The sequence below is a fragment of the Rhyacophila brunnea genome, unplaced genomic scaffold (assembly GCF_057557595.1).
Source record: "Rhyacophila brunnea isolate RB1 unplaced genomic scaffold, BYU_Rbru_1.0 scaffold_2, whole genome shotgun sequence".
Taxonomy (NCBI): Eukaryota; Metazoa; Arthropoda; class Insecta; order Trichoptera; family Rhyacophilidae; genus Rhyacophila; species Rhyacophila brunnea.
The window spans coordinates 38,650,091-38,794,269 of NW_028232859.1; the positions used below are offsets into that span (position 1 = coordinate 38,650,091).

The following is a 144,179-nucleotide window of genomic DNA, read 5'->3' on the forward strand; positions in this document are numbered from 1 at the left end:
TATCGTCATTATCATCATCAAACAAGATCAATCCACTGCTGGATAAAGGTTATCTCAACCTAATTCTATTCATCTTAGTCATATAAACTGCTATATTTTTAAAAATTTATGATTTTATATACCTACCCATTTATATCATCATTATCGTCATCAACCTGTACCAATCCACTGCTGGATGAAGGCCTCTTTAAGCTGATTCCACATTTTTAGGTTGTATAAATTCCTGTTTTTATCAGACAGAATTGGTCTATTCTTCTCAGATATAATATGTATTGCTTTATTATTTATTAACATTTGTCTCAATATGAATGTCCCGCACTGGAAAACTATATTGGTTAAGGTTAATTTTGAATTCAAAATTTGATTTTTTAAATATTATTCTATGGCTGCAGGCATTTATTTTTTATAGACAATGAAACAAAACAATGTTTAAATTTGTTTTTTATGCTGCTAACCTTTTTCTATTATGTAAATGGGACCCGAAAGAGATTAATATTTGGATATAATGGATCGCTTTTTATGATAATCACATAATATTGCTATATATTCGAATGAATGAAATGTATAATTATTTATCATATTTAAATGCACATACCTACACATAATATATATTGTATTAAAATTAAAATGTCATTGGTAGCAATCGGCGATTGCCAGCTGTTCTGCCAGGCCTAGCAGCCTGAAGTGGTGTCAGACGATATTGTGAAGGCCAGACTCCAGAATAGACTACGCATATGACTCCAAATTTGTATGGCAGTGACGACATGCAATTCGCAAAATGTCAAACTGTCTAACGTGAATGAAAATCCATCCCGAAGAGAAAACTATGGCGCCGTCTATACATACTTTACAATTATATTAAAATTCAACACCATGTCATTATAACGAAAAGCTGTCTGGAAGACCTAGCGAAACAGACTGGCGAGAGCCACCTGGCTCAGCTAGTTATTATATAATATTTTAAAAGGCCTAATATGTCACTTTCGCTTTTTATTCGTAATTTTAATTAATTTAATTTTAGTCGATTATCGTTTTTAAGTACTTTCCTGTGGAGATACAAATTCGCCATTTTTACACAACAAAGCTAGTGGGGTACATATTGTATTTTCATTAAAATCTCGATTTCGCCAAAATGGTTGATTTGCCCTTTTTACAAAACACCGACGATATATAGACCATTCCTTAGTGCCAAATTCACAAATACAGTAAAACCTCGTTAATACGAATTCCATGGGACCGAAATTCGAAAAAAAATTTGAATTACGAATTATAAATTACAAAATAATTATAAAAATTTTGAAAAAATTTTTTTTTTGGTTTTCATTAATTTCGTTTCTGAACATAGATGTGCCTACCGAATTGGGTCATAAAATGTCAGGATTATTTTATTACCATCATAAAAAATAAGTAATTTTTGATGTTTTAAGGAAAGTCTGTCACAGTTTTCAATGATTGGCCCATGAAATAGTGTACTTTATTACGATTCATTGAATATTTTTATATGCCAGGGACTCTGAAATCATTTCGAATTAAAGGTATGGTTTTATATGAAAATAATGTTCAAAGGACTTTTTTTTCGGGAAAATTTCGAATTATGGCGAATTTCGAATTATCAGTGTTCTTTCTAATGACGTTTTACTGTAAACCACAAGATCCAAGAACATAGCCTTCATTTCATATTAAATATACATAATTTGGAACACCTTAGAAACATACATATTAGAAAAATATTTTTGAAAAAACATCAGTAGGCACTGGTTACTGGATTCGAACCCGCATCCATTGTACTTACGAATTAAGCATTCTAATGGATGCTGGCTTGAGTTCTGCGCCGTACCGATATTTAAAACAAAAAAAAAATAATAGGTATGTTTCTTACGTGTCCATATTATGTATACCACCTACTGAAGATAAACATGTTTTGAAATCTGTAGCAAGTATGTAATTGTACAAAGAATTAATTATCTGTTTGATTTTAGAAACTTGAATCAACAATTGAAATGTTGAAAAATGAAAATCAGCGTTTACTGTTAAAACTTCAATGTCAACAGAGTTCTGTAGAGGAGCAAGAAGACAGAGCGTCGTCAGTTGAAACAATAATATAATTAATTACTTACGTAATTGGTTCAAATTAAGTTCAAGTTGCCTATGTTATTGTAATAATGCCGTGAAATAGTTGTCGTTTTGTCAATTCCTTATTTGTATCGGGATATGTTATGAAAATAAAAATACACATTAACAAATATGACTTATTTTTATTGCAAAAATACTGTATATGAAAAACATTCACATATTACACAAACTAAAATATTTGGTTAATCGATGTGTTAATAATATTTTGATAATTTATAAATATATCTTTAAAATAATTTATCATTTTTTAAACCCCCGAAACCTTTATGTAAACATAATATTGTGGTGTACCTGTTTAAATACAGATAAATAATTGAATGAACCCCAAACTGTCAGCGGGAGGTCAGTAGGTAACTATTTTAATGAAAGTCCTATTATAGGTTTTTTTTCTTAACATTCTTGGGAACCACAGAATCTATAAAAATAATTAAGAAAAAAAAAAATTATCGGTGAAGACTTCACAAATGGAATGCTGCGAACGTTTTACATATTTTTATGATGAAAAAATATGAAAAATGCAACACTTATAAATAATTTATAGAACTAGATAAAAAAAAAGCAAAAACCTTTCTCTCAATTTTTTGAGACTTTTTTCCCTATATTTTGTTCATAAACAAAAACGTAAGAAACTATATTTAAAAAAATCCCACCTCTACTTAAATGATAAATGGGATAATAGCCTTTCTGCTCTTAGGGTAGTTGGGGAATTCCTTCTTATAATTGCGATGTTTGCCCATGGCCCACATAGACATTTGATAAAAACCGGCTAGGGCAAAAAGTCCAGCTGAAATACAAAATGATATTACATAAATAAATTGAAATATATACATATTTATAAAATGATATTAAGTAAAAGTAAATAAAATTATCATTTCTGCTCTAAAGCAGAGCATACAAAGCTTTAAATAGTGGAAGTAAAAACTTTTTATGAACAATGATTAATAGTCAATTATCACACCATATTCTGGTTTCAAGCACACATTTTTAAACTGACATGTGAATTTGATCAAGCTGAGGGGTTTCGAATGGACTACATATACATAATACTAATCCACAGCGGGCAAAATACGATATTATTTCCCTATGACACACGGTGGAAACCCAAAAATCTACTACGATAAAAAACAACCGTGAAAGCCTCAAACATTATATTATTTCCCAGATTTATTTTTATCCTGCACTAGTTTTATAATCCAATATAGGCACCTAAGAGTTAGTATGTCGTTTATGTCCAAACAGAACACTTTAAAAATGCAATTTAGGATTTTTCAGCCACTTTGCTATGGACACTCGGTTTTTTGTTTTATGAATTTAAGGTTTCTGTTGTCAATGGACTAGAAAGGTGAATTCTATTGAAGATATTATAATGCTTAAGGTACAGAATCTGTACTTAACTCATTTCCTGTAAAATAGGGCTACATATATTTTATCCAACATGCTTTATTATAAGATAAAGTGTAAATATGAACTCAATGCAACAATAAAATTAAATTTGTAGTCCATTGGAGTGTTGGAGTTTGTTATAAAAGGTTATCAAATCAGTAGGTACTATAGATTTTTAAAATGTAATTTTTTTTTTTTTTGACTATGTCCGATCCTAATAAGATCATATGGGCCTCCACAGAGTGGAAGTCTGTATTAACAGATTTTCGTTTTTAAGAGAAATGGATGTCAGCCACTTGCTCAACCTGGTTCGTACTCTAACTCATACACAAATTGAAAAACAATATGTGTACTTGCCAGACCCAGGATTCGAACCTGGACCCAAGACCCAAGACGAGGGACGCTTAAGCCGAACAGCTATCGTGGGTGTCACAAAACGTCGTACTTTTACGTTTACTTTTTCTGATTCCCACCATCATTCATATTTGTGTTCAGTATTGTTTGATGCAAATCATCATGGAAAGGTACAACATATACAAATTGTTAAAATTTATTACAACATTAATGAATCTATTCGAGCTACGTTTCATAAATAAGCACAATTGTCCCATTTGGAGTAATGAAAACCCACATTCTATTCTTGAAACACGTTTACATCCACAAAAATTAACAGTTTGGTGTGGTTTATGGTCTCGAGGTGTAATTCTGTATATGTATATACTGTATTTTTTGAAAACGAAAATGGCAACTGTCAATAGAAAATGCTACAGAAACACGATTACTGATTTTTTCTGGCATGAATTTAGATGATTTTGATCCGGACGATATGTGGTTGCAACTAGATGGTGCAACATGCCAAAAAGCTCGTGACACAATAACTTATTGAGAGAAATGTTCAGTATATATATATCTTATTTGATAACCCTATATCTACATAGTAAAGAATTCCTAGGTACATAATAACCTCTTACAAATTTAGAAAAAGTTGCTAGCTATTTTCTATATCACTACATATTAATTTTACTAATACATATATGTGTGTAATTTTCGCTAATAAGGATAACACATGAAACCATCAAGTGGGATTTCATAAGCAATCATAATATGACATGTAACTATGCAATAAATATATTTTATTGAAAATAAGTTTTGATCAGGTGGGTCGAGCGAGACAAGTCGATACAACAGGAGCGATGTTAACACTGCCGGCGACAGTGACCATAGACAATATACAAGTTAACACCACCTACTACTTAAGCATGGGAAAAAATGGCGTTTGCACATCTTCCTTTCAATGTGGTACCATGTGTCGAATAATGCCCATCTTTAATATTATATTGAATATACTTTTTAATGCACTTTATTACCTGGAATACACTGTGTCATCAGGGTGAATGAACTCCATGCCCCAAATTCATAGAGGTAATTGGGGCACGATACAAAATTGAAGAGAGACGTCAAAGGGTTCCCGTTAGGTACGGGAATACGGCGGACAGTAGAACCAGCAGGGCGAAGATTTCTCAGCAGCAAATGAATGCTGAAGTTGCCCAGTTCACAAATCTAAAAAAAATTGTCTATTCAGTACGAAAAAGTATTACAAGTGCAGACAATAGGACATAATATTATGTAAATATGCAATACAGTAAAACCTCGTTTATCGCATTTATTGCAACAATTACAAACATCCTATTGTAATTGTTACAATAAGTGCTAATACTTTGATACAAACATACCCTAAATGTGATAATATTTATCACTTTAGTGGTCGATAAGTATAGAATAGACCGACAGGGGACCGAAAATCGAAAAAAAATCGAATTACGAAATATGAAATGTATGGGGGAAAATATTAAAATTTAGAATTTTTTATTTTTTTTATTTTCATTAATTTTGTTTACGATCATAGATGTGCCTACGAAATTTCCGATTCCGCACCGTAAACCGTCATAAAAATGCCGTGTCTTACAGAGGCCGAAAGCATCATTCATCAGGTCCAACTAAATTTGTCTGCAGGATACTGAAGTACTTTGGCAATCTTTATGATTCATCAGACATACTTACTGAATTATTAGCCCACATTTTTCTATTACCACGTAATCGCGGAAAAAATGTGTATCTAATCTGGAAAAGGTTTTTCATAAGTTTCTTTTCTTTCCATACTTATTTACCTAGTAAAAAAAATATCAGTTTGCAGTCTATTGTAGAACGCACCTATTTAATTGTGACTCTTTTTCAGGAACTTTTGGGTTAGTCGAAGGGCTTTATACTTACTGTACCATTGTACAGTCTTGCTAAGTGCAATTGTCTGAATAAATAATCATCAGAATCAGATGTTATCAATGTTATCACTTGATAACTTATCGATTATAACGATTATTGAGGCTTTAAGATCAATTAATGATTCATACAACTGGTACAGAGCAGTACATTTCTGATGTTCCAGTGCAAAACTGTTGACAATCAACTTTTGTTTGAAGTAAGTACAAGGCGTACATTTGAAAAGTTCCTAACAAGTCTAGTGGCAGATCAACACCCCTGCGTCACGTTTTTCCATTCATTTGATAGTATAATGCTAAGTACACACGCACATTCTTGCTCAATGGTTTTACGCTCATTCGAACATATCTCAACATGTGTACTATCTCGCTCGATGCTTTTTTGTTCCATATCAAGCAAACGGCTCAATGCAAAAAAGATTCAAGGGCCGTAATTCTTGCTCGATGTTTGACAGAAATTCCATGGCTCGAGACGCTTTGGCTGAGCATCTTGTGTCGAGCTGCTCGAGCGATTGGACGCAATGACGAGCCTGCTTCCAAGTCAACATGTTCGATCGAACAAAACCATCGAGGAAGAATGTACGTGTGTGCATTAAATTACAAAAACATGACTAAAAACTCAAAGCTTACACACGAAAATTAAAGCATTCCAGTGAATATAACTATGTATTTCGAGGGAAGTTACATATCACCGGTGTTTTGTAAAAAGGGTGAATCAACCATTTTGGCAAAATCGAGATTTTAATGAAAATACAATATGTACCCTAATAGCTTTGTTGTGTAAAAAGGGCGAATTTGTATCTCCACAGGAAAGTACTTAAAAACGATAATCGACTAAAATTAAATTTTTAAATTTAATTCCTTTTAAAGGCCTTTTAAAATATTATATAATAACGCCTATTATAATGACAGTATTCTTTCTAAGCTTTATTATAAACTTGTTAGATATTTATAATCATCCACAGGTCATAAACAAATAAATGTCAAAAGTTAAAAATCCTCCTCCTGTAAAATAGCATTTTTGTTAATTCGCCCTTTTTACAAAACACCGACGATATTATGTAATTTACCTAAAATACCTTTTGATGATACTAATTTTATTTATTGAGAAATAACAAATTCTAAACACTATTGTCCGGCAACTTCATCTTGGCTACGTGGCAAATCTGTGAACTACGTACAGCTAATCGAACTTCCGGTTTCAAATTAGGAACGCCCCCAAATTTTTCATTACATTTTTGACACTTCGTATTGGACGCATCTATCAATTTACGTAATTTGAAGCTTTTTATATTCAAAAGATGTCTAACACAATACGAAATGATGTTCGAATTATTATCAGTAAACTTTTGATTTATTGCGAAGAAAAAAAAGAGTCGTATTTAAAAGGTGAGCCTATACAATACTTTCAACAAGCCCATTTTACGGGTTCCTGTCATGTCAGGTATGTCAAAATTCAGTGTTGTAATACTAGAAATATTTCCCCAAATACTGGAAATTATGTTTGTATATTATAAAGTTATGTGTATCGTAATCTATTTTATTAATATTTTTAGACATATAATAATTAAGTATAAACGATCATTAGTTAGTTAATAAATTGTCCTATTTTTTCCTAATTTTTAAACCGATAAGTAGGTACATATTGTTTTAAAATTTATGTAAGGTGGATATAATTTAATTTATAGAAAATTATTTTCACAGTATGTGTTTCTACAACAATTTTACTAAAAATACGATATAAAGACATCATTTGTAAATTATAAAACATGTGATTGGGTCATCAATATAATATTGAATATGTTATATCTTTCACTTCTACTTTTTTACTCATAATTTGTGTTCTAGTTATTTAATTAATAAATACCTGCAGCAATATTATCAGTTAATGTGGGTTCAATGATACATTTCCTTCCAAATTCAATAATTACACTGTAATAATTAACCTAATATAATAGTAATAATTAAGAGGTGAAATTATTTGAAAAAAAAATTCTATTGATATTTATTGAACAATAATTAGACTTATAAATTAATGTACTTATAAACTTACTGAGAATAGAATTGATATAAACTTAAAACCTAATTTCGCGGGATATGTTTTCTCAAAAAATGACAACACTGTGAAATATTCTATACGCGATAAGAGCGACTTCCTGTTGTTGCCTAAATAATGTTGTCGTACAGTAGTAATCCCAACACCAATATATCTTACAACTCGTACTATATCGAATACTTAAAATGTGGTAAAACTACTTGAAGTAAAGAAAAACTTAACCAACACAGTAGGTATGTTTGTATTTCTTTTAAATAAAAATCTTTTGATTTTTTCGCGCTACCTTTAAGTAAACGTGTGTAAGTCATCAGTTAATTTTAAGGTGTTAAACATCTAGGTGAAATACCAGACAAGTAAAATAGAACTAGTTTCATGCTAAGAGTAAATTGACTTATGTTGTTTTACTTATTCAAAAGTTATAAAAAAACAGTGAATTACGTTTCATATAAGTAAGCAGTTTTAGTTTTGTTCATACACAATGCAACATTAGGAATATTTAAAAATTGCACTCGTGTGAAGTATGTATTATATTAGACTTACATAATTTTACCTGTACACCACAGATTTGACATAGTACGAAAATAACCATAAGAAACTGTGATTAATTTTGATTTAGTTGCCAACATTTATATATTTGTAAATTTGCATCGATGACAAATTAGTTCATTTCGTAACTAGCGTACACCCTCAAATTTGTAAGCAATATTATTACTTACTGTAAATCCAGCAAGGCCCAAATACAATTGCAGTTGGCTAGGAGGTGTGAAGAGTGGATGGTTGACATGGTATGCAACGTACAATGCGAAAAGCCAGTAGTAGGAGCAGTTCTTGAACAGGTTCCGCAGTGGCATGGTGGCGTGGGAGAACCGATGGATAAATAATGTCTCCAGGAGACGTTTCACGTAGTGGACAGTCCAGCATACCGCAGCGATGCTGAAAAATTACAATTGGTTATTTTACGTAAGAATAAGAATAAAGAATAAATCGAAAAATTTGATTTGATATTCAAAAAAATGAAACGCAGATTTGATTGTCAAAAAAACATTCAAAAATTATTTAAACGAATTGAATATTGTTAAATATTATATCTACTGTATTTTGAGTCATTATCATAATTAACAATAAATATTTTTTAGGAAATTTTAAATCATTCATGTTGTTAATTATTATAATAGTCCACAGAACAGATTTTAAACAGATCTTATTAGATATAAATATGAAAGCCAGTTGCCATCAACCATGGTTTTGAAGTGGGACTCGGTTTATTATTTTTTAGTCAAGAAACGAAAAGTGCCATACCAATATTGAAGATGGGTTTCTTACTTTAATGCAGTGGCGATTCTCCCTTGAGAGCGCTGGAGCGGTGCACACCCACCCACTCAATTTATGCGAAAAGACTTTTTTTAAATGAGTATTTAATTTATATTTGATTAATTAAAAGTGTTCTGATCTATTACCGTAGTCATTAATTCATATACAAAAACAAATTCTAATATGTGTTTTTAACCGGCTATTTTAAATAATAATATTATATGTTGATGTGAGCGATATTCGCCATCGCTCGACCAAAGCGCCCAGTAATCTAATTTCGATTTCTTTGCAATGAGAAAGAGCGTCGTCTGTCGCGTGGGATAGCAATACGTAAATATTTTTCTACGTGCTCGGGAGCGACAGTTTCAGTCGCTCTCGGCCCGAACGCAGATTCATCGGTTTTAAAACAATACAGCCCGTATCACACGTACAATTATTGTTTGACAATTTTTATTCAATATTATTATAAAAATAAATTCTTTTCACAGTACGCATTTAAATTTCCGCACATGTTGACAACATTTCTCAAATTTAGGCGAAGTACAATTTAACCCTTAGACTGCGTATGGCATGTAAACATGCCATAGACTTTATCTCGTATTTTTGACCAAACTAGAAGAGACACTTGTGGATAATATGCTTTAAAAATTAGTTCAAACCTTTAGGTAGACATATCAGGCAACAGATCATAAAAATGTCAAGTAAAACACAAGGAAATATATTTTTGAAAAGAACACTCGTTATTCAGTCGTTTGAATCGCGCGCCATTGCGAAGACGGGTGTACTAGTTGCGTCACCAGGGTTATCAAAACAAAACATTGGTCATGCATCGAAAAGTGTGCATCGATAATATTTTTATTTACCTTTTAATTAATTATTATGATTACGTTAGTGTTATGTATTTTTTCTTAGTGATTTGTGATCTCGATAGAAACATTTTGAAGATTTGTTTTTAGTATTTTTTGTCATTATAAATATAAGTGAAATAATTATTTCACCCACCAAAATGTCACTACCACATAATATTATCGAAGAAATAATGCTGGAAAATATTTTATCGATGCACAGCTCTCCAGTAAATTTGTTTGGCTTTGTTCATTGTTCTATATTTGATATTTACATTATTATAATGGGTAATAATTTTTATTTTTATGTGCCACGAAACTGTGTTAGCTCTGTTCACATGCTCATATTATGCCTGGCGATTATTCGACAGGCCCTTTGTACAATGAAAAAGCCGACGGCGCCTCATAAATTATATTATATTAATATTTTAGCAGTGCGGTAATTATTTTTAGTGTTTTATTCTCCAAAACATCCTAATGAATAAGTGGATGACAATATTTTATGGCGACGAAAATAAATATAGGTTCAGAATTTGAAACGGTAATAAAATTTGAGTTTACGACTTACTAAATGCGATAAGCGATAACCCACTGATTATTCCACAAGTGATTTAGTAATATATCTGTCATAGACCGTAACCAACTACGGCAGCATGTACTCAGCACAGCCCTGTGTATGACAAATACAAACGCGGCGAATTGCTCGGTAGTATGTGTTGAAACCGTCTATGTGAAGAGTGGACGGCCGCCATTTTGAACGCGCGGTCAAAGCTTGGATATTTTTTAGCGTCTTCACTTTCTTCGATTTATTTTAGTGAGAATGTAACGAATATAGTTTATTTCTTGGTGCATTTGGAATAACTGATATATAGTTCATCTAGTAATCTATTTTTTAATTTTGGAATCGATCTGTTTTAGCTGTAGTGACCGTTTTAACAGATCACTTGACTGAAAATAAATTCCCGCGAAAATGTCTCGCAGCGAAAGGGTTAAAAATAAACTTCAAGTTTTTTTTCAGTTTGATAACTAAATTCACAATGTTTATCAATTATGATATCTCTCCAAACTAGCTCTGTAATACGTCTGACTTTTTAGATAAAAATAAACTCAAAAATGAATTGTGTTATTTACAGCTTGGATCATTTTTATAATGCTGATGGCGCCTCAGCATTATAAAACATTTTAATCGAAAAAAATCTCATTGACACATTTACGGAAACGGTTTTACTATTAAAATTAATTTTTACTATTCCGATTGATACACTCCTGTTACAGGCGGGCTTCTCCCGGTGTAAAATAATCATTTAGTAGCTATAAGTCGAAACGTAACCCTGACTTTTAGAAACGGCTTCATAAAACATCTAATCTGATTCCTTGCTCAACCACGTAAGTATTTTTTATTCATAGGTAAAGGCCTTCGTCCGGTGTGTGAAAATCGCATATTGGGCGGAGGTGTAATTAAGATAAATTTAATTTAATTTAAAAAGTAAAAATGATGATGGATGAAAGAGATAATTTTAAGACTAAATATAAGTATTCAAATATAATAAATTTTGCCGGCAACGTTGAAGTCTCCGCGCGCCTGCGCCGAGGTGGTCCTCGTGATTCGTCAAATCGTAAGGATCACGCAATAAAATTTGGCCAATCACGAGAGTCCTTTTTGCTGGACGGCGTAGGTACGAGGAATTTAAAAAGAGAGAAAAAAGTTAGTGAGCGTCCTTTTTCCAACATGTACGGACCTGCGAAACTTATTGTTAAAACAAAATATGTAAACGTTTAAAGAAAATGTAAAATATAAGAAGACCACGTTACGAGCACGAAAGACCGTGTTTTATTTACACTCCAATCGTTTATATCTTATCTTCTTCTTTTTTGTGAATCCGGGGTTCGATGTACACCTGAGCTAGCCGCTGGAACCCCGGGTATCTCAATGGCGCCCAACGTGGGGCGTGAAGAATCGCATTAATTCTTCCGAACCCGCGAAATAAAATTTACGCCCGCGAACGCTAAATAAAAGTTTATGATCCAGGAGCCGGAACAACCAAGAAATGGTTAACTAAAAAGTGGACTCCGACGTGACCCTTATCAAAGAAGAAGTGCTGTCTCCAACATCAAACCGGGAGAGCCCTCTGGTGTTCGAAGACAGTCCACATACGGAGCTGACCGCGCCTAGCGTCGTGCTGGAGACCGTAGCACCAGCGCGTCTCCAGTACGACGAATGGCTGCACAAATCCCACCTATGGAGACCAGACACATCATCGACGGTATCCAGCGAGGAGGGCTCGTAGAGGCCACGGCCCACTCACGACGAAAGACGGCGAGCAAAATGCCGATTTTCCTAGGGTATCACTAACATGTCGTGTACCCTAGTCGACCACGGGATGTTCGGTGAGGAGAGAAAAAGGAAACGCGAGGCCAGGGAGCCTCACAAGAGGGCTGGAAAGGCGCGCAAGCTGAGATGAATCGAAGCTGTGTGGGCGCAGGCTCGACCACGAGGAGATGAAGCAGGACCAGTCGCCAACCTCGAGTCAAGGGTGAACGCCGATTTGCTGTTGGAAGTGAAATGTGTAGATTATACGAATAAAACATCCGGAAATTCTTCTAATTACGGATACAAAGTTAATTAAGGACAAACTTTCTAAGCCTTGTAATCTTAAGTTCATTAGTACGAAAAATGTACGTTCTAGTTTTAAAAACAACGCTTCGCAAAGTGACGCCGATTCTTTCCGTTCAAATAAAGTAAATATGAATGAATTCGAAAACATTAACATTGAAAATCACAAACAATTTTATAAACGGGAAAGAAAGGATATTCTACAGTAGCGCGAAACCTGTTTCAAAGTTACGCCGTGTTAATAATTTGAATCCAAAGAGAAACGAAGAAAATAGTATACGACCGTCACTATTATTTCTTTACAAATTACCAATCGTAAATTTAACACAGCGAAAACGGAACGGGAAAAAAAGGCATCACTCGACGAAGTGTATATTATAGTTGATAAGTGAAATTTTAATAATAAGTTAAAATTAGGTATAAGAGGATGAAAGTAGAGATTGTATGCTTGTGATAAAAAAAAAAAAAATGTTAATAATAAAACGTGAGAGGCACCGAAAATCGGCGCGCCTTTGGAATCGGATGACATGAGACTTAACGCGATAACGCCGGGATCGGGCGCGTAAAACGAAACAACAATTTTTTTTATTAAATAAAACGGGTTTCACTAAAAATAAAGTTAATTACATAGTTTTAAGTTTACTGATTCAGTAAATAAATATAATGAGAGGGTGGAATATTTCAATTTTTAATATCAATGTTATTTATACAGTCAATACAATGTTGCAAAATATTTATGGGTATTAGGGTAAAATATTAAATGTGATAGTAAGTGCCATAAGTACAATGGGAAGATTTTATATAAAATTAGTAGCTATTTAATGTATGGGGTAGGAGTAATTAATAATGTAAATTCGAATAAATTTAAAGTACAATGAAGTCTAATAAACGAATAAATCACTAAAGAAAGAAAAAGAATAAATACAGATGAAGACAATTTGGAAGTACTAAGAGGGTCCCCTCTCGAAGTGAGCGAATCTGAAGGCAGCGTAACCGAGCAACTTATGATACCAGAGCTTGATGGTGTGGAGAGTGCGCACTCTCCTTTCTCGTCGCAGGTTCATGAGGAGGCTAGGGACGTGACGCCTGAAAGATATCGTGAAACAACAAGAGGTACGAGGGTGGGTCAATAATTCCTTAGAAAAAAGCATTAAAACAGTTTTTATTTTTGTATTTTTTTTTTATTTCTCAACATAATCTCCTTGGAGCTCAATACACTTGGTTAGACGTTTCTCAATATTTTTTAAACCGTCAGAAAAATAAGTTTTCGGAAGGTCCTCAAAATAAGCATTTGTCCGATCGATGACTTCTTCATTTGAAAAAAAACGTTGTCCACTTAGCCATTTTTTTAAGTTTGGGAAAAGGAAAAAGTCACTGGGGGCTAAATCTGGCGAATACGGTGGGTGGTCGACCAATTCGAACTTCAATTCTTCAATTTTAGCCATTGATCGTAAACATGTGTGAACACGGGCATTGTCCTGATGAAAGAGGATTTTTTTCCTGTTTAAATGAGGCCGTTTTTCTTCAATTTTGTTTTTTAGCCGGTCCAATAAAGATGCATAATAATCCCCTGTTATTTTTTTTCCTTTTTCCAAATAGTCAACGAAAATAATTTCACGTGCATCCCAAAATACAGTGGCCATAACCTTACCAGCTGATTTTACGGTTTTCGCCTTCTTTGGACATGGTTTGCCTTCGCAATCCACTGCTTTGACTGTTCTTTCGTCTCGGGAGTATAGTGGTGTATCCATGTTTCATCTACAGTCACAAAGCGACGAAAAAATTCATCCGGATTGCGTTGCATGAGCGACAACAGGGCTTTAGAGGCCACCACCATATTGCGTTTATTGTCGACTGTGAGCAAACGCGGCACCCATCTTGCAGAAATATTTTTCATGCCCAATTTGTCATGTAAAATAGAAATGACGCTACCTTTTGAGATCCCTGTAACCTCAATTATCTCACTCAACTTTAATCTTCGGTCACTTAACACCATATCGTGGATTTTATTGATCATTTCTGGTGTAGTCACCTCTACAGGACGTCCTGAGCGTGGTTCATCCTTTGTTGATGTACGACCACGTTTAAATTCATTTAACCAGTTATAAATAGTTGCAAGTGAAGGAGCAGATATGCCGTGAACTAAATCCAACTCATTTTTTATTTCCTTTGCCGTTAACCCTTTTATATTAAAATGTTTAATAACAGCTCTAAACTCAATTTTCTCCATTTTTGTAAACAAGCAAATTTTTTTTTTAAATGAACGAGAAACACACAACAACCCGACCAATCTGATTGAAACTTCGCAGCATACTAAATCGGTAGTGCCGCTGCATGAAAACAAACCGCTTACAGTACTAGTCACGCCACCTGTCGGCTTTTCTAAGGACTTATTGACCCACCCTCGTACCTCCGAAGTGTAACCATCTACAAAGAAAAGAAAGAAGAAGAAATGGAAATGGATACTTATTGTGAAAAACCATCCTAGTACCTGTGAGAAAGCCGTGCCGCCGTCAACGAGCCTGGCCGTTGTACCGCTATACGATGCCTTGCCCGCAGTAATAGGAACAGATGGAGACACAGTATCTGTCCGTGAGGTGATACTCCAGAGACCAGCAGATGAGTGGAAAACTTTCCACAGAAGGATATCCGCTGCTCGATACGAGCCTGGCTCAATAGTAACGCCACTACCACGCCCTGGTTGCAAAGGCAGACGACGCCAAACGAGGTACGCTCCTATTGCACCAGAAGAAGAAAAACGTAACACGAAATAATAATTCCGAACGAGGGCCAAACGTCTACAAATGTAGCCTCTCGGAATACAAAAAAACTGGACAGCCCAAGAGTCGAAGACTATAGCTCCACGACCCCTCCGCTGACTAGTATAAAAGAACGAGAAGAATAACAAAAACATTACGAAAACAAAATAAACGCACGACATTACAGGAGAAAAATAAAATAATAATAAATTATGACAAATGATAATAAGAAAGGAAAATAAATCAAACTCTGACTTATTCAGGAGCATTGCTTTGAGCAGGAAAATAGTAATTAAAATAAATATAGAAACAATACGTAAAGTTAGTTGTGTAGAGTTTTTTTTTTTTTTTTTTAGAATAGTTAGATTGTAGTTGAATTTTTTTTATAAACTGTTATCATGCCATGTACTTAACGGATGAACAAGGAATTGGATGGTTGGCCGATGAGATCAGGGCGTACCTTTCGACTTTAATCCAGATGGGGCGAATTGATACACTCCTGTTACAGGCGGGCTTCTCCCGGTGTAAAATAATCATTTAGTAGCTATAAGTCGAAACGTAACCCTGACCTCTAGAAACGGCTTCATAAAACATCTAATCTGATTCCTTGCTCAACCACGTAAGTATTTTTTATTCATAGGTAAAGGCCTTCGTCCGGTGTGTGAAAATCGCATATTGGGCGGAGGTGTAATTAAGATAAATTTAATTTAATTTAAAAAGTAAAAATGATGATGGATGAAAGAGATAATTTTAAGACTAAATATAAGTATTCAAATATAATAAATTTTGCCGGCAACGTTGAAGTCTCCGCGCGCCTGCGCCGAGGTGGTCCTCGTGATTCGTCAAATCGTAAGGATCACGCGATAAAATTTGGCCAATCACGAGAGTCCTTTTTGCTGGACGGCGTAGGTACGAGGAATTTAAAAAGAGAGAAAAAAGTTAGTGAGCGTCCTTTTTCCAACATGTACGGACCTGCGAAACTTATTGTTAAAACAAAATATGTAAACGTTTAAAGAAAATGTAAAATATAAGAAGACCACGTTACGAGCACGAAAGACCGTGTTTTATTTACACTCCAATCGTTTATATCTCATCTTCTTCTTTTTTGTGAATCCGGGGTTCGATGTACACCTGAGCTAGCCGCTGGAACCCCGGGTATCTCACGATGACATCAGTGGAAAGCGAAAGATGTTTTTTCACACTCAAACGGATCAAGTGTTTTAGTAGAAACGCCATCGCGCAATCAAGATTGAACGCATTATGTATGCTCAGTATCGAAAAAAGAATGATACAAGAGATTCCTGACTTCAACAAACGCGTAATTGAAAAATTTGTGTCGATGAAAAACAGAAGAATGGATTTCTCATACAAATGAACAATAAATCCCGGTCACTGCCAGATATGAGATATTTCGGTAGTACTAATAATTCGGTCAAAACAAAATAGTTCGTGTCAACCAGTTTGTGTTAAAGTTTAAAATCCATTTTTTTCAATAAAAACTGTTTTTAGAGGTACAACAAATAATAAATAGTGAGTTATTTATGATTTCTTTTAAATGTACTAAATTAAAAAAACCAATAGTTTTTTTTTTGATTTTTTGGTGAAGTTTTGATGAAGGCAAATGCCTTTTTACGGCAGTCAAAAGGTGAAAAAAGTGAACTCCCAGTAAAATAACTCACCGGTCGCCACTGCTTTAATGTACAATATTGTGATACACCTGTAACTACTGAAAATAACGTATTCTTTGTCACATATGTCGCCACACTCGGGATTTAAAACTTGTTACAACCTTACCTAGAAGGCGACTCACTTCCCATTTACTGTCTAATAAAAAACTACTAAATACTATAAATAATATTCCAACATTGTCAATGTCTGGTTAAATAATATTATGACATTGTTATCCTTTTGAAGATTTACTACGTAGGTAATTAACAAGAAAATAAATATTATTCTTAATTACTTACACCTGATCATGTAATTTTATTGATTATAAATCAATGATATTAAAAAACATATACATAGGTACTTACTTATAATAAAGAATAAGTGAATGTAGAAAAAATAATGAACCCAAAGTCCAACTTTTATTCAAATTGCATTACGTATGGGTAAGGTCATGCCAAGTCACAACAAAAATAATTAAAATAACACATTGATTACAAAAGACTTGTTGAAACCAAGTATCACATTGTTAACAGATAATAGGTATCAATGTGTTATTTTTATAGATGCAATGAGATGGTTGTTTTGAATTTCTCTCTTCACTATGTCTGCTCCAAACTGGGCAGATGGACTCTTAGCCGGCTCACACATCAAAACTCGTCTCGTCTGCAACGTGTCGAATACGTCGATGTGACGTCATCGATATTCACAAAACACACGTTGCCAAATGGAGCTCCGCAGATTGGTCAAATGCGACATTTTAGTTAGAAAAAACATCTAGTGCTGCTATCAACAAATCGCATGCGTCTCGGGCTGCGAGTCGAAGACGCCAGAAGGCATACGCATGCCTAAGAATTGGTCATTCCTATACCGGCTCGCCGTATCCAAATATATATACGTTTCGAGAGGTTACGCGCGACTCGTTAGGTAGATGTGCGCGGTCTTCATATGCAACATCGAAACGACGTTCCTAGAAGGTTTGATTTATGGCTGTGTGGCAGACGAAGCGAGTTTAGATGTGGGAGCCGGCTTAGAGTAAGGAGTCGTAGTGGACTATTTGCTTGAGTGTATTCAGACAAACGTGATAAGTAGGGGGAAAACTGGAAATATGCTTACTTTGGATCTTAAGTTTATCGAGATTTGAGTCCATGATCTCCATAAGCCACATCGTTCACATATACACATTAATGTGGCAAGACATTGAAATGAAGCTGGCTGCAACTGCTTACCGCGCATTCAATAGCATGATTTTACATTGAATCATGAACATCGGTGACCCCAATTACTCTGGTAGCGTTAGTTACTTAATTCTTTCATGTTCCGCCATCACAGCATAGGTATAAATAGCATAGTATACATGGCTGCGCTATTTCTCTTGGTCCAGCACAATGTAGCACAAAAAACTAAATGCAAATCTATGTACTTATGCAGGTAGATATATAAACTTTTTTTCCTCATAGGTATTGAAGTAGAGCTATTCATAAATATGGTAAACTACACTTGGCGCTCATTCATTTCTAGAATATCTATTCTATGGATTAAATTGCTTACTTAGCTGCCATGCTGACAGATGTTGTATCATCTAAAACACCATAGAAGATCCAAGGTCTCTGATATAGCCACAAATAGACAGCAACCGGTCCAGCGTATTCAACAAGAAAAACGGTCTTCCATGAAATTTGAGGTCCCAAATCCTTCAGATATAGCTTGCCAGCGTTTGCAATACCGAGGGTTTTAAGAGAATCGCTATCTTTCAGCGCTTTTCCTTTTACATCGAGGCGGTAAGATTGACGGTCCGGGATGAGACTCTTTTTCAAAGCGGCAACTTTTTTCTTGACATCTTTGATCGTAGTATCTGACGATACTTGGATACGTCCTATGGATTTCGCACCGAAAACGTTAATAATCTCGATCTGAGGAAATAAGATTGAGTCAAAACCGGTTATTGTGGAATACCATGTTATCTAGGTATGTAAGTAATTCGCTTATTACTAAAATAAATATAGAGAACATTAGAAATATTAGGATTATTATTTTTACCTCCATATCTACACTTTTTAAGTTATAATAAATATGTGGCGCCTCTAGAACGGATAACTGATACAAATCTCGTTCGAAAATTCACCGGTGACAGCACTCTCGTTGAACTTGAACCAACCAAGTCATCGTTTCAGTAGGTTCTACCATGGTTCTACCTAGGTAGGGATGTCCATTTTACGTTTTTTACGAATTACGACCGATTTACTGATAAGTACTCAATACTTCAATAATTCTGTGCTGTTGATACTAAGATAAGTACGGAATAGATACTTTCGTCTTGATAAAACACTGGTATCAATGTTTTCTACGATACGATAATATGGATAATGAAGTATTTATATTTTTGAAGATTTTTCGTACACCTAAACTGGTGCAGCATAGGTGGTCGGTACATGTTCCCCGTAATATGCCAATTATTGCCAAACTCAACAAAAAAGTAAGATGAATCGGGGTAAATGTAACTTTGGGGTACTTAAGTGTAGCTACTAAGATAGATCAGTATCTACTACAAATTGGATGATGCCATCTATGGAAAGGTGATAGCAAAATCACTGATTTATAAAAATAATCAGAAATGGTGCCGATAACATGTTTTTTGAGGTGACTACATGGATTATTCTCCAGACGACATTTTGAAGTCGACGAGTGAGATGGTAGCTGTTACTAAACTATTTTTAAAACACAGAAATATGCACATCATGGTTGTAAAATTTGGTGAGTATATGTGTTTTGATACTCTGCTTCACGTGTTGTTATCGTTTTACTTATTGATAAGCATTTTAAAGCTTTAATCGAGTAGACACACTTACCCCACGAAAGTAAACGCGTGGGGTAAGTGCGCCTTTGTTTTGTGTCACACTTCCCCCATACATTTTCTATGAATTCGCATAGTCATTATTTTAACTAGTGACGGGTCACGATGCATTATTTATATCGATCGAAAAAATGATCGTAATAATTGAAATAAAATGTTTATAATTTTATTATTGTAGTTTTATGTTAGCTAAGTAGGTACTCGGAAGAGTGCATGTGTTTCAATTTAATACATACATTTTTAAAATAAGTGCTTATCTTACATAATCTGATAATTAATGTGCATTTTTCCACATGTAAATGTAAACGAAAGACAGATAAAGGAGCTTACGACAAGGAATAATTACAAAAAACAGTTGAATGTGTAAAAAAACAATCTATTGACAGGATATGAGGCTGCGAAAAAATACGGGATCCACGATCTACAATTATTGCTCATGTTTTCGAAAGAAGAGAAGACAGTTTTAGCAGAAGTACAATATTATCCAAAGATATTGAAACATCTTTGGAAGAAAATTTTCATACGTTAGAAAAGCATGTATCACAAAAAAGTAGTCCTCGAATTAATTGGTCAGTATATTAAAGAAAATGATATTAACACACCGTTTAAAAACGAAGTACCCGGAAACAATTGGTTTATAGGTTTTATTTAAAGAAATAAGTTATCGTTTAAATATGATGGTTACTTAAACCCTGACGGCTAAAATTATTAAACATGGAACATGCTTTGCCCACTAATTTTCTGAATGTTGGTTGTCCAAGCTCGAAGGAAAATAAAATAAATTGCGGGGCGCTGGTCACACGTCATTCCCGAAGCGCCGTTCGCCGCCAACTGAAGCCACTCCAGCCCGCGCCGCTCTACTTTGGTGACTTTTTTTTTTTCGTTACCGCTGCCTGTGCGATGTTTTCGTAACGAATCTGCCCGGATGGTCAAGACAAAAACATGTTTCATGCTAAAAACCGCAAGCCATAGAATATGTTCGCAAAAAAGTTTGCGATCCTTTTGTAATCAATTAGTAATATAACTTGTCTTATTTAACAGTACGATCATCAACCTGAATTTAAAAGATTGTCCACAAAGCATATAATTATAATGTTGACTGTCAACTTGACATAACAAGTTTTTCCCATGATCCTTCAAAAAGTAAACTCGTTAGTGACATCGGATTTCCGTCAACTACCTACGTTAACTAATAAAAAATACGTCGTTTTTGTTTCGGGACATCACTAGTGCTTCATACATTAGTATGACACACTTACCCCAAAAAAAATTTTTAGTCCATTTTTGTTGAAATTCTATACTGTAGTTTTAACTCAAGACTCAATATCCATTAAATGAAATATTACCTTTCTATGCATGTAATACATTACGGTTTTGAAGTACTTTCGGAATAAATATGAATTTAGTTACACCTACCCCAATATTGGGGTAAGTGTAACAAACTGACTAGTTATCAAAAAACTTTAAAATGTCGTATTATAGTAAGATATACAGTGGGTTCCTTCTGTACATATTAATCGTAATGCTTTTGTAGAACCTACGGTAAAGTTTTCAACTGTTTAAAACACACATATTCATCATGAACCAGGTTGAAATTCATCTCATTGAATTATCTGTCACACTTATCCCGACTCACCTTACCTAAATAATTTTTCGAAAATAAGCCTCCACAAACACCTAACTAGATGGGAAGCGAAAGGTAAAATTTGCTATATGTGTGGAGTGATGGAAGACCCCTCGGAACTGTTTGATATAGTAAACTTCCTAGGGACTACTGGATAGCGAGAATTTAAAAGACAAAAACTTGATTTGGTTGTAAAGCCATTCACAGAAAAATATTGGCAGATCTATAAAAAAAGCCAATTATGTGGATACCTTTACATCATTACTAGGGTCACGCCACGCCGCGGGTATTTGCGGTTCGTTGCCGGAAAATTTGGGCGGAAATCCCCAAATTTTCTCTGCGATATTGGCAATATAGTTAAAAAATATTTTTAAATACGATACCTACCATTACTAAGTATCTGTACTATTTTAACAACCCTATTTATCAATCATTGTTGCCAGATTAAGCCGACTTCAATTTCCTTGACTATGAATTTGACCAAAAATTTTAATAGGTGCCTAGGTACGCGAACTTTAGTTTGTACTAAAAAAACCGTGAATTTTCCAAAAAAGAGACCTACCTAGTTGATTTGAGAAAATAACGAGTAAAATATAGAGCGTTATGTTTGAATTTGAATATTACCAAAAATTGTTTGGTTTCCTGTCATTTTTGCATAAACTTATTTCGCGAGATAATTATTAATTTTATTTTAAGCCCCATTCTTTTAAGACCCGTGATAGAACCAGTCATGAGAAAAAATATTTGTGCATTTTTTTGTTCAATAAATATTATTAAGATCACAAAACATTTTTTTTTACTATATTATATTAACTAAAATACACTACGTGCACGTGAGTGCATCTCAGGTCACAATAGAGTACAATATTGGATACAGTACAAATATTCAAATGAAATAAAACCAATGTGACATCCCTATATGTGACCAATAGGGCAATAGGTTATCTGTGCATAATTATCTGTTCTGTGGTAGTATACCTACTATTATAAACGGTACAATAGCTCTACCCAATCTTATAACGTAAATGTTATGATATAAATAATTTCATCGTTGGTCATAGACTAATGAGGCTAATGTGTTGGCTAAACTGTTCTTGCAATTTTATTGTCTATGGTTATATGATTTCGTCTTCGACCTGTTTTGTTGGTGGTGTGATTAATGGAATATTGCGCTACTGCGCGTCGCACTTCATGCAAGTATAAAATAAAAGTTTATCGTAAAGTGTGGTGTCTTGAAAGTGTGATCCACTTTAATATTTTTAGTATTTCAAGTAATGCGTTCTGTCATGGAAATCGGGGCAAACGTTCCTGCTTTCCTTGTAAAACTGTGGAAACTTGTGGATGATCCTGATACGGATCATTTGATATCATGGTCGTATGTAAGTACACTTTCAGAATGTGTTGATACAGTTATACACAGTAACTACCTATTCCCAAAATGATAATATTAGTTGAAATATTAGCTTTAACTTAAATATTAATAGCCCAAACCGTGTGATGTTTCATCATTATTATTGATTTTAAGTCTAGGGTATTAGTACTTTCTACGTTTGAACACTCTCATGTCATTTTGTTCCAGACTTAACATTTTACGAAAACAAAATTATTCGTAATTAGGAATTACCTAGTGTTGTATTTAACTTTATTTTTGTCAATAAAATGTAGTGATTGTGCACTTCTTAACCAGTTTCATTATGTTTGGCAGTGAGGCTGTATTTATCAATGAACTAAACATTTTTAACAGAATGTTTAGTACTTCACTGACAGATGTGTTCAGACAGAAGGCATTTCATCAGCCATATCTCCTTACTTCGGTCACTTCGGTGCATTTGGGTGCAATGAATTTTACCTTATTTCCTACCTCAATATAAAAGATGAATTATTCTTGATGTTTTGATGGTTAATTTTTCGATATCACGTCATATGGTAATTTATCACAATGGTCAAGGACTAATTTTTTTCTTTCATGGAAACATGAAGTAAATTTAAAAAATCAAAGGAATGTAATTTGAAACCTAAAATCAATATTAAATAGCAACTATTAAGGTTTTAACTTTACTTATTTGATATTTCTTTCATTAAAAATTACCAAAATTTTGAATTGAGTGAATCAGTTTACCCACCATTTAAAAACAAAGGTATGTAGGTATAAAACTAGGCAGATAACCATTTCTGATCCAAGATGGAGCATAATATGAATCTACAGTGTGGATATATTGTAACAGCTGTGTGAGGATTACTTATTTGTCAGCCATTCGCTGAACCCATTGGATATTCCTACGCACATAAAAAAATATGTCCGCCAAACGCGGAGTAGGGGTGGATGGCCTTTGTTTTAGCTCCGTGAATAACGGGTTCGAATCTTAGTAAGTTAGTAAGTGGCTAACAACTGATAAAAACATCTGTTGAAATTGATAGAATGACCTTCACTCTGAATAGGTTTATATTATGTACTGCTTTGAGTTAAAATAGGAAAAAAGGTAGGTATTTATGTGTGATGGTACCGCATTGTAGGTATAGGCTAGTTTTGGATAATGGGTGTCATTAGGAATATTTAGTTGGATTTTTTTTTTATATGTACGTGATTGAACGGCTAATTTCATGTTAACATGAACAACATCTTGGCTATGTGTTAAAACTGTGAACTAACAAGCTCCTCCCATTTAGTCGACAACAGTGCCTTCCGGCTTTTGCCTAAATCTTCCTGTTGGAGAGTACATTGTGGTAGGTTATTCATGATATTTTTTTAATATTGAACAAATGAAACTGAGATGTGGAAATTTGGTCCATAACTTGTCAAAGTTAACGAAACACGTGTTGTATGTAAGTAATTTTTTAATATATCTAATACTTAATGATAATTGTTATCATTGGGAAGACCCAATTCAATAAAAGAAATCAACTGATGTCTTCTCGCCCTAATTTGGACATGGGGTATTCTCAAATAATAATATACATTATAATAATAATTATCATATCATTACCATCTTGGGGAATATTGTGAGATATAACTTCCATAAGTAGAAGAATAAAAGCTTCTTCATAAACGGTAATACAGGGTAATTCTGGTCTATTATGTCATTTCCATGTACCTGATAAGGAGGGTTGAATAGAATGGGTAGCCCATTTAAATACTTAAATTAGCAAATTTCGATATTCTATTTACCTCACGCTCATTGTTTATTGTAAGTAATCTCAGTGAACCAATGAATTGTTTGATCTCTATTTTTGCTGATGACAATGTGTTCAAAATAACTGTTATTCTAAGAACCATGTCACTAGTCTGAAAATTCATATCCTAGTTCCATTATCATCAGTTGATACAGTACACCCTTAGGAGGATTAGGGTTGGGCTTAAAATGTAGATACTGGTGTCCAGATGTTAATTTTGTGTTTCGACATTCTTTTAATTTTCTAGTGTTAAAGTACTTCTTTGGGTATGAATTGCTTCAATAACAGTTTCTTGAATTCATTTTGGATTGTGTATTACTTATGTTTTGTCACTGGTTATATTTTTGATGGTTTCGGTCTCAGTGATTTTAATGCAATTAATATCCTAAAAATTTTAGTATAGTTTAAAGTTTTCAATCGAAAGGTAATCGACTACACTTATCTTATTAGATGTTTTGTTTTATTTCAGGGTGGCAAGATGTTCAGTATACAAAACCAAGCAGATTTTTCCAGGGAGCTTTTGCCCCTTTATTATAAGCATAACAACATGGCGAGCTTCATACGACAATTGAACATGTACGGCTTTCATAAAGTGACTTCTGTAGAAAACGGTGGCCTTAAATCGGATAAAGACGAAATAGAATTCTCTCATCCGTGCTTTTCTCGCGGTCATCCATATCTTTTGGAACATATCAAGAGGAAGATAGCGATTCCGAAGCAGCCTGTGGCCAACACGTCCGATGATAAGGTCGTCGTAAAATCTGAACTAATGACGAAAGTTCTCACAGATGTAAAGCAAATGAAAGGCCGGCAGGAGAGTTTGGACGCTCGGTTCAGTGTGATGAAGCATGAAAACGGAGCTTTGTGGAGAGAAGTTGCCTTACTTAGACAAAAACATATAAAACAGCAGCAAATAGTTAATAATGTGAGTATTCTTTTTGTTATAAGTAGTTTTTTTTTTTTTTTTAGAATTATTAATAACCATGTCCTTGCTTTTTCGTACAAGGTGGTTTTTAGTAATTTTGAACAATCACAAACACCCAGGCTTTGAGAAAAACACATAAATGTTTTTGTCATGACCGGGAATCGAACCCAGGAACTCTCGGGTGGAAGGCGAGCGCCTTACCAACTGCACCACGAGAGCCGCCTGTTATAAGTAGTTATTTTTGATAATGTATACCTGAGTAGTATTATAATGCATGTCACTGTCTAATCAAATAACCTTGACATTAATTATGACTCATCAAAACCTAGCATTTTAACATAATTTATTATATTTTATGTTTTTAATGTTCGTAGGTAAATTAGGTTTACATCAGATATTTTGTTGAACTTAATTATTATTTAATTTTATTTCTTTCTAGCTAATTCAATTCCTTATGTCACTTGTACAACCGTCTCGTAATGGTCCTCTTAAAACGGGTGTGAAGCGGCGCTACCAACTGATGATCAATGATGCAGCCCACAATAGCGCAGACAAGGTCACAAGAGACTCCAAAAATCCCCGCCTAGAAAATGATGAGAGTGCTGAAATAGATGATCCTGATTCAAGTTCTGATGTAAGATCTATGATTTTTCTTTAATAACCCTTTCCAAGACTAGTTTCGCCTTGCCATTATAACTGGTCGTGGGATTAGTTAAAATGCAAAGACTATTAAAAATTGTACCGAATACGTGTGTGTGAGTAGATGTGAAACTTCTTTGTGGGATGATTGTTGGTTGAAAACCAACTTTGGGCATATTTTCATATAAATTGAAACCATAAAAAATTAAATTAACTATACAATAATTAATTATACATAATGAAGCAAGTATGTACATGAGATATTTCCACCAACATGGGCTTGTGGATATTGCTTAGTGGCAGGTTACAGATCGAGAAGTTGATGGTTTGAGCCCAGCCGGGGATATTTTTTAGTTTTTCTCTTTCCATGATTTGTGTCGCTTTTTCATTGTACATCGACCAGAGTCACTTTACCGCCGAAATTGCTGTATCACACATAAAAAAAGACACGAACATGTATCGTGTGTGTGATATATTATAATATAATATAGTTAAAGTATTCTTCATTGATTGTGAATATTTATACATATTATGATATGTGGTAATTTTTTTGGATTGTTATTTTTAGGAAACTGGCCCGATAATTCTTGAAATTGCTGAGCAGATCCAAGCAGCTAAAGCAGCTAAAAGAAATTCAATGTTAAATAAGAATCGACAGCAGACTACCAATCAAAGTCCCTCCAATGACCCTGCTGTTGCATCTCCTGCTTTTTCTGGATCTTTCAATATGACCGATGATGTTGACATAGATAACCCCCCAACTCCCAGTATGTCAAAAATGTTTAATAGTTTTTTTCATCACTTAATATTGTATAGTCGTTGACACTTAACCTTTAGAATGCTACGCAACGATATATCGTTGTTTTTGATAATGGTCAGAAATGCTAACAACGATCGTCGTTTTGCTTTTGATACCTGAAATGTTAAGTTAATTTGGGAACATACTACTGCACCAGTGGTACGAAACGTTGTTTATCTATTTAGTTTTATTGTTCTGTAATTTAAGCCGATTCATATATGTTTTGTGACTGAGTAGGTTTAGAACTTATAACTATTGTATTCTTTTCATGGCATCACCCTTTTTACAATAAAAACAATTCCAAATACAAATTTCAGTTTACCATATAAAAATTTGTTTACAGTCAAATTCTTGGTGGAAGGACAATGATTTATTTTATTTTATGCATTTGAAATAATGGGAAAGACTTTTACTAACTCAGTGTTTAAAGTACAGTGGATTTTTGCTATATAAAAACAGTTTCATTTATAAAAAAATAATGATATAAAATCATTTGCGATACATATTTTAAATGTTCCAATAAACAAACACCATGAAGACCTTTTTCACAAATCACGCATATTGTATGCGATCTTTTAACGAGGCCACCATGCAAAATTTTTCTTTTCAGCCGGGTAGTTTCCTAATTCCACTACTTTGTATTATCCCTCGTGTGGCATAACCAATTGTTTCCAATAACTGATAAAAATCAAAACTCTGTGCGCGGATTGTGCATTTTGCTCGCTCTCGCGATCGCCCGTATGATAGAGCGAGAAAGAGATATGTCAATTACTTGCCTCGTTATCTATTCAAAACGATAAATTAATTACGAAACGTGTTTTCATAATATTCCGATTTCGCAGAATCAATTAGAGTGGTAAGGTGTCTAAAAATAATACAATACTTTAATTTATCGATAATTATTGGTAGCAATCCTCGTAGGTTAATAATTTACAATTACACATTGCCGACTGCTAAGTCACATCCTGAATACTGAAATGGTTAGAAAAAGATATTTCCATGACATGTAATTTTTGATAATTGCTTATCAGATACATCCTAATCACTTCCTGTGTGCTCCTTAAATAATGTTGAAATTTTAACTGCACGCATCCTAATGGTAAAATTACATGAATTAACCCAATGCCCACTGACCGTTGTGTCAGACGTTATAAAAAAATGTAACTTTGAATCAGTTTGTGACAGTTTGATGTCATATTGTGTCCTCACCGGGATCGAACACGGAGCTCCAGGATGAAACTTAAACGTTATTCATTATATTTGAACAAAATATAATAATATGAAATAAAATATAGTGAATACAAAAAATAACTTGTTAATTATGCAAAGACAATCTTCAGTAGTTTGCGATGACATTTGAAATGGCAATATGTGACGAAAAACTGTTTATTGCAGTAAAATATTTTCTGGTCAATGTACTTTAAGTTTTTATACTAGCAACACAATGTATGTTTTGAGTAAATCACAAGGGTTAAGACATTTACAATTGGTATCTGATACTTTTTGTGTAATAGTTATTTATGAAGGACGTTTACAATGGGTAGGATGAAATAATACATGTAATTTTGACATAATAATGGATGTTCTTATATTGCTTATCTATATTATATATTTAATTTTTTAGTAAAAAAATAGGTATGTAAGTTACCTTTTTTAATCCTAAGAGCACAGTGCATCGACCTCCACAAAATGGAGAAAGTGAGATATCTTTACAAAGTAGTGATAACTTTTATGTCTCCTATTATACATGATTACAATCGTTCTTATTATAATTTCAGATGTACCAGAATGCCACAATTTAGATCAAAACTTGTTGACCGCGGAAAGCCCCCTGAGGATTGAACCTATCCTATCCGTTGAGAGCATGGAATCCGACGAAGATTTGCATAATCTCACAGAACAGAAGTTATCAAAAAATTTAACTGATGATGGATTCGCAACACAAAACAATGAAAACAAAATAGGAAATTCACCCGCCTATTCAATTTTATCCTCTACACAGGTGAACACATTTGAAAACATCTCACTAAATTTAATATTCTTGGAAATGATGATACTCCCACCAAAATTCTGTTTCATATTTATACAATGATGGACTGACAAAATTTATTCAGAAAAAACATGGCAGTTTCAAAACAAAAATGTAATCATTTACATAATATTATATATTTTACATTTTTTCTTTTAAATACATACTACAATAGGCTGTGAGGCCCAATCAATGACTGTAGTATACAGTAAAATCTCGTTAGTAAGAACACTGATAATTCGAAATTCGCCGTAATTTGAAATTTTCCTGAAAAAAAAGTCCCTTGAACATTATTTTCATATAAAACCATACCTTTAATTCAAATTTCGTAATTCGAAATGATTTCAGAGTCCTGGAATATAAAAATATTCAATAAATCGTAATAAAGTACACTATTTCATGAGCCAATCATTGAAAATTGTGACAGACTTTTCTTAAAACATCAAAAATTACTTATTTTATGAAGTTAATAAAAATAATCCTGACATTTTATGACCCATTTCAGTACTATGATCGGAAACGAAATTAATGAAAATCAAAAAAAATTTTTTTTCAAAATTTTAATATTTTCCCCCCATACAATTCGTAATTCGATTTTTTTTCGATTTTCGGTCCCATGGAATTCGTATTAACGAGGTTTTACTGTAGTAGTAGCAGTGTTCATATATATCTATGTGAACTCACCGGGAATCACACTTCGAGCCTCTGGAAGAAAAGCTGGTGACTTAAGCATTGATTGTAGGTTAGGTTGACCATGGGACGGTCTCAAATAACAAATTGTAGGTTGATGGATGTGCCTATTGAAAACGGTACACAATAGAAACTGTCTTAGATGAAGTGCAATTATATATTATGACTGTTCATTATACAGCTTTTCACTACAATGCTTTTTTTTTTATTTATATGGTGCAATTTTGAACTGTAAGAATTTTAGCTTAACATGTTGAGTGAAAAGAAATGTATGAAATCTTCAAATCTATCTTACATAATATACAGTTTTCATTTTGTGAAACTTGATTACAGCGAAGTAATTTTTTTTATATATGCATTAATTTATTAATTTACACACCAAATTCAATGCCAACTGGTATCTCGGTTAAGACGCTCAACTATTGAGACAGTAGTATTTCTGAGCCTGAGTTAAATTTTTTTATTATTCTATTTTTTGTTCAGTAAAATACTAAAGATGAACAAAATTCAAATTTAGTCCTGTAAATATGGCTGTCCTAGGACTTTTTTTTCAGTTACCTACCTACCTTTAACGGCACCCTTCGCCACTGGTGTATGAATGAATACTAGTTATCAATAACATAATGTATTTTGTATGTTTAAAATATTGTTTAAAATTTGTATTAATTCCGAAAAAAATGGTACTGTTGAAATGGTCTCGTTAATTTATATTTTCTTTTAACAGGCCCCTGTCACATTACCTCCAAATATTTTTGATAGTGATGAGGCTAACTCTCAGGAAGAATCTGCTATATCTCTATCCGAAGTGAACCAACAGGCCGCTCTTTCCGCCCTACAAAGCGTTGAAGCATTTAATGACTCCCCCGCATTAGACCAGGATGAATATCTGAACAGCGTGGCTTCCGGTAGTTACAATCAGAACTTGAATATGTGCTCGAACACCGCCTCGTCAAAAGGAAAGAGTAAAGCGAAGAAAGGAAAAATGAAAGACGGCGAACAATCACTCATGAAGAATATCAAAGAAGAGATTTTAAATCACGACGATGACGGTGATTGTGATGCTGCTTGGAGCGATATGACTTTGGCCACCGTTCCCACTACCGAAAAAACTAGACCGGTTTTGAACAGATTTCAGTCAGTGTAAGTAAATTAAAGTAATTCAATCTAGTAAGACATTTTATCATAATATCTTCTGTATATATTTATTCATTATTTTTTCAAATTTCATAATAACTATACCCTACCCTCATGCATCATGTTATTGATGGCATACAAAATTTTTCAAAGCCATTTTTATTGCTTCAATGTGGATGAATATTTTTCATGCTTTTCATGCATTCTTTTTTAATTCTCAGGGATCGGTTTTGATCTATGTTTTGAAATGTTTGTACAATTATTATTCAGTAGTTTTTTTATAATGTTGACATTGACATGGAACATTATCTCGAAATTATCAGTTTTTCCGTTATTTTTATTTGACTAAACTGATTTTGTCGATTGATTTCATTCTTTATTTAGTTGAACTACAAAAATAAAAAAGAATTTGCTGCGTACCCAAGCTCAATGTAACTGTGGATAACATTGTATATCTGAATGAGCCTGCATAAATAGTCTTTATTTATTTTGGTAATAGTTGTAGATTTCTATCATACGGTTTTGATGTATTTTATTCATACTTTTTAATACATATGTAGTGTATATATATATCTACAGAAAATTCCAAGGACTTTTTTAATAAAATAGTATTGAAATTAGGTTTTGGTGATTTAATATTATTTTAGTACTGCATACTAACATTTACGGTCCAGTCACTATTCATGGCTATGAGCCAGTTGTAAAAAATATTGCTCTATTGTTATTTTCATTAACGATTTTCTGCTGTCAGGTTTCATTTCTTAATGTTAGTTCAACATGATACAGAAATTGTTCATTTGTTTAATTCATAGATCTGTCCCCTGTATTAGTTTTTAGGCATATTTAGCCCCATTCCCACTGAATCAGGTATTTTTCATATTTAGGACTGTGAAGGAATGTCCATCCCGACTATGCCCCGACGCCAAAATCAAGAAACTGGCTGGACCACATTATGTCAAGTACGATAATATTATATTGATGTACTTTTATTAATTCATACACATGACGGGATGAATAAAATACATCAAGTTTCCAAGATCATTTTATCATTTGAATCATACATATTCATACGATGCGTAAAAATAATACTTTTTTTTTTTACTGAAAAATGAAATTAAAAATAATCTTTAATTAATTATCTTCATTAATTATTCTTCTAATTATCTTCAAATTCTATACTCCGTGATTGCATGTGGTTGACCTTCTATAGTAGGGGTAGTCAATCTGGTCCCTACAGCCCACTAGGGGGCGTTCCAGCTTTCATGGTGGGTGGTAGGGGTTTAAAAAGCATTTTCTTTGTGTTTTCATAAAATTCCCCTTGGCAATATAAATTTCAGAAAATGTACTATTTGTATCGCCCTCGCGTTTAGTTCACGTTACGTAAGTGAAACTAAATGACACTCTAGTGCCACCGCAAACAAAAGAGCCTCGTCCCAGAATAGCTTGATATATATAAAAAAAATGCTAAATCGTTCAACAATCGTGGCATCATTTAAGAAACAACATGCAGCGAATGAAAATGGATTAATTGCCTCTTTTCGCATTTCACAATTACAGTCGAACTTGGTTATTATGAGGAAGATTGGACCGACTGAATTTTCTCATTATAAGCATTACTCGATATATAACATTTTTCGCGCCACGTTCTATTTAAGCATAGAACATAAAAAATCTGAAAACCATCGTAAAAATTCTTGAAACAAGCATGGCATTCATAACCTACAAAAGAAGTTGTTTATTGTAATGAAGTGCTGAGCCGCCGGCGCTGGTAGGTACAAAGCTGGGATTTTTTACATGCAATTTCAACCATATGCATGGATACTTTTTCAATGTTGTCGGCGAAAACACCAATTAGGTACATAAGACACTTAACTAGTGTCATAAACTTAATCCGATCCCTGCGGCATCGTTCTAGTTCAGCGGTTCCCAACCTGTGGTACGCGTACCACCGGTGGTACGCGAGTGGATAGTTGGTGGTACGCGAAAAATAATCAGTAATGGCAGACATAAAAAGTAAAAAAAAATCAGTCATAAAAATAACATTTAAACTATTGTATTTTTTCTATAATTCGTAATTTTCATTAAAAATATACAGTACAGTTGTTAATATGTACAGCCGATGATCGAAAATCCAACAATCAATATCGTATTTTTGGAGTGCACTTTTAAATTCAGCGCGTTAGCTATCAGTAACTTGAGATGTCGCCGTCACTGTTATGATGGCGCTGTACTCCATTCACTTGAGCGCGCGGCTTACGAGTGACAGGTGTGTTGTTGTTTGTGATTGTATCATCTTTGTTTATTAAACTTCATTGATCCCGTGTGTTAATTAACTATTTTCTTTTTTAATAAGACATGGATCAGTGGTTAAAAACCGATACGTGCCAAAATCTCAAACAAAACACGGACAGTGATGTATTGCCAAGTTCTCCAAATGATTCTGTGCAAAACGTTGAAATTTTGCAGTCTTCAGTTATTCAAAAAGGCGTTAAGAGAAAATACTGCGATGAATAATGTGGATAAAATATGGATTTTCGTATACTGGAGATGCAGACTATCCTAAGCCCTTGTTATTTTTTTTTAACTTAAATAAATTGAGTTCTGGGAAATATAGTCACCCTATAAAATTTATAATGCAAATAAAATAACAAATTTCTGGAAATACAATCATTTTTACGAAGTGGTACAATTAAGCGTGATGTACTACCAAGTGGTACGCGAGCCAAAAATGGTTGGGAAACGCTGTTCTAGTTAACTGCCCGGTCGGATTTTATTGATTAGGGTCGAAAATGTTTCGGTATACCCGAGAAGTAGCTCATTATAAAAGTGAGTATGGAGAAAATCATAAACCAAAATGTCAACGAATGTTGCCTAATTACGTCCGAGATCTCGCTATTTCCGTGATCGTAATAACCATTAACATAACATTGCAAAAAGTGGTAAAAGCTATAATATTGAAGAAATATAGTACCTGAAATTTTGAAAACGTTGCCCCTAAGCGATAGCTCAGTAAAGTAAATTACTTCCCTACTTTATAAATCACCATTACTGTGGAACTGGTGGGCGGTTAGAAAATTTTATTATTAATACTAGATACAAAAGTGGGTGGTAGGTATAAAAAGGTTGACTACCCCTGTCCATAGGGTTAGTAAAATACTAAATGCGCTTGTATAAAAATTACCAGATAAGTTTAATTATCTGTATAAATTATCATTCCAAGCATGTACGCTTATGATTCCCTATGTCAACATTTGTGGTGTCTCTTGTTTATATGTGTTGTATTTGTTAAACCTGAACCGTCCGTGAGAATGTTTACATCTCGCGAGGAATTTTGTAAATAATCAGGGAGTGTGCACTGTCATAGTTAATTCATTATTATTTTATTGTGGAATTATTGGATTACTAACCTGTAGTATCTAGTAGTGGGCTTATATAATTGTATCTAAACATTTTACCTTTTGGTCTACTCTCAGTAGCGTTGTTAAGTAAATTTTTTGTTTAATATATTTTTATAATGCAAATCGGGTGTGATTTTTTACACAAAGATTATCGTACAAATTTCTAGTATGTATGCAATAATCTTTTTGTTCATATTCGAAAAATTCATGATTCGTCGTATCGGAATGCAGGTTGTTTTGTAATTTATTATTGCTTTGAATTTTAGGGAAGAAGTCGACGATCACCTTGACTCAATGCAGACTGATTTGGAGAGTTTGAGAGAACTTCTTCGCGGTGATAACTACACATTTGATGCGGGCACAATTTTAGGGGTAAGTTTACATCAAATTCTATCTTAGAGAGGACGTCTTACAATCAGTTTATTTTATGTTACTAAAGATGTGATTATAATATGATGCACGTCGCGTACTGTCATGCTGTCACTCAATGTGACGAAATGGGTAAATGACGATTTTCGATTGCATATTTTATTCTTATCAATTAATGTATTCAAATTTTTTTAATTTCCATAGTTTTCTACAAACAGTTCATATTATCATATCACTACGATCGAAATTCACAGGTTTATGCCACGGCCTGAATATATTGGGCCTTTAGTTCAACAAACATTTTACTAATGTTGAACTGTGTGTAAAATGGTTCTGTTCATTGTTCAAGTAGGTATGAAGATGAATAAATTTTTACTATTTTGTATTACGCATTTGAGGACGTGTGTATTTCACAAGAGTAGTTTATTTTTTTACTAAGGCTAACTTTTTCATTTCAGTTATTTGGTCAGGACGATCCCTTCTACAGTCTGTCAATGAATCCGTCTGAAATGTCAGTTGAAAAGACGAAAGAAACCACTGAAGGTGAGTTCTAAGCATACTGTATTTTGTTGTCTTGGTAGTGAATTAATAGTATTCCACATGGGTATTTGAAATTTTGATGTCTTATTAAACAACATATTATTATGTATCAGTGGCGAAGGGTGGAGGTAGGCTGTTAAGATCCGCCATAAATAGTGCACATTAAACTTTTTCAGACATACATATTTGTTTTCATTGAAATAAGACTACAATTTACAGAAAGTGTTGGTAAGTTTTTAAAATTCAATTAAACCCTAAGAAACCAAGCCATAATAGATAATAGTCAAAAAATACATGTCTATCTATAAAATATCTAAAATTATGCAATTAAATCATACATAACTTTGAATATTTTATAGATAGAATAATATTTTTTATTTATTATAGTTTGGTTTAGGCAGGGCTTAATAAAATAAAAAAATGAACCAAAAATATGTGTAATATGTATTTTTAATCCAACGAAAACAAATAACTATGAATGAAAAAGTGTGCACAATTTTGTCGTATCGCCCAAATTAGACCAAAACTATTATGGTTTCGCTTAGGCAGGGTTTAATTGATTTTTAAAAACTAACTGACACCATCTGTAAATTGTAGTCTTAGTTCAATAAAAACAAATACATATGACTAACAAAGTTTAGTGTGCACTATTTATAGCGAATCTTAACAGCCTACCTCCACCCTTCGCCACTGTTATGTATTAGACCTTTATCAATTTTAATCATATTCCTATCAAAATATCATAGTTCTCTTTCATCATCATCATCAGCCTGAATCTATCCACTGCTGGATGAAGGCCTCTTCAAGCTGCTTCCACTTCTCTTGGTCCTATGCGTTGCGCTGCCACGTATTTCTGCAGAACTTTATCATTTCATCGATCCAGCGGCCTCTAGGTCTATCTTGCAGACATATTGTACCTCTTGGGTACCACTGGATGACTAAATTTGTCCAAAGATTGTCTCTTCTTTGAGTTATGTGTCCAGTCCATCTCCATTTGAGGCTTTTAATGAACTCTATTACATCGAAAACCCTTGTCTGCTTCCTTATCCACTCATTCCTCTTTTTGTCCTTTTACGTTATGCCCAGCATACACCTCTCCATACCACGTTGTGCTACTCTAAGTTTCTGGATCTCTCTTTTACTTAGGGTCCATGTTTCACACGCATATGTGATTACGGGAAGCACACACTGGTTGAACATTTTGCGCTTTAGGCACGGTGGACGGTCACTTTTGAAGACATTGTTCAGGCGGCCAAAAGCACTCCAGCGTAGCTTAACTCTTCAAACAATTTCATCAAATATACATCCATCTATAGACACTTGTTGTCCCAGATGGATGTAGTTTTTCACCAGTTCGAGCTGAGTGCCATTGATGAGGATCTCTTTTTGGCCCGCAAAGCAGTTGAACATGACTTTCGTCTTTGTTACATTTAGTTTCAAACCTACTTTGTTGCTTACTTCAGCGAGTTCCTGCATTCTGAGTCTTGTGAGAAAATTACTATGTCATCGGTAAAGTGCAGATGACTCAGGTATTCTCCATGTATGGGGATTCCTTTGTCATTCCTGTCAAGTTGCCTGAATAAGTGTTCAAGGGTAGCTGTAAATAGTTCAGGTGAGATTGTATCATTTTGTCAGACTCCTTTGCAGATAGGAAATCTGCTCGATTGATTAAGGAGATTGGTAGATGCTGTTGCGCTACTATATATATTATTGAAAATATTTAATAGCGCCTAGGGATTCCTTGATTTTTGAGTGCATCGAGTATTGAACCTTTCTTTATGGAATCGAACGCCTTCTCATAGTCTATAAAACCCATGCATAGTAGCAGTTTGTATTCCTGGTACCGCTCTATGATTTCTCTGACGACTTGGATATAGTGCTGTATCCTCCTCTAAATCCTGCTTGGTATTTATAATTAATCTCTGAATACAATTTGGTGTTTTAAGAGTTGTTTGGTCAAATATTTTGAAATTTGTGTGGAATACCTCTGTTCATCACAATGTCATTGAAATTGAGGACTTGATTTAATAAAATTATTATTTTATTCATTACATATTAGAAGTACGATACTTTTTATTAAAAATACATATCTGGTCCAACTTTCTTCTATTAGGTAATTAAGTAAGTGACTAAATTAGAGTTAGCAGTGTTTTTTTTCTTTAGTTGTGTTGAAAGCTATTTTATTACTTGAAATAAAACACAATACGTATGTATTGCTTATTCCACATAGTTTAATTAACAGAACCGGTTATTGTAATTAATAGCAGTGCTGTCATTTGATGGTATCTTTGTCAATTGTCAATAATCATTGACATTACATATTGGTATATCGCATATATGTCCCAGGTTCGAATCCTGGGTCTGGCAAGTACACATATATTTTTCAATTTGTGTATGAGTCAGAGTATGGACCTAATTGGTTGAGCAAGTGGCTGACATCCATTTCTCGTAAAAACAAAAAAATCTGTTGATACAAATCTCCACTCTGTGGAGGCCCATATGATCCTATTAGGATCGGACATGGTCAAAAGAAAGATTGGTATATATAGTACATAATATAAAGATTTTTTTTTACATATAATATGTAATAATTGGTTTGTATGAGTTATAATAAATACTTGGATTATTTGCATTAATTTTCTGATAAAATCAAAAAAGAATCATAAAATATATCTAATGACATCACCACAACTTTTCACAAAAAAGTTTGTTTCTCACCATTATAATCTTCTAAGAGGTCTTTAGTTTATGTGAATTTGTGTATTCAGATTCAACAGGCAAGTTGATGTCTTACGTTGCCCCAATCCCGCTTTTGGATTTCGATGACTTTGCATTGGACGATGATGCGGAGGCAGGTGATTGGCAACAGACGACGCAAGAGCAGAATGCAGAGGCTGCTGTAGCTTCAGACGACTTGAACACTCCCCAAGTTCTGATGGCAGAGCCCGACTTCCCCCGGGACGGGACGCAATGAAGCGCAGAGCATTCAGACGATGACGCATAAAAGGGCTCATTTACTCACAATTGATGGCGCTTCACGAAGCAGATTCAACAGGCAGTTTATGGATTCAAAGGATACCGTGTACTCTTAGTAGAAATGGGTTTTATGAATGCAATCACTCTGTTGACAGTTGACAATTTGTTAAGGCATTCTCACAGTTGATCGCGACCGTTGACAGTCGAAAATTTAAAAGCACGATTGATATTTGGCCTTTTGTACTGATTGATTTAATTTAAGTTTTGAGCGTGAAACATGAAGTATTCTTATTTTTGTAAATGGTTTTTCTTAAATTTTGACTAATAATATCATAAATTATTGTTAAGTTGTATGTAGTAATTGAAATTTAAATACAGATTACTTTTTCAGTAATATTCTTTTTACAATAATTTTTACATTCACGTCAAATTGGATCTGTTATTTTTGGAAGCGATAGAAAACGTTTGCCAAATTTGTTGAAGAATACTTGTTTTATCTAAAAAGTTTTAGATTTTTTTTCAAAGCGAAAGTTATATCAGCGCATTAATTAATAATGAGTTTATTAATTAATAATGAATTAATTTAATAAAACATCTAATCTATTTGTTTATTTTGTACGGTGTACGCACTGAGAACTCGCAATTTTAACCAAAGCGGAATATGTAACTATTTTATATTTATTATTCAAAATATGTCAGTATTTATGTTTCAATGCTCATTGAATCAATATTTTTGTTTGTATAGTGCCCCAGGCCCTGCCCCTAACAAAGACTAAAAATAATTTCACAGCACAGGTTGGATTACTACATAATTCCAATCAGCAGGGATATAAAAAAATTCTTCGATTTAAAAGAGAAATGTGTTTTAAAGTCCTAAAAACTATTTATTTTAATTTAATCTTTTTTATTTTGTATAGGTCTGAATTTCAGATAACGTTTGTGGATGTTGGGAAAAAATATAAAACTTATTTTATTTTATTTACTCTTGATTACTCATGGTTGAATTTTGTCGTGATTAAAAAAACTTTCAAATGTCTGTTCAAAAAGTTTGTCTAATGTTTTTGTGAGATAAACTGACAATTTAGCCGGTTATTTTGCGTCAAATATTAACTAAATTTACATATTGATCTTTCAATTTTCCTGTATAATTGGATGGTGATAAGCAGAAAGGAACCAACTAACGTTTTTCGGTATTTTGAGTTATGAATGGGAACTTGTTCAAAAAAATCCAAATTTCAGTTTGCCAAAGAGATCCAAGTTCAATTCGGTCTAGCTTCCATTTTATTAACATTATTTTCTTTTTGCTTAACGGACAAATACTGTTCTAAACCTCAAATATTCTGTTATGAAAAAAGAACCAACTGCTAACAAAGACTGTCATATGTCATATCAATGACTGACAAAACTGAACAAAGTATCTGTCATAGTCAGTATCAAAATGTCAGAAGAGGCAAGAGGTCAAGTTTTCTTTGATGAAATGGAGTACTCTATCTTTACCTAAGTTATTTTGCTTAAGTTATTAAAGATATACAAATATTTATTTGCAATTTGATATTTTATGATAAATAAATAGTTGACGACTTTGCAAGTAATACGGAATAATAAAAAAGAGAATCAGCAGTTGGTTCCTTTATGTAAAATAGTTTCTAGTGATTGTTTGTATGGAAAATGTCATAAAATGAAAAGGAACCAACTGTATTATTGATTAATATCCTAAGATATATTACTGTATTTTATATTCTTTTACTGGTAATAGAGATATATTATAATAGTCACAGTATTTAATAGTTTTCATGTTCCCAACATTTACATAAAGTATATAAAAACATGTACAGACTTTGAATCTCCATTTAGCAGTTTTGCAGTTGGTTCTCTTATGTTTATCTCAATCCAATTGTAGTTTTTATGTCTGTTGAGTGACACCGTGAATTATCATGGAAAGAGAAATATTTACGTTTGTTACGTATTGAAAGAAGTTATTATATTATTACAAATTATTAAATCTGTTTAAATTTCCAAAGAACTTTGTATCTTATGTCGTTATGATACTGCATTGTGTTTGAGGTGTAACAACCTCAAATCATTTATATTTATTCACTATTTTCCATGCTCACACAAAAACAGTCATAAAATTAGTCTGAATACATAATTATATGTTTAGTTGTAAGCAGATCAGATATTATTACTTACTGTCGAACAAGATCTTCTTGTCAACGTGTTAAAACTAATTTCCAGTCATCAGCGAGTTTTCCACGTGTTAAAACTGTGAACTTAACAAGCCCTTCTATTTAGTTAATCGCGCTTTGACTTCAGCAACTTCTGGTTATTGCCTAGATCTTCTTGTCGGACAGTACATACTATGTTGATACTGTTTTATACATTTTATTTCGCATTGTCACTCTATTAAAATAAAAACAATTTAATGACAGAAAAAATATCTACATATTAAAATAGGTAAATAGAATAAAAAAATGAGTATTTTTCAGAATCTGGTTTTATTGTCAGATCATTTACAAAAAAATGCAACTTGGTTTATTTTCACTATGCTTTCTTTATGTTACAAAACATTTTGTAATGTACAATATAGCGATGCTTCATTAGATTTAAAAAAAAATATGTATTCAAAATAACTAAAACATCTTCATCAACAATCTCAGTGAAAAATAATTAGCTGTCAATAATGTTTTTCAAGCTATTTAATCCTTATAATCCAGGCAGTGGATTTTTTTGACAATGTAATGTATACATACCATTGTAAACTTTTTAAATATTGTGTAAATAAATCACTTGAAAATTGGAAAAGGTTCCTAAATTATTTCCTTTGAAGTCCTACCACCTGTAGTGATGAAATTCCTTCGTATCATTATGATTTTTATCATTGAGTAAGGGAGAAAATGTTAAATATTGCTTTACCAAAAATAAATAAATATAATAGGTATGTATATTTAATTACATAACGTAGATAGAATTTCTAAAATAATTAGCTTTGATAATAATTAAAAATAACGTATTATTAAACTTCAACCATAATGTATAGATATTCACATTTATAGAAGATAAAAGAATATCTTGACACAACGCTATATACATAATACTTATATTTTTTATTGTAATAGTAATAATGATTTAATTATAAAATCATTCACATAGATAATATTCAAGTAATTCTACTTTAGTGAGTGAATTACAGTATTAATAATGATTTTCTGTCTGTTATAATAATGTATTGTACACCATTCAAACGGAATTTAGAAAAAGGATTTATGATAAAACAATACATACATAATAATTTTAATAATGCAGGTGTGAAATATACGAATGGAAATGACAAGTAAATTTAATTTGGATCGGCATGTTTTTATTTTGTGAAACGTAAAAGTTTTGAGAAGGTGTCTGCTATCATGCACTGAAGGTTGAGCAGTGGGTTATTGAAGAAGGAAGCATAAGTTTGGCTTAAAGCTTTGTGGAGTGTTTGTAAACTAACTCTTACTTACGATGGCAATGGTTTTGATTTATTGGACCGGATAAAGTTTTCTTTTTTAACATGTATACAATCACTGAATTGGTGATGCAATTTAATTCAAAACTATGAAGATACATTTGTGTCATTTTTATTATTTAATGGCAATAATAACAGTTATCATTCCTAAATCATTTCTCTAGGCATGTTGTTTGATATACCAAATGCATAATGTGATCCAACTGAGAATCAGAATAAGCAAACTTATAAAATCTTTTAAATGTTCATCATCAAATTGGTCTCTTTCACTAAACGAAAAAAGAATTTGAAACATATAGAAGTCATAAATACAATATTATTTTACGACATTCGAATGCATTCACCAAACGAATGAAGCATGGTTGGTAAACTGAACAGATATTAACACTGTCAAGTTGACATTATCAATTTTCTAACGAGCAATGACTGCCGCTTTTTATTTATTTAATGTTTTTAAGCTTTTTAATCACTCGCGTGCAGTTACAAAAGATTTTACAGGATTTTTCAACTGTATGTTGTATTGTTGAATATGAACCTTTTTATTATGATGTATTGTCTTTCCATACGCCCTGAAAATCTCTTCCAGCTGACCTAGTCAGCGAGTGAACCAGGGATTCTTTTTTTGCTTCACTTTTTCACAGCAAAATTATTTTTATCAATGCCAATTTCGGCTCATGATAGCATATTTCTGCATACAAAAAACATGAAGCAATAGTAAAAATGTAGACACATACAATATATCCGTGTATGGCGTGAATATGTTGACAAGTCTAGGAACATAAATTCTCAGGGCATCCATTTGTCCGCTTGATTTTCTGTGGTAAATCAGATGGTGTATATGTTTTTAAATTTTAGTACTTAAAATGCTTGTAAATTCTCAACAAACTAAAATTTAAAAACATTCCTGACTTACTACAGAAAGCCAAACGTACAAATACCTGATAATTGATGTTTTTAGACTTATAGCGCCTGTACATATGCATGGAATTACTGTCGGCAATAGTGGTTATTTTAAAATATCGTGATAATAACTGTTTACAAGTAAAAGTGCTGACTGTCTCTCCGATCTCACTCTTCAAGAGCAAGCAAGGCGCGATGTTGTCCTTTTTTGTACTATTTGACAGGACGTATTGAAAATCAGTTAACGTCAAAATGAGTAGTTAATTTTTTTACCAGCAGGTTCGCCATTATCGTTGAACTGCACAGGCGCAGATCTTACTTCCACATAAAAAATCAGAACAATTCAGAAGCTTCCAAACTTGTTTGATTCATGCACGCAGTCTTGCCAACTGCAGGATAATACATGTTTCCCTATATATTTTCATACTGTGCACAGTAAATCTATGCACGTGTAAACAGGGTATTATTAACATATTCATGTCATACACAGATATTATGATCTTACATACACATCAATAGTGTTACGGCAACAACATCATTTTCATTCAAATAATAAGGGTCAGTTGGTCAGTGAATATTCACTACATAGGTATTTATATTGACCTACTATATTATATTAAGATAAAAAAAATCTCCAAAATTTGCTAAGACCTTTGAGCTGATGATTTGCGCAACAGTATTTTAATATGCGCATGTTTTTTGTATAAATAAATAATCGCACTGATAAAGATCAATATTGATGACGGCCAGGGCCCGCCTAGGGGTGTATTGAATAATAAAAAATTAAATTTTATTTATAATAATATGTTGTAGGTACAGGTTGTTTTCATAATAAAATATGAATTGATAAAATTTTATATTATTCCGAGTTTTTTATAATAAACATGAAATGAAATTGTGTTATAAAAATGGTAATTATATAATACTGTGGGTACTTGGACGTGTAAAAAATACAAAAACCCAAGATCAAAACTTTACCTAATAAATAAATTCTCGACTGAGTAAAATTGTTTCTAACTTGTTCATAAAAATAAATTAAACATTACAATATGTACAAACATTATTGTCTTATTTCTAAATCATTTACTAGTTTTATTGAATAAATATAGTAAGTACTTAATATCAATATTCGGTTAATAAGTGTCAGTATGTTGGTAAGCCAGTTGATCAAATTGATCTACAGTTTCTTAAGTAATAATATAAATATCTGAATTGACTGCATGTTCAGAGGTTATTATTAATCAATGGATTATCACAAGTTTATATATTATTTACAAGACTGTACAATAAACAACATTAGTTTAAACACTTAATGTTAAAAATATATTTCATGAATCACAGAAAATGTGTAAGTAATATCTCTATATTTTGATAAAAGTACTGCACAAAAAATGACACTATTTTTATCTCTATTCATTGTTTGGCAAAGGCTTGTGCTCATTTACTGATAAGGGATAAAATATTATTCACAAAATAATGATAACAGAGATAAAAATTTAATAAATAGATTCCACTGTTTAGATACATTTATAATAAATAAAATTTCGGGATATAGTAAGTATTTATTAAAATATTCTTCGCCGTAAATTGGTCAATGAAGGTATCGGGGGAGGTGTTGGAAGTCGGTTTTTCAAGCCCTCTGTTATGTAGGGGCCCGGTTTGGACAGGTGTAGGGTGTGTAACGTTGGCAAACTCAGCAATGAGTTTGCTAAATCCGGGGAAATATTACGACAACCTTGTAGGTCTAAAAATTTCAATATTTTACATTCTGACTGTATGACATCTATGCAGGCATCCGTTAAAAGATTGCAACCCTGAAAGAGATAATAGTTTTGAGTACTGATTGAACAAATACATGATTTTACTAGGGAAATTTGTAAAAATATATAAATATCTTACCCTTAGATGAAGATGTTTAAGGCGACGCAAACTCTTTACTACTACTGATACTGCTTGATCTGTAGTACTGTAACAATTGACAAGCTCTATTGTTTGTATACTCGGGCAATTGGCTGTTAAATGCTTCAATCCTTCAGAAGTAATTTGCTTACATTCACTTAGGTTTAGCGACTTTAATTCTACACAGTTAAATGCATACATAAGGCTCACATCTGTAATGCGGTTGCAGTTGCTCACGTTTAAGTATTCTAGGTTTTTAAGAAGAGCCATTGAATATCCTTGGATTGTTTCGCCGACGACATTTTCACACATTTCTCTGACGTCTTTCTTTCTCTGAGCGTCTCGTACAATTTCTTCCTCGGCTCGTGACCTTAAAGATATACGGTGAAAGTTTTCCGGGGGTAAGACACTTCTCCTGATGGGAACTTCTTGTAAAGAACTTGTGATGTGTTTGCCCATTCCCATACCCGTCAATCCCGCATCGGACACTTGGTCGCAGTGACTTATTTTAAGAGATCGTAATTTAATTAAATTCTTGAAAACAGACTGAATAGAGTTATCAGTGACAGATGTGAAGCAGAAATTCATATTGAGCACCGTCAAATTAGGTATTGTTTCAGATATGAGTATGACGATACTTTCATCGAGATTCAAAGCACTTATATTAATTTCTGTCAAAACGGTATTGGTGTCTCGACATAGACCACTTGCAATACCTTCTCCGTTGATTAATTCACATTCAGATATATCTAGATATTTAAGTTTTTTCAGGTTCCATAGTTCTGCAACCCCAATATTAGTTACAGCTCGACATCTTTTTATACATAAAGATTTTAAATTGCATAAATTTTGAGAAATAGATATTATGGACTGATCTGTTACCCTCGAGCATCTGCCGATGTCGAGTTCAATCAGATTGCTTTGACATTGTGTCAAAGCGAGTAGCCCATCATTATTCAGCTGGTCACATGAGAACATCTCCAGTGATACTAATTTGAGGTGAGGTAATTCTGATATTGTTTTCAGCGCCACTCCATCAATTAATGTATTATTAAAAGAGAGTTTCTTTATTTTGCTTCCATTGGTTTTCAGGAACTCTAAAATATAATGAAATGTCAACACACTCTCTGAAGGTGTCTTATGACCGTCTTTATTCAAGCTGAAGGGGTAGAATTTTTTATACAGTCCGGAATGAAATGAAACCGGACAGTCTGATAGATTTAGCTGTTCTAAAACTCGGGTATTTGAAACAAACTTGTTGAATAGGGCATCGGTTAGATATCTATTCTGTGATAGATTCAATATCTTAACTTTCTTTAAGCAGTGAAGGTTGTCAATATCGTCTTCAATAAATCTTGCCGACATAAACAACTCTCGACAATTGGCCACGGTCAACGATTCAAGATTTACACAATGATTTAAAATATTAACAAATATCTTTTCTTGAATGTCACATTGGTCAAACTCCAAGAACTTAATGGTGCGGCAGTTTTGTTGCCAGAACTGTACTATTTTGGTTGCGATTTCTATTTCTCGCAATGAAAGGTTTACAATCTTCCGGATAGTATTTCCTTTGAACACGTTACAGGGATAACAATCCTCCTGTAACATATTTTTAATAAAATAAACGCATTCTCGGTTTTGGAATGTATTGTCACACGCGGCTTCATACCACAGGCGACAAGTTTGACTGGCGGAAACTCTATCCGAATGTGACAGATATTTGAACAAATAAACTATTACCTGTAATAAAAAAAACAATACAAATATTAGTGAATTAAAAAAAACCGACAAGAAAATAGCTACATCGTTATTAAACAATAATATAATAATAGTCTCAACAACATAGCAAAATGTTTCTATAATATTGTCAAGCCCAATATAGGGCATAAGAAAAACGTAGAATATTATTTTTCGACTATGTAATCACGTGAGATATTAATTTACCTTGAGAAATGTCAAAGTGACATTTAAGTGAAATAAAAACTATATTATATTTCAATGTCATCGCATTACCTCTATGGGGATATCCATGGTTCTCTTATAATTGAAATTATCACAGTTTTATATACACTGACGATATCAAAGAAGATGGCTACATGAACTGTAAATAAAATAAACTTTGTGATTGGAAAATCCCGCTGATAAAAAGCTGTCACATAACTCAGCTGTACGCTGTTGCTGTTTACTGTCGGTGACTGGTGTTGCCAGTTGCTAAACTTTTTTCGTCACGCTTAGAATAGCCTCACAAAGAGGTCAAAACCAATATGATAGGTATTGCGAGTTCCCTGATATTATGCAATGATACCTACCGTGAATGAACGTAGTTAAAAAACCCACGGTAGGTACTATTCATATTAGTAGTGTCATGAAAATAATACTTAGATTATTTTCTGACCAATACCTATTTGTAAAATTTACTGTTCGTTTGGTACCTAACTAAAAATACTATTTTCTTACATTTTATAGACGTTTATTAGAAAGTGATAGAGAAGAAAATATTGATAATAAATAAAATACACTTACCTACTAACTTTGAAATCGGACAAAAAATCTTCTTCTTTGGCTATATCTGCCCCTTAACTGGAGCATATGGACACCACGCGGCGCCTCCAAAAATCCCTGTCTCCCGTAGCTCCGCCGTATACACTTTGTAGATTGTATTTAGCGGCCTTCCAGGATGCCGGAATCCGGTCGGCTTGAAGAACAGGCAAGCCAGGTTGAAGTTATCTTTTGGCATCTGCAGCACGTGGCCGAGCCAGGTCCAACGTCGCCTCTTCACTTTCAGCGTGATGAAAGGCTGCTTGGTGCGTTCTCTTATCTCCTCGTTGCTCCTAAAGTCATACCACCCCACCGCACACCCAGTATTCGTCGCAAACATCTGTTTTCGAAGTTCAGTATACGGTTGCACTGAGCCTTCGTAAGGTGCCATGATTCACTACCGTAAAGCAGTACCGTCAGAATGCAAGCGTCGAATAGGCGACATTTGGTTTTGACCGAGTACAATCGTAAGTCACAGACATTCCGCATCGAGTTGAATGTTGCTCCAGCCATTCCCATTCGGATAGCGAGCTCTTTCTGCAAAATGCCATCTCCCGTGATGTGTACCCCCAGATACTTGAAACTGTCAACGCTCTCGATGTTTTGTCCGGCGCTAATCAGAGGGAAATCTGGATCAGGAGAGGTGCTATTACACAAGACGTTGGTTTTATTCGCGTTGATTTTTAAACCAATGCGAGAGGAGTTGTTATGCAACCTGTCGATTGTCTCTTGAATGCCCTCGATTGAGTTGTCGAATAGGACAGCGTCATCGGCGTATTCCAGGTCTCATAGCTTCACCGTGGGGGTAACAGGTATGCCTCGGTCGGGTGGTATTGACTTCCGTAGTATGAAGTCAAAGAGAATGATGAAGAGAAACGGTGCAAGGACACAACCCTGTCTGACTCCGGTCGTGACCCCGAACCATTCCGTGACAGTGTCTCCAATTCTGACACAGCATTCACTATTATCGTGCAGGATTTTGATTATGACAATGATATTGTGAGGGATCCCGTATGCTCCCAGTATCATCCAGATGGAGGGGCGGTGCGGACTGTCGAAAGCCTTCTCATAATCCACAAAGCAGCAAACCATCGGACTGTTCAGCTCATGGTTCTGCTGGAGAAGAGATCAAAGGTTGTGGATTTGGTCTGCACACGCTCGACCAGGTAGAAACCCGGCTTGGTTTTTCCTGAGGACGTGCATTATTGGGTCCCTTATTCTCATCAAGAGGATGTTTGCCAAAATCTTTCCCGGAACACTGAGTAGCGTAATGCCTCGGTAATTGTCGCAGCTTAGAGGGTCACCTTTTTTATGAATTGTGATGATTTCACCGTTCACCCAGTCTCTTCGACAGCGATCTTCTTCCCATACCTTTGTCATCAGATAGGGTGCAGGATTGCGCTCAGGCTGTACTTGAGGAATTCAAGATGAATCCCGTCTCCCCCCGGTGCCTTTCCGGTCTTGAGCCTTTTCACGGCCGATTTTATCTCGGTGTGCGTGGGCAGGCAATCGGAAATGTCGGTCGCTCGGAGAATGTCCAAAAGTAAAGCTTCCCCAGATATGTGAAATGGATCCAAAGGGGGTGGGCGGTTCAGCACTCCGCAGAAATGATCCTTCCAAATCTTCTTGACGCATTCTGCGTCAGACACTATTGCTCCACTGGGACCACGAATGGCTCCGGGTGTCAGTGGTCGTCTGCCGCAGACTTCGAGAGTGATTCGGAAGAGTTTCCTGGTGTCATTTCTGCTTGCTGCCTCCTCTGCCGCTTCAATTTGCCGGTTCATAAAATTGCGCTTATCCAACCGCACGGATCGTTTGACTACCCTGTCTTGGGTCTGGTAGTCAGTCCGGCGGTCCTCGGTTCGGTCGGGGTCTGTCTCCTCGTCTCTCAGTACTTTCAGCCTGGCTCATTTTCCAATTTCATCCAACGTTTCGTCAGACATCCACTTTGGCTGCTCACTCCTTCTGGTACCAAGGACGGTACGGACCGACGACACAATCGCACTCTTTATGAGGCTCCATTCCGCCTCAATGAGGTTGGATTCAGATTTGTGCAGCTCGTAGATACGATCTACACTATCTCGTACAGCAGTTTCGAAGTCGATCCGAATTCTGCGGCGTCGGAGCTTCTCAACGTCAATTCGTTCGCACTTTGGAGGCCTCGCCTGGCGACTGAGTTTTACTCGGATGTTTCCAATGAGTAAGTAACTCATGATCGCTATGGATATCGGCGCCTCTGTAAGTACGCACGTCGAGAAGTTCATTTCGGTGCTTCAAGCTGTACAAGAAGTGGTCAATCTGCGTCCTAGTGCGTCCACCAGGAGACGTCCACGTATATTTGTGAATGCTTTGTGGGGACAATCACAACGCTAATAACAATGATATTATTATCCCGATAAAATTTTCATTTCCATGTTTAGATTTATATACCTAGTAGGACATTACTGATTTTGTAATCAAGTACCCTTAAGTTAAAGCATATCATTATTATTATAGGTACTTATTAAAATCCACCTCTGGCACCACTACATGGGCAGGACGCCGACCCGAATCTAACCTCTAGCGAAGACAGATTGTTGGCTAGTAGTATGTATTCATAATTATGTACAAAACAAGTACCTATATAAAGGTGGAAGTTTTGTCTTAAGTAAGGGGCGGATTTTTTGTTAGGTACTGCCCTGGATGCTTAACCACCGTGCTACGCAATTGTCTTAGATAATAACTAAATTACAAATGCTTAAATGTATGTGTAGGTATAACTTGAAAAAACACAGCAACATTAAAAACATCATTGAAAAAAAATGACCGACTGAGATTCGAATACAGGTCATATTTTATTATCGCATAGTGAGTGAATGCTTTAACAAATTATGCTACCAACTAAAATGTACTACGGGCCAGGGCAATGTGATGTAGGTACTACAGTAGTGTTCCTCAAATGGTATTCCGCGTAACCCCAAGGTTCCGTGAGGTAAATTAATTAAGGGTAGGTATTCCATATATTTTTAATATTATAGCGAATTTGTGGTGTGTTAATTTAATTTAAATCTAATATAAATATTTAATTCAAATCGAGCATAAATATTGGGACCATACCGAAATAAGATTCCATATAAATAAAAAGGATTTCAAGTTATACACATCTATATTTTTATAAAAATCGATGTTTTTTTTAAATAAATATAAAAAAAATATTAAAACTATGAATTAGTCGAAAATCTCTATGTCAAAACATAGAAAACTTAATAAACTAAATATTAATAATAAAAATGACCATAAAATATAATTTACCTAATAATATCGTAGCTGTGGACATAGGTATGTAACAAATTCAGATTTTTTTACAATTATTGTAAGTTTATCTTTAACTTATTTTTTTTTCCTTTTTAATGTTTTCAGATACTTACATATTTATTAATTAATACAGTTGAACTTGTAAATTATCAAAAAAATGTCTTAAATTGCAAGTTTCGTATTTTTCCGCGAGGTGCCTCTGGTAGGTATAAGCATCCCCCTTAATGAGTCGGTTAATATTCTAGATACATACAATTACATTTTGCTGAAATATAATCAACGACAATTTTCAATTGTTTATTTCAACTAATATATTATGTGATGCTATTAGGTACAATTAAAAATTGTAGCGTTTCTATACAAATAACCGCCATTTTATTTATGACACCCCTCCCTAAAAGCTATTTTAGAGTATTTTTTTAAACCAGCATCGTCAAAAACATATTATAGTTTGATACCTAACTTGCAAAGATTAAAATAATTTGGATTTTCTGGGGGGTGGGTTATTTGGGAAACATGGCCGCCATTAAGGGATGAAATGTATCAGAATATACTGATATCCGTTGCTGCACAATACACCATGTTGTTTACTGGATTAAAGCATTCTATTTTGTTTCACTGAAAACATGTTAATCAGTTTTTTTCGTATATTTCATTTAGCGGCGGGTTGCAATAAATAGAAAGGCGGACTACATCGGCGCCGGGTGTCATTGGTTGTGCACTACTGATTTACACACAAACATTACAAATTTAATTAATAAGTTACGTCCACAGCATGAGATGCAAAATATTAAAAGTAAACAAAAACAATAATAGGTAAGTACCTTAGACTATAGATACACCTAGCGCCACCCATATTGCATTGCTAAATGAAGCTGCGTGCCGTGCGTTTGGTTTGTGGGCGAGCGAACGCATTCGTGTAGGTACGTATAACACCAGCGCTCGAAATGGAAAAATTTACGAACCGGAGCGCTCGACAGTTTTCTAAAGATTTTTACATAGTAAAGTTATCAAAGTTTATGTGTTTTTTTCATAAAAATAAGTGTGTTAGATTTTCTATTATATGGTCTATCCAGCTCAGACGGTCAAATTATTTATTCCACGAGACAGAGCGATAATTTTACCGATTTCACGAACAGGAACGGCGCTCCGGTGCGTTCCAGTCCATTTCGAGCCCTGTATAACACCCATGGTGCCCGCGCGGCTTAAACGTTCGACTATCACGCCGTGGGTCTCAGGTTCGAATCCTGGGTCTGGCAAGTACACATATTGTTTTTAAATTTGTGTGTGAGTCAGGGTATGGACCTAATAGGTTGAGCAAGTGGCTGACATCCATTTCTCGTAAAAAACAAAATCTGTTAATACGAACCTCTACCCCGTGTGGAGGCCCATATGATTCTATTAGGATCGGACATGGTCGAAAAAAAATGCATAAATAATATACATTTATTTATTTATTGAAGGTTTTTCAGATTGCATGGAACTGCGTAAAATAATGTTATTTAAAAGTGACATAATCTGTTAAAATTCAACAAAACGTTAGATGTAAGTAAACACATTTTTCAAAATCATGTTCAATTAGGTACCTAGATACCTAATTTTTATTCTTTTTGTATACTTTTAAGAACACTATGAGGCTATCAATACTTTCAGTTTTGCGAACGGCGAATACAAGGATCATTGAAAAAATAAATAAATTATAACATTTTAATGGATTCACGAAACTTAACAGTGAAGGTCATGAAAAATAAAAATGATGTACTTAGAGCATTAAGTAATGTTATATTCAGCGCTCGAAATGGAAAATATTACCATATTTGTCTAATTTTATATACTTTATTATAAAAATATTATGTGTGTTGGATTTTTTGTTAAATGGCGGTCAGGCGGTCAAACTATTTTTTTCCACGAAACGGAACGATTATCACGGACTTAATGTTCAATCAAGGACTTCATGAACCGGAGCTACGATCCGGTGCGTTCCGGTCCATTTCGAATCGTGGTTATATTAGCATCATTTTCCATTCCTTCCTACTCTTTCTAAACATTGCGTTATATCAGTAAAAACTCATACAAAGGTATAGGTAAAGGTATAAAAACAAGTCTGTCAGTAGTCCTTCACATTGGTCATACATTGGCCATTTCTTATATCTGGAATAGTTGTGAAAAATATGACGTATAAAACTGAATTCGTACGGATGTTAAATTTGATACAGAATGGGGGACATTACAATATACGAAATATTTTCACTCGGAATTGGGCCACCCTTGGATGAGATGGGGGGTTTGAGTCAAGAGGGACGCTCAGAGGTTAAGTATGACCGAGAGCTTAGGACTGAGATTCCTGGAAGACTGTTATGCGGTTGGCCATGAACCTGAATGGTCTGTAGCACTAGATCAAGTATTATTATACTATATATTATTATAAGTTACTATAATATATTACTAATGGTTTGTTGCATGTTTGCATGTTGAATTTATTTAAAATTCAACATGCAATAATAAGTGTTGAACACTTCCAATGTTTGTCTACCGCCGTAAGTTCAGTAGTAGCAGAACGTAGAGCGGGGAGTCTATAGAATGTGACCAATCTACGACGTAGAGATGGATGGATTACTTTCATCGGAATAGGATACGAATTAGATGCAGAGAATACAATATGTTAATGCTCCTCAAAAACTTTATTTATCATAAATGTATTTAGATATAGTACAACTGGGTGAATAAGAACGTTTTCAGATTTTATATTCAATTTTAATCTTATGCTGGATGACTAAACAGCTAAATTCATTTGCCAAAAGTTGTATTTGAAATTCAGCAGTATGGGGACGCTTATTGTCAAGGGCGGCTTTACCGTAAGGGTTTGTAGGGATCGTTTCCATATCCCTCTTATGTAAAAAATACACATCTCGCTATTTTATAGATATATTATTACTATTATTATAACATAAAGCAATTGTTGTAAATTATGGAATAATATAATGTCAGATTTCCGTGGCAATAAAATAGTTAGTACCTATGTACAAATTAAGAAAGCGATGGCGTCTATTACCTACTCGCTGACCGGGATGATTGTGTACCATCCCGACTCCACGGTACATATATCGTTCTGCAAAGGATTCGAATGCATTAGCGTTAGTACGCGCCAACTTGGGAGCAATTCAAATAACCCGGAAGTGAGTAAAAAAAAGCTCTGTAACAGAGCTCTTGTAAAAGATTGAGTAACGACTCAGATAACGATATTATAATGGTATTTAACATATAAAATTACCCATTAATATAAATAACATTATTATATTATATGGCTTGGTACTCATAATAATGTATAATATGAGAAAGTACGTAGGTATATTTAATAATTAATGGCTACGCCCCGCCACCTATAAAGTCGTACAGCCGCCACTGCTCATTATTCACTCACTATCGATATTTTACCAAAATTATGGTCTGTTCCTATTTACCAGCGAAACGGGGTGAATAAGAACACCAAATAAAAAGAAAGGATAAATAGCAAATTTGAATAAAAACACGATTAATATAATGAAAGAAACATTTATTTTTATTTAACATCATACGTCATATTGGAATGCAAACAGTAGCATTTTGGCAATTGTAACACTCTGAATCTTTTTTTTCGGGAACTGTTCCTATTCACCCCGTTGTACGGTATTCTCAGTAGGAAAAGTTGTTATTTCAGTTTCACAAGCTCTTTTCAAGTTCAGACTACTTTAGCCTAATTCATACCAATATACGAGTATCTACATACGTACGACCGCAAAATATAGAATAATGGTTTGTAAACTTTTGCAGTCGCCAGTCATACAATTATTTGCTTAAAACTCAAAGCATGTCAACACCTGCAGCAATTGCTATCAAATTAAATGTCGCAAAATGAGGTCGCGATCAGTGCTTCATAATATGCTGAGTGCCGAAAACTCAATAAATCAACTGGATTTATTTAAAAATCGGTAGAAATACACGGAATACCCTTAACCCTAGGGTTCCGTGGAAACCATTTGGGGAACACTGCTGTAAAAAATCACACTGCCCTTAACCTTAGCGATAGGTAGGGGGCCCCGCTTTAGGATGTGGGGGCCATGGTCTACAGTGACTCTACACAGTACGTAATTGCGTGCTTTCATCAAAACAACATTCCATGAGATCACGCGGTGCTACTTCCGATGACACAGTAAACATTTTCTCGCAAATATAGCCACATTTCCTTGTTTATCTGTGCATTGGCAAATGTTTTCAAATATATCCAAATATGTAACCATTTAAATTCAAACAGTTTTATACAACTTTTTATCAGTTTTAATTATTTATTTGTTTATTTGGACATATATTATGTTTTATATGATTAGGCTTAAAAGTAAAACTAAAAAAAGTTAGGTAGGTACAGACCTAAAAAACTTATCTGAAGAATGGATGGGGGAGCCACAGTCGAAAACTACCCAATCAAGACTCGCAATTGGACAGAATCTGACATTCGAATGACGTTTTCAAAATGAGTCCATATGGTAGTTCGTAGTTCCATTTTTGACCGTTATTTAGATTAGTTTGTGAAAACAAGTGAATGGAAAAGTAATTGACCAATTTTTAAAATGTGTGTATACGAAGTGTTGATATAATATAGAAATCTTACATTTAGTAACACCCTCTTCATTGGTTTACCTAGATATACGAGGGTTTATAATCTGAGGCATAAGATATTAAAAAAAACGAATTAACAACATTTTAAACTCAGGGATTGAGTCCCGGGATTAGAAATCTTAGCCGGCACCTGCTTATAATGTTTTGGTAATAAGATAATAATTAACTTTTCATGAAAATCTTTACAGGCCGACTGTATACGATGCACGGATTGTACGAGTACCATAACTTTAATCGAGATTCACCCTTAAAGTTGCATTGTGAGAATGACATAATGTGGTTTTTAAACAAGCACAAGGAGTTTCGTGATGAAGGGCGGCTGCGCAGCTTATGTCAAGCCACTTGTTGGGCAACCAAGTTGTTACTTCAGTTGGCCGAAAACCGCGGCGCGGACGGCATCCCTTGTTTGGGGGGTTGTTACAAATTTCCACTACTCGCAATTTTGCCGGGAAATGCGCGCGTATTTTGTCGACATTCGCTTTCAATATTCGAGTAACACATTATGTTGAATATTCAAACGTCAATGATAATGATTAGGATCGGCATAATTAGGACATATTTAAATTAGTAATAATGTGTTCTATCATGTTATTGAATATACTTTTTAAGTACGTACTTAAAAACTTTGGTGTTGTGTTTTGAAAGTGAAAAAGTGTTGTCAGTATTCAATCTAATTATAAAAATATACATATGGCTTCAAGTCTTATTAGTGAATACAGTTTTGATTATTAAGTGATTAAAATATTATCATTAAATGATAAATGAATTGAATGAGATAGTGAAGGAGGTGCCACGTGGTCGGAGCGGTATGTCACGTAGAAAGCAAGCAAAACCTAGGTCTCTAAAACGTGAGTTTTGTCAATATGAATTATTATGTTCTTCCTAATTCTAATTTATTTATTTATACAGCGATATGCTAAGTACCTATAACATTAATTGGACATTGTGTTACATATTTTACAAGTAGGTACAACAAAATAGTATGCAGTATAATATATTATTATATGCAATGTAACAGAATAGAAAACATAAAAACCGTACGAGAATAATAATAATTATACAATGAAATATGGTATTATACCAGCGCTCGAAATGGAAAAGTTTACGAACCGGAGCACTCGACAGTTTTCTGAAGAACAATACATAGTTATCATAGTTAGAAGACATAGTTATCAAATTTTATGTGTATTTCATAAAAATAAGTGTGTTAGATTTTCTATTATATGGCCTATCTAGCTCAGACGGTCAAATTATTTTTTCCACGAGACGGAGCGATAATTTTACCGATTTCACGAACAGGAACGGCGCTCCGGTCCATTTCGAGCCCTGTATTATACATAATAAAAAAACATGTAATAATAGATATACATCAAAATAGGAGAATATTATACACCAATATTTATTATTAACAGAATATAGAAACTAAAGATATAATTAAAGTATTGTATTAACAGCAATACAATTATGTAACCTTAATGACGGTATAAACTTGATAATCCGCATGATATTCAGCATTGACAAATAATACCACACTTGCCCTGCGATAGGGTAACTTGAAGACTTCATAAGTATGAGTATCGAATGACTATGAATAAATTACAAATACATGACTTTATATTATTGTAATTAAACCTTTTTGATTAATGAGGTATTATTATGATAATACATGTTTGATGTGGTTACGTATTATTTTTATACCTATCATAGTTCACCCCTATTTTAAATAAAGAAATCAATATATTATTAAAATGATTACAATACATTTCCATTTTTAAGTGTCAGACCCAAGAATCTCATAACTGGCCGGAATAGAAGTAAATAAACAATCTTATCTGCATTTAGGAGGAATAACGTAGTTGAGCTCAGTTGACATGTTATTATTGTATTATAAAGTATGTGTTCGCCTTAAGGTTTTAGAAAAAATAAAATAATATGATTTGTTAATTAGTCGCGGTATTAAATAATAAAATATATTTTTTAATTTCGTTCATCTGTTCATTCGTATAGACAGAGCCGAACTTGAAAAATGTGGGCCCGTTTGGAGAATGTTGTTGCTCTTGACAAATTCAATAAAATAACCACTGTAAGTGAAACTGTTGATATTTATTTAAAAAATATTTTAGTGTACCTACATTTGAAATAAATAAGTTAAATTTGGATGTAGACGATTTTTTAGTGTAATACTAAATGGGAAAGTACTTTTATTAAATTTTTAAAACCTTCTTCATTTTTTTAAAATTAATTACAATGTTCTTTTTTGTTTTGAGCTCCTACGGGAGGAATTTTACGTAGGGTCTAATTAGTACTCTAATTGGATCTGTCACCTACCCAATCGTTGGAATCGGGCTCAAGTATATATTTCAATATTATAAATAATAATATATCAATCATTATGTAAAATACTTATTCGATTGAAAAAATTAACCTTCTTGAGATTCATCTTGTAAATTTTCAAATGTTGTAGGTATATTTCTTTTAAATTTATGTCATCTGCAAACGATGCAATCTTGTTTAGTAGGTACCTATATATTATATTTAAAAAATCAGTGTGTGTACTTGTGTACGCGCGTTAGAAGTTATACTTTGGCGTAACAAAACAAAATAAGGCGTTACCTGAGTATTAATATTACAGTGGATTAGGTTTAATGAAAACGTACGTGATTCATCTGTGTCTCATATAGCACATGATAATTGTTATTTAATTATTGTATTGGATGAAAACTCATCTTTGCCATACAGCGGTTATTATCGATTCAGAAGTGCCCATGATGAATTAATAATTTTTTTTTTTTAATATATCCTCAACTCTATAACTCAACATTCACAAAATTTATATATTTATTGAAATATAATTTTACTCATAAATAATACTTACATAAATATAGCCTCAAATCTTGATACACAATCTTTACAATGAAAAATATATATACACTCCAATATAAATAAAGTTTTATGAATATAAATTAACAGTGTAGAATGTTAGTCTCCAGAAATTTGCTTATAAACATATATATCTATTATGACACAATATTGGTAATGACACTATGCGCACCTTGAGACCGAAATGAATATAATCATAATAACAAATTATGTGTTACATCGGAGCGCGCAACTTCGTCACACGCTAAAAATACACTCTGATCTGTTTTCACAAACGCGCCAAAAGAAGTATAACTTTAAAAACTGTGCTTGTGAAAATTTTGTAAGTTTTTAAGCTTTTAAACTGTGAAAAATATATGTTTATTTATTTATAGTATGTGCCCTTGGTGATTTGAAAATTTCATATTTCGTCCTCCGTGACATAAAAATGGCGATCTCTATTGTAACTATTATCGTAATATATTAGTATCAAATATAAATTACATACCTATCATACATTTTCATATAACTTATTCGTGTGAGTAGGTATCTCATAAAATTGATATTGATTTGAAATCATATGATAGCACCGTAATGATCTACGAATTAGCTACGATGCGCCGTAGACCCAACACTAATGACACGTAGTAGACGGTATTTTTTTTAAAATATTCGATATTATACTAGCATTATAGCTCCTGTACACGTGCATGGATTTACTGGCAACAATCATGTGTATTTTTAACTATCGTGACAATAATTATTTACACGTAAAAGTGCTGACTGTCCCTCCAATCTCATTCTTCAAGAGTAAGCGAGCGTTGTCATTATATAGTACTATTTGACAGGTCATAAAAATCGGTTAACCTCAAATTGAGTCTCTCCGCGGTGTAGTTCATTTTTATGTCGGCAGGTTTGCCACTATCATTCTACTGCGCAGGCGCAGATCGAAAAAATCCCAACTGTCGTATGAAAATTCAGAAGTTTCCGAACTTTTTTATCATGCATGCAATCTTGAAACTTGATAATACGTGTTTACACGTGCATTTTATTGTAATGGCCGCAATCATACGAACTGTCAGTAGTAAATCTATGCTCGTGTAAACGGGGTATTATGTACCTATAGCGATTTCTTCGATTTATTTTCTGCATTGGTGAAAACGTGAATCTACCACGCATACTTAAAACAAAACAGTGATTTTTTACAAATACTTCATAATACATGTACAATTCATGCATTTTTTTTTTCAAATACAGAATACACAGTCACAATTAATTTTGGATTAAACCAATAACCATTTGCACATATCTTAGAATGAACTTCTAAGCATACTATCATAATAATATTGTCAGTAAAACGTAAATTTACAATAGTTACATGGTGTTATTTGTTGTCTTTCCACAATTCTATTATGGTTTGTAATTTGTAACCCATATTCATGACGTGGGAAGAGGGATAAAGAATTGGGGTACATTAAAATTACTCATTCATTGCTCTCGAACTTCGTATTTCTCTCTCTCTCTCTAAAAAAACAATTTTTGACACGGAATCGTTTACTTGGGAGATTTCCAGTTAACACACTACTTACTGTTTAGTGTTTATACTTCTTGGAGTCGAGATGTTATTAAAACAAGGGATTGAGTATTTAAAAATAGTTTCAGAAATCATATATTATTTGGTAGTTGTATGAACCTTATAAATATAACAAATCACGTCTCGAATTGAAACACTTTTCGAATTGTTTTCTCTTTAGTAAGTCTACGGAAACTCAGTGAACTTTTGACCGTTCGTACGTTCTGCGTTTTAAATTCAAAAGGGAAGACACTTAAACCTTTATGCGAGGCGGTGTCCGCCGGGAGCCAGGTGGGCCGGGGGGTTCGGGGAGCCAATCCCTTGGGAACCGCCCTCGGTGGTGCGCGCTCTAAAAATGCCAGCGTGTGACGTCAGACCTGGCAGACCATAGACACTCACCCTTTTCTACTAATTACCACAGAGTGGCGCGCTTTTCTCCGACTTTCTCTTTCTGCCTCTCGCCGGGCCCTCTCTATTTACTCGCACGCTGCTCTGCGACCCGAGAAACATTTTAATGATAAAATTACAAATATTTTGGCATTCAGGGAATTTTTGAATATTTACATTTTTAAGAGACAGTGTCATAACAGTGAACCTTAATAAGAAAAAAGGCCGTGGCGTACATGAATGTTTTCGTTTAAGGATGAGAATGTTTATTATTTGTTTAGAATTTTTGTAAAATACGTAATACTGTTGAGACATTATTTTTTTTTTTACAAAATAGTAACAGGAATATTGAAACTACAATATCTATTTAAGAATTGTAAAACAATTATTATTAAAAAATAAAGAATGAAGTTTTCTGAAATTGATTGTAAAAAATAGTATTTATAAGAACGTCAAGATTAGAAAATAATATGCCTATAAGATAATTAAATGCTGTACCTATCTATAAATAACCTCCGATTATAGTGTAGTGCCATTAATGGCAGCAGATTCTATGGCATATTTAGGTTGCACGCTGGATGATAACTGGGACCATACCACTGAACTGAAATAAGTCAATACAGGTAGTGGTGCTTTTACACGACTGGGGAAAATACTAAGTAGCCATGACTTAAACCTGGGATTTTGAATAAGAATGCTTAGATGCTATGTCTTTCTAGTCCTATTATATTGAGTGGAGGCGTGGACACTTACATAAACAATGCTGAGAAAACTCAACAGATTTGAAGAAACAGACGCATGCTCAGGGCACGAAATGGAACGGAACGCACCGGAGCACCGTTCCGGCTCGTGAAATTTGTAAACTTATCGCTCCGTCTCGTGGAAAAAATATGTTGACCGTCTGAGGTAGATAGGCCATAGAATAGAAAATCTGACACACTTATTTTTATAAAATACACATAAGTACAATTTGAAATCTTCAGAAAATTTATCGAGCGCTCCGGTTCGTAAACTTTTCCATTTCGAGCGCTGCGCATGCTCCGTATCAATTGGAAAGACAAAGGTATGAATGTCCAGCATGAAAAACATTAAAGAAATAAAAATAAGAAAATGTTCATAATTTGGCCAAATTCTGCATTTTATCATTGAAGGGAAGATATTCGGTAAGCGAGGCCCTGGTAGAAAAAGAACATCCAGACTTTAAAACCTTAGAGACTGCTTTGAGCTCAGCACTCCATTCCTATTTAAAGTAGCGACGGACAGAAAGTAAATGGTCGAACTATCGCCGATGCTCGACAACGGATATGGTGCAAAACGATGAAGATATAAATAATATCGACTGCTTAATCTGCAAACCGGCTTTTTCAAAAATTTCAAATTCCTAAATCTATAAATAAATGCGTTATCGTTTTTCACACAAAACAGCCAACTACATGTGCCAAATTTCCAATATGGTAAATGGAACAACTCCACTCTTTATATATTATAAAAGAGAAGCTAAAATAGTGTATTGATTCATAGTGCAGCTTATTTGCAAAAAAATAAATTCCATGTATATTTTTTGCAATTTTTAAATTCCGCTCGATAGTTAAATTATTATTTTTTTTCTCTTTCCTGAACAATTTGACGAAATGGAGTTAGCTGGTTTGCGGATTAAGCAGTCGCATTGTCATTGTCATTGTCCAGGAAATAATACTTGAAGTGAATTTTCCATGGCTGCTGCAGACATGTACCTATACTGACTTTATAGAATATATCCAATGTATTCTCTTCTGAAGACGTTCATTGGTTGAATAATACAGAAGTTTACTTTAACTACCTTATGTACAATCATTATAATGTATAAGGTAAAAAAAGATTCTTTTGTCAACGTAACCTCAGTAAGTGGCTCAATGTCCATGGCATTGGTGATCTAATACGACTGAGAAGTGTGCCTATTTCAAGTTGGTCGCCAATCTTCGATAGAAGATGAAGAGAAACATAAATTATGATGTATTCAAATATGTATTTATTTATTTTCAATACAAATATGAATATGTACTGTAGAGTTGCCATTTGGAATTACGTTACCTTACTTTGAAAAGGTTCTAACTGACATTTTGGCCTAAAATGACTTTTTGGTGTAAAAAGGTTCCATTAGCCACATTCTATCATATACGTTCATTTCAGAGTCATCTATTGTCAAATATGGAAATTAGCACTATGCCGGAGTTCTATCTACATGTCTTTTTATATTAAAAATATGACCATTCCAAATTTCAAACTCTCATAGCTCAAAACATGGTCAACACCTTTTCAAAGTAAGGTAACGATTAGCCACGTGCAGAATACAAATAATATGTCATATAAAATAAAACACACTATTCCCCGAACAAGGATTTAAAAATACTTAAATCAAGTTTTAACTCGTTACAAGTAATTGTTATAATATTTAAAATAAATGAAGGATTATTTATTTACGACCACCATTATGTGAAGTTTCGATGGGAATAATTGCCGTCCATGGGGTTGAATTTAATGCGGCCTGCCAAACCGGGCTCGTTAATATTGGTGCAAGCCTGTGCGCCGAGTTGGCAATACCTATTCGTTAGGTGAAACCGGCCGGGCTGATGCATCCATGACAAAGTGAGGTGGCGTAGACAAATAATATCGCGGTAGACGTGAATGCACTCGGTGATATTATGACGCCAGGACCTAGGTGATCGTAGTATTACTACATCCAGGAAATAGGACACTACCGTTGCCCGCATACCGAAATGTTTGAATAAATTTGTCCATCCTATTTGGATATTTTAGATAATAAATACAAAAAAAAATAAAAATACAAGTGTTAGTGATGTAGCAAGCATAAAAGTACTTAATTAATAAAACATTTAAACTGTCGTTACAATTATAGGATTTCTATTATTTAATGGGCTTAAATTGAAAATATACAAATCAAAAATGCATCGGAAAAATATATTAGAAGTTGATCAGTATTATAAATGTTGGGATTGGAATCCCGAACAAGATATTAAATTCCGAGATTTTGAGATTAGTATTTCTAATCTCGGTCCCGGGATCTCGGTACTAGTGAAAATTAGCTTTCATTGTTTGTAATATGAATGTTTGATAAATAAATTTTGATTTTATTATGATACAAAGAATTAAGTATAAATATTTTTCAATCCTGGAATCTCAAAAAATCACTTATCTATATATTAAATTTCACTGTAAAGACTGAATTACTTATTATTATTACGAAAGTGAAAAATAGATCAGAAAATGAATGTAACTAATTATACGAAATTAAACCACATTATTCATAAAATTCTGTTTTTATTTTTACATTAGTCAAAGAGTATTTTAAATAAAACATTTTACACAATTCCGAGATTAGATTTTTTTTTATCCCCGGACTCTGGTTCAGAAAACTCAACGGGATCCCGGCATAGCAAACCCTAATAATTAAAACCTCAACAACGTTACGATCAAAATTTGTAGAAATGATTAAATCCTTTTTTCTGAACTAAATAATTTTGGGGTTATGTATACCTATATATATATATATATATACTAAAAGTTATCAACCCAATTCTGAAACATAGGTACAATCGATAATTTATGAGGATTTTATGATATCATTATTGTAAGCTATATAGATGTATTTCGATTTTATATTAGGTAAAGGAAACTTTTATTATTATTTTGATTTAACTAGTAGCGTATTGTATTATTCTTTAAAATCATATACAAATATATTTATGTATCAGTCGCCAATGGAATAGCAAATAAACACGGAAATACTGACGGAGGATAGCGGCTGCCCCCCAGGGATTCAAACTCTGAGCCCCAGGGGCTTTCGGGAGCAGGGTGGGAGTATGGAACCCGCTAGCCCATCGATCGTTCATACAAATACATCCTATATAAAGAATATTGTTTATTTAACGATATTATTTTCAAATGAATACTGAAATAACATCAAAACTTTACAATAAGTAGATGTAGATTATTTGTAATAGGTACCATATGCCTACATTGTAAATACCATTGCAAATCCAAATAAGTAAAACAAGTACGGGGTTGGTTTTTTCTGCAATTTATTGAAATAACTATTTTTAAGAAGTATTAATTTATTTATATTTAGTACCTGCCTACAGTATAATATGCATATTGCACTAGTAATTGATGCAAGAAAACCACTAGAACAATTTGATAATTTATTTGGGAAAAAATTGTGTAAAAATTAATCTTCTTACTTACATTTTTGTTCAATTCTTCAAATGAGAAAATTCCTAGATACAGTTTGGTATGTGATTTCGTTTGTATTTAGCAGTTAATTCATGGTCATGATTCTTTTGTCCAAAAACAGATTATACTAATTATCTATTTACTTACTTACATACCTTTCAAATTTTAAGTTTAAATTATTCAGAATTCTTCCGTTACTTTATTATAATTGGCGGCGCTCGTGGTGCAGTGCGCAAGGCGCTGGCCTTCCATCACGGAGTTCTGGGTTCGATTCCCAGTGAGGTCAAATATATTTACATAATCTTATATGTAAATTCCTCAAGCCTGGGAGTTTTACCACTATTATTGGGCTTCACGGCCTGTTGTGGTGTTTAATAAAGAAACAAATAATAATAATAATACAAAACATTTTTATTGATTGTTAATAATTTTATTGGTAAGTACCTATCTACCGTAATTATTGTAAATAATATTATTAATTTAATTTTAATACCGTTGCCTTGAACTGTAATGTTTCTTATATATTATATCGAACGTGTTTTTAAAATTCGTACAAATTGCCACTCTGCGAAATGCAAATCGAACTCGTTCTAAATCCTCTTCTGCCATATGTAATGGACACAAATGTTTTCTTAAAAATTAACAGCGAAAGTGATCGCTTTTGCATTAGTTCGCAATTTACGACCGAACCATGTATCATGAGCAGCGCTCGAAATGGAAAAGTTTACGAACCGGAGCGCTCGACAAATTTTCTGAAGATATTTACATAGTCATCAAATCGTATGTGTATTTTATAAAAATGAGTGTGTCAGATTTTCTATTCTATGGCCTATCTAGCTCAGACGGTCAACATATTTTTTCCACGAGACGGAGCGATAATTTTACAAATTTCACGAGCCGGAACGGCGCTCCGGTGCGTTCCGTTCTATTTCGAGCCCTGATCATGAGCTATAATATATTGTTTCCTTATATCACTCTAATGCCGCATTCTAACGTGGCGATTTTTGTCGTTCAACTGTATGTTGAATAACTGTTGAAAGTCAACTGATAAATGGGAATCATATTTCAACAAAGTTGATCAACTAATTATTGTAAGTTGAATTAAATAAAGTTGAGGCCTTTCATTTTTTTTTTGTTGATTTAACAGTGAATCATCATTCAAGTAAAGTGGTTGCCTAGAAGATTGCCTAAGTAACCAAGGTGATAAAAAATAACTCAGATTTGTTTGTTTTACTTGACGCCATCTAGATTGCGACTATTGGTAGGTATAACTTAAATCGATATGTGGGAATGTCCCTTTCGATTTCTTGTTCAAAATTTAATAGACAGTTGAACGGTAAATCGAAAATGCGGCATTACTTACATTTTTAAATGTAGTTTTTATTTCATATCATTTCAAATATAATATATCAAACGTTCGTTTTAGTGACTATTCTTTTGTTACAAAATTGATACGGGGCTCTAGATGTACTAAACGACTTATTACCTACCATAGATAATAGTATACATTTGTATTACAGTGTAGTAGGTGTTCGCATACATAGATGAAGTTAATCTTCTGTTCCAGTAAACTGATAATATAATGACATCAATCTAATTCAGTGGAGACAGTTAATGAGAGCGCATACATTTTTGACTAAGCATCGATCAGATTGCAAAATATTTATACATATATTTTATTTTGGTAGGTAATGATAATGTTTCATAAATTGTCCATGTTGGTGGTCCAACTGCTCTTATCTTCATGGAGCTTATTGCATCATTTTCTCTCGCTCGGCGTCGCTCTAACTATGATAGGTTTTCTGTCAAAACTATCGAATTTCACACTTATGTGGTAGGTTTATAATATTTGCTAGTTCAGTGTATACAAGTAAAAAGAAAGAAGATTTATGTTTTTTGTTCTACGTTCATACGCTCGAATAAACTAGGCACCAACCCCTTTTTGGAATATAATTTTTTCTTTAATTAATAATTATGTTATGCATATTTGGACAGATTTTACGGTACTATTTTTCATCGCCTTATTAAAAACACAATACGTAAACTATATTTATTTTCTTTCTGAGAAAAAATACATTTGATTCAGTACCTACTAAATTTCAAAGCATCCAATACAGATATGGTCAGTTCAGAAATATTTATGTGTGAGCAAACCGTTCGACTGTTTTTTTCCGAAACATTTTCACCTTGGAAAAACAGACCTCCATCGACATTCCATCGGCAGAAGTTCCGCCGCGTCAAGTTATGGGACAAATGAAAGCGAGGCGAGGAGGGTAGGGCCTCCGGAGGGGAGGTTCGGCCCAAGGGAAGGGGTGGGAATTCCTTTGGGGTTAAAATTTTGCCAACTGTATGAAACGGCAACTGGAAAATAGCGCAGATCCTGCTATATACCTGCCTACCCACGGTATTGCCACTTTGTTTGTATACGAAAGAAAGTTCAGCCATTGTATATGTTTGAGTTTTACACCCTAAATGCTGAATTTATATAAAAGTTGATGAGAGAAATTCGTCGGCATGACGTGATGATTGTGATATTCAGCAGACTTTCATTTGACTTATAAAATTACTTATCAACAATTGACCTGACACTCACTTATTTACATACTTACTTCACGTGTGTCACGCCCCAGTGTTGGGGCATAGGGCAAGCACAAGGTCGTGCCACTTCCATCGGTCCATCGCCACGTTATTAAAAATTAATTGAATGTTAGCTATATGGCTATATTTGGGTTTGGCTGATAATACGTATTATGAAGAATTTTATTTATTTATTTATTACAGTTATTTTTTCCAATTGCATGACATTTTCAGAGCGTAAGATTTTAATCCTCCTGAAATAGGTACATTGGCTATCTTTGCGTTCGGACCTTGCTCTGCAGCAGCTTAATTATGTCAGATATATTATAACGCTGCAAGTCAAGTAAAAGCCTTAAATAAAGCCTTACGTCTATCAAGCGGGATTTTCCAAGGGCCCATCCTACTTGGGCCACAAAAAATTACCCTATGTTTTTGCACAATTCAAACTTGTATTTGCTTCGCTCAATGACATATATTTTTTGCCTTGTATTCAAAGTTAATCCGACAACATATAAAGTATGTATAATAATACGACATATATTATTCAATATTTGTGAATAAGATTAAATAAGAAATATAATCCTACGATGACAGTAAAGAATTCAATTTAATAATCAAAGCAATGTGAAAATAGTAATCGGGATTCATATATAAAGTCACATTATAATAGTGAGGAGAAGGTTAAATTTAATATGATATGATAATTTGTTACTACGGGGTTAGGTTAGGGCAGGAATCGGCAAACTCTTGGATCAAAAGAGCCAAATATGAGTAGCAGAACGGTTAATTTTTTTTTCCAGAGCCATATATTTTTATAAATATGATGTATTGAAGTGAATTAATTACATGTTATAATTTTTTATTTATTAAATATTATGTGAAAAAGATTTCCCGAATAAAACTAACGACATTTGTATGATTTTTATTCTTGAAATTATAAATATAATTTTTACAGAATATGAATTACACATAATTTTCACGCCTTCCTTAAAACTAATGTGAACAATGGCCTTCCTTACATTTCTTTTGAGAGTTTCTGTATGTTTGGTATGTAACTTGTAGTTTTTAATGTCAGGCACAAATTCTCATCGGTTATTTGGCTTCTCTAAATGCTATTTATATTGTTTATGTTTGAAAATAATTGTTCACATACATATTATGTAGACTCGAATATGAGTTCGGAAAGCTATTCCATCTATTTATTAAAAATTGTAGTATCTACCTTATGTAGATCTTTTAGAGCACTCCACTTGTATTGTGAAATTCTGCATTTTCTCTCTCCAAATCCTCAATTTTGGTGGCAAGATCTACAAATTTGGAGCTCCATAACACTTTACTTGCTAAATCCAGCAATAGAATTGTATTTGAAAAGTGCTCGTGTCAATATCAAATGACGAAAAATTTAATTTGTCGACTTTTGCAATGGGCGGATTTAAAACAACAACAATCATACTTTTTGGCATCAACCATCACAGAGGAAAAATTAGGCACGCGATAATGTCATTATATAATATAATACGTGTACAAATAATGACAAAAAATAAAACCTGTGAATTTTGCAAAAGTTTTTGTAAAAATTGTGAATTGGGAATTTGGCAAAGAGCCGCACGCCAATACCCAAAGAGCCACATGTGGCTCACGGTTTGCCGACTCCTGGGTTAGGCGATGTAGAAAAGTGAAGTTACAAAATATAAACAATTGGGAACACAGTATTGAGTAATAATATTTTACCGAATATTTTCATATATTTTTTTTTTATTTTGTTAAAAATCTTTCCCGGAAATTTGTACGTAGGTACCTATGAAAGTTGGTCACCGTGAGCTGTTGTATCAGAAATAGATGACCGTGTATTAATGAGATCAAATTCATGTCTAAATAAAACATTTAAAAATACGTAATAAAACCATCGGAATACAAGGAAAAGTCAGAAGAAAATAAGTAGGTAGATATGTAAGTCAATTAGAAATACAATCATATCACATATATTTATATAAGTGACAATAATGATGGCGTTATTGTGTGATGTATTATACCAATCAATATAAAATTAATTATAAAATTATTGTATCTAATAAAATTTGAACTTTACTGTCTGCAATGCTCCACGAAAAACCTGTTATTTTTTGATCTGAATGATATACGACCATCTTTTTCAGTAAAATAGCTCACGGTGAACTATACATATTATTATTTAAATATATTTGTTAACAATGTGTCGTACTTTCGACAGGGGGAGGTGACATGGTGACAACACCATAATAGTGTGACATAATGTATAGTAGTATCCATAATATAAGGGAAGTGACCATTCACATATCTGTACTGTGAACTGTAAAGTATGGTATCCAACTTAGAAAGAGGAAAATCAATTAACCAACTTTGAATAGAATAACGTTGTTTTTTAGGGACTTAAGTACCTACATGATCTATAAATAATGGGGCTGGAATGTTAAATTGAACACCAAACCATCAGATTCAGGTAACATTCTAAGAATATAGGAAGCAAAATAATGAGTAAACATTCGTGAGGAGAGGATGAGACACGCCGAAAAAGAGGTAAGGTAACTAGCTGAAAGAAGAGCGAGTTGAGTATGGTACTAGTGGCGTATGCTGAGAGTCTCGTGGATGGCCAAACCAACGATTCTATCATCAACGACTTCAAGAATTCAGATAGATTTTCCTCTGTTTATCTGTATTGGACTCTCTGGAAAGTCTGGACAATCTGATCAAGACGAAGCCCTGAGAGAATGTTGAAAAGCTCCTACGAGATAGATGGACCAAGTCAATAATTTAAATCTGCACACTATAGACAATAATTAATGTTGTATAAGATGTATTATTAAGATTTTTTTTATTTATTTACTTATTCACAAGGGAAATACTATTTTTTTATTACATAAAACACTCATGACGTATTGTGTGAACACCGATTGATAATCGATTCGTACACTGACTGCACTCTGCAGAAAAACGATTTTATTCAAGATATTTTAGTTTTTGGACACTCATATATAATTTTCAGTGGTATGCCGGCAGACATGCAACATCTTTGATAAAAGTGTATTTTTTATGTTCAGTTATTATTACTCTATAATAATTGACGTGACTCTAAGACTTCATTTAGTGGGTGTCAGGCAATGACATTATAAATGGAAAACGCACTCAATACAGTAGCTAGCAAGTAAATTCGCGCATAGCGATATTCGCACATGTATAGGTAGACGTCACGCAATTTCCATTATGCGATATCACGCATCGGGAATTTATAGAAAATCACCTTTATTGTAATGGCGTTAGAACTGTGTTTCTAGTGTCAATGTTCATTTGAGCGAACCCGTTCGAACCGAACCATTCGGCAGACCCGATAAAAAGCATCGGGAATATAAAACAATATCACCTTTATTGTAATGGCTTTAGAACAGATTATGCCATTCGGCAGTCCCGACAAAAAAGTGAGTGTCATTTTTTTTCAGATGCTTCTTCCATATTAATGTCATTGGTGTCAAGGTGTATTGTTAATTTATTTCTAGCAGTCTTTTGAGGCGAACCTACGACAATGCGACAGGAATCGAATAATATGTATACCTAGGGATTGCAATACAAAATGAAAATGTCAATACCGGTTTTTTTGAATTTCTTAATGAATACCGGTTTTAATACCGATATTCGTTAAAATATTAAGAAAAACAGAAGTAGATAGGTACTTGTCAGTAAATATAGCTATTAAAATATCTTTAAAATTCTATTTATAGCAAAAACCTATATACCTACATTTATTATGTTGAATTTGAATATATTGATAAATAATATATTTATATATCACACACAATATTGAATATGTATATTTAACCAAAGCCCCCAAAAACACTACTTCATCAAAAGTGCAATAAATCCGGCAGCAGGAAAAGTTTATTAAATTCAATGCTTATACAGTCATCACTAATAATTATTATACAATCATTGAACATTTGTCACGAATGTTTTCTATTTCGAAATAATATTATGATAATTCATCGCGACAATTATATAAATATATTTGATAAATTTTGTTTTATTATTATTTCACATATATTGGGTTTAGTCAACATATTTGCATTTTAGCTGGACATAACTTTAATTCATTTTCATAAACGTAAACGAATGTGTTTACTTAATACCGCAAATTTCGGTATTTCGGTATTGATATATACTGGAATACCGGTTTTGAAATACCGGTATTGCAATCCCTATGTATACCGTCTAGGATTGATTATTTTTCCACTATGTTGTGAAAAGGCACTTGGAAACTCGCCCAGAATCACTTGCAAGTTTGATTTAAGTGCACCTTAGCGATATTAGCGACATTAGCGACAATGACACTTCATTGATTGCATACCACTTTAATACCAATAGTGTAGTAGTAGCAGAAACTTTAACGTAACTCATGTAAAACGTGTCAAATTTGTGATACTTTACCTAAAATATTATGTATTGTATAATGGTAAATCAATGGTACATACAATAGTAAAACAGAAACATTTATTATAGTTATTAATTAGTCCTTATTTATATTTTTAAAAATCGCAGAAAATCGAAGATATAAAATACCGTTGGTTGTTTTTGTGGCAGTGAAATTAATTAATAATTCGAAACAGTGTGTTGTGTAATCCAAGTTTTTTTGTTCCCATATAACAGATGCAGCCATTTCTGGTAAGCCAAGTTGAGGAGGGTCACTTCACCTCTTCGAGATGACCCACCCCTCTTGCCCACCCTATTTTGCATATAAACTCAAATATACAGACAGCTGGCAAAAAGATAAAGCGTATTACTAAATACCGAAAGCGATTTTTACTCTACATAATATCATCTCTCATAGCTGCTATAATTTTACATAATATTAGTTATTTGTTTATTTCCTTTTAAAGTATGTAGATCGAGTTTTTTTTTTATATAAGAAAGTGAAGCTGAAAAAAGCTTATTAAAACTAGTAATTAAATTTGCTGCACGTTATTTGGCATCCATATACTTATATTAATTTGTAGCAAGTTCACATAGGTTTGCATAGAGGATGGTAACCCTAAAATTGCTCTGCGTCCCATATAAAGTTGTTTACTTGTCAAACTCTCATAATAATAATGGATAATATTATGCTTTATCTACTGACACACGTAATTTAAATAGTGATTATTTTTAGTTTTACAACCAATTTTTTTAATATTATTACTTGCTCAAACATTATTTTACCCTCCACATTGAAACGTGCGTCCTTATTATGACACTTCGAAATAAACCCTTACCAATGATTAAAAATTCTGACAAGTGAGATTTAAAAACTTTTAAAAATTGTCTATTAATATTTACTTCAAAAATACACGCCGATAAAAACGCTTCATGTAATGCTAGTAGCATCAGAGTTACTATAATTCTAAAATAAATGTGTAATGTGTATATAATATTTAGTATTTTGATTGACATTTTTATGAATACGTAATCCATAGTATTAGGTAGGTACATGACGGTTTTCGCGTCGAGTTATGATGTCGTGTGGGTCTATTCTATACTTATCGAACACTAAATTGATAAATAGTATCAAACTTAGGGTAGGTTTTTATTAAAATATTAGCACTTATTGTAACAATTACACGAAGCCGGTTTTTATTGTTGCAATAAGTGCGATATTTTAACAGCAGCAAGATAGGTGCTGTTAAAATATAGCACTTATTGCAACAATAAAAACCGGCTTCGTGTAATTGTTACAATAAGTGCTAATATTTTGATACAAACCTACCCTAAGTTTGATAATATTTTTCACTTTATCACTTTAGCGGTCGATAAGCATAGAATAGACCCAGTGGTGTACTAACGCGCCTCTCTACCCGAACCTTACCACACCATTCCACCACTGATATCTGAGCTATTCATGAATGAATTGTTGCAGGTGCGCTATTGGCGAGAAGTATAATCTTGGAACTTGGAATATTTTAGAATATCAACATAAATACTTATAAAATATAAAAATATATCAAATTAAAAAAAAATATGCATACACTTATAGGTATATTATTATTTTACTACTACAACAGATCATGAGTCCCAATTACAGTAGTGTGGTTAGTAATAAATGAGAAATAATTACAACAACATAGACTTTAAAAAATATATATAAATATATTATGACGTTACAGGGATTGAACTCGAAGCCCCCGCTAAAAATCCGGCGCCTTATGCACTGGACAGCGAGTAGCACATATTATTTTTCAAAAAACACGAAGCTCTACTAGTTTTTTTTATCAATGTTAAGCTGTCCAAGTTTCATTAACATTGGTTGAGTAGTTTTTGAGTTATAATTAAACAAACGGTCACAGCCAAAATATATCAAATAAAGTATATATTTTGTACTTAATGTGTCTCATGTAAATAAAAGTCACAGATAGACGCTTTATCATAAAAGATAAATTAGACTTAACATTATAACAATGTTGCTAAATTATCTGTTATCAACAAAATTAAGTTCATTTCATATATTTAATAAAAAATCTAATCATTAAAAATATTACTTTAAATACGATAACTGTCAGTCACAAAAATGGAAACTCGCCTCCTGTCCGTCCGTAAAACAGAACCACTACGCAAAATACGCAAATCCTTTTAACTTTTTGCCCACTCGGGCCACAAAGTCCACACATAATACTCTTCTGCTAAAGGAATATTATATTTAGCGTGTCTTTGATACGATTTAAATACGTAATCCGGGGGGTAGTGACCTGAGGCGGTCCTGGAGGAGGGGCGGTTGGGTCGGGCGGGATCCCAAGGGCCCCTCGGGGGGCGGGATCCTCGCCCTGGGGAAATCTCTCGGCGCTCCTGTCGCGGCCTTCAGGAGTTTTATGGCTGGAGCCGCGCTGAAACTACGCTGCAGTTTTGTTTTTTTCGTGAAATATTTCTTCTTTGGACCTGTACACACTGGGCCGTTTCTTCATTACTGCTCAGACCCTAAGGTTGTCTCCTGGGGACTGTTCGTTTCGAAGATGCCTGGATAAGATGGAAGTTTAAAAGCAAGTAAAATATATTATGCATTGATAACAATACGGTCTCAAGCATAATATACATACAGTGTGTACCTACCTAATACATAAAATAAGAGATTTGTTGTCATAACATTTAGCGTAACACAACAATCGGTGAATATATGCTACACCTGCGTGTTAATTGATTGTTAGTGAAAATTAAATTTAAATTTACTATAAGTTTGGATTGGTTTGTTTCATAAATAATATTATAATAAAATTTGTCTATTTACTAATGTAAGAATGGTGATTGTGTATTTAATTATTAGCAATAATTATAATATAAGGTACACAGGCAAAAAATACATGTAATTTTAATCAGGGGCGTCTCATCCTTATATTGTGTAATGTGTGTGGCTTAAACGGGTGCCCTAAGCGAGGAGCAGCCGAAGTCCTTATCTTGAATTTGTATCTGTACCAGCTGCTTCTTGATTCTTTTGAGATTTATTCTTTTGTACAAGTATACATACATAAATGAATGAAAATATTATTTAGTTTGAAAAATAATAATTACTCTTACCCATATGACTGTATATGATTCGTCTTATTAATAAGATTTATTGTTATTTGAACGTATTTGATTGTGAGAAATGATACATACTTGATAATGATATTAAATACATAATATACAACAACAGTCTGAATATAAACAACATTTTTAGTACTTAGTGAAGTAGGCAACGTAATGCACGTAAATCTAACGAAACGTAAACATATAGCGACATTTCTTTTCACATACGGGAACTGCACACTTTGCTGCAGTCCTGATTTAAATATTATAATTTTATAGTAGGTAGCATAATATACAAATCATGGTGCAATTATGATACAACTATTATGAAAATGTAGAGGCTGCGTACACATAACCAGTGAGGGCAAAAGAAGTCCCAGACAGCCGAAACTGAGATGACTGGACTGCACCACAGGATATTTAAGAATGTTCAGCCAAAGCAACTCAGTGTTGGCGCTAGATCGTTCAGAATGGAGGAAGATTTTGAAGTAGGCAAAGACTCGTCAAGTGCTGTAGCGCCATAAATGATGATGGTGGTGCAATTATGATGACTGGTATATTTGGTAACATTGTTATAATATGATTTTGTGTAGTGGAAGTAAGTATTTGAAAAATATTATGTATATTTTTTTTCTGATCGCCACATTTTTTTGCTATTGTACATGAATAACCATATTTTTGGGGCAAATGCAAAGTTAAAGGAAAACGAGTTATATTTATATTTGTACTACAATGCAATTAACGAAATTGCATATCCTGGTGTTTATTTATCAATACGGCAACAATATTTTCTTTGTTGTTGCGCGGAGCAAAATATTTCTGAGCGGGAAAGTTTTAATCCCTTTTCGTATTCGTCAAAATAAAATAATTATCATTTGTCCCTATTTTGTAATAATTTAGGTACTAAAAACAAAATTTTATTTAAAAATGACTTGCCTATCGAGTTAGCGGTTTTCAAATGTAGAATACGCGGTTAATTCTCTGTACTGTGTGGCAATACGTCACCCACCCGCCCTAGATAGAAAAAAATCATAGATGGTAACATTATATAAGTACTATAAACGCTAATGTTTTATGGTATGCGTAATTAACAAAAAAACAATAATTGATTTAAATTCATATACCGCAAATTACATTAATTATTATCGTCACATAGTAATATTATCCACGTCGGTTGAAATTTAAAGAATGCCATATATTATACTTTATTATTATCGGTCCATATTTTTTCTTTTGGCTCTTTTGGGTATAGTATCTAAGTACAAAATAATATTGTATTTTGAGGCGGTCGGTGGGGTTTGTTGTGTATTATAGGCAGTGCCTACCTCTGAGTTCCCCTCTCTTTCCGCCGTTACCGTTGTCCGAATGAATTTTTAATACTGTTCCTCGACTTTCGCTAATACATTGCAAAGTTTTCTCAGCTTGCAGCAATTATAAATCCCACAGCGAACTCAGCCTGAGATATATGTTAGAGGGAGGGGGCTTTATTATGAAATAGGCTACACTAAAATAGATTTTGAGTTTGCATTAAATAACAACTTGGAGTGATAGTTTCAGTTGTTTGACTGTTCAGGATCCACGGCATTTTCAAATCTCTTTAGAGATCAATGAAATCATTATTTATACAGCCCGGAGCCCCAGTATCCTTTAAAATTGCTCTCCACCATTTCCTTATCCTTGCTCTGTGCTGCCAGTTGGACGTACAGACAGTCTGGAGGTTTTTTTCTACTCCGTCCAGTCACAGTTGTTGTAGTTTCTTAGCGCGACATCGAGTCTGTGTTGTTATTCGATTGTATTTTGATCGTAATAAATTACAGGCACAGCTCTTGATTAAATCAGTGCCGCCATATTTCATTTTCACAGTTTGACTTAAGTATCGTTTTGAATACCATGCTCTTGAAAACCATCAGTTTCTGATCAATGGAACAAATGGTTAATGTCTCAGCGCTGTATATAAGCGTCAGATTGTTTTTGCACAGTAGTAGAAATTTGAAGGAAAAATAGTGGTACAGGGCTCGAAATGGACCGGAACGCACCGGAGCGCTGTTCCTGATCTTGAAATCGGTAAAATTATCGCTCCGTCTCGTGGAATAAATAATTTGACCATCTGAGCTGGATAGGCCATATAATAGAAAATCTAACACACTTATTTTTATGAAAAAAAAACACATAAACTTTGATAACTTCACTATGTAAAAATCTTCAGAAAACTGTAGAGCGCTCCGGTTCGTAAATTTTTCCATTTCGAGCGCTGTAGCGGTATGTATTTATGTGCCTATGGAGTCCTATAGTACCTAATATACGGAAAACAAGTAGCATGACGACCTCATATAACAAAATGTGTTATATTTCAGGACGAATCACGAATGAAGGCATTTAATTTGTTTTTTTTTTTTAAATTTAATACGGGACAGTTTTACAACTTTTATGCTCACTTGGAATTATTTCACTTATAATAAATATATCACAATAATGTATAGTATATCGTAAAACAGATCATATAACTATTTGAACTTAACTTTTCGTCGTTCCAAATTTTGAAAAGATTAAAAATAATGTTTTGAATTGCCAATTTTTTTTTAAATTCTTATAGAATGCTGTGATATGAAGTTTTATATCGACAAAAAACGATCGTATTCAAAAAGTTCTTTTGTTTATATCTCCTATTTGAGTTTGTCAAAATTCTTTCAACTCTGTACATTGACAGATAATTTATATAGATATTTGTGTTATTTATAATGTCAAACAACGGAGAGAAAAATTGAAGCAATATAATATTATGAGAAAATATTATGGACAGTCTAAACCTGGTGGAGGATTATGGTGTGTAGATCCTGAAGCCCATAACATATTAATAATAAGTAATTTGTTGGTCAACCATAATATTATGATACGCTTGAAGAATTATTGATAAAGAGTTCAGATACCTTTACATTAGGATGCAGGTGATGCTATGTGATGGAAACTAGTTGATTGGAATTATTGTTTACACTGAAATAACTAGGTAAATATAGCGATAATTATGTCGGTATTTTATAACGTTTTTCTTTAGCTCGTATTCTTATTTGTCCGGTTGTTCTTTGTCCGGTACAAATCTTGGAATCGATTTTTAACTAACTTCCCGACTAGCTAAACATTTGAAACTTATAGAATATATCAGAACACGATGCCAATGCATTTTTTTAATACTTTTTGCCATCTTTGAGTAGAATTCAATTCATTTTCAGTTAATTCTGTTTTGTATTTATAACCATTATTGGTTGCTTGGGGTCTGGGGTCCTAGCAACTAAATTATTAATATATACGTGCGTTACTATGGAAATCAATATGACATGTCAAAATGACATTTCAGTATTATCTCTATCAAGTACAAATTTTTTTGATCGTTTAAGCTAGTCAAGTTAAGTTTATATGATGTAACAGAAAATTTAAAAACGTTGTATATAAAAAGTTCTTTTTATCTTGTAATTATTTTGTTTTACATTATGATTGTTTTTTTATTCTTCGACTGATTTTTACAGTCAGTGAGAAAAATATGCATACATTATTTATTGTTGAAGTCACTTTTTCCAAAAGCGACTGCCTCATGTGATTTACGGAAAACCGCCACTGAATACACGTGTATATGGCAATACGCCGCCCAAAGTGATTTTTAGCGACGTACTAAAATGATAAATAAATTCACTAATGGCCTTAAATATATTCTAGTCTACTCGTGTATATAATATTTTATGTATTACCTACGCAAATAACCTAAATTAATATTGGTCGTTCGTTGAGAAAGTTCTTAGGCATGTTAGGCTTTAATTCTAGATTTGTACTTTATATTGTAATTGTAATTAGTGAGCATACAAAATATTATGTAATGATTAGTCCCTATTTACTCGAAAATGAGTATCAAATCAATATATCTACTTATAGAGATTTGAGTGTACTGTTTCGCTACGAACCGGTAACTTTATATTAATATCTAATAATATTCTAAATATTGTCATTTTCTTGGCAGCATGCTTAATTCCACAACGACGTTTCTCAACATGCCCCCCACACTCCAAAATGACCCGAGAGACGCAGCATTTTAGTCCCTGCGGACGCATGGGGACAGGATTCAAGGAGTGGGATTGGCATTGCTACGACGGCTACGAAGAACTGCTGTAAAATTCAGAGTAAAGTTTTACAACCTGTTTTTAACACTGTGAAGTCGAACCTTGAAGCAGTGTTGTACTGAAAATCCTCTCCACCGTCCAACGTTATTTTGACGCCTAAATATCACTGTTATATAAGCAACGGATCAATACAGTATTTTTTTGACACATTGTACGTTTATTGTATAAACTTCGTAAATCCAAAATAACTTATGTGTCAGGAGATATTAAAAACCGTGCTATTTTTCTTGTTGATACAATTTCAAAATTAAAAAAAATGAAAAATAATAATAAATACAATGACAAAATCCCTGGTATTTAGGAGGTTTCCAGTTCCCCACATGGAATGGACACAAATTGCGAGGTTTTTGTCGATTCATAAATAACTGTCAACATGTGTATATTATGTGTGCAACAATCATACTCAGATGTGGATATTTGATAATAATATGTAGATATGTAAAAAAATCTCTATCATTTACCAACATGGGATTACGTGTTTTACGAGATAGATTAATAATATTGTAATTATTATTAGTGGATGTATATTATATATTATATGCAGTGGCGACTTATGGTTATAAAAATTGATGGTGCCAGAGTGATTAAAATTTTACTTGGTTTTGATATTAAAAGTTTCTTGACTTTAACGTCTTATTCTGTCTGTAAAGTTGCAAATTGGTTCGCATATTGAACAACTAATAATTTGCCAATTTTGAGAGGAAACAGCGCGCGTTTACAGGTGTTCTGGCTTAATGCAATGTGAGGGATTATCGCCAATGGAATGGCGCTTACACTACGAGGAGATAGGAAAAAATAACTTAATTTGACATGTGATAGCAATGCACTGAGCTGACTCTTGTCCAAACTTTAGACAAGTGATTTTCCTGCCTGCATTTCAACAATCCTTGGAGGCCCGAAAAGTGGGGATATAAAAAAAATATTATACATAATTTTGTAATACTATCATTATTGGAGGCGGGGGGGCGTAATGGAAATTTTCTTCGACGAAAATGACGCAATCGATTCATTAACATTTTAAAAGAGGTCCTCGAAACAGTTTCAGCTAGTCATACAATAAATAATTATGAAATTATACCATGATTTAAAAAATATGCGTTTTTCTCACAAACTGAGTATGTATCTACACAATATGACCCAAAGCATAACTAAATCATCAAACAAAACATCAAATAGGCTTGTAACATAACCACTCAAACATAATACTTACTAGGCACGCTGGTAGTTGAAATTTACAAAATTACTCAATGCGTCGGACATCCACAGCCCTAAACCCGAAACTGAAACCTCGGCCCTTGTATCATCTAAATACGCGCCTTTCCTGTATTTGGATATAGGTTTATTTATTTAGCCATGCTGTCTTAATATTGCTATTTTTATATTTTTAATCCTATTTTATGGTAAATCCATGAAAAGAATATTTACCATTATAATAAATCGTATATGCATTTATTTTATTGGTGATAAATATTTAAAGGGGCACTATATAATAATATTATGTGTTTACCTGTGTTGACAAAAGAATATTAAATTTATTGATGTTAACCGCTGTGTTAAGGGTGTTAGTTGTATACATCATTATATGATCCAGGGAACTCAGAAATAATGGAAACTGAAATACCTAATGGGTAAGAAGAAGCAGGCAGCCCATCTTGAGTAAGGAAGAATACTTGATAAATTTAAACACGTGTCAGCAATACGTCATACGTCGAATACTGACAACTGCTCTCGGTTTATGCATTGACGCTCATTTAATATTGGTGTATTACACACACTATTGCATGTCTATAATGCGTGGTTCATTTTCGTATACTCACACATTCAAAACTCTGCGTCAAAATTTACTGTATTGGTATATAGCCTATCGGAATTCTATTTATTATCTGTTCTGTGATAATAATGCTCTATAGCCCGCGGTAAATCTAATTGATGGTCTAATTGAGGTCACGTAAACTTTCTAATTGGATAGTTGTAATGATTTTTGTGTTATACCTACTGCCTTTGTGGAGCTCTTAGAAGAAATTCATGACTGCTTTATGGGGTGCAAAATTCAGGACTCCGACGCTGGGGCCTGGCATTCGGGACTATAGTGGCGTCTCTAGGTGGGGGTGCACCCTGTCGTATTGGGGTAGGCGACGGGGGGAAAGGTAACTAGGGAATACCAGCGTAAAAGAAAATCTCCCGATCCTAGTGTGGATCTTTTTCTGCCAACAAACGTGAGAATTTTATGCTAGAGAATGTAATAAATTCTGGAAGTATCGATTCACTATAACGAATTGATTATTTGTGTTGGTTGGCTATACAATATTAATTGGAAATATTTTTCACTGTATTCACCAGCTAAATATCACAATGTTATATAGGAGGGGTTACAGGTTAATATGTGGAGTAACTTAATAATATTAGGTTACTTGTTACTCCACACAAGAAATTTTACTAAAAAGGGTGCTGGAGAATTACAAATCATTTTTTGCCGTGTTGTTTGTCTAAGCCCAAGGTATAGTTTATTGGCTTTCGATTTCAATGTGTAAAATCATTCTGATGATTTTCATATTTGGGGGGGGGGGCAAGGCCCCCGGCCCCCCCTGGGTGCGCCACTGTCACATAGATATGAAGTTGGAAAAGGAAAGATGTATTGCAGGAATGTCTCTGTTAAAACTGGATACACATGTTGCATTTGCAACCTAAATAATGTAAGTACACTCCTTATATTTATTTTGCAAGAATCCGTCTGAAGCTAATAATTCCAACAATTGCTCTTCTTCCGCATGCGATAAACCTTCTAGCATGGATATTGTATTATTGCTTGTTGCACCAGGCGTAGCCATAACTCGGTGCAGCGCATACCCCCACCAAACTCTTCCCGTACCCCAGGGGGTACGCGTACCACACTTTGGGAAACACTGCTCTAGACCAAGCGGGTAGCACAGCCGATATTATGTAAGTAATATTTTAGCATACTAGGTACACATGTCCAGCATGGTCGCTGTTCACTTCCAATCCGCCAGTCGCTGATGACACGCTCAACGGTTACCACCACTATGCCTCCAATTTAATAAAAACTAGGAGGAAATGTACAAATATATCGCCGTGTATTGTGAAAATATGTAAAAATATTTATATGAAGAAGAAAAAGAGCCTATGGGACTAATTTACATTCTCCTCCTTGGGCCCCCCCCCAATAATAAATCCTGGGTGCGCCACTGCATTTAGGTACCTGAATTTGGTGGAATTTTGGGTGGAGACAAATCATTCTACAGTGGCTCGGCTCTATGGGTGCAAAAAAAGCTATTTGTAATTGTTGTAGTGGTATTTTGTACTAGCATTGAATCAGCAATGTAAAACGATTTATATGTTATACCTTTATTTAAATGTAACTATAAGAAATATTGGTACAAGTCTGTTTACTGAAAGCCAGGTAAGAACAGCGGCAATTTTCATAGCCGAATTCATAAATTCAAGAATTATAACATAACCTAACCTAACCTAATCTAACAAATGATCAATTATATCGGGACTTGCCGCTGGCTTTCTAAACACTAAGCTCGCTAAATAGACAAGAACCGAAATAATTTGCATGAATCATAGACAGATTGATAGCTTAGAGGCGAAAGCACTCATCCGGAAAGTGAAATATGTGAGCCAGAAGTCGCCAACCAGATGAAATGGCAATGGACTGGACAAATGCCGTCGAACAATGGTACGTACTCAAGAGACACTAAACAACCATAGGGATTCCATAAACCCCGCCGGATCAAAGACACGTGATAGTGAAAAACTAGAGGCCAGAAGGAGCTAAGGGATGCCTTCATCTATCAGTGAATCGATCTAGGCTAACGATGATGACGATTATGTAAATGAAAGTTAAGTTTACAAAAATGTTGTATTGTGGTAACTATCAATACTTAATACTTTGGACGCGGAAGACGCACACGGTGCGTAATGACCAGGCAGCCAATCGAAGTAATTAACGTGCATTTTAAAGGGGGCAATTAAAATCTCATTATCTATTCAGCAGCAAAAGCGTTAAGATTGATTTATTACCCATAGGTAAAACTTATACATACGCACACAGAAGGATAATGTTAGTCAAAATTCATAGATATACATTTTCATACATACATATTATATATAACATACCTACTCATAATATTGTAAAATACATTTGCATGTATGTGTATTGTATAGTATGAGTGCCCCTGACGCGGCTCGGCGGGCTATCGAGCGTGGGTTCGGGTCCCCCGGGAGGTCCGCCGCCGCCAGCTGCCGTCCTCAACTGCGGACCGCGGTCCCTAGGGAGTCCCCCTCCAATGCGGCCTCTCATAATAACTGATAACGCTAACCGAACACTCGTTTATGTATGGGAAATACGCTATGTTGATGTGCTTGGCGATTTTAATTGCGATGAAAAATATCCCCGAGCTTTTGGGATATGACTTATATTTGATGTTTGTGAATGGGATTAATTATAATATGAATTATCAATAAGGTACATTGTTTGTATCGTTGTGGATATTGATTGCTATGGATATTTATAACAAACTGTCCCTATAGATACTGTTTCAGTAAAGTGACGCTGTGTAGAAAGAAAAAAAACTATTCATATTTCATACTATTATCGTAGTTTCCGATGATAAATATGTGGTATGGTCAGTGACGTCCGATGGTGGTAGGCCGGTCATACTTCGAATGGGGGTGGCATATTATAAAGGGCGACGAATGAAGGAATGACTACAAATGTATAATCTACGAGGGAAAAATTTTCAGCCTTTAAAAAGTTTGCGGCATTTTACGGTGAGCGAGAAGGTTTTCTTCTTATCGAGAATTGGCCGTTAATACATTATAATGAAATAGGAATCACGCACACTCTAGTGCACACCAACCGAGGTCTTGGGAAGTTGCTCCTGGGACACTCAACGTTCGTTACGCTACGGTATAGCCTGAATAACGGGTGTGAGACGTGGCGGATGGTGAAGGGAAAAGAAAAAAATATATATATGTATAGGTTATTAGCTATTACAAACTTTGGGAGCAGCGGTAGGCGACGTCATCGGTTCATTATAAATAAGTATCAATATCTTACTTATTTAAAAAAGAGAATGTTCACACAATATGAAACTAACAGTAAAAAGGGACGGCATTCTAAGTGTGCTGGGTATGGTATGGTATTCTGATAATAAACAACATGAACTCATAATATTAGAAATGGTATTTAGGCTAAATCAAGTAGATTACTATCTAAATAATTCACATGCTTTAATAGAACCAGGGTATAACCATCGGCTATTTGTATAAAAAGTTTTTTTTAAAACTGTGAAAACATTTTCGGCCTACAAACACATCTTCAGAATGATCTGAGATTCTCTCCTTATCAACAAATATGTGAGGAAAGGCTGTTCGCATGATGAAACTATTGTATCTATATGTAATTTTACAGAACGATTTTTTAAATTAGGTCCTCCCGTAAGCTTCCCATTAAAAATATCGCATGGTTTGCGAATATCGTTACTTTTAGGTCAATATTGATATCGGTGACACGAAAAAAGTAAGTAGGTAGTGATGTTACATCTGGTACAGTATCGAAAAAAATATCGATACCTACTTTAATAACTATACCTAGTGTATTTTGCCTATGATGAAACACCTATATTTAAATTACAACATAATTGATTTTTTATTTTTCATGGTTTAAAAAAAATATTGCATCTATGAGTATAATATACATATACATATATTATATTATATTACATAACATCACCATCCTTGAAAATGATTACAGTTAATCAGCTGTGTACTTAACATTTAATTTGTTGCAATCAAACTCACCTAATTTAGATTAAAACATGTTTAACATGTACAATGTTAAATGAATGCAAGTCGAATAAAGGTATTAATAAATAATCGGTATACTTACTGTAAAAAATGTCAGGCAAAAGCAAATGCTTATTTTCGTTTACTAGATCCATATAACGAACGTAAAGACAACAATGACCACTGAATCATCAGCACTGCCATACAAGCGTCAGGTTTCATTAAAGCCTCACATTCGCCCCCGGGAGCCGGTCCGCTCTCCCGCCCTGGTCGCAATGCCGCCCTTCGCAATAATGAATCGACGTTTGGTGCTCCCCTGGGGCGGCCCTGTCTGCCTCCGCCGCTCGGGCCTCAGAGTATGGACGAGTCCACATGGGCGGCATCAGGGTCACTATCCTGTGGACTCTACGGTCCCCGAGGATTCCGCTAATAGCGAGCAATTTGCAATAACAATCTCTATCGGATAGGCTGATTGGACCACAAAATTTTAATGAAAAGGCGGTGTTGCCGTATTTCACCATAATTAAAGGTTCGTTTACACAGTTATTTATTTAAAATAATATATTAAATCATAAATTAGTATATTCCACTTATATTTGTCCAATATTTCATGGACATTTTGGTCAAATTTATATACATATGTATTAGTTGGAAAATACGCGTAAAAAGTAAAAAAGAAATGGATTAAGAAGCCAAGATGATTAAGTTGTATGATTGATCTCACCAAACTAATACTACATTATTAATAATAATATATTATGTCAACCCTGAAGCGCATAGATCATTCGCGGCATTTGCTGTATATATAAGTTAGTACTTATAGAATTTCATATTAAGACTTAATAAGACTAAGATGACGCATATTTTAAATAACACATCAGTTGCATATTGTTAGAAAACATCTGCTCGATTAGTGAGCTTAAACGATAGAGCACATTCTTCGGAATGCGACGTTGTGGGCTAAAGTTCTATTAGGTGCTTTAAAAAAACATTTCTGATGTGACAAACGTTGCTCGTTTTTTTTTTAAATCATAATAATCGAATTGCACCGCCAGTATAATATTTCAATCCCCCAAAAAACATTGATTGCACTCTACAAATGCACTGTGCAGTACAAATGTAGTTCTATGTCATACATATGTGTCAAATTTCTCCCAGTGAAATAAAATGACGAAGTGTTTGAACTACGTAAGTATTTACGCGGCGGAGCGTCCATCTAATTTACGACGCCGGCGTCTACCGGTCGGCGATGTAACCCGCGTTCACCGGAAGTGCGTTACGACCCTTATACTGTTGCCAAAATTTACTCCGAGGCTTTTATTTTTGCATATGTAACTCATCAAATAATAATAATTGCTACATATCTGCTGTGAGTTTGAAGATGATCATGAGTGATGACACAATACTTGTAGCACATTTAATGAAACCGTTCAAAATGTTGATTGTTGTTAGTACTTCCTGTTTCCATAATTCTACCAAATACTTGTAAAATACAGTGGCGAGAGTGCCTCTTAAAGAGGGGTAAGTGAAAGTGATGGGTAACGGAAAAAGTCCACACTTGAACAGTGTTACGAGACTTTGTTTCATCTTCAGTATTTTACTGATTTAACATACGAGTATTAAAAAGTAACTATGTACCAAAGAACTCAGAAATAATGTAAACTGAAATAACTAATGTATGTGGAGAAGCAGGCAACCGATTTAGAGTGTGGAAGAATACGGGATAAACTTAAACACGTGTCAAGAATACGTCGAATTCTGACAACTGCTCTCGGTTTATGCATTGACGCTCATTTAATATCGGTGTATTGAAGGTTGCAACACACACTATTGCACGTCTATAATGCGTGGCTCATTTTCGTAGAACACTCATACATTCAAAACCCTGCGTCAAAGTGTACTGTCGGAATTCTATTTATTAAAACCTGTTTTGTGCTATGTACATCGGTCAAATTTTATTATGCTTAGGTACTTAAGTTAGGTAGTTATAATAACATTTTATTTTCATTTATTGCATATACCTATTAGGTAAATTATTTCATTATTAAACAGCCGTGTCTCAAACCAAACGTTGCCAGCAGAAAAATAACACCTCCATCTGACCGCGTATTAAACTAAATTGTGCCCGTACAATTTTAATTTTACAAATATACAGTTTCATTATTATGGCATGAGTTAATCTTTACGCAATCAAAGCGAAATTTTGTATTTGTTTACATTTTAAACGCGTCAAGTAAGCTTGAATAATCGAGAGATTTCGTTGCACTTAGATATATATCACTGCTTGCCAGCGCAATAGCACTGTACGTGAAAGTTCTACCACCAATTAAATACATTTCAGTGGTTAAAACAGTACCTTAAAATTACTTCCTCCAGGGAAGTCAAGGTAACCGTATTAAATATTCGTTTGCTATCGACTCTTCGCCGCTAATATTTTTTAATGGTTCTTAAAACCTCTACAGAGTCTACAGTTGAATAGTGGCAGGCCGTTCATCACCAAAGATTTGCACGTAGTCTTTCGATCCAATAATTCAATTAGTCGATCGGATGGTTGACCCCAATTCCCTGCAAAGTAAGGGCTCTGATACTTAATGATACATATTCATTTCCTTCAGCAATTTACGCAACTGCGGCTCAAGAAATTTTATAAAAATATGGTTCAAGATTACTGGAATACACTAATTTGTCGATATTACCATATTGAGTAATTCTCAAATAAATTCATTGTAATGCAAGAACCACTTTTTATGTTTTAGTGTTAGTAGGTAGTGTGACACCCCCGTATGGTCCCCATTTGGGGATGTTTTTGTGTATCTGGAGACGCCCGAATCGGTATCAAAGCCAACAAATAATAAAGCGCTGATTACGAAAATTAAATAATAATAACAGAGCCGAGCCGGCAATGCCTTAGAGTAGATTATAATATGTTGAATGGCAACAATGCCATAATATAACCGTTGACGATTTGCAACGTCGCCTTCTTTCGCCAACGGCTCTCGTTGGAAAAAAAATCACAAGATGGCGCCGCAGATCGCGACAAGCAGCAAAACCGCGAGCACGCCGATTTTGTACAGATAAAATAAAATATTCAAAATGTAACCATATAGTATAATATTAACGTAAATAAACTCGTCGTCTTCCATCATAATTCCGGTGTGTCAATTATCCACCTCCAAATCCCGAACCCAGACGATAAAAAAGAAAACAAAACACAAAGTGACAGTTGAAAAATTCTCTTACCAAAATGGAGGGGAATGATAAGTGGCCCCAATCAACGTGGGACTACGCTTCTTGATTTTGATCGTCTGGAATCAAGAAGCAGGTGAAATTTCTTTCACCCGGACACACCCTGAGATCCAAACACCGGAATAGGAAACGGCGAGGAAAAAACATCCAGAGGCTTGCCTCTGGTGGCGCTCAACAAAGTATAATAATAAGCAGTAGAAAGAGGATGCTGCTAAAGCCAAGCCAGTGAAGAAAATAGCAGAAACACCCGGATTGCGAAGTCAGGGCTCCCGATGTACTCCCGACCAACTGAATCCGCCAGCGAACTTGGCCCACGGACGAGTGTATCGGGCAAGACCCTGGCTCCAACGAGGGAAAACGGCATCAATTGCCCTACATCATCAGCCGCTTGAGCCCTCTTCGTCAACAGCAGCGTGTCTGTGAGCCTTGCAATCAGCCCTGGCCCAGATGCACCATGATGAAGAGAGCTACAAAGCGGCCTTCTTCAGCTGAGCAAAGCAGCCTCCATCAGCGGAAAGCAGCCAAGCAGCATCCTCAGCCATTAGCATCATAGATTAGTTAGTTTTAAGTGTTTTGTGTTTGGAAGCGATGTATAATAAGTTATTTCAGTGCTCGAAGTGGAAAATTTTACAACCCGGAGCGGTTGTATGAGGCAGAATGGCGTTCCGGTCCATTTCGGGCCCTGATATATTTTAAAATTATTTTTATAAACTTTAAAGCCATTTAAGTATTAAATTAAGTTTTCTGCATATTATATTAGTATAATATCAGTGTAGTGCGTGTAATTCGATAGCCGCGGCAGGGCAAGCGAGCAAAAAAGGGGGTCGAGTAATGCGCCGGTATGCATTTTCGTGAGGGATCGACTGATTTTCGGACGGTCGCTGTTGGGAAGGCTGGGTGCGACGTCCTCTCTCAGCATCCGCCCGTACGGTAGACATGGGGAGCCGCGAACCACTACGCCCACAAAGCGGCGTAGTGCTGCATCCGAAACTCTCCGGTTGCCGACGGTCCGAGGGTGTTGAGAGGGCTGGGTGCGACGCCCTCCTCTCTCAGCAGCTTTACGGTAGGCCCGGGAACCGCGAACCACTATGCTACAGTGCTGCATCCGAGTCTCTCCGGCCGCCGACGTACCGGGAGGGCTTCGATCCTTCAACGTCTAGAGACGCAACCACCCCTTACCAAGCCGCCGCACTGTCCAGTTACACGCGCTATCGTAATCAGCCTTTAGTTGGCCTGGCCCCCATTCGGGCCTTTCCGGAGAGGTGCGCTTGTGACACCCCCGTATGGTCCCCATTTGGGGATGTCTTTGTGTATCTGGAGACGCCCGAATCGGTATCAAAGCCAACAAATAATAAAGCGCTGATTACGAAAATTAAATAATAATAACAGAGCCGAGCCGGCAATGCCTTAGAGTAGATTATAATATGTTGAATGGCAACAATGCCAAAATATAACCGTTGACGATTTGCAACGTCGCCTTCTTTCGCCAACGGCTCTCGTTGGAAAAAAAATCACAAGATGGCGCCGCAGATCGCGACAAGCAGCAAAACCGCGAGCACGCCGACTTCGTACAGATAAAATAAAATATTCAAAATGTAACCATATAGTATAATATTAACGTAAATAAACTCGTCGTCTTCCATCATAATTCCGGTGTGTCAATTATCCACCTCCAAATCCCGAACCCAGACGATAAAAAAGAAAACAAAACACAAAGTGACAGTTGAGAAATTTCACTTGCCAAAATGGAGGGAAGTGATAGTAGGTATATGGCAGTAATGTTCAAAGATGTACGTTGCTATGAAAAAGATATTAACATTTTATAGACAGAACTTTTACAACTTTTCATACGTACCTACGTCATGTCAGAATCCTGTTGTCCTTTGAATCCTGAAATCATCGATCCCTCAATTGTTCCAAAATAAATAATTTTATAATAAGTATTGGTTGAGTGTGTTAGGAGTTTATATTAATAAACAATATTATTTTCGCTGTCAGCGTTTCACGTAGAGTAAGCGACAAGTGATACCGCTGACGGCCTGTGAAAATGTACATTAAACTATTTGAATAATATTATCGCGATCGACTCGTATGTCGCGAATTTTGCTAACAATGCTCACTACACGACAACAAATAAATCGGCGATAACAGGAAGTCGCTGTAGTCGCATATAGAAGACTTCTCAGCGACGTACCTATCATAGCGGCAACGCGTGCTAGAAGCGTGTTTAAATAACGTATCGGCTTGATCGGCTCTCCTCTTAGATGCGACTCTTTTTCTTCTTCGCAATAAACCATAAGTTTACTAATAATAATTATAACATCACTCCTGATCGTTTTAGACATGGTTTTATTATAAAAAGCTTCAAATCACGTAAATTGATATGGCAGTACACCACGGGAGCGTAAAATGAAATTATAAATTTTGGGGCGTTCCTCGTTTGAAAACGGAAGTGCGATTAGCTGCACTGGAGGAGATTGTTAGTTCACAGTTTTAATACGTGGAAAAGAAGTTCTTGTTCGACAATAGTTCTTACCGGACTCGTTGCTCGTCACAGTTCATTATTCGGTTTATTTTCTTTAATTAATTCATTTATCATAGATAATGAATGTAATTACACCGTAATGCACCATGAATAGAAGTTGTACGGTGTTTACATTATTTGTCTAATTCTAATAATTGATAATAAATAAATAAATTTTGTCACCTTCCCACACTTTGCGCTGTTCGGTAGTTACACATGATATCCCTCTCACCTTTAATACCGCCCAGAGATTCGACCGACTTCACTATCGCATGCAGTCAGATAATGTAATTGTACACAATCGTGTATTTTTTATTTTTGTTTTGTTTTTATGATATTAGATTTTTTGCTTTGTAATTAATTTGGGCGGACTGGGGCGCACTGGGCATTGGAGTAAAAATAAATCAATCTTAATTAGTTTATTAGGCATAATCACGAACGTAAATTTTTCATTTACATAATTGAATTTATTATAATACGATTTTGACGAACGAAATGACTATGCATACATACGAATTTTGTATTGTTATGAAACATCAGAATAAATTAAATTCGATTCAAAATGTATTTATTTACAAGAATGATTCTTTTAGGTAGTATAAAAGAGAGGTGCGGTACACATTAAAAATAATTTTATCTTTTGAAGTCACATTATCTGCGTATAAGAATGTAGCAATCATACCATTCAGCATTAAATGAATGATACACTTTAATATGTATGTTTTGTTGTTGAAACAAAACAATAGAGCGATAATATTAGTCAGCATTTTCACAATCATAACTAGACCAGTAGGGTCTGTTATGATTGATGATTGGGACAATATTATGTATATATGTACTGCATTTGTATAAATTGGAAGGACAATCTATGAATCCTCACTGACTTATCGAGTCCATCACGAAACGCACTACTATTGTCATGAATTCTTCACTTGGCATAGTTAACCACCATTCCATTCGAATCAAGTCTCTCAGTTCATTAATATAATTAATCTCTTGATCACATCGATCTAACCAGTACATCATTACCCGTAATTATAATCTTACGTTATCATCATTATTATTGTATTTAGTGTATTCTTGTAACTATTAATAAAGTCTCCTCCAAACATCCACGCAACAATGACCTTCTATATCCTCCACCTCATCTACAGCAAAAATAACAAAAATCGATTTTTTTAGTTTTTATCAACTATGTGTCGTTTGATGTGTTTTAAAGTGCCGATATTTTCTAAATCAATAAGAACATATTATATTGAAATTTTTTATTTGCAAATTGACCGACTTTAAGGGGATGCTGATAGAATATAATATTTTTTAAAAGCGAGGGATAGTTCGAAAAAAATGCAAACAATAATTTACATGATACACATAGTATCTTCTATACGCGATAGATAACATTTTCCATTAAAGTTGAGTCGTTCGAAGTGAAAATATTTTCCGTGTAGTAGGGTGAATTTTGCTGATGTGTAACGCTGAAAAGTGCCACGAAATACACGACGGAAGGTTTCGACGACTTACGGCTCCTGAATACTATAGCGCCGGCTAGACGCTCATGCTTTACGACAAGCTTTCCTATGCAAATCGGTTTGTATTGGGAAGCCCGTGTGTATGGACGGGAATACGGAAGCGCTCGCAAACCGAAAAGTGCTGTAAAAGTCTATAGCGCACAGGCAAGTCGCTGCCGTCTAGCCGGCGTGTAAGAATAATATATCTAACTAGTGATGAGAAAATTTTATTGTTTTTAAACAATTTTTTTGTTAATGTTGGAATTTTTTATGTATACCTTATACATTTTTTTTGGCGGCAAAGATGTCTGTGAAGTAAACGTCTAAACATTGAGATCTGATTATTTTACCTAATATATTATTATCTTAGAATCATCTGGATAGGTAAATTCGTCACGTATTTTTACACCATAAAAATAATAATAACCTTAAATGCGCACAAGGTAGTATGAAATTTCATAACGGCACCGTTAAAAAGAAACACCGCAAGTACGTGACGCGTTATATTGTCTCTAAATATCGATGGAAAAATAGCAGACATCTTTTTCAGGAAATGTTACCAATCAAATGTTGATATTATACAAATTATATTATTGTTAGCTGTCTGTCAAACCAGTTAAAATGATGTATAGAATAAATAAATTAAATTTCGATTAAAACGTTCGAAATAAGAATTATTGTAAGATATAATTCATCGTCTATAATATATATTGTAACATTGCAACACTATTGAGATTTTATGAATGATTTTGACGTTTGTCTCATTGGTATAAGATGGTGTGCAGTCAATAAGGTTTTACTTAGCTATTGTGCAACTAAATTCGTATAATATGATCAATCTAACAGTGGGCAATGTACGATTTTGGTAAATGAGCGTCTCCAATAGCAACAACAAAATAAAAATTCGATAGTCATACCCATAAGTCCTGTTATCCGCTTAGACCAGTAGACCGTGATCGTAGGCTACATATTACTTTAGTACTAAGTACGAGGGTGGGTCAATAATTCCTTAGAAAAAAGCATTAAAACAGTTTTTATTTTTGTATTTTTTTTTTATTTCTCAACATAATCTCCTTGGAGCTCAATACACTTGGTTAGACGTTTCTCAATTTTTTTTAAACCGTCAGAAAAATAAGTTTTCGGAAGGTCCTCAAAATAAGCATTTGTCCGATCGATGACTTCTTCATTTGAAAAAAAACGTTGTCCACTTAGCCATTTTTTTAAGTTTGGGAAAAGGAAAAAGTCACTGGGGGCTAAATCTGGCGAATACGGTGGGTGGTCGACCAATTCGAACTTCAATTCTTCAATTTTAGCCATTGATCGTAAACATGTGTGAACACGGGCATTGTCCTGATGAAAGAGGATTTTTTTCCTGTTTAAATGAGGCCGTTTTTCTTCAATTTTGTTTTTTAGCTGGTCCAATAAAGATGCATAATAATCCCCGGTTACTGTTTTTCCTTTTTCCAAATAGTCAACGAAAATAATTCCACGTGCATCCCAAAATACAGTAGCCATAACCTTACCAGCTGATTTTACGGTTTTCGCCTTCTTTGGACATGGTTCGCCTTTCGCAATCCACTGCTTTGACTGTTCTTTCGTCTCGGGAGTATAGTGGTGTATCCATGTTTTATCTACAGTCACAAAGCGACGAAAAAATTCATCCGGATTGCGTTGCATGAGCGACAACAGGGCTTAAGAGGCCACCACCCTATTGCGTTTATTGTCGACTGTGAGCAAACGCGGCACCCATCTTGCAGAAATTTTTTTCATGCCCAATTTGTCATGTAAAATAGAAATGACGCTACCTTTTGAGATCCCTGTAACCTCAATTATCTCACTCAACTTTAATCTTCGGTCACTTAACACCATATCGTGGATTTTATTGATCATTTCTGGTGTAGTCACCTCTACAGGACGTCCTGAGCGTGGTTCATCCTTTGTTGATGTACGACCACGTTTAAATTCATTTAACCAGTTATAAATAGTTGCAAGTGAAGGAGCAGATATGCCGTGAACTAAATCCAACTCATTTTTTATTTCCTTTGCTGTTAACCCTTTTATATTAAAATGTTTAATAACAGCTCTAAACTCAATTTTCTCCATTTTCCATTTTTCGATTTTCCACAAGCAAATTTTTTTTTTAAATGTACGAGAAACACACAACAACCCGACCAATCTGATTGAAACTTCGCAGCATACTGAATCGGTAGTGCCGCTGCATGAAAACAAACCGCTTACAGTACTAGTCGCGCCACCTGTCGGCTTTTCTAAGGACTTATTGACCCACCCTCGTACATTACGTTGAGTTTGATTCACATTTCATATCTTCAGGAAATATTTTGTATTTTTAATTAATTTAAACATTTGTTTTATCGAGAGTGATGATACGGTTCAAGTTTAGGCTCAGGTGTATTTCTATATGTCAAAAAGTCCTGGCCACATCAAAGAATTTTCAACTGCCTAATATTAATTTTAGCATTCCCTACTGTTACATTAATTTGTAAAGGTAGTGAAATTATTCTAGCATCGTATTGGAGAAGGGTAATTCATACAAAGGAAAATGGCAAGCAGGAAGGGTAACTTACCATTCGTCTCATTAATTGTGGTTCCTTGTTAACAATATTTTCAAGGAATTTTGACTATACACGCCAGTTTATTGCCAACTTAAAAACTTTTCGTTTTAGGTGACATAACAGTGCCAATAAATATTTTCCCAAATATGTATTTTATAAAAAACTCGCGAACACGTCATGCAAAATATTTTTGGTATTTTTAGCATCTTTTAACTTTTCCAATCTTTACACCATTGTCAAAAAGGGGCTATTATTCATTTCATGATTGTTTTTTAAGCTCCAAAATCGATGTTTATAACATTAACCCATCCATATATGTAACTTCCATACTACTCAATTCTTGACACGTTTATTGAGTAGAAATTATTAATTTAATACCAATACCAATGTAGCGTCCCGCCACAACCAAGTTCGTGACATGCCTCGGGATTGTCAACAACACAGTCACAAGTTGTCCCGCGTGACGACATCAACAGAATAGACATTACAAAATATTACCGTATAGTTTGGTCTGGACAGAATGGAAAACATATTAGAAAACCAATATGCTGCCGGATCCGCATTCATCGGATGCCGGCCGATAAGCTTTAATAATTTAGCTACCTGCACCCAACCTAATTACGACGAAATTAATTAATAGTCATGCAACTGAAGCCCTTCTAAAATTTAGTTAATATTGGCTGGCGGCTTTTTGTGGTTTGAATAAAGGTGCCAATAATAGGTACCTAAATGCCTTGATACCTAACCGGCGTCTAAATCTCTCGGGATTTTAACCTTACCTAACGTACTTGCACTCACTAATAATTTAAAAAATATTCTAAAATTTTGTGAATAATCGTTTAATAAAAAGAAACTGTAATTTTTTTTATTCAAGCAATATTTTTATACATAGTATTATTAAATTTATTTCTAGGAAGTTTATAACATGTAATTTTCTTATATAGCGGTATAGTCTCGTGTTAGTGGATTTAACAGTCAGTCGGCAGATTTCCATGTGATTGATACCTGTCCGTTATTTGTATTTTGAGTTTAATTTTCAACATATAAGCGTTGCCAATCCGCCTCTGTGGCCACACCCTACGGTGGTCCCCAGGCGCGTTGGAAATCCTCGATTTTCGTCGCACCTAATCACATTATCATATTTCAACCCTCAACCTCTTCTCGTCCTCCTGGTGCCAGCGCCACCCCGCGCCTCTGACTGCTGCTTACTGCTTGACCACCGTCTATCATTATTAACAACACTTTAAATAATGAATGTGGACGAAACAGCTCTGATTGTGATATAGATATAGATGTATATATATTTATTTACGGTTATGATTGTAGTGGCCTAATTTTATCGTTCATTGTGAATATTTCGAAGTATGACATTTGTCATGTGACGTTTTTTTAATTCACTGTAAAATTGTTCTGTTATTTCATTGAGATTTTAGAATGCGTCTCTATTGAGTACCGTATCATTGAGATCCAATATTTATTTCTTTATTGTTTTTTAATTGGCAGAATTAGAAATTTTGTACAGTTTTTTTGTGTTATTTTGTTGTTTAGTATTTCGTAAAGCTTTTTGAGGTAAATCTCGTGATTATGTCGTCTGCACAAAGTTACAATATTTTTCATTAGAATGATTTGAACTTTCAAGTTCAGAAGAAAATAATATTAATTTGAAATGAAAAAAATTATAAAACATACATATACTATCAATACTTCATTAGTTTTAAATTTGTAAGTACACATTAACGTGTGATCCATCTGTTCCACTTACTTAAATCTTACACCTATACATACTACGTTTGGGTTACACGAATCTCAAAGACCTCTTTTGAGTTGAGTATAGGACTACTGGAAGAAGCTACAAATACATTTAATATGTTCATTAAAAAATTTTTACATTTTTTTACAAATAAATACGTATTTAATATTGTGTTTATTTCGAATAATTTCATTTGAAGTTTATCTATTTTTATAAATATGCGGGTGAAAACTGGGCTTTTTAATCTATTACAATAGTTTAAGGTTAAACGTACGTATAATGAATACAACATAATAATAGTATCTACCTATATACTGATAAAGTTATACCATACTAGCTATTCTGTACTGGTCCCTATGTGAGAAAATGTGTGTTTCGTGCGGTAGATACTGGCAGTTTGGCAGAGAATTTAATATCACACACAATTGTAAAATTGTTATAATATATCACAATATTAAAAAAATATTTATAAATCTCTATATATATAAAAATCTCGTGTCACGATGTTTGTGGTCGAACTCCTCCGAAATGGCTCGAGCGATTTTTATGAATTTTTTTATGTATATTTGTTAGGTATGAGAATAGGTCAACAAGTATATTTCATACCGCTAGGTGATTAGGGTATCTCTATCCAGAAAAATTTTCTTTTATTTTTTTGACAATTTTTTTTTTGTATTTTTTTTATTATTTGGCATAGAAAAATACCTATAACCCCAAATTTTAACTCTCCTACCCCCACTCTCCCATTTTTTAATCGCGATTTTATTATTTTTGTATGTACAAATTTAACCGTCGTTCGTATTTCAAACAGAACGAAATTATTTATGTTGTTGAATGACAGATGGCACTACGTCCGAGAAGAATTCAAGAGAAGCGTCGCGTCATTTTGACATTTTATTCGGCATATCACAACGCAGTGCGTGCAAAATTTTGTACGATTTATTTTAATTTATCTATTTTTATGTGCGTGTATTACAGTGTACAATGCCAGCAAGACGCAAGAGGGGCCATTTGAGCCGTCGAACGAATAAAGCAACAAACATGCGAAATAGTAGAGCAGAAAGAACAGACGAACAAATCCAACAAGAGAACAAAAACGTGCGTGTAAGCATGTCGCAATTGCGTGCATCTCGATCATAAGAGGCACGAGCTGAACGAAATCAACAACGACAATTGGAACGGAGCCAAGCGCGCCGGTTCGTAGTTAACACACGCAGAGCAAATGACCGACAACGCCAACAAGTACATCGAACATTTACATCCGCTTCGTTCCTTCGTCTCGCATTCGAGTACGAGCCAGATATTGAATATTCCGCTCATCCAAAAGTGCTGATTGGTGCTATGGACAAAGAATGTCCCCATTGTCATGCGCTCGAATTCAAACATGAGTCAGCCAGGATGTGCTGCGCATCAGGAAAAGTGCAACTACCAGAAATTGAGATACCACCAGAACCATTGAACGGCTTGCTCATCGGCACGGTTCCAGATTCAAACATGTTCCTGAAGTCCATCCGCACATTCAATTCATGCTTCCAAATGACTTCGTTCGGAGCAATAGAAATAGTTCACAATACTGCGGCAAATGGTCAACAATTCCATTCTACGTTCAAAATCAAAGGCCAAGTATACCACAAAGTAGGCTCATTGCTGCCAATGCCAAACGAACCACATACATTTTTACAAATCTACTTCATGGGCGGTGAGGACATCAATCATGTGGATGCACGTTGCGGCTACAATAGCCTCAATTCGCCTATTTCCAAGCGCATCGTCGGCGAACTGGACGCCCTGTTGAATGAGCACAATGAATTATTGAAATTCTTCAAAGCACACATGCACAAATTGCAAAGTGACAATCACGCTATTGTCATCAATCCTGATAAAACACCAGCTGGAGAGCACGTGCGTCGATTCAATGCACCTGTTGTTGACGACATTGCGGGAATCATGGTTGGTGACCGCACATCGACGCGAGAAATCGTAATTCGAAGAAGAAACAATAATCTGGAGTTCATCGCTGACACACACCGTTCATACGACGCTCTCCAATATCCGCTAATTTTCTGGAAGGGACAAGGCGGATATTGCATAAACATTAAACAACGAGATCCTGTCACAGGTAATTCATTCATTATGAACATCATTAGTCATTTTGAATTGAGAAAATGAATGGTTGATGTTTTTTTGTTTTTATCGGCGGTCATCGTCTACAGCGCTCTATTCCTCTTTCTGTCATAGATCCCATCCCCACACACTTACGATACATTCGTTATTTTTTATTTAACAACCAAAATATTCACTAGAAATAATTTATATGGCAGATCAACGTTTGCCGAGTCAGCTAGTAGTTAATAAAATTATACCTTGCCTACTATATGCCAGTGTGTCGTGCGAACGCCAGTAAATGCTATATTCATTTGTTTTAAAAAGATAGTGTCGAAATCAAAATTTTGCTGAAACAAAAAAATGCTAATAAATAAATACCTATATAATATATGGTTAGGATAAAACACGGATTATTAAGATAAAATGTGAAAGCCAGTTGCTACGAATTAAGGTTTTAAAGCCGGTCCCGGTTTATTATTTGATGACGGTAAGGCTATAAAACGCACGAAATACAAATACATTGTGAAATAGGCGTTTCGTTCATGTGTCAAAATTTCGTGTATGTAGGTATATAGTAATATGATAGAGCCGTAACTATTGAAAATAACGTATTCTGTAATATATGTTTAAGTTTATCCCATACATATTCCCCATACTCTAGAATTAAACCTTTTTATAGTCCCAGCCTGAAGACAACCCGCTTCCCATTATCTTTGTATTCACTCGGATAAAGTATTGGATTTCTGGATTCAAATCATAGCTGAAACAAAATGTTGACATATTGTGTGGTTTGTAATACATAATTTAATGGCTGAACAGCATATTATTATAAACATACACTGTATGTAGGTATCTTAAAATGTTATTTTTATGAGGATTGATTATTAGCCATTTAGTTATCCTATTGGGTTCAAATACATAATATTGATTGAAAAAAATAGTAGGTACCTACCAAATATTATATGGTATTGATCCAGATGTCGGGCTTGAACTCTGAACCCACAATTTATGGATCAAGAAATGACTACACTAATATAGTATAATCCATTTTTTGCATCTGTTGATGATAATATATTTAATACCATGAAATTATAATAGGCTTTTCCCGCACACCCCTGAACAAATATATATACATAAATATACAAGTTAATCCACGAGCAGCGGCAATACGATTTCATTTGTAATTATTGTAATTTTTTCTTTGTTTTGTTGCGGCGATAGAGGCCGCATGGGCCCCCAGGGACAGTGGCGCACGCAGCCCCTCCGACACCTCTGATTTTATAACCGATGATTTATGCTTTTATTAACCTGTTTTTTTAATAGAATGGGTGAGGTTGAGTGTGAAATATTTATCAAGATACTGAGTGAACTATTCCATTCGGAGATACTCACAATAATGAAAAGCCTTTATTAAAAGAAAATCGTTATTATTGTAAAACCTTCCGTTATATATCTGAAAAAAATATTAATTTTACGACAATATTTTAGTGTCATCATCGAAGAGGCAGATGTGAATCCCCACGCTGAAAATTATAAGTTACCTAAGTAAAGTCTTTAGACAGTAGGAGAATAATAGTTTATAGACATTGAGTACAAAAAAAAATAATACCAAATACAAAATAAAAACACGACGAACGATAAATTTAGTATTAATTAAAAATGATGAAATACAAGACAAGTTTTGTTGTTTAATTTGTAACGCTTCAGTATCCTCTGTCTAATTCTAGTACAATATATTTTTAAGTCGAACAATGAAAATGGGAGAGTGTAGTTAATTTCAACCAGTTTTAATGCTGGATAGTAGATCACATCAACTTGAAGTTGGATACGCCTGCATTATACATATTTTAGAAGATAATATCTTGTTGCATTATAGAAATGTTATTACATACATGCATATTATATAATATGGTCGGCAGTAGCAGAAGGGTCAGATGGATCAGACGATATGGAAGAACAGTAATAAAATAAATTAGTGAAAATGTGAATTATGAAGGGAAAAACAACACAATATAACTATCAGGGCTCGAAATGAAGCGGAGCGCACCGGAACGCAGCTCCGGTTAATCCGAAAATCATCAATGCAATCAATATTGCGCTTCGGTTGATGAAATATTAATTCACTTGCTTTATATATACATTTTTGAATGTTTATTAATATGAAACCTGTCAGATTCGTGTTAAGAAATAAATATTTATGACGTATCGTAAATCCTGTTTTTTACCTGCAGCGTTGATATCTGCGTATTCTAATCATGCATGCCACAAGTTTAAGTAAATACTGTTATTTCATTTGACTATATTATGAGCTAGTTTGGTATATAACAAAAAATCGAACATAATTATTTTTATACAATATACCAAAGGCGAGGGGTGGAGGTAGACTATTAAAATCTGACATAAATTGCGCTTAATAAATTTTATCAGTCATACTTATTTGTTCTCATTGAACTAAGAATGCAATTTAAAGATGGTTCTGCTTAGTTTTTAAAATTCAATTAAAACCTGCCTAAACTAAACCATAATTGATAATAAATACTCTACTATCTATAAAAAAATCTTAAATGATGTATGGTTTAATGGAATAATTTTAGATACTTTTAAGATAATGAATATTTTTTGACTATTATCTTCTATGGATTGCAATTGTATACTATCAACAGTCTACACGGTGTAGTATTAGTTAAATGAAAACAAATACGTTTGTCCGACAAAGTTTAGTGTGCACTATTCATGTCGGATCTTAACACCATTCGCCACAGAAATATATATAATATTATAGATATTTTCTAATTTAAATAAATGTGTCAATATTTTCGGTAAATTATTGATAGCTCCGGATCGCATTTTTTTTTCATTTCGTGCACTGCCCCGAATATACAATATTATATTAATTTAAAAAAATTCGACTATCGAAAATATCAAGAATAAGGAAAAACAAGTTCACAGTTGGCACAGCGAATACATTACATACAAATAAAATAATAAAGGAAAATAGAAACGTCCCCACTTAAGGGCTGATTGCAGGGGTAGGCGGCGGGGACCGAGCCGCTGTGCCCCCGCCGCTTCTAATGCGCCAATGAATAAAAGTATCACGCCGACGGTCAGGCTGGAGATAGCGGTCTGCGTCCACATAACAACCCTTATCTTGGCGGGTCGACGAGAAAACATGTTTGTATCGTCGGCATGCTTCGAAGATTCTTTGCCAACTCAATTTAGAAGGAGAATATTATTGGTAGTGTTGAGTATACAAGTAGACCGACGATTATTTAGACTGATTACAACCAGCGGTGTTTTGTTTCATCGAAACTCCAGAAAATGTATCGTATTATTGATTGTTGATTTTATGAAATTTTTTTTGAAGGATTATTAAAAATATATTTTTTAAAAGAGTATAATGTACATTATTGTGAATACTAAATAGTAGACTATGTTTAAAATATTTTAATATGAAATTTAATGAAGAATAAAACATTTTCACAAGAATAATATTATGTTTTGAACGGTGATAGAAATTGAATTAGATCCTTTCTGGTCGCAAATAGGTATAAACACGCCTTTGTGGCCTCAAACAAAACAAAAAACACAACAAATTATAAGATTAAAGTTTTGCTTATTTTAATTAATTAATTAATTTATTTATTTAGAAAATACTCTAACGGCATTACAGCGATTGGCCAATGCGGCATATACATAATTAATACAAAATTATAAAAATGACTTAATTACAAAATAACAACCAGTATAACAAGAAAGTAGAAAAGACAGTAGGTATATTATGCTTATGTAGATATTAGGGTAGAATGATAAATATAATTATAAATTTAACCTATGTAACACGTCCACAAACATGATATAATTAATAAAAACTAATCAACCTTAATGGTGCCATCAAATAAGTTAATCGCACGATATACAGCATCTTGAAACATCACATCTGTTCTGCGACGTGGTATCATGAAGACCATTATGTGTGATATTGGTGGGAACATGAAAATTAATATTTGCCAGTATATACGGATTGTAAATGAACCCACGAAGAAGTAAAAAGAAAACAACATTATATATCGTTTCAACCAATCGCTGTATTATATAAAGTATAAATCACATAATATGATATTTATATTAAATAAAAGATAGTATTCTATGTCCGTTTGATAACATTATGAAAATTATCATTTTCATCCTTGAATGAAGCGTATGGAGCCTCTGCGAGTTGTAACTAATATTGTCATATTTTTTTACGATGGATAGTTAGCCATTTTCCCAACCAGTTGGTTACTTTGTCTGGATATCGAAAAAAATGACTTAAGATTTTTGTCAGACGTAGCTCACCCACAGTTTAGAGATCCTAATGTGCGCTTTGATACTATTCGACAGTATTATTTTTTATAGTAAATTAACAGTCACAATATAATATTATTATAATAATAATATGTAGGTACATATAAAATATTCCTGCATACTGTAACGTTATTCTTATAAACTCATTATGGAATATTTTTCTTATACAACGTAATAAATTCTAATACGTAATCAGTATTTTTCTCAACTCGAAGCAATATTTCATATTTTGTTCAAAAATATCCTTTATTTTGGCAAGAATATATTTATTTTTACCTGAAACTAAAACGAATTTTACGGTGAAGCCATTGTACAAAAGCAATCATGGCATTTCTTGATTTAACCAAAATTGAAAACGTCTAGTCCCATTCTGCGGAGCTTTCACGTTAGCTTTCGTTATACGATAACTTGGAGCGATTACATCGTTAAACGGTCGGTATTATAGCTTTTCACAGTAAATTCCACTTGTAATTTTTGTATTTTGGGAAAACACTATTAACTAGTATATGAAGGAAGTCATATAATATTAGGGTACTCTGATTATTAGGCCGTAGATAAAAAAATTGAGACGTAATATATATATATATATATAAATTTTCTATTGTAGCCTTACTTTAAAGAACTGTATGAACTTACTATACTGATGGGTGAATTAGGAAAGACTATATTTTCTGTATGCCAAAGTTGAGATATCTAAATCATTTGTAAATATGTAGCCATAATCATTATCAGGACTCAGGAGCACAAAATTCCAAAATGGGTCCTAGGTTCCTCTATCAACTCTCTACCTATCTCAAAGTAACCAATTTACAATTCCATACCTAACATATAGGGGAGACATTGGTAGCTATGTCTAGCCTCTTCTTCTGTGGCCTAATTGATTTCCCGACATTATCGCCTATTATGTTCCATCGCCTTTCAAATAGTATACCTACATAATATTGTGCATTGTTAAAGTATTAGTTAATTAAACTGCACCATAATTTGACCTCAATTATAACTGGTGATAAAAGGCATAATATTTCAAATTAGCCAATATACTTTTTGTTATCAAATTGTACGTAGTTTTAATATCTATGAGTCGAGTAAAGTTAATATAGGTACCTAGTTTTATACGTTGTTTAAAACAAATGAATTGAGTCATTCATATAGAATTCGTTTCAAATTTAGGGATTAACAATATGAAATTATCGTTTTTTTTAAATTCATGTAATTTGATTTTATATTTTCAGTGGGTGACGAGGGATGGGATGAAGAAGTGCTTGGTGGTGTAGACAAATCCATCCCAGACGAAGACGACGAAGAGATGTTGCCATTATCTCCAGCACAGGAAAATGAAGACAACGAACGCAATAGAGGTGGGTAATATTCAAATCGATTTAGGTATGATCGAGATTATTGTTAATTCTTCTTCCTCATAGGAATCCTTGAAACTGAGGATATTTATTATTGTGGAATTGGTACTGTGACATTCTGGAGCAGCCTACCCCATTTTTTTCTATCCTCTACAGGCCTTCACTTAGTCTATCCACCTCATTGGTGTTCGCCCAAATACCGATAAATATATTATCTTAAAATTGTGATCAAATGTCTATAATAATAATTATTATCAACTAAGTATTTTAAATAAGAGCAATATTTACAAAATATATACCTACCTATAAAAAGTAATTCTATTATAATTGTCCACTTAAAAAAATGATTTTTAACCATATTATTATTATTGTATTAAATCCTTTAACTTTCTTTTTAACATCTTATTTATTATTGAGGCATCTTCTAAGCAATTTAAATAGTTATTTAATAATCTAGTTACTAATTCTCATGCTAGAGATTATATTTTAGTCTCTAAATTTTGCAACCAATAAGTATTTATAATTATTCGAATATCAGCATGCTGCCGTGCAGAATAGAAACAATGTTCTTATTGATTTTTTTATTTCGCTGCAATAGTTTTATAACATCGTCACTCCCCATAGAACAGATGAATATAATAACAATGCTAAATCCAGTAGACCGAGGCTTTGACGCCAGTTTTGGTTTATTGATCGATGACAGTTAGACCTTATTGATGACAGCTAGATATTATGATACATATGTACCTAATTATTGAAAATATCATATTTTTAACACGTGTTCAAGTTTATCTCCACACTTATGAATTACACTTTCTTACAACCTCACTCAAAATGCAACCAACCCCTCATATTTGTGTTTACTAGTCCTTTTAAAACAAATCGTTCATACAGTGATTCCGTGTCGTATACTTATTATTATTATTATTAACCTGACGTCATACAAAAATATATTGATACCTAGTAAGGGTTCTTATCAGAGCGTTGGAGCGGAGCTCGTAGCAGGATCACGTAGCAGTGGAGCAATAGGGTTTTACCCGGAGTAGGAGCGGAGCCGGAGCTTCGAAAATTTGTAGTACTCCACTGCTCCCGATGTTTTTATTATTATTAAATTTTCGTCCTAAAATCCAATGAAAATATTATATTTTGACAATTTGCAACACTGGAATTATTTGAAGTACGTCAACACTACCGAGTGATAAATAACCTCACTTTTTTGACAGAAGAAGCAGATAATGAAAGAGGATTTGCTGTCGGCATTTTTTAAAAATATAATAAACAATGAAAAGGACAAATAATAAACCATATTTCAAAATTACTTATATATATATATAATATACTTATTAAAACTTTTTATCCGGTGCGGAGCAAATCCTGTAGCGGAGTTGGAGCAAGTAGTAGGTACCGGAACGGAGCTGGAGCGAAGCAACCCAAAAAATGGTTCGCTCCAACCCTCTGGTTCATATAAACTATACCTATCACAAAAAAAAAAACTAAACTAGATAATATATCCAGCAAACGGTCACATATTATATGACGCAATTTTAGCAATGTATCATTTAAGTATTACAAAATTATTCGTGCCATCAAGTTGATTGAATATTGGATATGCGGGAGTTAGATGGTGATTTTGCTCGGACGTTATCTAAATGGGACAAATGCAAAGCGCGCCGCAGCCATCACAGTCTGAATCATAAATGATAGTGTCGGGGTCCAAATGATTCATACACGCGCCCTAATATGTAAATGAAACCCGGGGCCGGGGTCCAAATGCGGGATATTCTCGCCCGCCGACGCATTATTCATTATGGCGTTCGGCGGTGCTTGGCCGAAATTTTCGCTTGTCAGCTGGCGGTGCGTATTATTCATCAGTTTGCTCTGAATATATCTTCGATTCTGGCAATTTGAAAATGGAACTGATTTATCATAATGAAACGAAAAAATGGCAACATCGCAACATACTGATTTGGTATTGTAATAAAATAAACCAATTTGAAAATGGAACTGATCTTATGTATTATGACATTAAAAATTAGCCAAAACTACCACATGTCATTTTCGATAAAATAATTTGAAGAAACATATTTTTTCCTGAATATACTATCTTGAATTATTCTCAACTTGAAAGTAACGGAAACACAAAGAGCTCAGCTTTCATTGGTAGAATTAAAAAGCAGCGTAACGTAGGGCAGTACTTTTTGGAAACCCGATTTGTCACCTTTTGATGGCATTTTTCGTTTGTTTTGGAAAAAGTGAATTATAAAAACCTTTCTTTAAATCGATATCCATCAGGTGATTAGGCAAAATTAATACACATATGGTTTGGAGTACGATTGAGAAAATCTAAAGTCAGATGTTTCACTTATAGGTCATATCAAAAAAATAATCCTGATATTCCAAAAAAATAAGTTAGACAGCAGAAAATTTTTTTTTTTCTCAAAATTAAAAAATGTCTAGAACCCAGTATTTAATATTAAGTAATAATTATTTACACTGTTTTTACCAGAACAAAGACTGAAGAAGACTCGATTATTTCACAACTAATAAACAGGTAGGTAATACAACAAAAAAATAATACAGTTACGAAATAATATGTTATCTGTATTATGTACTTATAGGTACATACAACATTTATTTTATTAGCAAGATACTCGTATACTGTACCAAAGGCCGGCATGTTGATTATCTGGTAATGTTCTAACTTTTAAAACGCTAGATTTAACGTCATATGCTAGATGTAACTTTTGGAAGATAATATACAACTATTTAAAAATGCTTAATCTGGTAAGAAAAGGGATAAGTTTTTTATTCAAATTCAAGTTCAATTCATGACTGAGGATTGTGTCCCGGATAATTTGGTAGTAGAACAGCCTAGTCAACGGATTCGCCCCACCCCCCTCGGCATTATATGACACACAAGGCCTGTAGCTACTGTAAGACCTGTGGCACTCATAAATTGGTGCAACTATCTCGGGCGTCCAATGCTTGCTTCAAGATCATCATGCAGCATGTTTAAAAGTGTAAACAACGCAGTCGACAAAAACGGACACAAACGACCCTAAAAATTATGACCGTTAGGCCACCGGCATCCGATAATCACTTGTGGATGCGACAGTTCACAATAATTAGTAGGTAGTTATACATGCAAGTCAGGTGTTTATCGGTAGACTTCAAGTATATAGTGTCTGGGTATGGGGAATATACACGGAAAAGCGCGGGGATCTGTAGTTGAAGCGATCAAAAGCTATAAATAGTAGGCGGGGTAAATGTGGAAGTCAGTGACAACATTGCAATTTTTTTTTAACCCCACCCCCTCCCGCCGTCTTAAAAATCAGTACAAAATTATTATGGATATTTTTTTTAAATGGTCCACCCCAAATTATTTTCCTGTGTGCGCGCCTGATCGGGATAGAAAATATTGATAAGTATTAACTTTAAAAGTCAAAAGGACTTAACCCATAATTTGGTGTTTTATTTTCCCAATCCGATATTTTAATAATAAAAACCAACAATAGTGATGCTTAAAACTTTTTTCCCACTTCACTTTTCTTCTTTAAAAAACCAATAATAGTTTACTAATACCTAATTATCTAATTCTTACCTATTATCTAATACCAATTTAGATAATAATTTGACATAATGCAGATTACATCTTTTGTACACAACGTGTATGATTGATTATTATCCAATTAAAATTATTACAGAAAAAATAAAGTTTAAATCATTTTGCCTTTCTACAATAGATAATATAAAACTTGAAATGTTATTAATGGCTTACGTGACTTGATTCGTGTAATAAATTTAGTTACCTTGAAATTAAGCAGAATAACTTTGAGTAGTTAATTTGAATTTTCGTATTAGGCAATCGCCGCGTCTGGCGTGAAGATAAACTGCATCCGTGATTTGCGCGACTGCATTGCGAACCACCTAATTATTATTTGTACCATCTAGTTACGGGTTTACCGGTCCGTGTACAGGTTCATGTACCGGTAGTTTGATTAAATAATGGATCGCGATTACTCTCTGGTTTGCAGTGTATACGAATCTGAATTAGGCAATGTTTCAGAGGTGAATGATGAAAAGTCACAACATTCTTGGGTACGTCGTACTCGTAGATAGAAGAACACGATTTTTAACCATACGGTACCAGATTAAAAGAACCCAGTTGGTTAGATAGCAGTGGCGAAGGGTAGAGGTAGGCTGTTAAGATCCGATATAAATACTTCAATGTGTAGATAGTGTTTGTTAGTTTTTAATATTCAATTAAGCTCAGCCTAATCCAGGCCATAGTAGATTATAGACAAAAAATATTTATCTATCTATAAAATAACTAAAATAAAGCCATTAAATCATACATCATTTTAGATATTTTATAGATATAAGAATATATTTTATCTCTTATGGTTTGGTTTAGGCAGGGCTTAATGAATTTAAAAAACTAACCGACACCAGATCTGTAATATGTGTTCTTAATTAAACGAAAACAGATATGTATGCCTGAAAAGGTGTACACATTTTTTGTTGAATCGCTCATAACATACAATATAAAATATTAGGATTTGGTTTAGGCAGGGTTTAATTGAATTTTAAAAAACTAATCAGCACCATCTGTAAATCGTATTATTAGTTCAATGAAAACAAATAAGTATGACTGACAAAGAGTAGTGTACACTATTTATGTCAAATATTAACAGCCCACCTCCACCCTTCGCTACTGCCAGATAGGATGCTCATTAATTAATTAATTATAATTATTAACACAATTATTATTTTCATTAAATTATTGCCCAATGTAATACTTGGGACATTTAAGCATATGTGTATCCAGTGACGTCCCTTGGGGGTAGGCAGCTTATGCGTTGCTTTGAGGTGACAAATTATAAAGGATGGCAAATGAAGAAACGAATACGATCACTACAACTTTTGAAAGCAGTGGTAGATAATGCGGTTGCTTCGTTAGAATGTACCGACATCTTAGATTTAAAAAATCACAAGAGGTCTACAAACTTGTCAAAGGCGCAGACTCCCATGTACCTAAAATCACCGCTATTAGAGATTTTAGAGATTTCATAGAAACGCTCTAATACTCAGTAGATTTCCAAAATTTTGGTTGAATCAATTGTTTATTTTTATAAAAATAGGTAGGTAGCACTACAAATGTTATTATATTTGAAAATATTGTCTTTTAAGAAACAACACCGCGTAAGTCCCCATTTGGCGGTTTTGAGTTTTCAATAACATTCGGTAGATAAAAAAATCCTACACCGTGTTTTTTCTATGGAAAAATTCTTTTTGAATGAAAAAATGATTTTTTTTAACTAAACACAAAAAAAAAATAAGTTGAAAGGTATCAATTTTCAATTTTTTGAGACGTTTTTTTGTTTCCCCTGAAAATTTTAATTAATTGACTTCCGCGGTGTTGTTTCTTAAGCGACGATACATTACATCAAAATTTAATAAACGTGGTGTATTAGGATTTTAAATTAACAGTATTTCCTAGATAGATTAATAATTCACTGTCATCATCATCATCAGCCTGCTGAATCTATACTGAAGGCCTCTTCAAGCTGATTGGAATCAATTCACTGTAACAAGTATTAATATTATTATGCAATGAAAACTTACACATCCAAAATATACAAATCATGTTTTCGACGAAATCGTGTACCTACCTACGTTTCAATTAGATTACATAAAGCTATACAACTATCTATTATTGTATTTAATTTGCAAAGATCGATACTGCAGAACATACAAACCAATGACAATAAATTTAATGTAATCATTAATCAAAATAAAATAATGAAATAATTCAAAATAAAACAAATTGGTTCGGAAATAAATTACGATATTTTAGAAACAAAATCTGTATCTAACTAATTTTCCGCAAATTGAACTAAAGAATTACTGAATCTGAGGAATATAAAATATATTCTTATTATTAATTATTATAATATAACGATATAATGAAGCTGATATTAAGTTACTTTAGAAAACCATCGCTCCATTCGAGTAAGTTGCCATTATCTTGGTGCATTGTCACCATTTAAATTGGATCCGGTTAAGTTTAATCAAAGCCACTGAATATTTGTACTTTTGTGTAATTCGGTTATTTCGGGATTGATTTATATTTGCGCTCTGCTTCTTAATAAATCTGTCACACAATAAACTATTCACGAGGTGGAGGAAGATCTCATTAATTGTTAACGATAATTTATTTCAAAATTTTTGTGAACACTAAATTAATTTAGTTTAACAAACTGCAACCAAATTTGTGGAGAAAGTTAAGAAATATACTGTAACTGGAAATCATATCAGATAATAATATGTAGGTTTTTATTAAAAATTAATATACAGTCGAACTTGGTTATTAGGAGGAAGATGGGACCGACTGAAATTTTTTCGCGCAAATGTTCTATTTAAGTATAGAACATAAAAATTTGAAAACCATCGTAAAAATCCCAGAAACAAGCACGGCATTCATAAACTACAAAAGAAGTTGTTTATTGTAACGAAGTGCTGAGCCGCCGGCGGTGGTAGGTACCTACTGACTTCATAAAGCTTAGATTTTTTACATGCAATTTCAACCATATGCGTGGATACTTTTTCAATGTTGTAGGCGAAAATACCAATTAGGTACTTAGACACTTAGCTAGTGTCATAAACGTAATCCGATCCCAGCGGCATCGGTCTAGTTAACTGCCCGGACGGATTTAATTGCTTAGGGTCGAAAATTTTGTTTTTAAACGATCGACACATTAAGAGTTTTGCTCGGTATAAAAGTGAATAAATGTATGCAGAAAATCATATACTTACTAAAGTGTCAACGAATGTTTCCTCATTACATCCGAGATCTCGCTACTTCTGTGATCGTAATAACCAAGTTCGACTGTATTAATATTCACAGATCTTAATACGTTATCTTGATTAAAAATAATTACGGAAGCAATCTTTTAGTGGAATTTGAAATATGTATAGGTACTCAGATATAGTAGAAAATAAGTTATTTTAGTAGGTAGTTTAGTAGTGAAAATATTCGCCCTGTAAGCAAAAGAAGTGTGTCTAAATTATTTGTTAGTAGGTATGTTTTTGAGGTGTTTACATGTTATACATTTCAATAAAAAAAAAAAATTTTACCAGTAGAGCAGTCGGTTAATCGGGTCGGGAAAATACGAGAAGCATTGCTAGACAATCACATAATATATCAATATGAACACACGCAAAATTGCTTCAGTGAATTTATCTTTATATTTATTATTATATTTAATTCACACTACTTAATTCGGTAATTTAAATTTCGTTTTACACGTATTATCATAACGTATAGATATAATATGAGTTAAAGTCCATTATAATTAAGCAATCATTTCAGATTTATGTATTTATGAATAAATTTCTTTGCCTGCTTCGTCAGTTCGAGCTTATGTTTGCTACGAATTTGGTGCTACGGTGCTACGCCGTAGTGTCCAGTTTATTGTAAATTCAAAAACCGACATAGTAAGCATTCCTGAAACTATATAGAATAAAAATTGAAAATGGTTACCATGTAATATTCTATAATTGCAAACATGAATGCGAAATATTTGTCAGAAAATATTACAATGTTTTTTTAAAGTAATAATTGTCATGAAATAACTTACATAATAATTATTTCACGCGTGAAATACAATATATATATATCATGTCGTAATATATATTATGTTGATACTTATACGAGTGTGAAGGGAATGGATCTAATAAGGTAGGGTAGGCAACGAAATGCGGTGGGGTGATCATCGAAGTGGGAGGCTGCCTTAAAAGCCTGTCACTGTGATATTTCATAATTCGAACAGTTACCAGTTACCACTTTTTGTCACGTAAATATTTTTATATTCATATAATATATCAGGCATATATATTTAATTGCATATGCTTGTATAATATAACCAATCATTGTAAAATAAAAACAATTATATTATTTGAACGGTTGTAATGATAATTATTGTTGATGAGTAATTATTTAATATAATTTACTTTGTTCTTTCATGTTTCAGTAATTAATTGAATTCCTGAGTATAAATATAATAATACGTATAATAAACTATGTAAACTTGTAATTATGATGGGTAAAGACTGTTGGTCGAGCGGAAATGGATGCATTAATTAAAAGTGGTCATGGTCTTCAGTAATGAAATCTTGCCGTTTCCGGTGAGTTACTATGATTTGCCCTATAGATATCATTATAATATAAATACGTATAGAAGTTGGCATACCTACCTACATACTACTCTTTATCGATAAGATATGGACGTTCACGTCTAGATTTTAAACTTCTCCATGGAATTGTTTAATATGTTTTCTTCGGACTTTGCTGTCTATAATGAGTTTTAATTTATCAGAGAAAAATGTAGCATAAAATAAATGATCACAAACCTACTGTACTTCCTTCTTCTTTTAATGGAGTTATAACTCAATTCATTCTTCCTCAGTAGCTTTACTTGTGAGATTCTCTGCGGCACATCTCTGGGCTTCGATGTTGAAAAGGGTTCTTATGTCACTCTTCACCTCCTTCCCGACAGACTCTGTTCCCCTAATAAACTCTTTCTTTAAAAATAATGGTACATGGTTGTATGGTTGTAAAATCAGTCACGTGCGGCTTCATCCCGGGACAAGGAAGTGAGACACTAAAATCTTTTCATTTAGACAATATGTTTATTTCGTCAAGATGGAGCAAATTAAATCATTGGTCTTCTTCCTACTGAGTTCCCAACGAGGACTATTTTCGTTGCGTGTGTCTCCAGCAAGCGCTGGACATTGCCTTTCCATTTTAACTTCGAGAGTTTTATGAAAGTGGAGAATTCCGAATTCTGGTAAATGCAGCTCGTTACAACTCATAGCAATAATGAGAAACAAAAATTTGAAAAAGCACGACGACGTCTCACAATAAAAAAAAATGTTCCTATATCGCGATTTCGATGAATTTAGTGATAGGGACTTCTTTTTGTATACGGTTATATATAAAAATATCAAATGTGGTGGTAAAATATTTTTGAGGCGCGTAAATGTGTATGGGTGGTTACTTGATAAAAACCCAGGTGCGATCGTGCACACATTATATTCATTGTTATGACAATTTTATGCGACCAGAGATATTAAAATAAGTAACAATATCAAACATTTTTTCATAAACTTATTATTATATGAATGCAAATGCCATATTAAAATAAATACCCTAAACTCCTCTTTAGTTGATTAAAAAATAAGTTTTGAACATAACAATGAGCATATTTCTGCAAATATAATCTACATCGTAATCAAATAAGATATAATTGGAATTAAAATAAAACAAAATATATTACGATAAATAATTATTTCACACAATTTAATAATGCTAACAATCGATTTTATCCGCCATTGCCAGCAGTAATGTATGTATTGTATATGTATAAATATATTTACATGGTATTTAAATTAATATTTTTGCCATTTTTGATAAGCATTATAAAAACTATATCATTTAAAAAAAACATCAGTAACATGAAAATTAGAAAAAAAAAATCATAGAAAAATGGTTGAACTGGGATTTTCACTCTTATTACTTAACCCACATACATACGAAATTCATTGTCTAGGTTAGTGCACCTATTAATAATTATTATTAGTCTATCAATTCGTCTATGACTCATGTGTATTATTACTAAGAACTACGGTATCTGAGAAGATTCAAACTCTTTCAAGAAATGGCTTCCAAATTTTAAATTCAAACCAAGGTGATAATAATACTGATACGGGTGATAACATCACAAAAGATGCCAACCAGCTGCTAAAAATCAGAAACTGGAAAAGACGTGCGGAGGACCGTTCCGGCTGGAGGACGGCGGTGGAGGAGGCCAGGGCTCGACTTGAGCTGTAGCGCCATCGAAAAAAAGAAGATAATAATACTAACACAATTTCACGTCGGGAGAGTTGACTGTGATTGGGTCTATTTAGCGATATTAATCTATAAATGTTTACCATATAATATAATTTCTAGAGTATAAACAATATAGATGTATCACATTAACGAAATAAATCGGTGACGTTTGGGCATAACCTGTTAACTGCAAAATGTTGAATTTACAGGAGAGCCATTTTAAGCTTTGAATTGCCTACATAAATTTCAGTTAATTTTTTTGTTTAAAATTGAAAAAAACATTTTAAAATAAATAACTGAAGAAGAATATGACAATACTTAGATTGTCAATTATTTCACTAATTAGGAAAATAAGGTCAGTGATCAAACTATGATAAGGTCTTTCGTCATGTTTTGACCAAACTAACCACTGTGTTTGTTCACATATCATCATATTATTACAATAGCGTTTTGAGCATTTTAAGTGAAATATAGATATCGGGTTATTACCAAATGGAAGATAATACTATTAGTGACCCAATTTTTAGTCTTAACATAAAATGACCAAAAAAGCAGTTATCAGGTTATGCCCAAACGACACCGAAATGTAGAGGCAATTATTTGCATCGTCAGTTATATCCATTAAGTTTTATTATAATATATTCACAAAAACCGACTGCCATTAAAAATATTTTAAGTAAAATATTTGTGAATTATAGAACAATAAAATATACACATAGCGAAAAATGTTTGCTTTAAATACGTTTTAATTATTAGAAAATCTCGTTTCGTTATTTGTCAAATAATATTAATTCATGTGCCTGGGTGTTTGCGATTGTTCAAATTACTAACAATCACCTTGTGCGAAAAAACAGGGGAGGGGCATGGCTATTTTTGAAGTTTATACACACCTACATTAAGCAATGTAGTTCAAAATCAAATATCTAAGATTTAATTTAATTTTTTCATTATAATACGAATCATAAATAATGCAAATACATACATAAAATTCTTGTATGTACCAATATACTAATTATATGTATAATTGCACTAAAATGTATACTGGGGACTTGACTCCACGTCACTGCATTTATTAAGTATAATATACTTCGCTTTGATGCTTAGCTTGAAACCAAAGAACATGCGGCATGTTTTATGTATATTTTCCTGACGACACACTCCATGCATTAACATTAAAAACAATGCGTAAATGACAGTTGGAAAGCTCGTGATATGAAGTATAAGGAATATGTAAAGGTAAGTAAGTAGAGAATCAGCAGAGGCGTATCATAAATTCATTTTTTTTTTAAAAACACTATAGTAACATCATTCCATTTCTACATAAGAATATCGATATTTTATGAGCAAAGATAATTATTATTTTTCACACTCTTTCAAAACAACAGTTTGATAATTTTATTATGCCTCTAGTATAGGTATATTCTAACTCTTTCGTTGTACAATTCCTTTTATTTATTGAAAAATGTCACCTGTACCCTGTACTATACCTACTACATCGCTGATAGGTACTTATTTATACATTAATTGGCTAATAATAAGCTTGATATATGCATAAGAAAATAGTAAAATGAAAGTGTATAATATCATTTTGATCGAAATTATATTTATAGGTTTATTAGTGTATTATATAATTTAAAAAAAAAATACTGGGTTTTTATATTTAATCGGCACGTAAAATTATATACATACCAAAATGTTTGGATTATGCATCGAAAGATTTCTCTGAAAAATGTGTATAAAACTCTAGATGATGAATGATTTACGAATATTTAAAATATGGTCGAAAAAACAATATTTAATCATTCAGTGCATTAAAACATTTCAGTATAAACAAGACGACAACATGTTTTGACGTTTAATTTTATGAGTACATAGTGATTTCCTCTTATTTGCGTTTTATTGTGAACTTTCAGGTAAACATTATTAATAATGATAGTTTTTTTATACCTTGTTATTATAATACAGTGCTTAATTTCTAAAAATCTCAATAAAACAAAATAATGATGCCTGTTATAAATGAATCTGCAAGACAAAATGGTTTTCATTATTAATCCTTTTTCAGCTGTAGTGTGTTGGGTCCATTTTCATAATAAAATGTCGAAAAGTAGATAAGATTTTATTGTTTTGTAAAATAATTGGTTTGGATAATAGAATGATTAAAAAGCTATACTTACATATTATATGAAAGTTTTCTGCGTTGTTTTTACTACAGACTTTTATGTATTACTATAACATTTACCTATACACTATAGTTATGAGAAAGCTAGTGATTTTTTAAGTAAGTAAGAAAGTAAGAAATAGTTAGAATTAAGACATTTATGGAGGAAAATCTCCAACCTACGGGTACATACAAACCAAACGAGAAACACTAATTATTTGGATTCCTAAAATTATGATCAGAACCGTAGATTGAATGAAAAGATGTTACAATAGTATTATTTTGTAGTATACACCATTTAAAAAGGGTGTAGTCGTTGGTTGAAGTTTTGCAATACCAGCGACAGAACGTACTCGTATGTAGATAATATGTATGTGAATCGAGGGAGACATACTTAAGGGTGGCTTCTTTAGACGGGGTAGGGGGTGTAACAAAAGACGCGAAGGAAAGGTAGACATAAGATTATTAGAGAGTAAAAGAAAGTGTACGTACTCATTGATGGATGCTGTGCTCGACTAGGAAAAAAATTCAAACAGTTTTCAAAAAAAGATGTGCTCTGTATCCATAGAGAAGACAGAATCTATATGGTAACATTATTTTAAATTATAATAATGTAAATAAGTTCATTATACAATAATCAATTAGTGATACATTAAAATATTTAATCAAAAACTGTAAACGACTAGGAATGGACATAATTTTACCATATTCAACAGTAGAGTAAAAAAACAAACATCTATACATATTGTTTCTCAGCCATTCAATGAAATATAAGAGTAAAAAATAGAAAGCGCTTGAGAGAGTATTGTAAAAATCATTAGTTAACTTCGTCGCAATTCGATAAGATACAATATATAGTTTAGTGATCAGGTATCAGGATCAGCACATGGGTGCGAATCCTGAGGAACGTAGGTTCGATCCTGCCGGACGTTTTTAAAAAGATTTTTTTCTTATAAATATACATTTCTCAGAACTGTTTTAAAATTATGTATGTCCAATAAAAGAATGTTACATTCTGAAATCTTGTGAATAATTTGTTGAATAACAAAATTAGAAGTTATGATTTTATGAATACTTGTAATTGTAATTTATATAGAATATTGACCCTGTACAATACGAATAATATTGATATCCGTATATCATGCTATAAGTGCAATCTAAGAGCTGCAGGCTTCAGAGCGGGATTATGTTTGACCTATTATACTCTGATGCTAGTTAAGTTAGTAATATTATCATAAACGATGAATCCGCGGCTCGACAGTAATAATTCATATGTTGTTTTTTCATATTATACCAGAGACGCATTTGGTAAAACGAATGGCTAATTCTTATGATTATTTTTTTTATCGAGTTCTCATAACGTAAGGCAGAAAAGATAATAACCGGATTATATAATCATTAAAATTTCAATTACACGCATGAGAGCATTCATCGATTTACTACTCTAATACTCATAAACACCTAGGTTTACTCAATGATTAGTATGAATAATAAATCAATACTTGATAATTTATCTAGGTATCTATAAGATACAAGGTATATTTGTTTATTCCTTCTAACTTTTAGCGCAGATAAAGATAAAAGAAGATTTTTACATATTGTATACCTAAATACGGTTTTTCGATATTGAAAAACGTAATTATTATTGTTACGTGTACATATCTTATATTGTTACCGGTAGGTACTTTAGTTAGTAATATAAAGTTAATTTGTATTCAACTATAAGTACAAAATTTATTGCAAAATAATATTTTGTTGTTTTATAATATTAAGTTTTTTGAAATACGAATAATTTATATTGCAATTCAGTTTCCTCACATTTGGTTTTCCATCATCTTACGCTAAAAAGAATATTAGGTATTTTGTAAGTAATGTAGAATCCATAAAGAGGGCCGTGAAAGCTTTTTCAATATACGACAGACGTAAAATATGCTTCAATGTTTTCGAACGTCTGATTATGAGGTAATGTGACAAACGGAACGGGGACCATATGGAATATTATTATTTTGAGTTTTGCCTTTGACATTTAGGTAGATATTATGGTCCCCATATATATATACGTTATATTCTACTAACTTCACTTACAATACTATGCAGTGTAGGAGTTCTCAGTTCAGTAATTCAGCAATTAAAATGACGCATGAAATTATTATTGATTAAACTGTTAAAAAAACATACTTATAGAAAAAATAATAAAATTGTTAAACGGGTTGTAATTTTGAAATAATAATAAATTTTATAAAGAGTCAAGTTCGTACAAGCCTTACGTAGAAAAATTACTTATTTTTGAATGAAAAATGATCTCATATCTTCTATAAAAAATATATTACACGACGAAACAATGCAATTAATTTTATTTAACGTTATTATTTCTTACAGTACCTACTGTATACTTTCAATAAATCGTGTAGTCAATACGTCGTAGCGCTTAGAAACGCGAAAGAACGGATGTTTTTTTGTTAATACTCGTATATCTTGTCAGACATAATGAAATCAAAGTCACACTATTCAATTTTTGTATTTTACATATAATTATGTGTTATAAATGTATGCTAGATGAACCCAAAAGTATAGTTTTTCTCATATTATATTAAGGGGGGACATGCTCAGTGTACGTCAAAATGGAACTTTTATGCTATTTTCAAAGCATAATCCTGGACATTATTTAAAAGTTGTAGATAATCTATTTACATCATTTTGAAGCCTTATTATCCTTTATATTTATTTTAAACATTTGATGACTGAATAAAGTATTTTTATTAAATAAAATAGTATTCTTTTAAACCTCTCGCTCCAATGTTTTAGAATATAGTCATTTTTCAGTACGTCCATGTAAAGTGGTGTTAAGATTTTTTATATTTATTAATTTTTAAAAGCATTTATAAAACTATTAGTAAAATTTATGTCGACATTATTATAGTAAAATATTTATAATAAAAATTATATTGATAATCTCTGTGATCCTAAATTTGTCAAGAATTAGGCATTTTATTATTCAAAAAAATGGGCAAGATTAACACATTTGAAAACATTCAAAGACATAGCTTATAATCAATATCTTTAAATGTGTAAATCTTGCCCATTTTTTGAATAATAAAATGCCTAATCCTTGTCAAATTTGGGATCACAGTGATTATCAATATAATTTTTTTTTGTAAATATTTTACTATAATAATGTCGACATAAATTTTACTAATAGTTTTATAAATGCTTTTAAAAATTAATAAACATAAAAAATCTTAACACCACTTCACATGGACGTACTGAAATATGACTTTATTCTAAAACATTAGAGCGATCGGTTTAAAGAATACTATTTTATGTAATAAAAATACTTTATGCAGTCATCAAATATTTAGAATAAATATAAAGGATAATAAGGCTTAAATATTATGTAAATAGATTATCTACAACGTTTAAGGAATGTCCAGGATCATGCTATGAAAATAGCATAAAAGCTCCATTTTGACGTACCCTGAGCATGTGGGCCGTTAAATCTAAACAATTTTTGTTGTGTATATATACAATATGATAAAATATGATATTTTCAGATGACGATGATCCTGATTTGGACGAAGAAGAAGAGAAAGAAGAAACAAATGGGGATTATGATTCCAGAACACCAACTAATGGTATGCATTTTCAACTTTTTCAACTAAAGTTTTCAAACGCTTAACCATTTGTATATTTTATGGATACATAATTTTATTGTATATAGTTATATAATTTAGAACGATTCTGTGCAATATTTCTTATGTATCTATCTTTGACGATTCGAGGATTGCAAATGTCATTCTCAAGAGAGAATAATATAATTATGGTACCACTGTAGATACTATTAGTGTACATTAATTAATGATATGACTGTAGTATGTACATATAGGTACTATAAAATACGAGATAACATTTTAATATTATATACCATGCAAATTTATTAAATAACTTTATTTTATAATTTTTCGATGTAATACAAGTAGACTGACAATCAAACATGAAAAACGATATAATATAGGTTGTAGGTATTTAAATCAGAGAAGCATGTGTAGGTCGATACTCGATATTTATTTAATTACCACGACCTTCCATCATAAACTAAGAGTAAACAAAATGAAATTAACTTAAGTATAAATACCGTGTATGATATAACTTTCTTACTTTCTATAAAGATCTTCATTATATTATAATCATATTATAGTTAAAGTATAATGAGCGGCAATCAAAAACCAAACAAATATGACGTGAACATAATAATAATGTCATCATTATTAGAGTTCTTGATTTCTCCAGTATTTTCTTTCATGACATATGAAAATCCTTGAATTAAAGAATATTTGATTCTCGAAAATTTAAAACTGGTTTATTGATATCTCGAGATGTTGAAAATTAAATTCTCGAGAAAATTTAACGAAAGAGCAAATTTTCGTGAATTTCCTTCGAGTAATGAAGTAATTCAGTCCAGATTTGAAGACGATATCTTTATTAAATCTTCCGATAAAAATTTAGCAGAAATATATTTAAAAAATGTCGTGAATATATGAAAAATTGACGTTTTGTGGTGCTTTATTTTATGTGTTGCCAGAAAAAAAAATTGCTCTTCCTGATGATGGCATCGCTGCTTCTGAATCTCACATTTTTAAAATATATTTTTGCTATTTTTTTTTTCTCCGATTTTTGATTTTTTCGAGAAATAAGAATCTAGAAATTTCTGAAAAAATAAATGTCGAGAAAGAATTATTCTCATTATTTCTTGAAAATTTTAGAGACGAGAAATCTTGAACTCTATTCAAAGTGTATCAAGGCGTTATTTGACTTAATAAAGTAATTAATTATTAATTATTAATAATTAATTAATTATACACCTACGGGCATATACCCAAACGATAATAAGGAGACATCTATCAAAAAGTGTCTTTTGTTTTAGTTTTGCTATCGAGTTAAAACTACTATACAGTCCAAGGCCTGTTAATCTTGCTCTGTGTTGTCGCGAAAGGAGTGGGGTTGCCCCCTGGGAATCGGGGGGCCGCAATCCCCCGCGGGTCGCCGGCCTAGCCGCAGTCCTGACCACGTATTTATTTATGCGTTTTACATTCCCGTCAGGTGCGCCCGGGCGCCATTTCCGTTTCCCATTAGTCTTGTAATTGAATTATTGTCTGCGTAGTGCCCGCTCTTTCCCCCGCGAAACCGTCCCTGATCCTGGGACCTGTGGATTCCGCAGAGGAATTAATAACTGAATTGTACCCTTTTTGGAAGGAGCCGATGAGGGCCACTGGGAAATGATGATCCGCAGAATCCATTAAAAATACATGTGGTTCATATTATTATTTAGTACATAAGTAATAGGGAAATTCATTAAATAAGTAGGTACCTACTATCTATCGAGATATTTTAATGGTTATTTTATTTGTACCTAGTAATTGTTACGAGATTAAGAAGAGCTATTAGAATAATATATAAAAAATAACATGACAATTCTTTGATTATAAATTAATATAAAAAAATTAATAACCATTTTCAATTCTAATCGGAGCAAAAGTTGTTTACCATAAAGCTTAATATTAAATAATGCCTCATTTTTACAATCTGAGTGTTTAAAAACATCCAATTATAAACAAATAATCAGTGTAATAAGATCTTGAAAAACTAAATATTGCTGTTGTATCAATTTTAGCACCGAGTGGGGGTTTATCTCACATGAAACATTTTGGTAACGGTGTTTCTGTGCCTTAAATCTATTTGTACCTAAAACTGGCATGCATTGAGTGAAGTTTATATCAACAGACTGACCGTTAGTAGAACATTCAATATATTATCTTTGAATATATATTGAAAAAAGAACATGTGATTTTGGCCAGAAACAGGGTTCTACCGTTTCACTAATGGTTGTTATGGCACTACTATGCCAAATTGTTCTTTAGATTATTTAGTATGTCATTCATTCACGCACTAAAAAGGGTGTTTGTTACACGTAAATACAAAATGTCGGCGATACAAGAAAAAATCATGTAAATGATTCTGTCACAAGTAAGTTCAAATGCTTGTCCAAGTTGTACTATGATCCTCTTTTAAATTTTCTTTAAGTATATTTGATTTTCTATAATTATGAAAAACATATGAAAATGTCTATTGACCCGTTAACTTGGGAAGAGGAGACAACCACAGAAAAATAATTACTATTATCATCGTCTTATACAGGAAATTGTGATAAATTTTATCTACATAATCAAGCTTTTTTTTCTTAATAAGAGAGCAATTTCCGAGGCATAATATACATATTATATAATATGAGTATTTGACACAGTTGCTGACAAATAATATGAATTTAGATTTTTTACGAATTGATAATTGGCCCACTTGGCGTCATATATTGAAACAATGCTGGAGTAAACGATTGATCACTCTAAAAGAGAAGATAATGAATGCAAATAAGACTTATTTAGAAACAAGTAGATAAGTACAGTATTCATGCAAGATAGAAGGATGAAAATACACGTTGAGTCTATTGAATACCAACCCTTCTGTTTGACACTTTGGCGGGCGAACGGCGCACCTGTCAGTTGATTGGGCTCCAGCCGTCGTGACGCTGACGTCGATCCTCACTATAAGCGCCGCAGGCGATACCCGCTCAGCCCGCGAAGTTAAGACGTCGCACTCTCCCTCCAGCATAGCTAAGTAGACGTCTAAATTAGACATGTACCGAACATTACAAAACATCAGCGATAATTTTTGGAGAGGTGACTCGAGTTGAATTTTGATATTTAAAATTACGACAACTTTGAACGGTGATAAAATGGCTTGTATTATTTTAGAATCATAATATTGTTTAACATATTTATCATGCTGCGTATTAGAAGTACCTATGAGTCAATAATTTGAACAATTAATTCAGGAGAGTAATGAACAAATTAACCATGGTACCTAGACCAGACCATTCAGATCCATATCTCTATCTCTATCCCTGCTCTCTCTCTCTCTAGTCGGTCACACTCAGCTTCTATGCATTCCTCTTGAGTCTTGACGTTCATGAATTATGATAATATAATAATATTATAATAATATTATAATAATATTAACATGACAAAATTGTTGTCTACTAACAAGGAGCTGCATTATATGGTTTGTTCTCTATATCATGCCTGAATGATTAAATAGTATAACTATTAGAAGGTGAAAGGTTTTTATATCAACTTCTAAACTTATCAAAGATCGTATAGTATTATAATATAATGTTAAGTATACATTTCGCACCGTGAGTGTAAAACCAAAACATCTGCAAAAGACATATTTTGGATGTATTAGGGTTTGAAGTCTTCGTTTTGTTAGGAGAAATAGAGTTTCTAAAAAAAAACCAAAATATTTCGTTTATATCTACATTATATTGCATGTTCTTTCAGTTACTTCACTTTTACATTATCAAGTTCACGACTTTTGCAGTTGTTTTGCATTTAATCTCGAAATTTAAACATCTGCAGATGCCTTGGTTTTACACTCACGGTGCAATTTATGCAATGAACAAAAAACATTTGCTATTTAGCGTGGTTTATAATAATCAAGTCATAGGTATATTCCGCGAATGTTGAATATTGACATATTGTTTTATCGATAGATGGTATTTCCTTTTTGCTTTTGAACTTTAGAAACTTTATGCTATAGGTACCTATGGTTTTTAATCTTGATACAAAGTTTTTTGAAAACTTATTTTTATGTGTATTAATTCAATATTCTAAACTGAAAATGAATTTCGCTCTCAATTGTTGTGTTGCTTTTTAAATATTACATTTAATTTACTATAAAATTAGTGTACATAATTATATATGCATATATTATTGAAGATACTATTTTTCTTAAAATCTGTCACATCTTGTAGGTATGTCACGATTTTTCAATAAACTAAAATGTCTTATATGACATTCAGTGCGGATTTATGTGGCAAAAATAGTCAGTCAAATGTGAAAAGAATAGTATTGCCGATTAAATACCTACTATAAGATTTAAATAATTTTTTTCATCACAAAAAACGGAAAGTAAATGAGTACTTATACCTTTTATTGTAATGCTGGTATTTGTCACGAATCATTTTAATTGTACTTTTATCTTATAATGGTTTCAATCAAACATTAATTATGGATCAATAATTATCACTCTCATACGTTAAATAGATAGCATTATTTAACACTAAAAACATTCATAAAAGTTCATCATGGTTGTTCATTTTGATTATTATTTTTTTCTTTGTATAATTGGTGTTATTCATAAATTGATTAAAAAAACTCCATGATGTAATTTATTCAATTGGCATGTGAATACAATTTTATGTAACACATCAGAAATATATCTGTTTTCAAAATATATGTACCAAATAGGATTTGAACCCATAACTATCACAATTCGAAAGCTCTACTTTACCGTTTAAGCTACCGATGCATCACTAACCACGACGATTTTTATCAATATTATGCAACTGGTGTGTAATTACTGAAACCAGTAAATATTTGTGACCATCTTTGTAATTTTCGATTCAAGAGAATGTAGGTAGGTACAAACCTTGAAGTCTAGACTAGATCTCTGCAATATTTCATATTGAAAGTGCTTGCACCAATAATCATCGCATTCCAGATGCTGTGCTTTATAGGTAATATTTTTAAAATACGCTTGTGAACATGTCCGCTCGTCCAAACGTTTGGTACGGTTGCAAGCCATAACCTGATGTGAACAATACAACGCTATAAGGCAGATAATATAGTCCATTTAAAATGCATCACCTGCAACAAAGTCCGAAATGAGACGTGTGTTCGCCCCCACCCGATGTAATACCGCCGGCAATTAAGTGCAGGGGTGGGGGCGGGGGTGGATTGTTGGCCTGTCGAGTACCAGGTGTGCAGAGATCAAGTCATGATTACTCACTGAGTGCTCCAAGATGAAGAGGCGAGGTATAAAAACTTCCAGCGCCTAGGGTCCTCGGGAGGAGCTGTAAAAACTACGTTAAAAAGTACTAAAAAGTACGGTCTCTTGCCTCTCTGCTTCAGTTGCTTGCAGTCCACAGATGGCGAAGCAAAATCCAATCTCGTTTTAATTTACTTTACAACAATATTTTAGCAAGCGATGCTCTTACACTATGAACGGCTATTTAGTAATTGCTCCCTTTACAAAGTTCAAAAAAGCTTGTTCGGTGATTTTCAATATAGCTCTATAATCTACTGGTTCTTACATGATAATATGAAGCTTATATGCAACGTTTACGCTACGTATTAAAAACGTATATCTTATAACATAATTCAAATGAATTGATATCTATTACGTAATTTATTTTAGTTTAGATAGGTACTTTATAAATTTTTACTCTTTAATTTACCAAGCAAGACTTTTTTCCCATTTGTGGTAAGTATGCGCTACATCCCTCTGTAGATATTGGCCTACTTGAGCATCTTTCAAGTCGACATTATCCTTCCATCTTGTACGAGATCGACAAAGTTTACGATTGCCTTTCGGCTCCCGAATGTCAGTTTCTTTGCCATGTGTGAGTCGTCCATCCGTAAACATGACACAGCCATCTAAAACGCCTCAATTTGATGGACTGTTGGATGCAATATTGAATCAACTTTATTATTTTTTATAGATTTTATATTTTATTGCTGTATTCGAGTATTATATTATAATATATTTCTGATTTTATAGTATTTAACAGTGTGGCGTTAGTTTTTTTGACACATTTCTGTGATTGGATTTAATACCAATAATTCGACTATCTATATATTATAATGTTGCTATGCTATGTAACTGATGTAAGAATAAATCAATTTGCATTAATAAACTATTTTTTTATTCATCAAATAAAAATATATTTTAATAAATTATTATATTTTTAAGTTCAAGTACGTTATAATTAAAATTTGGAGAGATCCTGACACCAATAATAATATATTTTTTAAAAATACTAAAGCCGATTGCCAAAATTAAACTCAATTTAGAAAGGTATTGTAAAAACTACAATTAAATTTCAACGCAATTAGATAAGACGCACATAACTTAATTGGTAGAGAACATTGGCGCGAATTGCAGGAGTGTGGATTCGAATTCCGCTGTTCGTCGTATTTTTTTTTTAAAGTAGTTATATATTATTTTCTGAGGGTTTTAAAATTATGTATTATGTTTAATTTACATCATTTGCGCCAATTATAAAATTACAATTTAACTTCTAAGTGAAGCATATTGACGTTCACAGAGTGGGGTAATATTGATACATAATATATCATTTTTACGAGAAATAGTTGTTGGTCATTTTTACAAACCATTGAAATGTTGCACACATTAAATACACAATATGACTTTTTTACACAGTTGGGATCAAACCGATGAGTCATAATAATTAATATATTATATATTTTCGTGTTTGAATATTTTTTATAGGTAGGTACAGGATAAATATTTGTTTAGTAGCGAGTCTTCGTCACTGGAAAATAGTTGTACATTGTGTATTGATTCCATTATTTGATTACCTGTATCGAATACGACTACTTCCCAAATTAGCACCTGAACGTACTTACGTTTGAAGTAAATACGCATTTGTTTCTTAGACACCCTTCACAGGACTCAGCGCATCCTTCCGATAGTCCATAAAACTAAACTGGCTACGTAATATGGTTGTATCCATTCGAGGCAGGGCGGGACTGGGCGAGCTGCCTCCCGACACCTCTCAACCATCTCATCTCTGCCGATCAATCCCTCTCTCAAAGCTGAGAAACTTTTGCCACCCCACTGGCTCATCCCACGGGTGGTGGAGGGCACCCAAGTTACTACCCTAATCCAAAACCCTCGATACAGTGGTGGCCGAGGTGTGCTCGTATATATGCAAGTTATGGCCTTTTAAGTAACACGTCAATCAAGTTAGCATATTATTATTTATAGCAAAGCTTTGAAAATAATTGGGTTAATAATTAATATCGAAATAATATGTATAATTTTAATTGACGTTACATGTAAGAATTCAATAGTGTGTAGTAATTTAATTTTATTCTGGAATGAATCTGGTAAAATATTATAGTTAATACATAACACAGAATATATTTTTGACTTTTAATTTGAAATACATACATTTTACTGTTCAAATGACACTGGCATTTAAAAATACAAATATACAATTGCTAAACTCATTGGGTCTTTGCTGTGGTTCAAATATACATTGAAAAAATATTAATTTTTACTGACCGTGTGATTGAGATGTTGATCCACGGCTTTAGACACCGGGTATGAAATTTACGTTATCACAATTAAAACTAGTTATAAATATGTGTTAATGCAATTTTTAATACATATCTACTTGGCCAAGTGTAAGTTAATATTTAAATTTTATATAAATATTTTATATTGAATAGAATATTTAAATAGTTACCATACAATATAAATTTATACATTGAATATATTATTTTCACTAAATACCTATCACAAAGCTACTGTCAAAAGCTATTTCAGTTTTTTGTATAGACCATAAAAAGTGCGAATTTGCAAGACGCATTAAAACAATTGAATATCGTGAGACGGCTTATTTGTTCTCATTAAATAATGGTAAATTGGCTTATTTTTTTTAAACAACTTTGACATGAAATTGAGTTTTTAACGTTTAATAGTCAGCTGCATAGTCATAAGTGGTTGAAACCGGGCAATTATAATCAAGTAATATAGTATTTACATAATTTGAAGACCCTCAAATATATTATAAACATGCTAGAAAAAACTTTGAAAAAAAACCATATTCATTGTGCTTTACCAGTTTAATGACGTACGTCCTATCTAATTACAACGAAATTAGCTAGTAGGTCGCACTTCAGTTGTGTGAAAATAGATGTTTAATAAAATATATACCATTTTAACACTACAACAAGTTTAGTGGTCCAATGACAGTAGTATAGTTAGTAATATAAGTGAAACAATCACAAACACCCAGATTTTGAGTCAATTATAAAAATATATCGTGTTCACACCGGAAATCGAAACCGGAGCTCCCGGATGAAAGGCCAGAGCCTTACGCACTACACCACGAAATACATAAATTGAAAGATACGTTATAAAAATATGTAGATAAGTAAATTAGAAATACAGCCATATCTATATCGTATATATTACGACAATATAACAAATAGCCATGCCGAATTTAGAAATACGTTGGTGTTAATAAATAATCATAATATCTTTTATTCTGACTAAATGTGTATTATTTATTATAATTTTTACAACGTTTTTATTAGCTCGTATTCTTGTTTGTCCAGTACAAATCTTGCAATCGATTTTTAACTAACTTTCCGACTAGCTAGACATTTGAAACTTTTAGAATATATCAGAACACGATGCCAATGCATTCTTTTAATACTTTCAGCCATCTTTAAGCAGAATTGAATTCATTTTCAGTTAATTCTGTTTTGTATGGAAAGTTATTTCGGAAAAAAATCTTAAAAAGTAAAACACTATTATTGGTTGCTAAGGGGGTGGTCCTAGCAACTAAATTATTAATATATACGTGCGTTACTATGGAAATCAAAATGTAATGTCAAAATGATATTTCAGTATTCTATATTTGTTTGTTTTTTATTTACTTCACATCAACTACAAGTTTGAGCATATTGAGCGTAATAATTCAACGGAAAATTTAAAAACGTTGTAAGTATACAAAAAGTTCTTTTTATCTTGTAATTATTATTGGTTATTATTACTTATAGTATTTTTCATTATTTTTTTGGATTATATGAAGATCAATTTTATTTAAACTCATTTATTACTTGTATTTGCGTAGGAAAAAAATACGCATTTGAGATTACGTGGTGTTATCATTTTGTGTTATTTTCTAGTTGTCAATACAGATGGTATTTGTTTACGTAGTATAAATCTACCCGTTTAATTTTCTCGAAACGAATTCAAGTTTCCCTATTAGACAAATGCACCATTGCTTCTGGTCTCAGGTGATGTAAGCACAATGGTGGAATTATCATATAGTGTATGTGCGGAATGAGAGTGGGCGGGCGAGGGTACTCATGGGCGGCCGGGAGACTCATATCATATTCTTATGGGGGGCGGCCGGCGGCACAGAGGGGCGCGGACCACCGACTGAGAGCCTTTCAAATGAATAAAATTACTACATAATAATATTATTATTCGGTACCTTCGCCGCAATATATATGGCTTTCAGATAGACAGAAATGATAACTGGCGTTCGGTGAAATTTATTAGGTCATTAAATTGGGTGTTATTTGACCACGACAGGCGCAACTTACGTGTTTACACATTACGATACTTATGCGACTTCTGATCTTGCCGGACATGGGGGTTGATAAATAAACTGGGGCTTATTTTATATCTACATAAACTACATAAACTCATCAATTTAATATAAGTGACCAGAATACCAGCTTATAAGCAGTTGTCAGTTTATTGTAGCCGGCGCTGCGCAACTATTGCTCAACAAAGTACGTACCTTCAATATTTCAAAACATTACACGCCATACAATGCTAATTGCACAGAACTATAGATCTCATGAATCCAAAATATTTGCTTCTTACAAATTTTATTAAGGCTATACCTCAGCTGGGGCACGGTCTAAAAAAATCGTGACTAGGCGATGCGCGGATTGTGTAACTGACGCGTGCCGAACGAAATATAATTTGTCATAAAAATTAAACATGCGTCCATTTAATGTTCTGTGTATTGTTTTATTAGTAACAATACGTTAAAGTGCCCACCACCACCCGTCATATATGCACAGCCGTGGATATGCACGGCCGCTTTCTATGACGCTTTAAACGTGTATGAAAGAAGTGATTTTAAGTGCTCATTCTGTCCCGAGACGGAGCCGCACGGGACTGATGCTGCTACCATGCACCGTAGTGCTTAAAGAAGAAAGTTAAAAAAGAAATTATAATATGTTCATTGACATGTTTTCTTTTTCAACTAAATGGGTAACGTTTTTAGTCATCTTTACACGATTTAAGAATTATTACCGCCGTCGCTATTACGAAACAAATTGACGTGTTCACAGCTCGACTTTCGCTCTCCGATTGCCAGCGAGTCCAAAATTTCGTCACACCTATAGTTGAAAATTATTTGCCATTTCACTGAAGTTATGCTCTTAATTTTAAAGTGAAAAAACATACAAATTATCAATGACATATTCCATGAACTGAAAGCAAATATTATGATAAAAGTTCTAACCGGGAACGTAAAAGAGTTCGTTAAGGCTGTAATATATACTTCAGCTGAGGCACGGTCTAAAACGATCGTGACTACGCAACGCACAGATTGTGCAAACGACGCGTGACGAACAAAACATAATGTGTCATAAAAATTCAACATGCGTCCATTTAATGTTATGTTTATTGTTATTTAAGTAATAATATATTCATTGACATGTTTTGTTTTTCGAGTAAATACGTAACATTTTTTAGACATCTATACACGATTTAAGAATTAATTCCTCCGACGCCATCACAAAACAAATTGACGTGCGAACAGGTCGACTATCGCTCTCCGACTGGCAACGCATGCAAAATTACGTCCCACCTATTGCTGAAAATTATTTGCCGTTTCACTGAAGTATGCTCTTAAACAAAACATTCATTCACTTACCACACCACTGACTTCGTTTTAAAATTCTTTGTATTGACACCAATGACGTATTAATGTCATTGATTGACACACATTACTAATTATTAATTGATTTTTAAAAACCAACCAGCGCCATCTGCAATTTGTTTTCTTAGTTAAATGAAAAAAGGGCACAAAATTGATACCTCTATAATATCGTTTTTGACCGTTGTCAGTATTAATTATCATTATTATTAGGTAAGCACAATTTAAAAATATGTATAGGTATACCTACTAAGCAAAATTGCAACTTTTCAAACTTATTTTATATTATATTGTAAAACTATAACTTGTGGGTATCACATGCGTTGGTGGTTGATGCAATGATGCGATGCAAATTTTGGAAATGAACTGTTCCTTTCGTTATTGGAGCGCTGATGTTTGTAATAATTATGGTAGACTTTTATAACGGTAAATTATTTTCTTCGAAATATTTTTTAAGACTCAAAAATATGTTTGTCCCTCGTTTGTCCTTTAAAAATGATGGAATTTAAATGAATTCTTACTTTGTTGAAAAGTATTTTACAAAGTTATTGGCGGATATTTTAAAAATGCTTGGATATTGCAAGCACCGTGTTGTCGACCCCTAATAAAACATAAGTAATCAAGTGCTTTTGAATTTCGAAGTTTAATTAAAATTACAAACTTCAATATTATTTAATAAATATATATTTATAATATAAAAAAATATGATTATACAGTGTGATTAAAAATGATAAACATATTTTATCTACGTATATACCGAAAGCATTAAAAAATTCAAAATAATGATAAAATGATTTAACAGTTATCTACTATCATCCTCAAAATACCTAAAACTATTAAAATATAGAGATATTGATTATGAAACATTATCCATAATATCAAGATAGTGTTAAGGCTATACCTCAGTTAAGGCATGGTCTAAAAAGATCGTGGCTAGGCGATGCGCGGAATGTGTAAATGACGCGTGCCAAACGAAATATAGTTTGTCATATAAATCCAACATGCGTCCATTTAATGTTCTGTTTATTGTTATATTAGTAACAATAATAATATATTCATTGACATGTTTTCTTTTTCAAGTAAATGGGTAACGTTTTTTAGTCATCTTTACACGATTTAAGAATTAATACCCCCGTCGCCATCACGAAACAATTTGACATGTTCACAGCTCGACGTTCGCTTTCCGATTGCCAGCGAGTCCAAAATTTCGTCGCACCCATAGTTGAAAATTATTTGCCGTTTCACTGAAGTACCGTCTTAATATTGTAATTTGGAAAACAACGGTCTACTGATTATAATAAATAATAATAAAATTGAATTATATTTATAATCGATGGGAGTTTTCGATTCCATTGGAATAATTGGTTTTAGCGGCCCGGAATTTTTAAGCATCTTTACGATACACACGTGTACCGAAATATATTAACTACATTATAAATATAACTGTATACTCGTACTATTGGACAATTGTATACACATTATAAGTATATTACATGGGTACACAATATATAATCCTGTGATGCCGAAATGCGAATCCTAGTCACTATCACCTATTTATAAAAAAACAGTAAGAAAACTCTAATTAATTAGAATTTAGTTTATCTACCTTAATTCATAATTATTTTCCTCAGGAAAAAACTGGTTTTAAAATTATAAATTAATTCTGGAAAAAGTACAAATAATTTATAATTTACCCAAGTAATTTTATTATTATTTATTGGTCTCTGAACCCAATTAAAAATAATTTATATACGTACTCTTATATAAATTATTATATAATATATACAGGCATATTGTAAAATGAATTATTAGCAAATAATACAAACATATTCCTTAATTATTATTTTTTTATTTACATCAATAACCATTTATAAGATTCATAATTGTTACATTCGCTATTCATCTCTTCTCGGTCCCTAGTTCTTTGCTACCACGTACATACACCAAACTTTATGAAGTCGTCTATCCGGCGGGTTTTAGGGCGTCCCAGTGGGCGTTTAGTGCCCCTTGGGTACCAATGTATGACGGCATTTGTCCAGCGAGCGACATGTCCGGCCCATTGCTATTTCATCTGCTTAGCGACCTCTATCACATAGTGTACTCTTATCTGCTTCCTTATCCATCTGGTTTTTTGTGATCTTTACGCGTTGTGCCCAAATGCACCTTTCCATGCCACGTTGCGCTACTCGTATTTTTTAAATTTCTCTTACATTAAGAGTCCATATTTCACATGCATACTCGAGCGATGGTAGCACACATATTGGTCGAACACTTTAGACTTAAGATACAATGGGAGGTCACTTTTGAAGATACTATTCGCTATTAAATATACATAATCTATTCTATCTTAATAAAAGAAAATCGAGGTGTTTTTTTTTGTATACTAAATTATTTTCTATAATTACAATGAATCATGATACAATTTTATTTAATATATCTAATAAAAACATCTTCTTTTGGTGTTATATCTGTCATCGAATGCTGGCGAGGATTTTCAAAATATTTATCTTGTATGCCACTTTTGTGAACAGAGGTAAGCTCAAATCAGTCTCTGAGATTGCCAGTGTGATTACTTTTTGACAGGGTCTTATTACCGGAAAAATCTCTTGAATAATAAGATGAAGGAATTGATACTTCTCTGGCTGTAGCCATAATGTGGCCAAAGTGTGTTAATTTACTTGTTTGATCTTCTTTAATTAGACCTATGGGGTTTTTTCATAATGTACGTTGTAAGTGGTAAATAATGAAAAGTGTTAATACTGGACGCAGAAGAGATTTATGTTACTTTATTTGAGGGGGGCTTGTTTTTCAGAAGCATTAGTTTCAAAACTGCAAATTGAGCACACAGGACGATAGTGATTTTCTCGAGGAAAGTATCGAGAAAAATCTTTGGGTACGTATGTGAAAAAAATGGAATATGGTTGAGGTATAGTGAAGAGCTATAATATTCTTAATGGATAAGATTATGTGAATTTAAAAAATGCATAAGATGCAATAGATCAGAGACGTATTTATATTATAAAATATAGAATGCCAAATTTAATGCTTACCAGAAAGACGGGATATGTATGTATCCCCTGAGGGTACGCGAATGCCTGATGGATGACGACTAATATTACTGGACCACGCCAAAAAGGATTGGGCCATGGCTTGTCAAGGTTGTATCTACAACAAAAAATTATGATGTCGATAATGACTCATTTACTTACTGAACGCTGTTACGACCCAGCATATACCAAGTATATGATCGCATCATCTACTTTGCTCCGTCACTATGTCTCGCGCCTCTCGCTATAACTGCAGCGAATATGTAGATCACTTTTGTAGTACCGCTGCAGGGTTAGAAAAAAATGGTATTCTGGAAACACGTGTAGAAGCCACCTGAAGTGCTTCTTTGTGAATATATCAGTCGTATCAATGATGGTAACAAATATAGATTCATTTATTTGGGGAATAAAATAACCAATACTTTATAATTTGCATGAAATTAAATATATCCAATTTAAAGTGAGTACTTAGGTATTGTGTTACATGCTTTCCTAATCTATATAAAATAAATGTGTTTTCAAACCAATTTTTGTCGCAGCAAATTTACAAGCAACGAAATCGAGCCTGTGCGAAATGGAAAGTTATATTCAAATAAAGAAATATTTAATCCGTTGTATTGTATTATTTATATGTAACGATTTGAAGATGGCGGGAAAGTGGGTATTGCCGCCTACTCTTTCCGCCACCACCACTTCCACCCAGCCCCCGCCCGGCGGTCCCAGCTGGTGCGCGAAGCGGCAGAAGCCGCCCTTGCCGTACAGCCCACCGAGCAAAGTCAAATAATTTCAACCGATATAACTAAACAAAAAATGTAAAATATTTTTTAATCGCGCCGTCATCGTATCACAATTTTACTGCTTAATACACGAAATGTATAAATTAAAATTGGTTATGTTATCATACAGTGGCGTGCCGTCCGAATATGCTGTGTGTGCACTGCATCGATAAAATAATGACAAAGATATTCATATTATATTATTTGATATATACAAGACAAATAAATAAATAATACATTTTTATTAAAAGCCGTGGAAATTTGGTATTATTATTACGATATAATAAAAAACATATTATAGAAAAATATATTTACCAAAATTTATATCTTAATAGCAGGTATCTATATTTTGTTGCGATAGGTTTAAAATTTACAAAATAGTCCAGCCGGTTTGACGCAAAGTAATGACACTGAAACGTACTTCATGCATTGACTACGGGTAAATCATTATTATCGCCACGAAACGATCTGGACCAAAGATGTTGAATAACGTTATGTAAAAAATTGAAGAGAAACTAAGGTAACTAAATCGATTGAAGAAAACAGATGTAAGTAATTACAAATTGCAGATTAATTTGTAGCAAATATCACACTTTTGATATATGGTATTTATTAACTGGGGCTACACTGATATAAAATCTAGTTGCATTAATTTTACGAACTTAGAAAAGGTTTCTTTATTTAGATGAACAATCACCGAAAATCAAATAACATTACGTAATCTAGTAAACTTGAAGTAGAATGTCAGCGGTGGTGGCTACTTTCTTAGAAATATACGAACAAAGTATTATATGCCGTCAACGTAGAGAAAATGTGTTGCTTTTTTGAAAGTCACCAATTCAACCATCCAAAAAATGTACTACAATAATATCTACGAAGTATTGTAATATAAAGCATCGTTTATCTCTATTATATTATTTTAGTCGATCTAATTATGAGAAGTAGTTATTTTTTTGTTTTGAATGTTATATTTGTAATAAATAAAAAAATATGTATGTAATATTATTTATAAAGTTTCCTTATTTTCCTTACGTCGTTTGTGTATGCATATTCTTGCCCATTTAAGCTTCATTTTTATTGCTGTTTATTATAACCCAACACATTGTCCGTTAATTCGGTAAGTCGATTAAAAATATTATTTCTCGGGAAGAAAATATTATAAGAAGTATGGATGAATGAATATTTAAGAAGGATTGATCGAATCATGCCGGTTATTAAAATAATGTACCTACATATATTATTGTCATATTCTGTAAGAATATACTATTATATATTTTAATGAATATTCTTTAAAATAAATATATTTTGAAATAATTATTCGGAATCTGATTTTCTTACTCAAGAAAATTTACGTAGATTAGAATTGTTAATGAGAAAACGTCAACTGTCATACAACATCACAACTGATTGAATTAGGTATGTAAGATTTTTAATAATATACTACCTATATTTAAAATTTTAACATTGATTTAAAATTAACTAGATTACTAACTTAATTAAAACAATACAATAAATAGACCATATCAGAAAAAAAAAATTGGATTCATTACTTAGCAGTATTCTACGTTTGTGATGGAAAATACGAAAAGCATTAATCTTTTACAATGGAGGTATAAGTTTTAGGATTAAAAGCTACAATTTGCGTTAATATGTTTATCTGTTTACAAATAAAAGCGTCCCTTTGTGAGGTCCGTCAAAGGTATTTTATATACCTGATATTTATAAATAGATACACATGGCGCCATTAATCCATTCGATTGACCGATTACAAAACAATCATCAAACAGCTTTATTGATAACTTATCATATTGGAAAAATGGTAAATTGGAAAGAGAAATGTACAATATAACCCTGAATGAAATTATTATTTATCATTTAAGTATTTTGTGGCATTTTTAAAAATAATATTATGTGTCTCCCTAAATCTAAAAATATTAATTGAATTGGATACTCAGGCAGGCATACAGAAAAATGGTATATAGGGGTCAATTTCGAAAATTTTTCATAATAATCTATTATTGAGTGTTATTGACTTTTCCATTTACCCCGCAAACCACGCGCTTTCCCGGGGACCGAGATTTTGAGTCTGACGATGATCACCTGGCCTGCAGCTACAAATTAAGGGTGCTCAACTAGGAGTTATTGACCTGTCGCATCATCCGCGCAGTCGTGTCTTTAAGAAATGACGAGTCAGAATAAGCAAGCATTGGATGCCCCAGATGATTGCACCAATTCATGATTGCCACGTGTCTTCTACAGACAGGCATTGCATGTGTATGTAGTGGTGGCAAACCTTTGGAAATGCTGTTCGACAGCCAAATCATCGATCACGATCCAAAAATCCTCTCTTTGTGTCTTCGCTTGTATATGCTACCATACTTGGTACAATTATTAATATTTTGTTTAATTGATAATAAGTTATTTTTAGTCCTGTAATATACAATAAAATGTATATTATATCCAGCCGTTTTATTTATACGAATATCCCATCAGCCCCTTTACACAGATGCGTCCAGTAACAAACTCAACTTCCCGCGTGTTCGACAACGTTTGGATGTATACGCGCGACCTCTACCCGCACCACACTTCAAAACAACATCTCTGCTAACTGACCACTTTACCTACTTGTGTTGTTATTTTAGAGACGTTTTATTTTGTAACTTTTTTGAGATATATACATATAAGTGAATGTCTGTTATTTTATTATAAGTATGTATATAATATGTAGGTAGGTACAGATGGATTAGAATTTATACTAACTTTACTGACTATACGAACAGCTGCCCCTATTACCATAGTTGCATATTAGGATAATAAAAACAATGTATATCACTAAAAGAGTACAACAAGCCAACGCTTAAAACTGAAGAACTTACATTTTCATTTCGGTTTATAAACACTTCGGCTGACTGTACTCGCCTCCCTCCCGCTGGGGCCGCGCCAAAAACTCTGATTAGTTGTGTTCCCGTGGGATTCCCGCGCTCTTGGGTATCCCACTTCACCCTGCACCCCTCCGCCCCGCCGGAGCACTCCGTTCCCCTCTCCAGGCAGCGTACGGCGGTACAGCCTGCCTGCCTCTGGATATGCGACGCTTGTTTTTCTCATTCGCAGCTGTGTTTTGAGCGTAGCCTTGTGGGAACATTTTCACGACTTTTCTTTCATGGAAAATGTATATTTGGAAATTGAGACAATTATAATAACATAACACTGGAAATATTCATTTTTATGTTTGACATTTAAATGGGTAAGCGCGAGGAAGATATTCTTTTTAATTCGTACCGGGCTAGCGTTTTAGGTCCCACTTAAGTGAAAACTGGTTCGAATCCCGCGTCTGACAATAATTAATGCCCACGCTGCTTTTATCAATATTAAAAAATTGAAATCTCTAAATGCATTTTTTTTTCTGACCATGTCCGATCCTAATAGGATCATATGGGCCTCCACTGAGTAGAGGTTTGTATTAACAGATTTTGTTTTTTACGAGAAATGGATGTCAGCCACTTGCTCAACCTATTAGGTCAATTCCCTGACACACACAAATTGAAAAAAAATATGTGTACTTGCCAGACCCAGGATTCGAGCCTGGGACCCACGGCGCAATAGTCCAACGCTTAAGCCGCGTGGCCACCGTGGGTGTGTGCACGCAAATGCACAAAATGCGTAAAATTCATTTTAGTTATCATTAAATTCTTGGAAAAAATATTAGATTACAAATTAAAATATAATACATTGTGTCGACTGAAAATGTCCCTCTGAGTAGACGAAATCATTCATATTATATACCTATATGTATATATTTATTGGTATTAACTGTGAATTATTGATCAAATAATATTTTTTTAATTAGTCGAATAATATTTTCAGAAGTTATTAATAATATTTTTTTTTGTAAATTCATAAACTGTTTATTAGTTTAAATATTGTCATGTTAATATAAATATAATTAATAATAATTTCTTTATGATGTATCATATAATTAAAATTACAATAAATTAGTTGGTTTTAGTGTAACTGTTTAATTATATTTTTGATAAAAAATATGAATTTCTGTTGTTAATGACAATTAATTGCAATACAATTCCTCATATTGTATTGAATTCCTAATAACTTTTCACAACTAAAATATTAATATTTACTTTAGGCAGCTAAAGTGAGTACCTCAACGTGATAATAATATTTTATGATAAACCAAGGAAAATTTATTTGATTTATTTTTCAACATAGAATTCCTTAGAATTTTATTTAATTATTATTAATTTTCTTCAAAATAATTTTGCCATAAAAAATATTAGTATAAACCTGTATTATTTTATATTCTTTACCTGTTGACAACGTCCTTTTGAAGCGGACGAAACCGGTCCTGATTAAATTACATATTGTGTTTTATTTTATTAATAAAATGTACTATACATTTTCAATCAGTAAACATTTCTTTGTCAGTTATATGACAGTTTCGACTCTCAGGTCTGGAAAATTCAAATTGTATTCCTTAACACAATCACTAATGAACTTTTATGTACGTTTTAATTACCACATTTAAATAACACGTTAATTATATCTAATGGCCAAGTACTCCAAACGCGCCAAATGTTTGTTTGGAGCCAGAGCATGGATCTAATAGGTTCATCAGATACCTAAAATTCTTTTATCGTAAAAATAAGCATAATCTAAATCACAAAATCAATATGAATCAAAATACTAAAATAGTACAAAACTTTTTCAATAATTTATGTTTAATTGAGCCTTTATGGTTCTAAAAGAATATTTCATTATTGCAATAAGTAGAATGCATATTATGTTACATTTAAGCCAATCTATATTGTATAGTTTTGGGTTTGTTGGAGAATTACAATACAAAACGTAGAATGTCATAGTATTAATATTCAAATATAAATTATCTTATGTATACGTACAAATATAACGAGTTAGATTGTTCGTTACAATAGCCGAAATGGTTTTTAGAATTCCGTTTTCGTTATCTAGAAAAGCCTAATTGAGTAATTATTATTGTTATGGGAAACCGTTATTAAATTAAATTTCCCATTAAAAGTAGATATGCAGATTTTATGAGGCCCATAAAAAGCGTTTTACCGTTTTAATAATGCGTTATAAAAAATAACGAAAATAAGTTTTCATAATAAAAAACGCCATTTCATGACACTAAAAATAAACAATAAAATCTCTAGAGCTTTCGAAACACTATCCATGCACCTGAGGGAGAAAAACTCATAACTTTTTCGGGTTATGTATATTAAAACTCTCCCTAAAACCACACGTTCTACTGAGACCGAATTTACCACACACCTACACGTATTATGCTGAAGGAAAATTTTCAGAACCTCATAACAATTTCTATCGATCTTGTATCAAAAGAAAACTGACCATTGTTTTATATGGATATATAAATACCTACATAGCATGGAGGGTGATACAAGTGACAGAATTTTCACGGGTATCAGAGGGTAACCATCCCTGTAAATTACGTATGTAGGTACTGAAATACAGTAGGAACGACTATTTCTAACATATTTGTTCTGGTTTTTACTGATTAAACAATTTTAACCCATCACGCTTCAGTATAGAAGTATAACGAAAGCACACTGTTGCGCCATTTCCCATGAAGTATGGCCTTATGGTGGAGAGGGTTCAGAAGAAATTCTTGAGACTCCTTTACTTGAGGTTATATGAATACTATCCGTGGCTTTATCCAACTGACTTTCTCTTAGGCATGCTTACGTAGTGCAGTCTGCAATTTAGAAGAAATCTTTATTTAACTACGTATTTTTTTTCGACCTATGCGAGGTATAAATGAGAACTCTGCCATTCTGGGCAGTGTTGACCTGTGTGTCCCTGATAACTATCTTAGAAATAGTGATCATCAGTTGTTTATTCTCCCAAGGTGCAGAACCAACCTGCCACTGGTAATGCCAATTGGGAGGGCGATAACTATGTTCAACGAAATTGCTTCGGGTGTTGATATATTCCACCTACGTGAGGATGAGTATTCTTAAAATAGGGTCTGCTTAACTCATCCGGTGTACTTCCTTGCACCTATCTAATTTATATTTTTTGTATTTACACATTTCTAATGTTTAATAACATACTGTCCATCTCTATATACTGATCTATCTCTATTTTATGTAATACTGTTTTATATTTCTTTGTTTCTAAATGTCATGTTGTGAACGTCTTAAACTTATAAACTGTAGTGTCCACAATATGTTAAAAATAAATAAATCGAATAATTGAATGCCGGACCTAAATCCAGAAGTAATTCTTTGGAAGTGGAAGGGTTGATCACAACTTTAGAATCCATGTGGCAGTGTCAAAAAGGCGCGCATTGTCGGATTCTCCGGTGGCACTTGGAGTACATGTTCCAGCCAGCCATGTGTAGCGCCTGTTCATTACCTATCACATCCGTCACAAAGGACTGAGGCATATGTTCATGGACATAAGTATTTGTGATGTGGTCATACTGCTGTACCTCAAGATTCTATGGAGATATTGATTCAAAAAACTCAAAGGTCGAGCCCATAAGTTTAGGTCTGAGTACATAAGTATAATATATATGTAGGATTCGAGTCCTTGCATCACTACCGGATTAAGCCTACAGTGGGCGATAATTCGATATCACTAGTTAGTTAATTTCAATGATTTTTTTTCAATAGTTTTCGTTATAAGTATGAAATAAAAATAAAAATATATTATTGTAATGGAGTGTAGGTACATATTTGGGATTTGAAATTAATAAATTTTGTAGGTAGGTACCTACATAACTTATTTGGAAACAACTCAGTCAGAAACATACACGTGCCTACTAGAAACTGCATCCATCGGATTCCGGCCAATATACTATGCTAATTTAGCTACCTGCATCCTCCCTAATTACGATGAAATTAACTAATAGTCATGCAGCTGAAGTGCTTCATAACTAACACGGTGATGGGCTGTTGTGGTTGAATGTGGTTGTATTAATGTATCAATAATAGTATCAACTTACCTTAATGCTAACCAGTGTCAGGACCATGACCCCCACAAGAGGGGTAGCTCTAGCCTGGGGGTCCGGCATGGCGGATCGACCAGCCAAGTGAGATAAACACACATAACAAAGTTGCACTAACAGTAAAAAATGTCGCCTGCGGCGCTATTTCACTTAAAGCATACTAATATTTCTAAATATGTACTTGTGCGATGCAATTTTCGATTATTGTTTATCGATATTCGACAACTCCACAATTCAAGTGGGTGTATTAAAAATACAAAAAATCGCTATAAAATATCCTAAATTTTACCTTGAACACTATTTGTATTACACAATAAATTGTAGATCCTCTGACTGACTTTAACCTTAGCAATATGTAGGGGGGCCCGCCAAAGATTCTAGCCTGGGGGCCTGCTTCAAGATGTGGGGGCCATGGTCAGGACCTCTCCAAACTTTAGTCTTAACGTACTTGCACTCGCTAATAATTAAAAAAAAAAAACTATTTTTTTATTCAACATTCATAAGAATTCACAAGATTTTTGAAGTGTTTTTATATTTTCAAATCTTGTGTATACGTTGAATAAAAAACTAGTTTAGTAAATTTTGTGTTTTCATATTTAGTACTTAAAAACGTATCATAATTACTGACACTTACCAATATTTAGTTAAACTTGTATGCATACTAAATACCTAACAGGGACATTTTTGCTTTGCATAAGTTTTAATCACTATATTATGCCAGCGACACCACTGACTTAATGATAATATAATTTCAATTGAAATGCCACCAAAGTCATTTGAAATACAAATTTAATATATAGATGTACATTTGAAAGAAGAAATGTGCAAAAATAGCTAATATCTAAGCACCGAGCATTGCAATAAATTATTTGCGAATATCGTGTAAATATTAACTATTCATAGTTGGGGTATGAATAAACTCCTAGATGAACCTAGACAGTGGCGGCGCGAAGTTTTTTCAGCGCTTACTAAAACCCAATAACACACATTACCCGCACCTTGACGTCCCAGAGGATTGCGTTTTTCAATTCAAAAACTTTGAAAGGTGTGAAAAATAATAACAGCATCGTTCCTGGCTTGGTAATCATGCAAAGAAGATCGGTGGGATGCTCCCCAGCGGCTGGTCGGGAACGCTAGACAACATTTTTGTATTCGGGAGTGTTAAAAATACATTAATATTATGTTATACTTCACACGATATTTTAAAGATATACTACGTACCTAAGTACCTACAGAACAACTACGTGCTATGTGAACATAGTATATTTTTACGAATAAATGATTACGTGTATATACGTTAACATTATTAATTGGTTATATGTATTGGAGTCCAAATACCCTGCCGAGAAGTATGTAGATATTCTGAATTTGAAGGTATCATTGATAAAAAATCTAAAAAATATACTGACTATTCTCAGATTACAATAGGTCATAGATACATAATAGCGCCTGTACATGTACACGAATTTACTTGCACCAATAGTGTGTATTTGAAACTATCGCGATAATAACTGTTTACACGTAAAAGTGGTGAGTGTCTCGTAAATCTCATTCTTCAAGAGTAAGCGAGACGCGATTTTGTCATTTTATGGTAGGTACTATTTGTCAAGTCAAAAAAATCGGCTACTTAACCTAAAAATGAGTCTGCGCTGTGTAGTTCATTTTTTTACCGGCTGGTTAGCTACTATCGTTATATTGCGCGGGCGCAGATATCGCATAGTCCAATTATTGTCGCGTGAAAATTCAAAATTTTTGAACTTTTAAATCTATGCATGCAATCTTGCAATTTGCACGATAATACGTGTTGACACGTGCATTTTTGTCGTGTCACGTGTAAACTGGGTATAAAGCCAGTTCTAAATTTTCACGGGTGTGATTGATTATTATGGTAGAGGTATTCTTCAAGATGATTGGTTAACTTAACCCATGACTTCAACATAATCAACACATAGATATCCAAAAACAATATATCAATGAGATCCAGTTTTGGGATTTGAGCCTACGACCTCTTTGTTTTATGATAACGTCTATGATAAAATAAATAGAATATTTATAATTATATGTATGTGAAGTATGCAATTAGGAATTAAACACTTAGAATGAGATTTTGGGCAGTTGCCATGGTATCATTTAATTGATATAGATACATTATTTATTATTATATTAAAAGATATTTTCCTAGCATCTAGTTACATACAATACATATAGTTAAAAATACAATGATAATATATTTTTTTAAATTAAAATTAGCAAAGCAGGTATTGTTAGCATATTTCAAATCATAAAAGCCGATTACCAAAATTAACGTTTTTTGTTATTAAATGTTTTATATTATGTTTATGCTACTAATTATTAATTTCGTCATAATCAGGTAGGACGCATGTAGTTCAACTGGTAAAGCACATTGAAGCCAGCCGTACGCCGTATATATCTATATGAGGTGTTTTCAAATTATATATAAATGTTATCTTTCAATTGTCTGATTAATGGATACATGTATTATAATTTTCACTCCAAGATAATCCACATGAATATGGGGCGTGGATGACTTATTTTTTTTTTAGAAAAAATTGTTGCTAAGCGAGTGGTCAAATCTTGAACTCAAACATAGAAGATATACAGTACGATTATAACTTGTGCTCTAGGTACCGAACTAAAGACAAATACTCTAATCTCTATATTATTGTGGACAGTAAGTTATCAAAAATAAAATGTCTAATATATCTTTATAGACTTTATAGTAGTCAATGCGAGGTATTGATACATTTTCATCAAAAATAATGGAAATCCGAAGTGGTCATTTTTTTATTATTTCTGTGATATGAAATCATTCATTAACCGCATTGCAATAAGTACTTGCCACTATTCAAGCAAAATTATCGATCGGTCACTATAATAAAATAATACAATAATTATAAGATAAAAATAACTTTTTATGTACAACGTTTTTAAATTTTCTGTTGAATTATTATGCTCAATATGCTCAAACTTGTAGTTGATATGAAGTAAATAAAAAACAAACAAATATAGAATACTGAAATATCATTTTGACATTTGAGTACCTTGGTATCAAAGTGGGACATAAGCCATTTACAAAATTTTACAGGAGACTGGAAAACATGTGTGAAAAGTGACCGTTTTTCATATAACATA

At 33.3% G+C, this 144,179-nt stretch overlaps 3 protein-coding genes across 4 annotated transcripts; 1 reads left to right on the plus strand and 2 right to left on the minus strand.

Moving 5' to 3' along the window:
* Positions 1–2,235: 2,235 nt before the first annotated feature.
* Sc2 (trans-2,3-enoyl-CoA reductase Sc2) lies at positions 2,236–19,206 on the minus strand. The gene is made up of 5 exons (XM_085947793.1): positions 19,083–19,206; positions 18,594–18,955; positions 8,565–8,781; positions 4,884–5,076; positions 2,236–2,917 (listed from the first exon to the last, which is right to left on the minus strand). The coding sequence occupies exons 1-5, from the start codon at positions 19,086–19,088 to the stop codon at positions 2,790–2,792; spliced, it is 906 nt and encodes a 301-aa protein (XP_085803919.1). The 5' UTR covers positions 19,089–19,206; the 3' UTR covers positions 2,236–2,789.
* Positions 19,207–22,704: 3,498 nt separating this feature from the next.
* On the plus strand, positions 22,705–38,322 carry Hsf (Heat shock factor). Of its 2 annotated transcripts, XM_085947787.1 has the most exons (10): positions 22,705–22,899; positions 25,161–25,616; positions 26,056–26,250; positions 26,824–27,022; positions 28,833–29,056; positions 30,498–30,913; positions 31,792–31,866; positions 34,572–34,677; positions 35,133–35,217; positions 37,983–38,322. In XM_085947787.1, the coding sequence occupies exons 1-10, from the start codon at positions 22,795–22,797 to the stop codon at positions 38,186–38,188; spliced, it is 2,067 nt and encodes a 688-aa protein (XP_085803913.1). In that variant the 5' UTR covers positions 22,705–22,794; the 3' UTR covers positions 38,189–38,322. The 2 variants fall into 2 exon arrangements, with proteins under 2 accessions (XP_085803913.1, XP_085803915.1); XM_085947789.1 differs by lacking the exon at positions 31,792–31,866.
* Positions 38,323–43,464: 5,142 nt separating this feature from the next.
* Positions 43,465–46,688, minus strand: LOC147072301 (uncharacterized). Its single transcript, XM_085947790.1, has 3 exons — positions 46,505–46,688; positions 44,489–46,231; positions 43,465–44,403 (listed from the first exon to the last, which is right to left on the minus strand). The coding sequence occupies exons 1-3, from the start codon at positions 46,520–46,522 to the stop codon at positions 44,155–44,157; spliced, it is 2,010 nt and encodes a 669-aa protein (XP_085803916.1). The 5' UTR covers positions 46,523–46,688; the 3' UTR covers positions 43,465–44,154.
* Positions 46,689–144,179: the final 97,491 nt, after the last annotated feature.

Bases quoted from the DNA above. Each gene is read 5' to 3' on its own strand.
- Sc2 (XM_085947793.1), bottom strand. The intron at 8,782-18,593 runs GTAAGCAATTTA...GTAATTTTTCAG, and splicing joins TCTGTCAGCATGGCAGCTAA to CATCGCTGCGGTATGCTGGA. The intron at 5,077-8,564 runs GTAAGTAATAAT...AATTTTTTTTAG, and splicing joins TGGGCCTTGCTGGATTTACA to ATTTGTGAACTGGGCAACTT.
- Hsf (XM_085947787.1), top strand. From the start codon at position 22,795: ATGCGTTCTGTCATGGAAATCGGGGCAAACGTTCCTGCTTTCCTTGTA. The intron at 29,057-30,497 runs GTGAACACATTT...TTCTTTTAACAG, and splicing joins CAATTTTATCCTCTACACAG to GCCCCTGTCACATTACCTCC. The intron at 30,914-31,791 runs GTAAGTAAATTA...TTTCATATTTAG, and splicing joins TTGAACAGATTTCAGTCAGT to GACTGTGAAGGAATGTCCAT.
- LOC147072301 (XM_085947790.1), bottom strand. The intron at 44,404-44,488 runs GTAAGATATTTA...TATCTCTTTCAG, and splicing joins TTAAACATCTTCATCTAAGG to GGTTGCAATCTTTTAACGGA.